The sequence below is a fragment of the Talpa europaea genome (genome assembly GCF_964194135.1).
Source record: "Talpa europaea genome assembly, chromosome: X".
Taxonomy (NCBI): Eukaryota; Metazoa; Chordata; class Mammalia; order Eulipotyphla; family Talpidae; genus Talpa; species Talpa europaea.
Genome location: NC_140081.1, coordinates 8679829 through 8824007, shown reverse-complemented (window position 1 = coordinate 8824007; position 144179 = coordinate 8679829). Strand labels below are relative to the sequence as shown.

General features: G+C 41.5%; 2 protein-coding genes and 1 pseudogene across 4 annotated transcripts; 2 read left to right on the top strand and 1 right to left on the bottom strand.

The window, feature by feature from the left end:
* Positions 1 to 14058: 14058 nt before the first annotated feature.
* On the top strand, positions 14059 to 33125 carry RS1 (retinoschisin 1; the record flags this gene model as incomplete). Its single annotated transcript, XM_084258044.1, has 6 exons — positions 14059 to 14110; positions 20632 to 20657; positions 22253 to 22358; positions 28118 to 28259; positions 30467 to 30662; positions 32973 to 33125. 6 exons carry the CDS (start codon positions 14059 to 14061, stop codon positions 33123 to 33125), a joined length of 675 nt encoding a protein of 224 aa, XP_084114170.1.
* A 14347-nt stretch (positions 33126 to 47472) lies between these two features.
* Positions 47473 to 134809, bottom strand: CDKL5 (cyclin dependent kinase like 5; the record flags this gene model as incomplete). 2 transcript variants are annotated; one of them, XM_084258208.1, is made up of 18 exons in its annotated part: positions 47473 to 47859; positions 50240 to 50359; positions 51535 to 51657; positions 55181 to 55280; positions 62809 to 62932; positions 65485 to 65590; positions 65857 to 65958; positions 69739 to 70705; positions 74494 to 74645; positions 79191 to 79271; positions 84705 to 84894; positions 88292 to 88382; positions 90054 to 90113; positions 91066 to 91186; positions 95421 to 95557; positions 105685 to 105730; positions 132283 to 132317; positions 134746 to 134809. In XM_084258208.1, 18 exons carry the CDS (start codon positions 134807 to 134809, stop codon positions 47473 to 47475), a joined length of 3006 nt encoding a protein of 1001 aa, XP_084114334.1. The 2 variants fall into 2 exon arrangements, with proteins under 2 accessions (XP_084114334.1, XP_084114335.1); XM_084258209.1 differs by lacking the exon at positions 51535 to 51657.
* LOC311187101 (tubulin-specific chaperone A-like) lies at positions 128017 to 128348 on the top strand (annotated as a pseudogene). Its single transcript has one exon. The product of its transcript is annotated as a tubulin-specific chaperone A-like (transcript).
* Positions 134810 to 144179: the final 9370 nt, after the last annotated feature.

The following is a 144179-nucleotide window of genomic DNA, read 5'->3' as shown; positions in this document are numbered from 1 at the left end:
AATACCATATAGAAAACAAAAAGTCCACAAGAGGTGTCCAAACAACTAAACAGAGAAAGATCATTAAGTTTCAATCATATGGCTCTATGCCTACCCAGATACCATTCACTGCATCTACTCCATTAAGAGCTCCGACTAACCTTCCCTCTTAAGTTTTATTAGTTCCTCACCAATGAACGGATAATAAACTCCTAGATCTTCACTTTGTTGGTTGTTGAATGTTTTAGCCTGACCTGCAGGCTCAGGATACCATCCATCCTCAGGTTTACAGATCTTATTTGAAGAGGCTGCCTCAGCCTCTTCTGGGATTTTCCACAGGGAGATTCTAGAATGATTCTTCAATAGGTTACCTTGGCAACCCCACAATGCTGGATGGAGATCTGACAGTACCTACCAACAGCATGTGAATATAACCTGGATGAGAGAACCACTTCCTGCTTATTAGAAAGGTTTCTTTCTTTAGAAAAAGCTTTCTTTCTGCCACCATTGCCTTCCTGTCAACATTTTTGTGTTTGTGAACATAAAAACAAAGAATAGTTGGTTTCTTAGAGAACACTGAAATTACTAGCTAAAACAAGGCCTAGGGAAAGGCTTTCTTTTCAAAACCTTTGCTACTATTTCCTCAGATGATGAATAATTTATGGTGAAGCTTTTGGAAAAGTTTTAGAAGAATTTTCTTTATGAGCACTTATTCTTGTCTTGGTTTTATTTATATATTCATTCAACAAATATTTGTTAAGCATCTATCATGTATCAGGCATGTTCTAGACCTTGGTAATACATGAGTTAAGAGAAGTGACAAGGTCCCAGCCCTCATGAAGTTTATAGCCTTGTCAGGGAAGTAGACATTAATCAAATAATGTGAAAACAAATGTGAAATTGCAAAGGAGACTTAAGTGCATCATAAAAGTGAGTCAGGAGGTCAAGCAAAGGCTGCTGTGAGGAAGGAAGCTTTGAATTGACATCTGAAAAAGGAATACAGATTACTTAGGTGAAGGTGTTGATAGGGGGATGGGGGTCAAGCATACATGTGAATTAAGGCCCAGTGACCTTTTAGGTAACTGGAATCTATGATTTGGGAACTTTCAAAGAAGAATCTAGGGTTTAACATAGGTCTTTAGTTAACTAAAGCTGAGTTGGTATTTTAACCAATATGCTAAAGAATACACAGTCTGAGAGTCTCATTTACATAAAACTCTCTAAAATAGTGCTATACAAACATTAATGTGTTTATTTATCACCTGGGGATCTTGTTAAAACACAAATTCCTGGCCAACAAGCACCAGAAAAAATGCTCAACATCACTTATCATCAGGGAAATGCAAATCAAAACCACAATGAGATAGCACCTCACTCCCATGAGAATGGCCCACGTCAAAAAACACCAGAAGCAATAAATGGTGGTGATGGTATGGAGAAAAAGGAACCCTCATATACACTGTTGGTGAAAATATAGACTGGTGGAAATGTAGGCCCTAAGGAAAATAATATAGAGGTTGTCCAGAATATTAAAAATAGATGTCTCATATGATCCAGCAATTCCACTCCTTGGTATTTATCCAAATAATAAAAAGCTCCAATTTGAAGGGATATATGCACTTCTATGTTCACTGCAGCACTATTTACAATAGCCAAGTTAATGGAAACGACCTAAGTGCCCACCAACAGATGAGTGGCTAGAGAAGATATAATACATATCCATATAAGGCAATACTACTCCACTGGAAAAAGAGATGACATCTTGCCATTTGTAACAACACGGATGGAACTGGAGGGGATTATGCTAAGTAAAAATCACAAGGAGAAAGAGAACTATTGGGTGATAGTACTTGTATGTGGGATACAGAAAAACAAAACAAAGGAACAGACAAACTAAACCAAAACCCTAAAAATATGACTGTAGAATTGAGGCTACTAGCAGAAGAGGGTGGAGGTAGGAACAAAGCAGGGAGGGGCCCAACGGCCTGTGGTGGAGAACTATGGGTACTTTGGTGGTGGGTGCATTGTGGTAACATAGAGCCAAACAGGTATGAACCTAGTCCCCTGAATCATATATGGTATTGTAAACAATGCTACCTCAATAAAAATAATTTTAAAAAATAATGTCTCCTTAAAAAAAAGAAAAACACAGAGATTCCTGGGCCCACACCCTAAGGGTTCTGATTCAGTACATCTGGAGCAGAGTTCATGAACTTGTTTTTCTAATTAAGCTCCCAAGTGATGATGAAGCATGTTGGGGGTGTCACTACGCTGTAACACAGTATAACTTCTGTTTGTTTAAAATTCTATTTCTTTTTTTTTTTTTTTTTTTTTTTTTTAATAGAGGCATGCTTTATTTATTTATTTGTTTGTTTGTTTATACATGCACTGGGTAGTCAGAAGCGCGGGAGGGTGAGAGAATTCACCAGAGCCAGAGCAGGGAGCAGAGCAGGCAGAAGGACCGAAGTACACTGCTGAGGGGAGCAGCGGGCGGCAGGAGAGGTCTGCGCGCCATGTGGGACCCTCCTCCGGTGGCCGGGGAGCAGCCGGGGATCGAACCGGCGCTGCAGGGACCGCAGGCAGCTTCGCAACCCAGCGCTCAACCGCTGCGCCACCGGGGAAGCCCTAAAATTCTATTTCTTTTTCAACCCACTCTTTCATGATTTTTAAAGTCAAACTCTATTCTACAATGTTCTTGTGATTTTTTTTATGGTCAATTCAGTAGTATTGCCACAAGTTAAAGATCTCAGATATTTGAAAAGAATGAGAGTGATAACAATTATAAGCAAACTGAGGTATCAATAATACAGTGAAACTTCACTAGTTTATTTCAATGAGGTGTGCTGTCATTCTTAGCAAAAAGTCTGATGCGTTTCCTCATTTTAAAAAATGGGGGTAATATTTAAATAGAATAATCTAAATGGAAAAATCTTCATAAATCATAACACGATAAACAAATATCAGTTTTTAAGAAATGTATATAAATTAACCTGATGTAACTAAGGTTAGGAAATTTCTATGTTTAGTCACCCTTTTACTTTAACAGATACACTTTCATTTTTTGAATGAAGCTCTGGATGTTATATTATGTGAGATAAAAATAACCTCCCTTTTTAGGTCTGTTTCTTACTGCTGAACACAGTTCCTACTAATCATGCCAAGATCCTGGCTCCTGTGGCTAGGTGTAAAAGACACTATGAAAAGAAGGATCTGGACTGTTTTTATCCATGAAGGCTTTGAAGTTAATAAAGGCCCTAGATCAATATATTGTCTTTTAAAATTAAAAATGAAGTCTGCTGTGCTTGGAAGAGCAGGGAGACCAGGAAAGGGGGCCAGGAGTAAGCTCTTGTAATTTCAAGGAAATATCAGGTCTGCCACATACAACCCAGGGACAAACGGTAATTTATATAACTTCTCTGAGTCTCAGTTTCCTCATTTTAAAAAATAGGGATAATATTTAAATAGAATAATCTAAATAGAAAAATCTTCATGAACCATAACATGCTAACTGAATATTAGCTGCCATTTCTAGGAATAACCTGCACTTCCTGAGTGGATGCACTCAGGAAGAAAGAAAGGTGGTCTCTCTGGGGGTCGGGATGTGTCTGCGAGCATAACAGAATTTGGTGCTAGAGTCAAACTGCTTGGGGTCATATGCTGACCCCACCACTGAACAGGCCTGTGTGAGCTTGGGAAAATTACAAAACCTGTTTCTTAGAAAGCAGGGATAATAATAGTACCAGCCACACTGAATGGAGTAAGGAATAAAATACGTATAGTGGCAGGCACTGATAGCTGCCTAACTGATATTCATACTCCCTTGCAATAAAACCGTTTTGTTCTAGGTGGCAATGGGCTCATCCAATAAAACTTGATTTTGCCAGGTTCCCTTGCCGATAGGGGGTGGCCATGTGACTGAGTTCTGGCTAATGAAATATAAGCAGAAATCTACTGGCTGAGGCTCCCAGAAAAGTTACTTTTCTGATTGAAGAAAACAAGAAAACAACCAGACACAGCTGGCACGAGCCCTTTCCTCCTTGCCATTCCCCCATTCTGCCGGAAGCAGGACACAATGTCTGCCTGTACCCTGGCTTCATATCACATGAGGAAAAAAAAAAAAACAATCCCTCTGTTAACTCCCTGATATTTCATTTGCCTTATTACGGACAGTCAAACCCGTTCTCTAACCAGTGCACTTGTAATGCTGTTTGAGTGGTGCCTGGCTCCCAGTTAGCACTCAATAAATGTTAGCCATCATTAGTATTTGCTGAGCATTCTGTTCCCTAACCAAGTGGCTAGCAAGTACTCCCCTAACTTCCTTGCAACCCCAATTTTCCTTTCTGAAATCAACCCTCTCCCTATTCTCAGCCATAGTTTGCATGGATTTGACACCACCTTCCACCCTTAAGTATGGGCCCCGACGGGCTCAAGCCAAGTAGCCCAGCCCACTACTCAGGCAATGGTGACCGTACAAGAATGAGCACTTACCTCAGCCTACGGCAGTTAGCATATCCTCTTCTAGCAAAATATAATGTTCTGGGTGGACATGTAGCTTAAGACAGGCGGTATGAGTGACTCTCGGGACTCCCAGGGACACAAACTCAGTCTTCTCCCCTAAGTGTGGTGCTCTGAGCAAGGCTGTGCCAGGAGGAGAGCCAGTTTGGGAGCCAGTTTGAACTGACACACGAAAAAGGGCAGACGAAGACAAGGACAGGGAAATGGAGCTGGGGGCTTCATTATCAATCTCTGGATAAAATTTTACCTTTGGAATTTCAAGTTAGAATCAGTTGAAACTGGTTTTGCTAAACTCAGCTTGGGTGGAACTTTCTGTTACTCGCAAGCACAAAATACCTTCTGATACTATGAGTTAAAAAAAAGAACAATTTAATGTAAGGTTTACACACCTAGAGGGGAACTTTTCAAACACTAGTCTAGCATAACTATTTGATCAAATCTATAGTTCAGTACAATATAATTTCATATCCAAATCACCCTTCCAAAGGAAACAAACAGCAATAAAATCTACAATGTGCAACTGGGTAAATTATTCAAATGTCTCTCCCAAAAGAAAACTAGCCATTCAAGTGTTTGTTTTTGTTTTTTTGTAAACACGACCAGGAGGACTCCTTTAAGAACAGATGTGCATCTAGGTTTTACAGTGAATGCTGGACTCAGAGGCAGACAGTGGAAACCTATGACTAATATTAAAATAATATTCACAGACAGTTGTCATGGCAGCCTGCTCATTTCGCACAAAATAGAACCCACTGAATTTTAACAGAATTTAGCAGAGGAAGGCTGCTAGCCTGCAGATAGCCTGTAACTGAGTTACACATCATACTGATTGGTTTGGGTATTATTATTGAATATAGCCTTCAGACTATACCCTAGTTGCAGCCTCCCAAATCACAAATACTTAAAATCACTAACAAAAACACATAATAATAAGACCTGCATCACTCTTGAAATCTTCCATCAGAGTATGAGGAACTTATACTTAGAGGCAAGTGCCATTGTGTGCACAGTAGAACCCACTTGTAAATCTAAAGACAGTAAGTGTTAAGGAAGTAGAGGGAGAGGGAGTAGCCCATTTCAATTCCTTCCCCAATTAACATGAACTGGATGCTGCCAGCAGACATTTCCTTCTACGTGGAAGAGTAGCCAAATTGTCCCATGGTAAGTTACAGAGTCCCAGGGGAGTAACTGTAGAAACTAGAAGCATCTCAAGACTTATAAATAAAGGAGAGGTGATATGAGCTGATCTGTTTCTCTCTTGCGTGACTATCTCTATAAAATCTAAGCTCAATGAATGGGACCGTGAGTGATTTTGGAAATTCCAGATAGCTGGTGTCGAAAGGCATACCACATGAGTCCATCTCTACCATTACACAGGCTTTGACATATCACCCTGCCCCCTCCACCTCTGTCTTCTCTTCCCTCGAGTTTCCTCTTTAAGAGACAGGAGATAGGGTCTAATTAAAATTCAATAACATCCTAACTTAGGAAACCACATCCAGTCATTATCATCCATTGGAACATTATGCATCCATTGGAGCAAATTCATCCTTTGGGCTAATTAATGTTCTTAAACTGCTTGAGATGGGATAACGCCTCATACTTTAAAAAAAAATAAACTCCCACACTGCCCAACACAGTGCTCCTAGACATACTGCAGGCATGTGATAATAAACAACTTCACATAAGGGACTGGAACACAGGGCAGTCGCTGATGGATAGATAAAAGATGTTGTCAAAATGGTACGAAGACAGGTAAGGGCGAGAGATGTAGAAAGGCTGAATCAGCAGGGATTGTATTTTCCTCATGGAACTAAAACTCCCACTAAACAGTAGAATTTAAAATTAGGGGGTTTATTTTTTACATATGACAGGGAGTTTGGAAGTAGGAAATCCAGGGCTGAGATGCCAGGCACCGTCTTTCTTTCATCCAAGCCATGTGGCTTTCTCCTTCATTACTGTCAACTCATGGTCACACAATGGCTGTTCTACCTCCAGCATCGATCACATCTGCAATTCGGACAGAACTAAAGAACTAAAGGCAAAATGGGCAGACCAACTGAGTCTACTTCCTTTGAAAGAAAAGGTTTTGGAAGCCCACCACGTCTGTACATCTCATTGGCTAGAACTGTGTCCGTCTCTCCCAGCTGGAAGGGAGTCATTTTGCTGGACATATTGCTAAAGCATAGAGCAGTGCAGAGATTCAACACCACGTATGGGGTCAGATGGCCTGGGGGTAAAGCCCTGCTCCTTTATTTACTAGCTGTATGACTTAGTCAAGTTACCTAATTACTCTGTGCCTGGGTTTCCTCATCTGTAAACTAAGCACAGTAACAGGCCCTTTCTCACAGGCTTCTTGTGAGGGTTAAAAGAGTTAATATGAAGAAAGAGTTTAGAATAGTCTCTCATACATAGCAACCATTATACAAGAGTTTATTCTGCTTATTTTTATTACTGATGAAAGAAGAATGGATATTTGATAAGCAACTAGCAGTCGCTGCCACGGATGTGTTGCCTACTATAACTTTATGTGTCCTAGTTTCTGTGCCACCTGTGAGCAAGTGCCCGATGCCAGTTGAGAATAGCCAACTCCCCAGGAAAGAGGGAAACCAAACCCCGCCCCTGTCAGAAGTGGCTTTTGTCATGACCTCTTTCCCCATTTACTGGCAACTGAGGGTAACCAAAACTTCCAAGTGTTCAAGCCAGGGCACCAATGCCAGCCACTGTGCTGATGCACATGCATTTTAGACATGAATCAGTAGGACTCCTGGATGTGACAATAAGCCCAAGTCAACTGGCCTAAGCAAAACTGGGGATGCAATCCTCAAATAATTGAAGAACCAGTGGGTATACTTAAGGCATGAATGGTGGAGGCCTTAAATGGTAGTGCCCAGTCTCTGCTGCTCACTTCTAATCCCTTGCTGTTGGCTCCATTCACAGACTGAGTAAGTAGCAAATATGCTCCATGCTTTGTGGTCACCCACTAACTTCTCACATCCTTCTTATGTTTTGGTAATTCCTCATTGACTCCTACCTCCCTGAAGGAGAAACAAGAAATTTGCTTTTCCAGTCACTCTTACAGCAAGAGCATAGGCATGTAACCTCGGCTCTGCAATACACCTCAATTTAGAAGAGGGCAAGGTGAGGGCCTCCCCTGGTGGTGCAGCGGTTGAGCGCTGGGCTGCGAAGCTGCCCGCAGCCTCTGCAGCACCAGTTCAATCCCTGGCTGCCGGCGGGGGTCCCACATGGCTCACAGACCTCTCCTGCCGCCCGCTGCTCCCCTCAGCAGGGTATTTCATCAGTCTGCCTGTTCTGTTCCCCGCTCTGTCTCTGGTGAATTCTCTCACCTTCCCGCACTTCTGACTGTACCCAGTGCTTGTATAAATAAATAAATAAATCTTTAAAAAAAGAAGAAGAGGGCAAGGTGAGGCATTGGGGGATTATGAAAGCCATCTTCTGACAAGGTTAGTGGCTGAGCGGCGCAGCTTTTAGAGGCAACAATGATAGAGCTTCTAGGTCCCATCACTGGCTTGAGTTGCTAACTCTGTACTCAAAGGCGGCAGCAGTGGGTGTCTGCTGGTGCAGCACCAAGAAAGATCTAGCCATTATTCCTGGCTTTGGAGGCTCCAAAGGCCTTGCGGAAATCCTGTGAACCACTGAATATCCTTTAATAAACTCATCTTCTTCAACAAGCAACAATGCTAAGTCAACTTAAGTGATGTTATACTTTGGTAACAAACAACCCAAACTTTAGGTGGCTTACAATAATCAAAGTTTCTTCAGCATGCCTCTTCCTTGGCCAGAACAGACTGGCTGAAGTTCTATAACACATGGTCTTCCCTCCAAGACTCAGGCCAAGCTCCCTCTGGGACACTGCTGTTCTCATAGCAAAAGGAAAAGACACTGAAATCTCCAACCACAGCGGCTCTTCACGCTTTGGCTTGGAACTTTTGCCCACATCCAGCTGGGCAAAGCAAATCACTCAGTCAAGCCTATCAGGCAAGTATAAACATCCTACGTGGGAAAAAGCAGTGAAAATTCTGAACAAGTGGGTTGCTGCTGCATGCTAGGAAGAGCCCTGTCTGCTACAACGTAATAGAGGAGAGCAGACCCTGCAGCCTCTGGATTACTTCATGTTCAAGCCCAGTGTGAACAGGAAAGTATCTCTTCTTGGGAACTCAAGCAAAACCCCAGGATTAGCTCCAGATGTGTGTTCTTCCTGGGGACATATTTAGGGGTGGACAACGGGAGAATTGGCTCTTAACAGATTGCAGTGCCGCCACCAAACAGTAAAAGCACAAACAAGTGATTAAAATACCACAGAGGGCCTCCCCTGGTGGCACAGCGGTTGAGCGCTGGGCTGCGAAGCTGCCCGCAGTCTCTGCAGCGCCGGTTCGATCCCTGGCCGCCGGTGAGGGTCCCACATGGCGCACAGACCTCTCCTGCCGCCCCCTGCTCCCCTCAGCAGTGTACTTCGGTTCTTCTGCCTGTTGTGCTCCCCGTTCTGGCTCTGGTGAATTCCCTCACCCTCCCACGCTTCTGACTGTACCCAGTGCTTGTGTAAATAAATAAATAAATCTTTAAAAAAAAATAAAATAAAATAACCACAGAATTTGAGATGGGTAAAAAGAGAGATGAATGTACCCAATTATGATAAGGTAGGTGGGCAAAAAGCAACAGCCATTCCAGTGGGCTACTTTCAAATGTTTTGAACATGATGAGCTGCAAAAGGGGAAAAAATAAGATGAGCTCCACAATACTAAGGAATGACTCACTTCTCTTAGTAAATCTTGAGTGAGTACTCACCAAAAGAGAGAGGATAATTATTTCTAAATAAAATCAGGTAAGCTGAGCTTCCCAAGTCAGCTCAGTGTGTGGGGCTATGGTTTCTCTGGTTGAGTTACTCCTCATCAGAGAAGCCAACTATTGAGGAAGGCACAGTAAACATCTGAGAAATCAGAGCACTCAAAAAGTTTCAGTGACCTCTAGTTTTAATTTACTAGTTTATGTATTTGTCTTATAATTGTTCAAATGCTTGTGGGCACACCTAAGGGTTGACGGGCCTCATAGATCTGACTGAACAGACCAAAATGTCAGGCAGAATTGGGGCCATCTGAGGCACTATTCATGACACTGGTGGTTTCAAAGTGAAAGTCATCAACAATTCTTTCTGGCAGGTTCTTGGTTCCTGCTTTTGAAGATTTCACTGAAAAATTACAAAAGATAGGGCCTCCCTGGTGGCACAAGGGGTTAAGCACAGCACTATGAAGTTGTCCGCAGCCTCTGCAGCATGAGTTCGATCCCCAGCCGCCCAGGGAGCTACCCACATGGCGCAGCACACCTCTCCTGTCTCGCCTGCTGCTCCCCTCAGCAGTGTTTTTCAGTCAGCCTGCCTGTTCTGTTCCCCGCTCTGTCTCTGGTGAAGCCTCTCACCCCTGCACCTCTGCAATGTACCCCAGTTCTTGTATGCATAAATAAATCTTTAAAAAAAATTACAGAAGATAAAACGTTAACTATTTCCTGACTGTCATGAAGACAAAATATTACACGGGACCAGCAACACTCTCATGGGAACAACACAGAGCCTTTGGGGTCATGGGTCTCCAAAAGTCACTTAGATATAAGACTGAGTATGAACCCAGCCCTGCCACTCACCAGCAAATTAGTCTCAGTCAAGGCATTCAAACTCTTAGGCTTCGACTTCTTCACCTGAAAAATGGAGATAGTAATAGGCTACCTCTTTGGAATGTATGTGAAATTGCTTTGTAAACCATATGGCACTTGACTAATGAAAGCGATAGTGACTATACCTTGAGGGCAGCAGGGAAGGGGAACAAGTCTCCCTCTTCGTCAGAATGGAAAAAAGGTACAGGAGTGTGTTTTGCTAAAGGCAAAAACCTGTGCTGCGTGCATCAGAGGCACACCAGCTTCTTTTCTACCTGGAGTTACCTGTGGAAACGTAGCCAAGGCTTGACTTGGCAAAAACACCCTTACAGGAAGAGCAGACTGAAAGCTGGAAGGAGAGCCAAGCCTTCCCTAGAGACACAAAGCAAACCCAACTGGTGAGTACAACTGTAGGCCCAATTCCTGACAGTCTTATCTTGAATTGACGGGGGTTTGGAAACATATTTTTATTGGCCTTCCCAGGGGTTACTGGGGCTCACCGACTACAGAAAACACAGAGAGTTCATGAATTCACCCTCTGGCTGGTGGCAGTCCACTCCAGATCGTCTGGTGGCTCACAATCTAAGCATCGAGTACTCAACAGGCCTCTTGAAATGTATCAACAGAAAGGCGTTCTGGAGGGGCCCCCTGATGAATATTTCTGGGAGGTATGAGGACATGGAAAACCGGGTACTAGAAAACCCAAGCACTAGCTGCCTCTACTTCTCTGGAAAAACTTACTTGACAGATAACAGCTTCCATTTTCTCACCTGGAAAGTGTGGATAACTCGTAGACGCAGAGGGGAAGCACGGGTGTCTCGTCCAAATTACCAGTCTCACGAAGGAGAAAGGACACTAAGGCTTGGGAGGTGAGTTGCCAGTTCAAGAGCACAAAGCTAGTGAGTGGCCAAGACAGGACCAGAATCCTGACAGTGTGCCCCACCCCACCCCAGATGAGCGCACCTTCCACCCACCTGTTTCTTCCCGGTGCCTGCCTGAAGGGGCTGCTTTCAGTCTTGTTACTCCATCATCCTGCCAGCCTCGGAGGAGATGCCAGGGGAAAGACAGCTGCAGCCTTCAAGCGTCATGTCCAACTGGGCACTTAACGATGCTCCCCCAATGGTTTCAAGTGGGTTTTGAAGCTTAAGGGCAGCGGAGCCGGCCTGGAAAGGTGAAGCCGCACCCAGAAGCTCCCGGGAAGGCACGTGGCTCTGATCATGAAAGCCAAGAAGGGAGACCACACGAGGGTCCCAGGGGCTAGTTCTGGAGGCCGAGCAGCAGGCCCCTGTGCGGACACCTTCGCGGTCCGAATTCTTGGTCACTTTTGAACAGGGGACCTGCAACTCGCCCTTTGCACGGGGCCCCTCAAATCTTGTGGCGGGTCATGCTTCACTCACTCTCCCCGGCCATAAAGGGCCAACTGTCTACCCCACCGTCCCTAACCCACCCCAGGCCTAGGCCCGAAAAAGCCCGCCACGAAAGCCCGCCACTTTTCGCCCCTCTCAGGCTTGGGGAGGGGAAGAGGGGAAGAATGCTCTGGAAAACGCCAGGGGAGCAGTCAGGGCCACATTCTCCGGCAAGAGGCGACTGACCACCGGCCTTGTGGCAACCGTGGCGAAATAGACGCCAACACGACAACGACCCCGCAGCAGGCCCGCTGACCCCTCGCGGCCTGAAGCCCTCCCTCCCTGCTCGGAAGGGCGCTTCCTGCCCGCCCTGCTCGGGACTCCAGGCTCCCAGCCGCGGCCGCGGCGGCAGGTCACTAGGGGCGACCAGGCTCAGCGCGCCGGGCGAAGGGGGCACGGGGGTGACCGGGGGAAGCGCGTCTCCCTCCCAGGCGCAGGGAAGCTGCCAGCAGGGGCCGTTCAAAGGTCCGCTTCCGCCGGCCAGTCAGCCTCACCGACGCGCCGACTGAGGGAAAGTTTGGGAACCGGTGATTAGAGGAGCGGCGTCCTCCCCTAGGAGGGTGACCCGGGCCGGGCTCCCCACTGGGCTCAGGAGCGACGCGTTAGGTCAGCAGGGGCTGCAAGCCGCCCAACGCCAGGCGCCCCTCACTCCCCGCGAGCACCGCGCCTCGCCGCGCGCGGGGCGGCCACGGCGGGGGTGGGGCTACGCTGAGGGGGCGGGGCTTCAGAGACGCTATTGCTGACAGAGAACTTTGAATAAAATCACTACGCAGCTCCCAGCGCGAGGGTTCCATAGTGTAGTGGTTATCACGTCTGCTTTACACGCAGAAGGTCCTGGGTTCGAGCCCCAGTGGAACCATAGCTGGCAAGTTGTGTTTTCATTTTCCCCTGTCCCTTTACCATCAGGGTACACAGTGAAAAGCAATGACAGGTTTTATTTCTCCTTAAAAAAAATAGATCAATATATGACAGATACCATCTCCTTCCCGCAGGTGCAATGCCGTGAGAAATCACCAGAGTCCGACAAGAATTGTAATGCAAGGATTCAACTGGGCCCCACCTGGCCCCAACTCCTACCTCTCCTCTCATACTGGTGCTCTCAGAAACGAACCCGACCTCCTCCAGCTAAAGTTTGGTAGGACTGCAATTGAATTGTTAAAGGTTTCTTATTAGTGGCTTAATTTTTCATTAAACCCTAAAATACAAAACACAGGGGCCGGATAGAAAACCTAATATAACCACATATGGTAAAAGCAGAAATGATATGATAAACACACAGCCGGTAGAGGAGGTTACCAGGGCTCTGTAGCAGCTTGGCATGGCCCTGCCTCTAGAATGGCTGCCTGAAAAACAAAGACTAAGCACTACTCTCACTTTTTGGAGACCTGAGGGCTGAAGCAGGATACTGGTGGCCAAAAACTAAAAAGGAAAGGGGAAATTCAGTATTTTTCTCTGCATTTTCCCACACCATTCTGCTCATAGTTATACATTTGCACCCTTAACTAACTTAAATATAACACATGACTGTCCCTGTTACTACAATTACTTCATTAACTTGATCTTTTTTTAAAAACCATCTTAACTGTTTTTTAACACTACAGTTCAGTGATGTTAAGCATATTCACGTTGCTGTGAAAGAGATCTCCAGTACTTTTTCATCTTGCAAAACCAAAGCTCTATACTCAGTAAACAACTCCCCTCCGCACATCAACTTGTCTTAATGGCTGTATATTAATAATAGCTAATGATGTCAATCATTGTCCTAATTATTTTATTTATTTATAATATTCTATGTATATTTAAGCCTGGAAATAACTATGAAATAGACATTATTATCACCATCTTATAGATGAGAAAATTGAGACCCAGACACCCTAAGTCACTTGCCCAGGATCATGTAACTGGGATTTGCACCCAATCTGGTTTGAGAATCTGTGCTTTTAATACTACTTGCTGCATTGAACCCCCTAAGCTTGACTATGTAGATTGTTTCAAATTTTTTGTTATTATAAGTGACATGACAATATACATCTTTGTGTGCACTGTTCCTCCCACCCAGACTTAGTATTTTACTGAATGAATAGGTATGACCATGATGTCATGTTGCTTTCTAAGATGGGAATCCATGTCATTTCATAGAATTCCACAATGTTAGCGCTTATTTGGCAGGAAATTGTTCAAGGTCACCCCCTAGAAAACAATGGCAGAGAAAGGATTAGGATTTGGTCCTTCTAATTTTAATTTCTATTTCCCTGCACTGCTTCACTTACATTTAAAGACAGAATAAAGCCTTATCTTTCTTTGGTAAATCGATCTCAGTTGACAGTAGCTTCTTCTCTGAGACTTCCTTATTGAGGCAGCTAAATATGTGGGGTAACTTGGTGGGGCTCAGCCAAAGCCCTAAGAATAAGATGCTTAATGAGGCCAGTGCTCAAGTTAAGCTTCTGCTCCTGGGGAAGCTCTTCACTTCTCTAAGGCCAAGGACAAAGGGAGAATGCCACCCAAGATAGAAGGCCTCCTGGTTTTACTGCTGTTTGGCTATGAAGGTATGTGCTGCCCAACCATTAGCATTCATTAAATACTTAATAACACAATTGAATTGATAATATTGCAATCCAAATTAATAATAAATGCAACCCAAATAATTAAAATACTATCAATTAGCAAGGCATGTTAATTAATGCATGGATGTCATTAATGAACAACAGCTGTCTGTGTGGATATTGTCTCTTTGTGTTGTCATTGGCTTTCTGGGTCTGCAAGGAGCCTCCTAAAGTACTATGAATGCTTAAAATAGGATAGAAGGAAAGAAGGGTCTTGGGAATTATATAAATAGCTATAAATTACAGCAGTGAATAAGTGTGGCATTTCTTGAACATTTTTAGAAATCAAAGTTAGAGTGATTGTAGAATTGAATCTTCCAAGTCAGGACACTATTGGGAGGGGAAAAGGATGCTATTAATAATTCTCCTGGGATAACAGGTGTTTAAACCAGGACTGCCCAGGCAAATCTGGATGTGGGGTTACCCTAGTTTAAATATGGATTAACATAACAAACGAGTACCACTGAACTCTAATAGAAAGCATAATCCAACTGAGAAGTAAGAAACCCCTGAAGACTCAATACACTTTAGTCATTTTAAAATTTCTGGGTATGGCCCTGGCGGGAATGATATGCTTAACTATAGAAAACTTAAAGGCAAATCTCTAAAATGTCATCCAATGCAACTCTCAAATTCTCTCTCAATCTTTGAAATAATTGTCCTTCATTCCTCTTTCATCTCTCAATGATATGACCCATAACTAAGAATCCCTTTTTAGGTTCATTCTGGACATTAGAAATAAATTGGCTGGGGCCTCCCAGATGGCGCAGCGGTTGAGCGCTGGGTTGCGAAGCTGCCCGCAGCCTCTGCAGCGCCAGTTCAATCCCCGGCTGCTCCCCGGCCACCTGAGGAGGGTCCCACATGGCGCGCAGACCTCTCCTGCCGCCCGCTGCTCCCCTCAGCAGTGTACTTCGGTCCTTCTGCCTGCTCTGCTCCCCGCTCTGGCTCTGGTGAATTCTCTCACCCTCCCGCGCTTCTGACTGTACCCAGTGCATGTATAAACAAAAAAAAAAAAAAAAGAAAGAAAGAAAGAAATTGGCTGGATGTCTTTGTTGTAGTCACCGTATGTTTATATGCGTTACAGGAAGTAAATAAGGGAGTCGAGAAGGAAGAGGCCTCTCAGCTCTGCAAGTGGCCTAGCAGACATTCTCTCTACCCTCTCATTGTATTTCATTGATAGAGTATCACTTCCGTGAGTCCACAATCTCCTGACTTTGATTATCTAGTCACATTTCTCAGTATTTGGAAAGGCCTGTAAAAATATAATCCCAAGGTCATTTTGCAAACACAAATATATTTCTAAGTAGGAATCATTTAGACTCTCTCTTCCCCTTTGCAAATAAGAATCAGCAACTTGCCCCAGAAACTCTCAATACTTTAAGATGCTTGGGGGGTTTGTTGTTTTCCCTTTACTCTTTGTACTTTCTTCAGCAAGAAAATCTAAACAGAGTCTTTAAACTTAAATCTGGATACCTTGATTCTCATATATGAATGAGATCTCCTCTATGACTCAGCTCTTTCTTCTTGATAATCAGCGTTGAGATTCATTCATCCATCCATCCATCCATCCATCCATTCATTCACTTGTCGGTTTGTTCCAGAACCCATCCCTGAGTACCTGCTGCAATGGGTCAAATGTGTAACAACTTGACATGCAGGGCAGATCCTTGCAGCCTTCACAGCGCTGAGTCACAACCCTTCTCTGTGCCCCCCCCCCCCACCATAAAAGTTTACCAACACATTTTTAAACTAGACCTGACCCATCAGGGGATACATGTAATCAAAGACACACTATAGGAGGCAGGGAGCATGGGACTCTTTCCTGTTCTATAGCTTACCAATCTTTGTGCATGGCTATGAAGCACCAGAAATGTCCACAAAGACCAGAGAATCCCATCTGCCCAGGTAGAATGGAATGTAGCCAAGGTGTAGGCTTGGGAATCTTAAATTCTCTTACTCACCTAACTCGGGCCCTGCACCCTCCTGTGGCAGGAAAGTAGCCAGCTGCAAGTGGCCAGGGCTCTACCTGGCGCTAGAGCCACGCTCCAGGAGACACAAACACAAAGACAGGACACGATCGCTGCACTCAGTCAGTTCACAGTCCAGATGGAGAAATAACCCCCACGGGGAAAAAAAAGATGCATTCACAGCCCAAGTGGGAACCTGACAACAAAGGTTCTTTGTCTAATTTACTTTGTTGTTTTGTTCCCTGGTGGTGGTGGCTCCTCATTACAGTGAAATAAGGTAAATGGATTGCCTTCTCTAATGCGCTGGATGAAAGTTCGTTTGGGAATGCACAAATCATCACAATAGAGCACTGCTGATGTCCTGTAACCAGGCAGGCTTCTATTTATCTTATGTCGGAATGTGGGATTCAATGCCAGTGATGATTTCAAGAACATTTATCTTATTAAATTGCATCAGTCCATTACATGGTCAGGGTTATTATACATATATTTTAAAAGATCCCTCACCCTCATATTATAGGTGAGTGTGTTCTCTCTGCCGATATGTCAACCATCAAGGACAGCGATTTTTTTCTGCAGCAGCTTTATTGAGATGTGATTTACATACCATTAAATTCACCCGTCTAAAACGTGTAATTCATTTTTTGTATGTTTACAGACTTGCGGAGCACACAATTTCATTTCAGAACATTTTCATCACCCCCCAAAACCTCACAGACATGAAGCACTCACTCCCCATTTCTCTCTCCCCCAGTCTCCGGCAGCCACCTGTCTACTTTCTGTCTGAATAAATCTGCCTCTTCTGGACATTTCGCCTAAATGGAATCACACAACATACGGTCTTTTGTCTTTCACTTAGCATATGTTTTTGAGGTTCATCTGTGCTGAAGCATGTACCGCTAACAGAATTACCCATGGATATGCCTGTCACCGAAAATAGTAACACTTTCACACCAGAAGCAATTCCCTTCTCTCTTCTTCAAGAGAAGGACATTATCCCGGCCTGCCGTTTTTCTGCTGCATGTTATTCTTGTTTCTCAAGTAGATTGGAAGCTGGTTACCAAGAGGTTTTTATCATTCATAATTTTATGCTTTTTCTCCTCGGCTTCATCTGTTTCCATGGGAAGGAAAGCTCTGTATTTGGTCACATACAGTCAAAGAGACTAAAATAATCTTTCCTCGGTGTGTCTGATGCACTTCACTCTTCGGCTTGCATTTTGAGAAATAAGCATGCCTTGAATTTTCTTGCAGTGATAAAAAGGGTTTCCCCAGAGACTGGCACCTTTGGGTCAAAGGGCAGAACGACTCCACATTGCCTAAGTCTAGATTGGGTGGGTGATAGTAGACACCTCAGGCTGTAGGTGGGAACCCCCAGCTGGTGGAGGAAGCATGAAAACAATCCCAGTAGGGAGAAAAATCTGCAGCCACAGAATTGAAACTTTTTACACTGTTCTCTTTAAAAGTGGACCTGTTTTCTTTTGCTCCCTCCAACCACGTTATTTTCTGGTATTATGAGATGTTGTAGTCGAACATGCTTTTGCTTTTGTCCGCCAGCTTTTGGGTGATTAAATCGTTGGGGGGGACTAGCGCAGCCTTGTTGCTGCTCCCTTGGTGACAGCTTTTTCTGTAAAATGCTTGTTGTTCTCAGTCTTTCTGCTCGTTTCCATAAGGATCTGGTGCCCCAGAACCCCAGGCTGCCGACAAACACTTTCTGGGGAAGGGAGCCGAGGAGGGAAAAAAACACCAGAAATCTGTTCAACACCGGATTGAACGCAGTCGGGGGATCTGAGACCAGCGCTTCCTCGTAGGTCTCCTCCCCGCTGGCAGGCAGCAGCTGAACCTGCCTCCTTTTCCTTTTTTGCCTTCAGTGTTGTTTCTGCCAAATGCAGAACCAGTCCAGGGCCCACTCTCGGATCTGGGCAATACAAAAGCAACCAGAGGGGTCCCGAGCCTCATTTGAACCCTGGCTTTGCTCAGTTGCAGCTACGTAGACCCTCTTGGACGGCAGCACCGTGCCGGGGACATACGCTTCGGTTATTCAGGTTACGCTGTCAGAGACTGACATCCCTTACCTCTGGTCCCCCCCAAAAGAGTCTGGCACACTTGATATTTGCCCAACAGACCAGGTCTTTCTGCATTTCAGCCTTCCCCAGTTTCTCTTAAAGATGGGAGTGGAGCCCAGTGCTTCCTGGATTGAGCCCCCCCCACCCCCCAAATAAGAAAGATGATAATTTCTCGTCACTTTGCAGTTCTTGGGAATAGCTGCGGGACTGAGCCCATGGGGTCACATATGTGTTAGCTGCAAGGACGGCAGTGTACCACCCAGGCTACCTGGGCTTTCTCTTGAGTTCTAGAAGATTCCAGCCACCTATGCACTCCACCTCAACACCTGGTTGTCCCACAGACCTCATAAAGGGAACATCTCCATTCAATCCATCCCCCAAATACTTGCTCCACCCCTGTCTGTGTGGGGTCCTGGCACAGACATTATACTAACGTAGTCTCCTATCAGGATGGTGCATCCCAACCTTGCTACACAAGAGTCAGTTCGCCCATAGCAAGTAAACAAGGAGCATCTAGGAATGAATAATCAGTGGACAAGGATGCAGGGGAGACAGCACTTTGGTGACCACTGCTGGTGGTGAGGGGCATGGGGTGGCACTGAATCTGCCCCAGCTAAAAGAGAACACCCCAGATTCTGAGCACAGCCTACACATACCCCAGGGAATACTCACCATGTGCATCGTCCAGTGGTCTGTCTTCTCCTGGGCCCTTGGGTCCCTTATAAGCAGAGTGCAAGGCATCCATCTCAGAAGGCCTGCGCTCCGCTGAAGTGCCAGGCTCACAGTGGGCACACATCAGTGGTTGACAGAACGACTCCCTATTTGTTTTTAAAATGAAGGCCCAATTTGAAATAGATAGGGTTTATAATTATGATGAAAAAGATGGGACCATCCCGACTCTCTAAAACAATCTGAAAGCTTTTCTTGTCAGTTTCAATTTTTAGATAGGAAAGTGGTTCAGGAAGGATTTTGATTTCCTACTTTCTCCACTTAGGTTTTGTTTGAGATTTTTACAATAGGAATGTGTTGCTCTCATACTCAGAAATGAAATGAAGGTGTTTGTTTTGTTGAAAATGGGGCTTTGAACCAGTGATCTCTGGTGGAAGCTTCTGTGTGGTCCAGTACAGGAGCCACCAGCCACATGGGGCTATTAAGCACTTGAAGCGTGGATGGTGCAACTGAGGAATGAAATTTTAATTCTATTAATTTTAACTAATGGGAATTCAAATAGCCTCATGGGACTAGGGGCTGCTGCACTGGGCAGAACAATCTAATCAGTTTAGATTAATATACACAAATTCTTTTCCTATTAAATTGTGTGTTCATTCTCTTTATTCGTACTTCTATAAAGATAGTTTCTGGGCCTCCCCGGTGGCACAGCGGGTTGAGCGCAGCGCTGTGAAGCTGTCCGCAGCCTCTGCAGCACGGGTTCAATTCCCAGCCCGCCAGGGAGATTCCCACATGGCATGGCAGACCTCTCCTGTGTTACCTGCTTCTCCCCTCAGCAGTGTATTTCCGTTGTCTGCCTGCTCCCCACTCTGTCTCTGGTGAATCCTCTCACCCCCCCCCCGCCATGCACCGCTGGGCTGTACCCCAGCTCTTGTATAAAAATAAATAAATCTTAAAAAAATTTTTTTAAACATAGTTTATACGTAAGTTTTGTGTTAAATTTTGCACACTTTTAAATTTCTCACGTTATTTACATGCTATTTATAACTATATCTCCTATCTATTGTGAACAAAACTAAAACATTTTCCAAACTACCATCCAAAATAACCTAAATGTGGGCCTCCCCTGGTGGCGCAGCGGTTGAGCGCTGGGCTGTGAGGCTGCCCGCAGCCTCTGCAGCGCCGGTTCGTTCCCCGGCCACCGGCGAGGGTCCCACCAAAAAATAAAAAAAAAAATAAATAATAACCTACATGTACTAAAGGAGGGGGTCAGAGGCTCAACTCCTGAGTAGCTCATTTGGCAGATATAAGGGGGGATATCCGGATGATGGTGATGATGATGATGATGATGGAGAGTTAATAAGTAAAAAGCTCACACTATTAATGTTAAGTGGAAAAGGAAGTCATAAACTTAGAACCTTATTTAGATAGTAGGTTCTCAAATATGTTTTTAAAGGAAGGTAAAAAAACTGAAAATATTGTTAAGTGTTGCCTGGGTGATAAGAAATATAGGTGCTTTTCCTTCCCCTTTGTTATAATAATGTAATTTCCAAAATTCTATCATGAACAAAGATAATAATTCTCCTTATCTTTCTGTTTCTCCTTATTATTTCGAGTTTCTCCGCATCTGCAGGTGTTATCCTGGTGGATATCTACTTACCTTTACCTCTTCCAGAAGGAGCTTTGTTAACTTTTATGAGTCATTTTGTTGAATTTCTCTTTCTTTTTTAAACTTAATTTCTCTCTTCTCTGTCCTTCTGTTCAGCCACTCTGGGATTATCGTCCACTGAGGTATGTTACACCGAGAAGGCTGGCATTGACATGGATGATGTTTTTGAAGATTATCTTAATCAAAAATAATGTACAGACACACCTTGGAGATATTAGGGATGTGGTTTCCAGACTATCCCCAGTGAAGCAAGTATCACAATAAAGGGAATATCACAATAAATAAATCATATGATTTTTTTTGTTTTCCAGTGCACAGAAAACTTATGCTTACACTATATCATAGTGTATTAGTGTGCAATTATATTGTGTCTAAGAAACCCATGTACAGACTTTAATTTAAAATACTGTATTACTGGGCCTCCCTGGTGGTGGAGGCAGTTAAGCACCGCACTGTGAAGTGTCCGCAGCCTCTGCAGCATGGGTTCGATCCCGGCCAGCCGGGGAGAAACCCACATGGCACAGCAGACCTCTCCTGTCTCACCCACTGCTCCCCTCAGCAGTGTATTTCGTCAGTCTGTCTGCTCTGTTCCTCGCTCTGTCTCTGGTGAATCCTCTCACCCTCCCGCACATCTGGCCTGTACCCTGGTTCTTGTATAAATAAATAAATCTTTAAAAAAAAATACTGTATTACTAAAAAAAAAAATCAGAATCATCATCTGTGCCCTTCAGTGAGTCTTTTTTTTTTTTTTTAAGATTTATTTTTATTTATTTATACAAGCACTGGGTACAGTCAGAAGTGCCGGAGGGTGAGAGTTCACCAGAGCCAGAGCGGGGAGCAGAGCAGGCAGAGGGACCGAAGCACACTGCTGAGGGGAGCAGCGGGTGGCAGGAGAGGTCTGCGCGCCATGTGGGACCCTCCTCCGGTGGCCGGGGAGCAGCCGGGGATCGAACCGGCACTGCAGAGGCTGCGGGCAGCCCCACAACCCAGCGCTCAACCGCTGCGCCACCGGGGAGGCCCCCTTCAGTGAGTCTTAATCTTTTTGTTGGTGGAGAGTCCTGTGAAAAACACATCTGCAAAGCCTAATAAAGTGAAGCACAATAAAACGAGGTATGCCTGTGCAGGATTATCACATATTTAAAAAATGTATTTTTTTTCTAAAGATTTATGTATTTATGCATACAAGAGCTGGGGTACAGGCCTGAGGTGTGGGGGGTAAGAGGATCACCAGAGACAGAGTGGGGGACAGAATAGGCAGATTGAGGGGCCTCCCTGGTGGCGCAAGTGTTAAGACGCAACCTATGAAGCTATCTGCAGCCACTGCAGCGTGAGTTCGATCCCTGGCCAGGGAGCTACCCACAGGGTGCAACAGACCTCTCCTGGCTCACCCACTGCTCCCCTCACCTCAGCAGTGTATTTCAGTAAATCCTCCTGTTCTGCTCCCCACTGTGTCTCTGGTGAATCCTTTCACTCCCCCCACCCACAATTCTGGCCTACACCCCAGCTCTTGTATGCATTAAAAAAAAAAAAAAAAAAGAAAGACAAGGGCCCACTTTGTGCCAAGGCCAGGTTGATAATTCAGTTCTGCTGCAGCCAGAGACAAGTCACGAATGAGCAAGGTCCTCGAGCACCAGTTTTCCCTGTGATGTTGGCCATAGTTGACCACAGTTGACTTTAACTAGACTTTTCTGATGCCTTCCCCTCTGGCTCCCTGCAGGATGAGGGCGAAGATCTGTGGTACCACAAAGCATGCAAGTGTGACTGCCCAGGCAGTGCCAGCACCTTGTGGTCTGCTGGCACCACCACCTTAAGCTGCATACCGGGTGAGTGTCCCTTCTCCCTGGAGCACCAGATCCTTGGGGTGTCCTATTTCTCTTCCTTCCGACCTGACCAAATCACAGCCCTTGAAGGAAGCCTTTACTCTGGGGGTGCGCCACTTGGCGTCTGAGCCTCTTGTCTCACTGCACCGATGTCACTGCTCAGCGACAGCTTCACGGCTCTGGACTTTGCTGGGGTGAGATGGGAAGATGGGCCCTGCTTCCAGTGAAAGACATTCATGAGATTTATTGAAAATAAATCTGTGGTAGGAGGCAGGGAGTCCTGAGAGGAGTACAGGTGTTTTTTGGGTTTGTGTTTTTTTTTTTTTTTCCAGAGTTGGAATCCTGGCTGCATCAGTTTTTAACTCTGGGATGGCAACTGCATCCTTTTTCTGTCTCAGGGAGGGGATGGAGGGAGCACTGCAGTGCCTGGCTGTCGATGGTGCACCGGCCACTGCACACTGCCCCACACTCCAGCCCGCGTGGCGCCAGGGCCAGGGCCAGGCCCAGGACTCTGCTCTCCCTCCTTGACAAAGTGACTCTCCTTCAGCCTGGGGCCTGGGCTGATTAAATGGCGCAGAAAGCCCCCTGCCCGCAGACCCAAAATGGACAAGTCACTTGAGTAAAAGTGAACTTTTGTTGTGTTAAGTCTCTTTAATGTTAAGGCCTAGCTGTTCTGCAGCATGACGCAGCCTTCAGTGATGAATACAGTAAATAAGTGCCGCCCTGCAGGCCCCAAGGCCTCAACCCTCCCATCCCACAGCTGTAGTGTAAAGGCAGCCACATGTCGTATGTCCGTGCGATGGCATGGCTGGCTGCCACCCGGACTGTCTCATCAAAGCAGGTGGCGGACGCACAGTTTGCCCAAGGCCCACAGCATGCCCGCCCCTGCTCTAAGGAGCTATTATGTGGAGTAAATCGGATGAGGCAATAAAGCTTCTTGGATTGTACCAGGCAAACAGTCGCATCCTTTTCTTCCTGCCTCTTAGAGCTCACACTCTGACTTTCAGAGCGTGGGACGGCCCAGCAAATATTTGCAAAGCTCAGTCCTCTCCAGGGCTCAGAGGCGATTTGCATGAAACCTCTGTGCCACCCCACCCCCCACCCCCAGGGTGCTGATGGCGCCCAGCGAAGTCATTCATTTTACACAATCTCCTAACAATAGCTCCAGGAGAGCCAGGTTTGCAAGTCTGCACCAGAACTTCTCTTCATTATTTCTTTGAATTTGCATTAAAATAGCAAATTTCCGGGAACAGAGGGAGCCTCTGTTTTCTCATTTACCGAAGGGGTAGGAAACCCTTTCTGAACTGAGCCTTCTGGAAGGGAGCAGTGGCTGCGGTGGTGAGGAAGCAGTCAGGGCTGGCTGGACTTCACCCACAGGAAGTGCCACCGCGCTCCATGGCATTGGCTCCTGCCGCCTTTGGTGCTGGCACGCTGTCCCGGTCAGTACTGCAGCAGCCTTCTTGACAATCCATCTAGCATTCATTTCGCCCCCACTTTCATCACAGGCGGTTATGTGCCAGGCACTAATGGGGAGACAAACAAAGCAAAGGCATCCTCTCCACCCTAGAGGAGTTTACAGTTCCCTAGGAAAGGGGGTCTCCTCCCTGCAGGAGGCCTGCTGGCCTTCCGTTCCAAAAGATGCTCTTTCTGAGAAATAAAGAGATTCCGTATGCAGATTGGCTTCCCTGGCCGATGGATGGTGAAGCCGAGGAGTCCTTGAGGGTCCCTCAAGCTCTGTGCCCCACGCAGTTGCCATCAACTTGAAATTCTGAAATCAAAAATTCCTTACCTTCAGCTGCTGTCCCCCACTGGTGTTTGCTTTCATGGTTGCTGTTTTAACACAAGTGTTTCCAGGAAGGAAAAAAATCACAACCTTAGTGTTAAATGGTTGACTCATTAGTGTTGATTGATTTTTCCATGAAAGAAATGATTCAGGGCAGCAGGACTAGGCACAATCTTCCAGAAGCCCTTGTCCATCGTGCCTCAGATCTTCATCTGAACAGCAAGGATGCTGCTTGGTCTCTCTGGAACCTGAGATTCAGCGTTGCCAGCAGAGCCTACCTTAAGAGAGAAAGAGAGAGAGCCTGATGCGCAGGACAAGAGGGTCTCTCCGAGCTGCCAGGACTCGCTCCCAGGCTCACACTGATCTTTACTGCCAAGGACCCCCGACTAGCAGGAGGGGACCAGATGCATTATGGCTCCCTGATCTTTGGCCTAACGCTGTTAAAAATACTAAAAGATCTGTCTTTTTTTCACAATTGAACCAAGATTACTTCACCACTCTGAGAAGGGGATATAGGGTAGGGAACGTATTGTTCCGTAACATATTGTTCCGATATAAAACAGGGTGCCTGGCTGTGGGTCCTCACCCGCATGCTTAAAAGGGACTTATGAATACTCCACTGCAGGCACACACAAAAGGTTCATAAAAGGTTTATTTACAAGGGAAAAGGAAAGAAGGAAAATGTACAACTCAGGGAGAAAATAGGGAAATAAAGTCTTTAATGCGTCCTACCTGATCCGCTGACCTGGAAACCCAAAGGCACTCCCAGAGCTGGCCGGACGCTGGTAGCTGGCGGAGAGCCAAAATGGGGGACCCCCTCCAAAGCCCACGTGTCTGGCTTTATACCAACCTGGCAGCTTCACCCCACCCTCAGGTCCCAGCCACCTTCCCTTGGGTGGGGATGGGATTTGGAGTTCCCAGTGTCTTTGGCTTGGGCCTGGGGTGGGGGTGGAGTCCACAAAGCCTGTATGGAATTAGCTTTAGGACAGCCTTTTCCCCCTAACAGTATCAGAAATCCAATGATTTACTAATGCTTTATTTTTTACTAGATTTTGCATTCTATATTATATTCAAGTTTATACTCTATTCTTGTTTGAATATTATTCTGTACTCTAGTGTATTGTCACACATATTCAAGTCTAATATATGTGCGTAAAATATTCACATCTTCCCTGGGTCAAAGCACCAGGTTTCTGAGTTAGCCGAGTAGCTATAAGTGCCAGTGCCTGGCTGGGGCAGGCTTGGGGCTTGGATGTTGAAGGCCTGGGTTTTGGACCTATGGGGTGAGAAACCTCTTTGGGTCACCTCGATAGAACTGTTTGCCTGGAAAATATTCAGGGTGCAGTGGGATGAGGATGAGGTTTGGGGCCTGGGAGTCAGCCATAGACTCCCAGATGACGGCTGAAGTCATGGGAACGGTTTGCTCATGGCCTCCCCTGGGGAGTGTGAGCTGGACCCACTTCTGGACAAGCAGTTGCAGGCCTCTCAGGTTATTGCCACCCGCCAGGTCGTGGCAGGTCCATCCCACTCTTAAGGGTTAGCCTGGCTAATTGGGAAGAACTGGCAAAAGAGAGACAAGGAGAAAGAGCAAAATGTCAAGAATAAAAGCCATGAGGAGAGATGGCTACAGAAGCTCTCTCCCCTCCTGCCCCCTTCTCCAAGCTAGGGCCCTGGAGCAAGAAAAGGGAAGTGGGGGGCTGGAGGGTTAGAATTTAAAAGTGAACACCAAGGGCCCAGTTGAAATCCAGCTCTCTGCTGACACTGCAGCCTGTCCCTTTGCCAGGCCGGGCTTGCCTTTCTGGAGGGGAGTTGAGGAGGTAGGAGAGTGCCTAAGGCCATGGGGGAAAGCTCCCCCACCCCCAACCCTCCCACCGACAAAATACCTTCCCCAGCAAAGCGCACTGAAAGTGTTCTTGTTCAGAACCCAGCTGTTTGGGGGGTAGAATCCTAAAAACCTCATTCTTAGCCAGTCCCTCCACCTCCCACCCCCCACCCCACCCCACCCCACCCCACGAGGGAGGGAGTAGTCCCTGAAGCGCTCCAGGAACTGACCTGACTTTAAAGGCCCCTATTGCCTAGGTTACTGGATAAACTACAAATACATTGCACTCACCTCCAGCCCCAATGAGCTGCCACTACTGGGGGAAGTTGAACTGATTCCTCTGGTACATTGGGCAGAATGAGCCCAGTCCCCTTGACCGGTGACCTGAAGCTGTCCTCTTCTGCCTCTGGGAACAGGGCACAACTGTCCCTACAGGCATTCTAGAACCGCAGGATGACACTCAAGTCCTGTGTGCTTCGTTCAGTTTTACTGGCTTCTTCAGTCTCTAGAAAGATCTCAACACTCATTTTACTGTTTTAGATGACAGTGCCCCAAGTAAAGGAGTTAGGTTCTTCCATCTGAACTCAACTTTACACACAGGAAAAAAAACAAAAAGATAATATGATTTATCATACTTGAAGTTTATCATTCACAATTGGAGAAGTTGGACACTGTATTTGCATAAGTTTATCAGTTGTTTTCTACAGAGATTCAGCTAGCAACTGCTTTTAGTTATAAATACAAGACCCTCTAAATAGTGGCTCATTGAATTAGGAGTTTTATTTGGACTCACATGGGAAATAGACCAGGGACAGGGAATTGTGTAAGGATATCAGGGCTGAGGCTTCTGTAGCTTTCTTGGCCTTACCCATATGGTGCAAAATAGCTACCATTGCACCAGCCATCAGGTCTTCCTTCCTGACATCAGTAAGAAAGAGGGGGCAAACAAACTTGGTCAGAATTCCAGGAGACATCCTTTTATATCTCAGTGGTCAGAAATTTTGTCCTATGTTCATTTCTAACTGCAAGAGAAACTGAGAAGATTGTTTCGTTTTTCTTTTTAAGCTGGCCACACGATTGGCCTCAACAAAATTAGAGTTCTTTAGTCAAAAAGAAGGGGAGAATCGATACTGGGTTGGCATTTGGCAGTCTTGGACCAGGTGACCCAACACCATGTCTAATGTGAGAGGAAATACATGAGAGACAGCAGACAATTAACATATGAGAACCAGCTTGCAACCTTCTTTTTTGGAAAAAGCCGGTCCTTTCCATTGTTCCTTATTCAGCAGTCACTCAGGCACATTTTTTTTTTTTTTAATTAGACTTGTGAGAAAACTGCAATTTACAAGTGGGAAGTCAGTCTCAATATGTAATTGCCATTCTTGCCTCTCACCATTGTTTTGTTCCTATAATTGGCATCATGGGCTGCCAGAGGACAATCAGGGGCCCTGATGACATCACTCAGGGTGGCTAAACCTCGGTTAATGAGGACAGTAAAGAACATGCACTGAGGTGTGAGATTGCACTGAAAACCTCTGGATTTTTAGGTCTCTACATCTGTGGAGGAGGCCCTAGCCCTCCCCCATAAGGTTGCCATAGAATCGCTTCCCTCTGCTTTCACAAAGGCTGTGAGTCTCTATGGCAATCTCTTCCCTTTATTTTCACTCTTTTCTTGAATGAGCAGCAAACAGGCTGAAGACCCAGTTCTGCCCATTGTGTGCCAAACTGACAAGTAAAACATTCTCCACCTTCCAAGGCGCACATGAAATGGCTTATTTTGGCTCATCCTTTCGGTCAGCTTGTGTTCGTGGGTTTTTTTTTTTTTTTTTTAACGCCTAAGTTTTGTTTTTTTTTTAAAGCTTTATTTATTTATGCATACAAGAACTGGGGTACAGGCCAGAGATATGGGGGGTGAAAGGACTCACCAGAGACAGAGTGGGGGACAGAACAGGAGGACTGACTTAAATACACTGCTGAGGGGAGCAGCGGGCGAGTCAGGAGAGGTTTGCTGTGCCATATGGTTTCCTCCCTGGCCAGCTGGGGATTGAACTCATGCTGCAGGGCTGTGGACAGCTTCATAGGTTGCGTTTTAGCCCCTTGCGCCACCAGGGAGGCCCTGTTTGTGGGTTTTAATGTGCATTATCTTTCCTTTCACAGAATGCCCATATCATAAGCCCCTGGGTTTCGAATCAGGAGAGGTTACACCCGACCAGATTACCTGTTCCAACGTTAGGCAGTACGTGGGCTGGTATTCCTCGTGGACCGCCAGCAAGGCCAGGCTTAACAGTCAAGGCTTCGGGTAAGTAGAGCAGGCAGTTCAGGTGACTTTTTTTCCCATGTGATTTGAAAAATCAGGTTTCTTTAACAAATGGACAACACAGAATGGATTTACTTATAGAATATATATTGCCTGAGTGCCTTCCACCTGCCAAGGACTGTGGGTACAGCAGCGAGCAAGGAGGATGAGACGTTGGCCTTCATGCAGCACAGTTTAGAGGGGGAAACAGTATAAGCTGTAATCACACAACCCATCATTTGGTATGTATGACAAGTGCTTTGGAGGAGACAGAGAAAGAAGAGACTGGGTGCATTTGAAGCACCAGGGAAGGCTTTCTAAGGACGTTTCCTCAAGAGCATGGATAGGAACCAGGAGAGCAGGCCATCAAGGTTAGAGCTCCAGTGAGCTAAGGCTGGCGAGGTAGGCAGAAGTCAGGTCATGCAGGGCCTTGTAAGTCGTATTAAGGATTGTGCTCCTTAGTTTGGGTACATTGGGAGGAAACTGGAAGTGCATTAGTTAGAATACAGGTCTGTGCTGCTATCACTAAGAGCTCCAAAGTATGGGTTTAAGCAACGTAGAAGTATATTTCTGGCTCGTCCAAGTTTTATTAGGCAGTCTAGGGTTGTTTTGGCAGCTGGGTGTTATCAGGGGCCCAGACTCTTCCTACCTTGTTGTTCTGTCATCCTTAATACGAAGCATCCATATGGGGACCCAAGATGGCTGCACTAGCTTCCACCATCATATCCGTGTTCTAGTCAGTCAGGAGAAAGGAAGAGCAGAGTGCACACTTCCCCTTTAAGATACCAACAAAATCCTATCAGCCACTTCTGCCCACATCCCGATCACTAGAATTTGGTCTTAACAAGACTGTTAAGCCGGGCCTTGCCGGCGGTCCACTTAGCTGCAAGGGAGTTAGGAAATATGATCTGACCTGGGTGGCCATTTATCTGCCCAAAATAAATTACTAAAGGAAGACCAGAAGAGGATATTGGGAAACAATTGTCAGACTCTTCCAGATGAAGATTTAAAGTTGGGAAGTGTCACAATCGGTTTTGTGTTTTAAGAAAAAAATTGTGACTCCTGTGGGGATCGCTGTTTAGCGGGGCAGGCAAAATCCAGGGAAACTAGTCAAGCGAAGGGAGCACTCCAGGCAAGAGTTGATGGGGATGTGGGCTGGGGCAGTGACAGTGAAATGGAGACAAGTGAGTGAATTTGAAAAACACTGGGGATGGAGCAATAAACGAATTGGCTGTTTGAGGTGAAAGAGAGAAAGCCCTCAGGTGGCTGGTGCTCAGAGAGCTGGCATGAACACCAGGGAGGCTGGGGCAGCACTTGAAGGGATGGCAACTGGAAGGAGAGTTGGATGGGGATAATAAGGAGCTCGCTTTTGGACATGTTTCCTTTGAGAAGCTGTAAGGCATCCAGGAGAAGTTGGCTAGCCAGCAGCTGATTCTCAGGATTTGGAATCTAGAAAGGTCTGGAATGGAAGTAAAAAGTCAGGAGCCATCCAAGAAGCACGTCTGGAACTAAAAAAGAAGGCAGCCAAAGAATGGGTTCCAGGAAGCTACTTAATATGCAAAAATAAACCTCCAAACAAACAAAAGCACAAAAAACGAAAACACCCCAGGGCAAGTTTATAATTTTCCACAATTTGTGAGGGACATAGCTAAAAGGAAAAAAAAAAATCAATTCGTTCAATGCCTGGTTGGCTTTCAAACTGTCAGAAGCCCTTCCAGAGCCACTTGGTTCCGTCTGCTCATGGCAGACACTCCCTGCAAGCCACGGGGGACGGCGCCCCAGCAGACACAGGTATGTGCGAGGAGGGTGAAATTCCAGGGAAAAAAGACTCATGGAGAAAAGCACCGACAGAGCTGGATGGAAAGGGGAGGGGCCCAGCAGGTGCACCTCCTCGCGGATCCTCAGGCTTTGAAGAAGACACGCGCCACCACACAGCAGAGCGGACGGGGCTGCACGCTCTCGAACACATGAGTCGAATCCGGTAACTTTTCTCTGGGCAGCAGAGGGGCCGGGAGGGAGGACGATACCGGTGTAACAAGCCGGCTCCTTCTTGGAGATAAGGTTCTGGGTGCTTAACAGATTGCAGCCCAGATCGCCTGGGCTTTGTGGAGGCTCTTCAGGCTCTGACCTCCCCTCAAAAGACAGCGCCTCCCAGCGTTGTGGGGTGCTCCCAGGGAAAGGCTCGTGGTGATTGTCTGTGTCCCCGGCAGGTGCGCTTGGCTGTCCAAGTTCCAGGACAGCAGCCAGTGGTTACAGATAGATCTGAAGGAGGTGAAGGTGATTTCGGGGATCCTCACCCAGGGGCGCTGTGACATCGATGAGTGGATGACCAAGTACAGTGTGCAGTACAGAACTGATGAGAGCCTGAACTGGGTTTACTATAAGGACCAGACTGGAAACAACCGCGTAAGTTGGGCTTACCCCAAACCACGTTCAGCGCCCACTCTCGGGGACTCCCCCTCTGTCCCTGCCCCATGCCGCTGCCACCACCCTCTGTCAGAGCACTGACCCCACAGCACGGTGAGTGGTCTGTGCTCCCCCCCACATCACGATCCACTCTCTGACAGTGAGGCAGGTGCCTTTTCTGGCTGTATGCCCGGAGCCTAGCGGGGTTTGAGATGGAGTGCCACTCGTGAGCGCCCAGGGAATCTTCTCTGAATTCTCGTATCAGCGTAGAGTTGCTTGAACCATCAAGACAGGCCACTGGCGCAGCAGTTGAGCGCTGGGTTGCGAAGCTGCCCGCGGCCTCTGCGGCGCCGGTTCGATCCCCGGCTGCTCCCCGGCCACCGGAGGAGGGTCCCACATGGCGCGCAGACCCCTCCTGCCGCCCGCTGCTCCCCTCAGCAGTGTACTTCGGTCCTTCTGCCTGCTCTGCTCCCTGCTCTGGCTCTGGTGAATTCTCTCACCCTCCCGCGCTTCTGACTGTACCCAGTGCTTGCATAAACAAACAAACAAACAAATAAATAAAACATGCCTCTATTAAAAAAAAAAAAAAAAAAGACAGGCCACTGGGACTATCCCAGACCCACTGGACCGTTGCACGCTTCACTGCAGGACTCTCACTAGGCCCGGCTTCTTTGCCGTAAACTGAACATAGTGGACTCTTGACTACACACACACAATCAGTATTCCCTCTCTGTGTACATATATGGCTAAAATGTATATTTGCAATGAATTAAAAACTCATGTTTTTAAAAAGTTAACTGTCCTTTTGCCTGAGAGTAAGGACATCCGCGGCTAATTTGGACATTTCACCTGGTTAAATAGATATGCGCAGCTGCAGACCAGAAGGCTTTGTCCTCACAGATAACAATTTGTACAGCAAGACATTCATGGCTGATGTTTCAGGGAATTTGAACGCAATGGGAAAAATCAATTTGATACTTGGACATTTTGTTTCATTTTTGTTTTTATTATTAGGCTTTTCAAAAAGATACGAGAATTCTTTTTCATGCTGTCTGTGTTTCTGAAGGTCTTGGTGCTTCTTTGCAAAGAGGCACTCCACTCAGGCACTTGTGCAATCCGGAGCCTGTTTCATCCTCCCTCTTCAGCGGGCTCTGCACTTGAATAGGTTCAAGGGTAAACGGCTTAGCAAAGGGATGCGAGGTGTTGTCACTGGAAAAAGGCAAGTTCTAGGCCGCTGAGGTCCTTCTTGTTTTGTGGATGGGTGAGGCCATGCGGCAGCATCATCCCAGAAGGAAAGGAAATGATCCAGTGTCACTGGGCAAAGCGTGACGATTCTGGAAAAAGTGCAAAGAATGATATCTTTGGGAATACAGTTAAACGTCCACAGACACTGCATCACACGTGTTGCGTCCTGAAAAACACAAAGCACATGGTTTTGGTTTCTGCTCTGGGCACTGTCCTCTCCCTTCCAGAAACTTCCCCCTGGTTTCTATGTCTTTCTCCTTAAAAAAAAAACTCTTACACACTTAAGCTTTGGCTCGTAACTTCAGGGTTAGCTCACGAGATTGGATTTGAGCCCCACTTTGGATAACTTTGGACTATGGAAGATTCCTCTTGTGTCATGGGGTCCTTTCCAAAATTTCTTTTTTAAAAAAGATTTATTTATTTATTTTATACAAGAACTGGGGTACAGGTCAGAAGCACGGGAGGGTGAGAGAATCCACCAGAGCCAGAGCAGGGAGCAGAGCAGGCAGAAGGACTGAAGTACACTGCTGAGGGGAGCAGCGGGCGGCAGGAGAGGTCTGCGCGCCATGTGGGTTTCTCCCTGGCCGGCGGGGAATCGAACCGGTGCTGCAAAGTCTGCGGACAGGTTTGCAGTGCGGTGCTCAACCGCTGTGCCACTGGGGAGGCCCTTCAAAGTTTCTTATCAAAACTTTGGGATTAAAACTCCCTAACAAAAAGGATCAAAACACTAAATGGATGATAAGAACCAAGAGGTGTTTTCCATGCATGTCATCCAACAGAACTTTCTGTGATGATGGAAATGTCAATGTTCTGCACGTTCCAAAATAGGGCTAGTGTGACTGAGGAAGTGAATTGTTATCTCATTTTCATTCACTTAAATTTAAATAGCCACATGTGGCTAGCGCTGCCATACTGGACAGTGTAACTCCAAATGTCCCACGTAGGAGAAGCCCAAGGCACATAAGTGCTAACAATCCCTCAAGGTCAGATTTGGGGTGGGGGCGGGGAGGGGGGGGCATCTGCCTGGTCCCTGATGGGCTGACGGGACCTGCTCCTTCTCTCTAGATCTTCTACGGAAACTCAGACCGAACGTCCACAGTCCAGAACCTGCTGCGGCCCCCCATCATTTCGCGCTTCATCCGGCTGATCCCCCTGGGCTGGCACGTCCGCATTGCAATCCGGATGGAGCTGCTGGAGTGTGTCAGCAAGTGTGCCTGATGCAGCCCCTCAGTGGGGAGGCTGCGGGGTGCTGGTGGGTGGGGACCGGGAGGGGACCCTGACACCCTAGAGAGGCACACGGGCTGTATTTTACAAGCTCTTTTCAACACAGAGCTGGGTGGCATCTTTTTTTCCCTACTTCTTTTAAGATCTAGTTTCCAATTTCAATGAAAGAAAAACGACTCAGGGCTAAAGAAAATAAGAACAAAGAAAATGTCCCTAAAAACAGCTTTTTAGGGACAAAAGCTTCGGTAGCAGGAGTAATTTGCTGCTCTTAGGTGTTTGTTTTTTTTCTCTTTTTCTTTTTGTCTTAAGGACACCATGAAAGGTGCAATCCCGGGGAACACAAAGCCGACCGATAACACGAAAATTCTTTTGTTTTACCACATTCAAAGCAGGAACATGCGTTTCATAAAGCCTCACTTTGAACGCAAAGGAGGAAGCAGCCTGAAGTTTCTCTTAGCGATGTTTCCCCGGGACTTTACAGCGCCAGCTACGCAGTGGAAGGTTTCAGGGTGACCAGGTTGTGGAGAGGGGTAGGGTGGAGGGGAGCCCATGTCCTGGCCTCCTCTGTGCTGAGCTTTCCCCGCCATGCAGAGAGGGTTTGGGGGTCCGGAGCCCTCATTATCCAAGTCTGCGGTCACTACAGGAAAGCAGGGGACAGGCTGCACATGGAAGTAGTAAAATGTTCCTCTATTTAGGAGTCGCAGTGACCAGAACACACTGGAAATTCCTTCACCCAGGGCTACCACTTGCCAACAAGCTCAATACATTTTGGAAATCGCTGGCCCAGGAGCTCTCACTGGCTACTCAGAGACCATGCAGCAGCTGACACATGTTTGCAGGAAGTGTCAGGACCTACATCCCAAGAAGGGAGTTGGGGCTACTCCCCTGGTAAGCCCAACCTTCCAAACTCTGACCTCTTGACCTGCAACAGGCACGCCTGCTCCTGAGGCTGAAACCTTCTTGGAAAGGGCCAGGCCTGCAACGGGCCTCCCTCTTCTGGAGGAGCTCATTAAGCAGGGATGACAGCTGACGTCTCCATGGTTTATAGTTCAGTCTAGGATTTCAGGCCCGGAGCCGGGAGAGGTCGATGACATGGTTGGGGGTGGGATGGGCAGGAGAAGTATATGAAAATGGGGGTAGAATCAGAAGCAGAGGCCCTCCAACGAGACAGAGGCATCTAACAGTGTCCTGGTCTTGCACAGCGCAGCCTCTGCTGGCAGCTCATGTCTCCAGGTTTCCTTGTTTTCAAATGCTAGCCCCATGAACTGACACACATGGACATCACATTCGCCTCCTCTGGAAGGGGGCAGCCTCCTCCAAGCCCCAAGCCTTCCCCTGGCGTTTTGGGGCTTCGAATAGCTTTTATTTATTATTTTTTAAAAGATTTATTTATTTATGCATACAAGAGCTGGGGTACAGACCAGAGAGGTTGGGGTGGTGGTGGTGGTGAGAGGATTGATTCACCAGAAACAGAGTGGGGAACAGAACAGGCAGACTGACTGAAATACACTGCTGAGGGGAGCAGTGGGCGAGACAGGAGAGGTCTGCTGCACCATGTGGGTTGCTCCCTGGCCTGCGGGGGATCGAACTAGTGCTGCTGTGGCTGCAGACTGCTTCACAGTGCTGCGCTTAACCCCTTGCGCCACCAGGGAGGCCCCTCGAACAGCTTTATGCTTAACCCAGCATCTTTCTAATGTCCATGTTGTGTAACTAAATCTCAAAAAAATGTTTTTACATTGCACAATCTTTGCTCAAATATAAACACATCAATTCAGGGTGTGTGGGGAGAATCCATCTCAGGCTTTGGGACTCTAGGGCAAATCCATTTTGAATAGAATGCCTGATTGGAGACCCTTATTGGGAAAGTTAAATGAACTTTTTATCGTGACAAGGCCTGTCAGATAAAATGCAGAGAATTATTAGAGAATATGGTGGTGGCCTACAACTGGCACTCCTGGCCTCCCTGCAGGCCAGCGAGCAACCCACATGGCGCAGCAGACCTCTCCTGTCTCGCCCGCTGCTCCCCTCAGCAGTGTATTTCAGTCAGTCTGCCTGTTCTGCTCCCCACTCTGTCTCTGGTGAATTAATCCTCTCACCAACCACCCCCCACCTTTGGTCTGTACCCCAGGAGGGAAAAACAAAAGAAAGAAACAGAGTGAAACAGGGATAAAGGTTCTCTAAATAATTGTTGATGTTGGAAATTTTTGTTTTGTAACAGCTTTATTGAGATAAACATCACACACCATACAAACTCTCACCCATGTAAAGTGTATAAAATTCAATTACTTTTAGTATATTCAGAGTTGGAAAATTTTCGTTACCCCGAAAGAAGGCCTCCCTTCCCAACCCATTCACCCACCTCAGCCTTGGGCAACCACTGATCTGTTTCTATAGATTTACCTATGCTAGACATTTCATGTCAATGTAACCATAAAATACGTGGTCTTTTGTTTCACTTCTTTTGCTTAGTAGTGATTTCAAGGTTCATCTATATTGTAGAGTGTATGACTATTTCATTTCTTTTTATGGCTAAATATCATTCCACTGTATGGATAAACCACATTACATTTACCTGTTCATCCAAACATGAATATTGGGATGTTTTCCACATTTTGGGCTGGAATGAATAATGCTATGAATAATTGCATACAGGTTTTTGAGTGGATACATTTTCATTCATGTTGAGTATTTATACCTGTAGTAGAATGCCTGATCCGCATGGTAACTCTATGTCTAACTTTTTGAAGAACTGCAGACCATTTCCCAAAGTGGCTGCACCATTTTACATTCCCACCAGCAATGTATGAGGTTCGACTTCTTCTTACTACCTGTCTTTTTGATTATAGCCATCCGAGTATGTATGTAGTAGTGACTCATTGCCATTTTGATTTGTATTTCCCTAACAACTAAGTATGTTGAGCATCTTTTCATTTGTTTAAAGGCGATTTGTACACCTTCTGTCTATTCAGATTCTTTGCCCATTTAAAATTCATGTTGTTTTTTATTATTGAGTTGTGGCAGTTCTTCATAATTCTAGATATAATTCCCATGTCAAGTATAAGTCTTTTTACTCTTGAGGGGATCCTTTGAAACAGATACTTTTAAATTTGGATGAAGTTCAATTTATTTGTCCCTTTTGTTGCTTATGCTTTGGGTGTCATAGCTGAGAAACCATTGTCAAATACGATCTTGAAGACTTATTCCAGGGCCTCCCCGGTGGCGCAGCGGTTGAGCGCTGGGTGGTGAAGCTGCCCGCAGCCTCTGCCACACCGGTTCGATCCCTGGCTGCTCCCCGGCCACCGGAGGAGGGTCCCACATGGCGCACAGACCTCTCCTACTGCCCGCTGCTCCCCTCAGCAGTGTCCTTCGGTCCTTCTGCCTGCTCTGCTCCCCGCTCTGGCTCTGGTGAATTCTCTCACCCTCCCGCGCTTCTGACTGTACCCAGTGCTTGTATAAATAATAAATAAATAAATCTTTAAAAAAAAAAAAAAAGACTTACTCCAAGTGGTCTTACCTCTTACATCTAGATCTTCTGTCCATTTTCATATTTGTTTATGGTGGGAGATAGGGGTTCAACTTCATCCTTTGTACGTGGGTAACTGGTTGTTCTGGCACCATTTGTCAAAAAGACTATTCTTTCCCCATTAAATTGGCCTGGCCACCCATATCTAAAATGAAAGATGAAAGTTTATTTCTGGGCTCTCTGTTCTATTCCCTTGGTGTATGTGTCTAGTCTTATGCCAGTACCACACCATTTTGATAGGGGTAGCTTTGTAGTAAGCTTTGAAATTGGTATGTTTGAGTCTTCTAACTTTGTTTTTCTTCAGGATTGTTTTGGCTATTCTGAGTCCCTTGAATTTCCATATGAATTTTAGGATCAACCTTTCAATTTCTGCAAAGTCAGCTGAGATTTCACATTGGAAATTGCTCAATAATTCAGATATAATAAACAATGAAATACTGAGATCCATAAAATGTTCATCTGCATGTAATTTGTTTCTATATTATTTATTTCATTTAATTCATGAGAGAATGTAGAAAAAATATAACTTTCATTGAAGGACATCTGAACCCTAATAGAATCTTGCTATTAAACACATGAACTGTTTGCATCATTCTTTCTTTTGTTGGAGAAAGTTTTAATTAAAAAGATGTATATATAAAAAAAGTAGCAAAAACTTAACTTTTATGTTAACATACGTGCCTTTATTTTAAAAAATGCTAGAGTATAGTCTACACTTTCAGATTTTTAAATTGTGGTAAAATATACATAACATAATGCAGGAAATTTCTTGATAATTAAGTTCAATACTATTAACAAAGAAGGAACAATAAGTGTTGGCAAGATTAAGAAAAAATTCTGAGCTGATTTTGTACTCAGTGTGGGAGGAAGTTACTTGGACAAAACAAAAATATTTCAAAAGTACAGTCTCTGAGCCCCAAAGAGACTGTATCCCTAAAGTGAGCCTTTGAACAGGTGTTGATAGAAGCCCATCTTTTTGTCCACTTGGAGGATTGTTGCTAAGTCCTGATAATAAATGCACAGCTTAGAAGGGCTGTTACTTTCTCTGTGATCCCAAGAATTAGCTCCAAACTGAGCTGTTCTTAACTCTGAAAATCTTATAGGGCTGACATTAAGATCAGATTGGATAAATGCATCTAAAGTGCTTAGCAGCCACCCAATAAGTTCTCTGTAACTGGCAGTTGAGATTCAGTGACATTGGTTTCAAAGGCATAAGGCTGTCAACGGGAGCATATATAATAAATAATTTTGAAATGGTTAATATTTATTAAGAATCTAACAAGGGGCCTCCCCTGGTGGCACAGTGGTTAAGTGCTGGGCTGCGAGGCTGCCTGCCTGCAGCCTCTGCAGCGCCGATTTGATGCCTGGCCGCCAGCGAGGGTCCCACATGGCGCAGCAGACCTCTCCTGCCACCCGCTGCTCCCCTCAGCAGTGTATTTCATCAGTCTGCCTGTTCTGTTCCCCGCTCTGGCTCTGGTGAATCCTCTCACCCTCCTGCGCTTCTGACTGTACCCAGTGCTTGTATAAATAAATTAAAAAAAAAAAGAAAAAAGAAAAAAAAAGAATCTAACAAGTGCTTTGCAAGTTATTATCTCATTAAATTCTCAAAACAACCCTGAGGTAGGTACTATTGTTATTTAAAGATGAGGAAACTGAAGCATATAAAGTTAAGTAACTAGCCTAACGCCACACAAGATATAGGTGACAGAGCTTTGATTCTACTGGGGCAATCTGACTCCTGATTCCATGTTTTTAGCTAGTTCAGCCAGAGTCTCTGGATCTATAGAGATTTGTTTCAATGAAAGGTTCTATGCTCATGTCAAATCAATTACCACCTGCCAGGAGAGGAGGGAAGGCAAGACACAAATTACCAAACGTCCTGAACCGCACGTCAGTTTCTACACATGGAGACACATGACTGCACTGCCTGGTGGTCCTTCAGGAATGGGTTTTCAGTGAACATACTCAGCTTCAAATGCTAGTTTTGCCACTGGCAAAAAAAAAAAAAAAAAAAAAAAAAAAAGCTGGGTGATCCTGAGCACGTTAAAATATAGTCTATAAACTTTGGTTTCCTCATCTACAAAATGGGGGTACTACCTGCTTTGTTGGGATATATGAAATGATAATGTAATATTAGAAGTAAAACACTTGTACCTGGCCACTGTAAGTACTATGAATATTAAACAAAATTGTAAGTCCTACATGAGACAAATATTACACTGGGAGTCCTGCAGAACTAGTGCTCTTATGGTGACCAACGCAAGGAATGTTACTTTGGGTTGGTCAACCGCGGGTGTAACTTGGAAAACACGCTGGGCGCCAAACTGTTGTAGAGCAGCCCTGATACAAAACGGGGTGCCTGACTGTGGGTCCTCACCCGCGCTTAAAAGGACTTATCAATGCTCTACCGCAGGCACACGCGAAAGGTTAATAAAAGGTTTATTTACAAGGGAAGGGGAAATGAGGAAATGTACAGCTCTGGGAGAAAAGTGGGAGACAGAGTTTTAAATGCGTCCTACCTGATGCGCCGATCAGGAATCCCAAATGGCGCTCTGAGAGCTGCCCGTGAGCCAGGAGCTGTGAAGCCAGGAGGCGAGCGACAGAGCGAGCCAGCCCAAGGCCCACGTGTTTGGTTTTTATAACAACCTGGCTGCTTAACTCCACCCTCAGGTCCCAGCCACCTTCCCTTTGGTGGTGACGGGATTTGTCTTTCCTGCTGTCCTGATGGCTTTGGTCTGGGGTGGGGGTGGGGTCCACAAAGCTGTATGGGATTAGCTCAGGACATCCTTTCCCCTAACACTATGATTCAGTCTTGATAAAAAAGTATAGTTGAAATCATAGGCCACAAGTTTCTATGACACTTATAGAGAAACTTGGAGTGGAGAAGTTGGTGATGGAGTGTTTTTTTTTTTTAAAAGATTTATTTATTTATTATTTATTTATATAAGCACTGGGTACAGTCAGAAGCGCGGGAGGGTGAGAGAATTCACCAGAGCCAGAGCGGGGAGCAGAGCAGGCAGAAGGACCGAAGGACACTGCTGAGGGGAGCAGCGGGCGGCAGGAGAGGTCTGCGCGCCATGTGGGACCCTCCTCCGGTGGCCAGGGAGCAGCTGGGGATCGAACCAGCGCCGCAGAGGCCGCGGGCAGCTTCGCAACCCAGCGCTCAACCACTGGCGCCACCGGGGAGGCCGGTGATGGAGTGTTTTTAAGAATGCAAAACACTGGGCTTTTTTTTTTTTTTTTTATTTAATAGAGGCATGTTTATTTATTTATTTATTTGTTTGTTTGTTTGTTTTTTATACATGCACTGAGTACAGTCAGAAGCCCGGGAGGGTGAGAGAATTCACCAGAGCCAGAGCGGGGAGCAGAGCAGGCAGAAGGACCGAAGCACACTGCTGAGGGGAGCAGCGGGCGGCAGGAGAGGTCTGCGCGCCATGCGGGACCCTCCTCCGGTGGCCTGGGAGCAGCCGGGGATCGAACCGGTGCCGCAGAGGCCGCGGGCAGCTTCGCAACCCAGCGCTCAACCGCTGCACCACTGGGGAGGTCCAACACTGGGCTTTTAGCTCCTACCCTTTGTTTAGAAAGATAAAGAAAGCTGGAGAATGTTTATACATGAGCTACTACAAAATTTTAAGTTCTCCCACTCTGATAAAAGCTTATCCTTAAAAAAAGTGGGTGCCCGAAACTTCCAGTAAATCCGCAGTAAATCCAGTAAATCCCCTTTGCCTGTTTTTGTAAATAAAGTTTTATTGGAACACAGCCATACGTCATCAATTTATATGTCATCTATGCTTTTCTACTATAATGGCAGAGTTGCATGGTGGCAGAGTGGAGTGGCTCACAGAGCATCAAATATTTACTATCTGGCCCTTTACAGAAGAAGGTCATCAATGCCCCCCCCCCTCCAAACATGAAGAAACCTTTAATAAGCTGGCTGTCTTTGCTTTCTCCATGAGCAGGAGGCTGACATCTCTTCCTTTCTCCCAATCTACCAAGTGAGCGTCTAGCAGTGTGAAAAGGAGACAACACTCAAGCGTAAAAGAAACCAACAGTTTCAAAATGTCAGAAGGGGAAAAAAGCTTTATAAATAGAAAAAAAATGATCAACATCATTAAACAACAGGATTTGCCCTGCTTTACATTGATTTTTGTCCCTTAAACTGATTCCAACCTCAAAGGCCCATTATCCCTCATTTGAATTCAAACAAGTTCTTTACAAAGAAGGAACAACCACAGATCTGGGAGGGACCACAGTGCTCAAGATGGGGAGGGCCTGGCAATCACATCAGTCAGTGCAAAATCTGCATTTTATTAAAGACATTTGGGAAGATCCATTCAAAAATACATTGTGCTCAGTAAAAATTAACCATTTCATGCTGATAATTAAGGTTACCACGGAATAGATATTTGTATAATATTTACAGCAACAATAGAAATTTTACAGAAGTTTAGAATGGAATACATGCCAGAAAAAACTTGATAAGATGTACCAACACATGATACAAAGAGTTATATAAACACTTTACAAATGGTTCATAATTAGCTTGTGAAGAATTTAAATATTCAACACTTTAAATTCAGTTTGGATTCAAAAATTAAAAAGGTTAATATACTACATCACACCCTTGCCACAGTAAAAAGTATGGAATTACACTTTGTATTATGGATTATAAAGTCTGTGCAATTAAGAATTTCTACTGATTCTTTATCTACCACAAATTGGATGTTATATCACTCTGGCTTATCCCTATTTTTGTTTTCATGCATGAGCAGGGTTCTCAAAGTCGCCCTGCCCTGTGTCTTCCCAGATATCCCCTTCAAACTTACTAGAGATTGAAGAAGCTCGGAATAATCTTCTAAGTATATACAGATAACTACCTGAATTCAAAATGGCACAAAGCAATTCTTGGAGATAGGAATTAGGGGCAACTATTTAGTTTGGTTTAATTGTCTCTGATAATCCACGTTTACAACGAGAATTTCCTTGTTGCAATCACATTACCCCTCCAGCCTGACTCAATCAGTGACCAAGGAGGAAACACGGAGAGGGAAGTAGACTGACATGACTGGACTCAATCATATATCTCTAGTGAAAATGGATTTGATGCAAGCTTTGCTTTCCATTTTGGGAAATCTAATCCACTGCAGAGAACTTCCAAGTTCTCCAGGAGGAAAAGCGTCACTTTTTCCCTTGAAATTCTGAATGCTCTGAAACTGGAGCGTTTGACAACTCTGGCGATAAACACTTTAATCCCCCAACAGGGACAAAAGTCAAGGCATCTACCTTTGCTATTCCTGGGTTTCGTCTGATGACCCTGAAGCAGAGCACTAGGACAAACTTGTCTATGCCTGAAACAAATCAGATCAGGCTTTTGGGAAAGTAAAATCCCAAACCAAGGGAAGTCCTGAGGAATTCTTAGCTGTCTGTCAAAACAGAAGGGATGGAAGAACAGATAAGGCCTCTTTCTCCCTGATACTCTGCGCTGGAAGAGTAGCGAACAAGGCAACTTCTAATCTGCATACAACATGGAGACCGATTTTTTAAGATTCCAAAGGAGGATCAAAATATGACCCAAAGATTAAATGGGGTTCAGCGAGCTTACTTAACCTTGTGAGTAATGAAGGGCCTAGAAATGAAACGAGTTTCACTGCCACAGTTCTGCTGGCCCTAGAAATCCGACGTGCAGACTATCAACAAAAAGACAAACCTCCCTCAAATTTGGGAGTGAACAGTTAATGAATGAAAATACAAGGCCGGTGGTGATCATATCGAGTAGCCAATAGGTAATACACTGCAGTGCCTGGAGCAGAGAAAGTTGGAGTCAGGACCAGGCCTAAAGCGGAGGAATTAACAAAGCACTATGGGAAATGGATATACAGGAGTAACCGACTTGGCACATAAGCCTATGATCTTTTATATAGTACATTCAATTAAAAAAGAAGAAAGAATAGGCTAGGGGAGCAGGCCCAAAGTTTCCTAGTCCCTTCCTTCTACCACACTGTATGTACACGGGCAGACAAGGGACTCCTGTCACAGCTCCAGTCACACTCCATTTTCTTGCGTTTACGCATGGCTTCTAAGACAGAGCTCTTCACCCAGCTGAATCAGACTTCAAGATAATCTCTAGCTGAGCTGGTTAAGAAGCACAAGGAAGAGATCAGAACGGCCTACGTGCTTTGTTCTGTAAGTTGGCCCGTGAAGTCTGAGAGTAGCTTGCTCCGGGACCTTTTGTACTACCTTTTCTGCAGCCCCCTTGAACGAAATTCCTCTAAAAAACAAAAAACTTGTAACTAAGTTTTCTCTGCCTACACACTTTATTAGTGGTGAACCGCAGGAGGCAAGGACATAGTTCATTATTTTCTGACGTGAAGCAGTGTATCATACCAGTTTACAAAAGTAAGAGTCTGTGGATCTTCGTGCTCACAAGGAGCTCAGTCTCCCACCAGAAGGCAGGAGGGAACAAACCTCTAAATGTAAAAGTAGTGCTCTCCAGAAAACACGATCTGACAAGGAGCGAACACGCAGGTCTCTGAGTCGCAGCTGAGCTCCATGAGCTCTGGGAGGAAGTCACACGAACCACCGCCCCGGCTGAGGGTCGGGTCACCACCGGGACCTCGGTGAGCAGAAATGGACAGAGCCTTCTACACATGTGCAAAGTAATCCTCTGGCCTTTAAAAAATGTTGTACACATGAGTCATTCTCAATACTTAGCTAGAAGAAAATAAATGGCTTTTTTCCTTATTTACTCTAACAAACTAGTTTAAGAAGTGAGGCTACTATGACGTTAACTAAGAGGTGCTGGGAAGGGAAAATGGGTAGCATTTCCCAGCGAAGTCCACTAATTTTCAGATTAGGAACATGCTAAACTGGCTAACTCTACAACCACAACATACTTTATAAATACATGACGTGACTAGAAACTACCCAGCCATTCTAGCATGAGCTTAGAATTAAAGCATAACTGCATATGGTGAATCTTAAAGCAGGTTTTAAAACAGATTTAACCAAAGCGTACAGCACAAATACTCCTATAACAGCCACATCACAACCACCAATAGTTTTTTGCTTCTAATCAATCAATCTGTCGTATGCCAATATTTGTAAAGAGCTATTAAGTGACTTGAATAAAAAACAAAGACATTTTCTTTTGGGAGCCAGAGCTAAAAGCCACGGAGGCCTTGGAGCAGTTGGTAAAAACCATGCCAATCTGCCAGGCTGCTGCCTGCTTCTAAATATAAGCCTCATGGCTTTATGAAAGATTGTCTAAGGATGCTGACCTAGAACTGAAGTTCTCAACCACCTATAAAGTCACTCTGGTCTCCTCCCAAAGGATTTACCTTTTAGCAGGCCCAGGGAAACAGAAACGAACAGCAGGGTTCCAGGGGTGCAAGAATAGTGGTAGAAGATCCTTTAAGAGAATGTGAAATTGGATTCAGAGCTACGATCCTGGTTCCTCAGGAGGGAACATGGACAGAGCCAAGCTCTGTGGACCAGCGGGCCCGGAACACAGTAGGGCAGGGTTTCTCAACCTCGGCTCTACTGACATTCGGGGCTGGCTCATTCTTTGCTTGGGGAGGAGGGTGTTTCCTGTGTGTGTGGGACGTGCAGCAGCACCCCCAGCCTCTGCCCACTAGATGCCAGGAGCACACACCACCCCCAGTTGTGACAACCAAATATGTCTCCAGACTTTGACAAATGTCCCCTGGGGGGCAAATGTGTACCTGACCGAGAGGCCCCGTGGTCGACAGAGCCCACTCGAGCGCCTTCACGTGGAGCATTTTGGGTCTTAGGCTCTGGAGATCAGCCACAATCTCAGCTCAAGACCAAACAAGGTTCTGTAAAAAGTTCATTTGCAACTTCTGAGAAGAAAAACGAGGATGGTGGTAAAGCAAAAATAGAAAAACAGCAAAGAAGAGTTTCTTTTCAAAAGCAGATCAGCCATACTTCCATAAAACATAGTAATTCATAAGCTATTCTTCAACCTTTTATCCTTTAGGCAGTTAGGGCAGATAATAGAGCACGGGTGTCATAAATCCCCCTTCCTAAAGGAAAGGCAGCCTCCCGTGACTTTAAAGTGAGTCCTTATTATGGATGGCAAGCTTTGTGAGGTCAATCATTCATCAACCAGAGGAAAACAACAGTTAAAAGCTAAGAGAGGGCCTGTTCGATTTGAGAGAACACTTTACCATTCCCCTCTGTGAGCGGGAAGAGAATGCATTAGATGCTCGATCTGTAGATTGTAGTTCGCTTATAGCTTGCTGAGCTCCACGCAGTCAGAATGGACAAAAGCTGAGAAGAGGTAAAGAGAGCTACCTCAAAAACACTAGTTGAAACGTTGTAGATATTTTCTGGCTCAAATCTGGGAATGTATGAAAAGTATGTATCGACTCTTCATCGGTTAGGTTTACTTTGCTGTAGGTAGGAAGGCAATTATTCTAGCCCTTCTTTGAAGAACCATCACGAATGTAAATGTTCTGCGAACCTGCGATCCCAGTGTCAGCGTGGAGGAGACCTGGGGACCGGCCCCTCGAGCGCCAGAGCACAGCGATGTGACTGCGCAGGTCGGAAGCGTACAGCACAGTGAGAAGTCTTCCCAGAGGAAGAAACGTAGTTTCTGGTTTGCAAGGGGAATGCAAGGTAGAGATTGAGTGTGAAAAAGAAGAGTCACACACCTTTTTAGAGTCGTTAGTATCCAGGCAATAACTGCTAAGGGTCCACGTCACTCATATAACTGAGCAGCTGCCTGGGAAAAGCCAGAATTCAGAGCTACTCGAACAGTACTGAACTGGTGACAGAAACGAGATAGAAAAAGAACCAAAGAGCATGCAAACTACTGGTTTGAATCAAATTGTTTCAATGCTAGTACCCAGTTGAGTTTCATTTTAGTGCCTATTGCACTTATTAAAATTAAATAAAAAGCACCTTAAAATGACCTCTCTATATAATCAATACACATTATAGTAGTTATATAAAAATGCAATATGCACACAATTGAAGCTTCAAAGAAACTAAGACCTTTTTCTTTATAATCTTTATAATCATCGGAGTAATGATTCCCAAAATCTTGGGGGAAGGGAAACAGTAACTCAGCTCATTTCAGTTACAGCTGACTTGATTCAGGGGCTGACGTTCTCAGAATCCAGGGACAAGTAATAAATACTGAGAAGTTACCTCTTTGAGAGGTGGAAGGGGATCTTTAAAAGTATTATTGCTAAGAGACTACTTCCTAAAATCTAATACTTTTGGCGGATGATGGTGTTGCGGTGATTTCTGTCAAGGATGGCCTACAGACACGCTGGCCCAGCTGGCCAATGGCCTCGATGACACTTGGGAGTTGAAGGAGATCAAACGAGGGAAAGCTAAGTCCTGTTCTGACCATGTGTGTGTTGATAAGCATGATAACCTTATCACAGATGGACAGTCCCAGGAAGAAAGTAGTAATTTTCTTCCATAGTAATTTTCTCTACATCTGGAATTGCTTCAGGAGCTGTTTAAGTATATTGGAAAGAGTAATAACAAAAGAGCATTTAGAAATAGAAATGCCACACATGTATCTCACACCCCCCCAGCCAAGAGTCTGGTACAGTGCACAGGATTCAGGAGCACAGAGCTGGTTTGCAAGAGCTGCAGACTGGTGCCTCTTACAACCTTGCAACTAGGAATGTTCACTGGCAAATCTTTGGTCTACGCTCTACACTAATGCTAAGTTGAAGCGCACATTTTCTCTACAAAGACCCACGAGTAACCCTGGATCTCTTTTCCCCTCAGGTGTAAGGAATGTCCCTGGACACGGACAGGAACCAACTGTGTGAGGCCAGAGATGAGGCCTGCTAGAGTTCTCACTGGCCCAGCCGACTCTCCTCCCGCGCGGGCTGGGAGGAGCTGCTGCATCTCCTCTGCTACCAAGGACTGCGTCTAGAGGCTACTGCTGGGGCCTGAAAGCTGAGCAAGGTTCCTACTCTTCCAGCCACACAGCCACAACTCAACTCCCTTGATTAGAAGTCTAATACTCACTTCATATCACAAATGTATAAAAATATGGCAGATAGTGTCATAACGATACTTTCTTTAAATGATTATATTTATAAAACAGACATTTACCATATATATTTATATATAGAATAAAATACTCCTGATGCAATATATAAATGTTACTGCTTAGTTTTTATAGAAACTACTGTAGCTGTCCCACTGCTTCACAATGTTCCAAACAGCTCAAAATAACTTTACATTTAACATAAAAGGTATGATTATAACAGTACAATAGTAATTATAAATAAATGTTACAAATCCTATCAAATATGGAAGTTTAGAAAACAATTTAAGACATACAGTTAGTTCATCTGCTAACCCTTCAAAGGGATATACTCTTGGATTACAATAAACCCCACATTTAGTCTAGGCAGAAAAAAATCTGTGGTAAGGGCGTCGGTCAACATGAATTTTCTGTCCCTTGCAGTGCCAGAAGGTGTCCTGGCTTTCCCAAGTTCACCAGGGATTGCACTAAAGCTGGAACGTAAGGGGAGAAACTGGCAAGAATATTTTCTTTCTCAATGGCACGCTATCTAGCCTCACACAAGACCTGTGGGGGTGGCGATCCCTAAGGGACTCTGTGGCTCTAAGATCCCTGACTAGCATTTGCGGCTGCGAGGAGCCAGGCGGCCCCTCACATACAATATTGCACACACCTTCATAAAGCTGAAAATACTGGCTTTCCACCCCAGCCCTGCCCATTCCCCCCTACCTCCACCCCCCCCTACCCTCCCCACTGGCTCACCTCCCCCACTCCCTGAACACCCCCCCCCCCCCCAGCACACATTACAAAGCGGTCTCTTTTAAATCGTTCAGATTTGGCATTCGGGACCGATTTGTTCTGTTGTAGGGGTGCCCGTTTGGCCCACTCTTGGCACCCAGCTGTTCAGTGTAGGAAGGTCCCTCTGTGGCACTTCGGGTCACAGAGGACACGTGCCAACCAGGGTCCATCTGACCTGGCAGTTGGAGGGCTGGCCTGCCCTTTGGTGTGGGCTCCTGCCGGAGGTTGGTGCTCCCGCCAGAGGCCTGGCTCAGGGGATGAATCCGAATTTCTGAGAAGGAATTTTTGGCTTGTTGAGTTGTTAAGGGCTGGAAGCGGGGATCTGAGGAAGTCGGGTGATTTGAGGCTGAAGAGAGATGTAACAGCTTGCGCAGTGATTTTAACGGCTGGCTCTGAAAGAAAGGACGAGAGAGCATGTGGGATTTAATCTAGAGTAGACTTGAAAGCTGGGAGGAAGTGAGCAGACCCGAGACAAGGATGGGAGGCTGCTGTAGCCAGGGAGGGTGGGCGTGGGGAGGAGGGGTTCGTCCAGCCTTTTCTGTTCTTTTGTTCTTTTTCAGACAGAACCAAAGTTATTTATCTTTAACATAAAAGCCTAGAAATCTAGATAAGGAATCTAGAGCTGGTGTGGCTGATCAGGGCCCAGAGGCCTTGTGTCAGGCTGTATCCCATCTTCACCGTGGAATCTTAGGCTTGAAGTAGCAAGAGGAAGAAAAGAGGACCATGCCTCTCCCTTCTGACAAGACTTCCCCAAAGCCCCATGTAACTTCCCAACAGGACTTCCCAGCAGCACTCAGGTCTCGGACCCTTGTAGAAGGTAGCAGGGTACCCTGCTGACAACTGCATGTCCCTTTTTGGTCTTATCTCCCGGATATCCCCCTTCTCTTGACATCATAAAATCCAAGTGTTCCCTCCCTTTCTGCGCTTTTACTTTTTTTTTTTTTTTTTTTTTTTTAAAGGGAGGAGCGTAAGACTTGGGTGTTCAAAATGCAAAGCACAACATAACAAGCAAAAGTCCTGCACAGCCTCTTAACCACAACCTGGCTGGCTGCTGTGGGGGAGGGCCCTGGACGCCATCTCTGACCAACTATTCTCAGAGGACTCCTGAGCTGTGCTCCGCTATGCCAGGTGCAACGAGGGGCACATTCAGAAGAGGCATGTGAAAGCACGCTGACATTCAAGGCTCTCACTGGCACCCAGGCTCCGGGCTGCAGTCCTAGCCTTGGTACCTCTGGCTGCCAATTTTCTGAGTAACTTTATTCTGAGAGGCACACAGCACCAGAGCCATGCACTTAAGGGCTCAGCAAAGTTTTAATAAAATGTTGAAGATCTCTAGGCACACTAGAAGGATTTGAAGGAGCAGGGCATTGAGATCCAAGGGAAACTGCTGGAGAATGGAGTCAAGTAGAATCGCTCCTGGGCTGTGTCCTCCACAGCCAATCCAAGGTCTGTCCAAGAAGCGCTGCGGTCCCATGGATGATGGTGCAGTACACTTCACATCTTAAGGGCTCAAAGTCTGTTCCTTGTAATTTTTATGAAATTGGTATGCTAAGACAATGAGATCCTGGTGATTTTTATAGCATGGACTACATGTAACTATTGAAAAATTACAATAATCTTCAGCTGGAGAGATCATTAACTGAAAAGAGCTCATTGGCAAAAGAAATGGTTACACAAAGAAAAATTTAAAGACCCATATTTTTTTATTTTAAATTGGGATAGACTGTGAGGCCCTCATTCAGAACATTGGGTTCTTAGTTTAGATGCATGTCCGATAACTTGGATATCTGGTTCTCAACCCTCTCTCTGTCCCCTAGCCTGTATTATGTTAGCAGAAAATATAGATGGTTGGGAAAATACTTGAGATTTGGAAACTCCTGTCAGCATGTGTAAGTAGCAGCCTAAAAGAGTAAATAGCAAACCTATAAAAATAGACCCTCCTCTTTATCCCAGAAATCTGTGGTCATTCATAGGCATAAGCAACCCTACAGCTCAGGAGGGCTGTCAGAAATGATAGCACACGGCAACAACAGATTTATAAACCACTGAACAGGATCACAAATCATGTTAGATTATACTGCTATGTCGATTGTGAGACACTGAAATGTTCAAACTCCATGTTAGCACATTCCCAATCAAAACAGTTACTTAAAGGAGATAAAGTTCAGTTACCTGAAAACGGACTGGTTCAGTTTCTGCTTATCCCCCCTCACGATGGATAAATGTGATTACAGAATATGGTCAAACAGGCAGTTCCTAATGTAACTATTTGGCAGTCTTCTATCAAAAACAGTATGGATTTTAGAAGTTTAAATACACTGTCAAAAACGTTCAACTTCTCTGTCTTTCAAGGCCCAACTCACATGCTATGATCTTTAATGAAACAATCTTCCTATTATACCTTTTCTCATCCTCCCCCACATTTTATGGTATGCCTCACTTTTCACCAGGAATGATGGTTATTTATTAATTTGCTCTTGCTCCTAGCAGCAGAGTATTTGTGGGCTGGGACCATGTCTCGAACCTCCCCCTTCAGCGCCTCCAAGCCCACAGTGAGGTGAAGGCTAATAAAAGCTCACACTTTTCCCAGGACATGGGTCACTGAAACGAGATTCATCTGGACTTCCAAGATGCAGCTGGTGACTGGTGAGGGTATATTTTGAGGAGGCTTTCATTATCTCCTGCAATACCGACAGGCCAAATTTCTCAGCCCCGCCCTCCCCTTGGGAGAGACGCTGCTGAGTCTCAAGCAGTGGTGCAGGAGCCACTCACTTGGGTCTGTAGATCGGAGAGCTTCTCAGGACGCCACTCCTTCGGTCTGCTGCTCGGGGTGCTAGCAGTGTGAATGGCTTTCTGTAATGTCAGAAGATCGGGGCCATCAGAATTGGGCACCTGCAGCAGAATATGACCAGGATTCAATAAGCCCACCAACGAGCCTGATGAGATGTGTAACCATACCCAAGAGGAGAACAAAAGCAAATCAAACCAAACCAAAACTCAACGAAAAAAAAGACCCAATTAAAAAAAAAGAAAGAAACCAAAACTCTCCCAAAGGTCACAATGCAAGTGATGCTAGTTAAATTCTGCTGCCCTCTTAATAATTTTCCCTACATTAGGAAAAATTGGCAGATGTCATGCAGCTTTGTTAAAACCTCACCCTTTAAAGCATTCCCATGCTGTTAGTTTTAGTCGCTGTGAGAGAGAGCAGTTAAGTTGGGCTGTACCAGGAACTGCTTTTGTACCCTCATTCCATATTGCAGTTAGGTTATGAACCAGTTCAATAAAACAAGAATTTGTTCCTGCTGGGAAAATGATCCAAACGCTGTATTTGGTGGTGCCGAAGATGTCTGTCTAGCAGGCTCTCAGGGATGGCCAAGTGGGAAAGTATGGTTTGAATCATATTCCCAAGACACTGCCCAGTAAATCTGGGTCTAGCATTACGCACTATGAAAATGCTAGAAATCTGTGCCACACATTCCAGGTGAACGCAATCGATCCGTTCACTGATTCTGGTGAACTTAGGAGAGTAATGCCAAATGCCAAGCAAAAGCCCTGGCTTTAAATTAAGTGACCGGCAGAAGCTCGAGCCAGGCAAGGAAAGAGCAAATTACCAACTAACAGAAGCTATTTTTTCATGGAGCCTGCGAGCTCACTCAATGTGATCAATTCAACTTGGTTTTCAAGCAACAAACTGCCAACCAAGTGTTAACAAACTTTGTGAGCCAAATGAAAAGACATTTATTAATTATAAATGTTAATCGAATTCTTTAGAGGAAATAGGGATTTTTATGGATGCTGTCTGCCAACAATTGACTAATCCAACAATCCAAACTAGCCTTTCACTAGTTTGTTTGTTTAATAGTCTTTTATGTGTCAACCCCCTTAACTGATTTGGAAAATCCAGAATGGGAAAGAATTTATATCTCAGTGAATTTATGGAACTGGCTCAGGTACTTAACTAGCATAAAGAGAATATGACCCCATGAAAATAAAAAACATGCTGTTGTCATCAGTAAAACAAGTTTACTGGAGCAGTTTTCAGGGCTACCATACATAAAAATGGGTACCATGGGTGGAGTGACTACAGGAAGCTTTTTCAAAGAAGAACTATGCTTTAAATGATTCTTTGAATTAAAAAGAGGAAAGAGGGATTTCTTGATGCTTGGATTCTCCCCGTTGGTGGAATCTGTCTGCAATATAAGATACAAATAAACTAATTGCAAAAAAAAGAAAAAAAAAAAAGGTGTTTTTATTGAACTCCTAGCCTTTGGAAGCCTCAAATTATTAACAGCCACTGAAAGAACCTCTGCGCTGTGTGGGCATCTAGAAAGGATCTATGTCATTTCTCCCCCAGACATGAAGAGGCCAAGTATATAAATTTAAGACACACACAAACATCTACGTAGAGAACATGTGGCCGTGGTCAACACTGTATAGTAGAAATGCCTACAGCCCTCCGTGTCTGCTCGCGTTGAGCTTACAGACACCTCAGATTTATTCATTACCAGAAAATGTGATTATAAAGAATTGTGTTTAAGAGCTATTGATGTACTTCAGTCTTTTCCTAATTGCTAGAGAGGACTTTAGCAACTAAATAATCTACCACATAATATGCCTATTAGGGGGAAAAAAGATAGCATACACCCTTTTGGATTTGGTCAGCTCTTGAACCAGAAAATATCACTTGGAAGAGGAACATCATCACTGCCGGATACTAGTGTTGGGTGAAAAGCCTGGATCCATGCTTCTAGAAATAGTTATCGGATAGAAATGTCTGGCACAATTTAGAATACGAGTTTACAAAGTGAAGAAACAGAAAGTTCAATCTTTAAACTGAACATCATTGCCAGTTGACTAACTAGGGTACAATTACCAAGTTGGCAAAGTCAACGTATGCTCTGAGGGCTTATGTAACTCTCTGGAGACAGAACTGAAGCCAGATTTCCCAAGGCGGCTTCCAGATTTGCTTGAGTCAAAGCAGGCACCTTGACAATACAGAATGATTTTTTGGCACCACCTTTCCCTGTTTTGGTGAGACCTTGAGTGCCAGAGAAGTAGAATGTATATGAGGGTATTCAGATCATCTTGTACAGGTGTATACCGGAAGACATATGAGTAGCTATCCCATGAGGTTCCCTGTCCGCGTGACTGGCATTGCTAAGGAGGACAGGAGAGAGTTCCCGGGAACAAGTGGCCAGAATCTCTCCACAGAAGTGGGCCCATGGAAGGCACTGAGCCTGGGCCTGCTCTTCAGGAGCGCCCGCCTCCAGTGCTCCCAGATGACCTCAGGCAGCTCACAGCTTGTCCGGGCAGTTCCTCTATCAGTGAAATAAAGCAGTTAAGCTAGAGCGAGGACCCACTAAAGCTTTAAAATGTACCGGGTACCACATTTCCCTTTTTTGGATCTTATACAAAGGCCACGATGCTTTAAATTTTCCAAAGCTTATTTACCTGGTTTCCTTCTGTTGAGTTCTGGAAAGTGAAAAAAAGAGTTCACTTTAATTCTGTCTAAATACTCATTCAAAGGAGGCAGAGTTAATGCAAAGCCAGGCTTAGGAGCCTGAGGTCTGGCAGGATATACCGAATACTCTTTGGAGATCTTACTCTGGGTACCAAAGTTCTGTAAAATTATTTTCTTTTAACTAAAAAATGTAGCAAGATACAAACAACTTCTGGTTTGGAAGGTTTAAGGCATTGTGACCTGTACAGAGATATCTTGAAGTAACTTTACATATTCATTGAAAACCTCAAAAAAAAAAAAAAAAAAAAAAAAGGAAGAGGAACTTCCTTTTGTGTTAGAGTCATAATTTTATTTATCCTATGCTATTTAAACATCTAAAATTTGAACCAGACATGTAGTAATTGAATCATTCAACATGTACATACTCAACTCAGGCCACAGTGAGCCAAGGGCTTTATGTTCAATGTTGGTCTAAGGTAGATAGACATCAAAAGTTAAACCTATACACAAAACACCATCAATTCCTTAGTTCCTCCTATTTTCTGCCACTTAATCACCCCACAATGGCTATACATCTGAGGTTAAGAGCAGAAACAAACACCTTGAAGTAGAAATAATGGTGATTAGGAGGTAGTGTGAGTTTAATGCTCATGATGGATAAATACGTTCTATACACAATGATAAATGTCTTATTTTATTAGTATTTTAAATATTTGACTTCTCTACCCAAAATCAGGTCTGTTTTGTTCATCCTGTCTAACAAATGCAGCAATAATTTGAGTGGCATTGTGATTTGACATTCTGTTTTAAGTGAGCTTCAATCAGAATACAGGCAGTTAAAATTTTTTTTCCCCAGGAATATTATGTAGCCATTAAAATGAAGATAGTAAAATCTGTGTAGTAACATACATAGTATAGTGTGTGTATATGTATATACATGTGATACAATTAAAAGCCCCAAAATAAAATTGTACTAGAATGCTCACTGCTATGTACAACTCTTTCCACACACATATGCACAGGCTAAGGAAATACACCAGTCTTAATGGTGGTTGTGGTAGGGTGGTAAAAATAGAAATGATTTTTTCCTTCAATTTTTCTGAAACTGAACTCATATTTATTTTATAATGAAACACATAAAATTAGCAAGTGAAAGAATAACCTAGAAAGGTAATCTAGGAAGGCCTTTGTCAATAGTTCTAGAATATCTGTGAGGTAAAAAAATCCTTACTTTGGGAACAATATGCTTTGCTATCATTTATCTCATCTTTACTTACCATTGACTCATAATCCTAGAATTTTCACAATGGAAAGGACCTCAGAAACATTGCGTCTAATCTACTCACCTTACAGATGAAGGCAAGGAAGTCCATCTAAACAGACCATTCTGATCATGCTTTTTTCCTTTTTAAATAAATGAGTCAATTATGTATGAAATAAAGCTTGAGACGAAATCATTTAAAATCACTAACTCAACCTTGCCTGGCCTTGCAGGTGTCATAGAGCAAAAGGGGAGGCAGGCCCCACGGGGTAAGAAACTTCTGCTGCTGGCCCGGAGGCCTGCCCCCTCTCTCCACCCCCGTTTTCTCCCGGCACTAATTCTCCCAGCAGAATTCTTGCGTGGTCGGTTCCGTGACATAACGTGCATGGTTCCATGGAGCCAGCCCTTGCTTCAGGCAGGGGCTCCCAGGAGATAAGACTCATTCCACTTCACAGTTCAATCACAAGATAAACTTGTCTTCCTACTAAAGCAAGTCTTCAAATGTGAAATACAATCTCCTCTATGTGACTATGCAGCCCAGAAACACACTTGTCAACATGGGACTTCGATAATGAGCCAGGGGAGAATGATGAATGATGGTGAGCTATGAATTGCAAGATTTAAATGTAAACCAAACCTGTTTCCTGCATTTTCACATATCTCTAACCCCCAGAGAGAAATAAATCCCATGACCTCATAGTTGTTACACGAATATAAATCTACAAGGATAAGACATTTATTGAGAGAAGATTAAAGTATTCTCTCTCATCGAAATTAAATTTCTTCTATTCCTAGAGATCATGCTGAATCTAGAAAAGGTTGTGTGAGGGAAAAGTAGTTGTACAGAATTTGAGACACATATATAGCATCTGCACGTCAAGTATCAAGAAAATGATTCATTTTGATTGCCGCGTACGAAGTGGCCAGGGCCCACAGGTAGATAGATACAGATGTGTATGCCACTGTATAGAGAAGCTGGCCATGTACTTACTGTTTGAGATTTCTTCTTTTTCTTTTTCATTGACCTGAAAAACCCTTGTTTTTCCTTTTCCTTGAGTTGTTCAGAATGACTAATGTTTTCAGGACTTTTCCTAAATGAGAAGACATATTTATCATATTGGTTTTTCACTCACTCTCCTTCCATTATACAACAAATATAATGAAGACTAAAAATGCATGACACCAGGTTCAACTAGCCATGAAGAATCAAACACAGGTAAAGAGCCTCTAAACAGCAGAGAAGGAACTGAAGCTAATCAACTGTGGTTAATGATTAGCCTTTGGTACAGGTGCACTTGAACTAGCAATTTGAACACTATTACAAATGATCTGTCACTGCGTGGCAGGACCATCCCTCATCTGTGGAAAAACCTCAGATTTCGTGTTCGCAAAGCACGCGGTTTAAAGGATGCCTTTCTGTCACCTTCTAAGGGAAATAGAAACATTTCCCTATCTTCATTTTTCTATTTACCTTTTTAAATCAGTGCAACAAATTTATTATTAGTGACTTGCCAAGGTACTAGACACACACACACACACCAGTGCTGTAAGGAAAACATTGTAAATAAAAGTAAAAATTGCCTGAAACTGGAAAATTCCTTTATAAAAATCTTACCTCTATTAATTAAAACTAAGTAAGAACAAAAGGTAGGCAGGTTGACTACTTTAAAACACAGCACTCTTCTGGCTAACTGAAAACCCTGACATTACCCTTCCATCCACTGACACCACCAGGAGAAGGTAAAAGATAGCACTAAGACACCTTGGCCCCAATGAGCTGGCTAATTGTATGTTAACAGAGGCCCTACTTTACTTACAGTTTTTTATAAAGCAACTCAAATGCTGTTATTCTTGGAAAGGGCGCATTCCATAGCCTTTATTTTAAATTTGAATATCTACAGGGACCGTGAAAAATCATTTTTTCAAAAGACTGCATTCTTTCTACTAGCTAGTCCACAAAATCCAGTGTAGAAACATTATAGGTGACAGTGTTCACTCATACTTAAGGTTTTAGAAGACCTAACAGTGATGAAGTTACTAGAACATCTAAGAAAATATAAGCAAAGGAGAATCTTTAAATCCGTGACAAGGCAGAAAACATCTATATCTATTACAGACCCACATGACAGAAAACACCACGAAGCTATTAAAAATAAATCACATCGGGCCTCACTGGTGGCGCAGCGGTTGAGCGCTGGGTTGCGAAGCTGCCCGCAGCCTCTGCAGCGCCGGTTCGATCCCCGGCTGCTCCCCAGCTACCAGAGGAGGGTCCCACATGGCGCGCAGACCTCTCCTGCCGCCTGCTGCTCCCCTCAGCAGTGTCCTTCGGTCCTTCTGCCTGCTCTGGTCCCCGCTCTGGTGAATTCTCTCACCCTCCCGCGCTTCTGACTGTACCCAGTGCTTGTATAAATAATAAATAAATAAATCTTAATAAATAAATAAATAAATCACATCTTCAAAAAATTTTCTCTAACATGAAGGAATATCCAAACTACAATACTAAGTGAAAACAGAAGGATTCCAATCTTCCTAGATAATATGAGCCCAACTGTATAAAAGCAGGTATATATGCACACTCTAAAACAGGCAAGAACAAAGTAAAATAGAATCATAATAGCTAACATCTCCGGGTAGTAGGGTTACTGGTGAGTTATTGTTTCTTCTTTTTAACTTCAACAACAAACATGTACTACAGATATAATAAAAAGGTTTTATGAAGCCCAGAAAATGTATTTGAAAAACCAAGAACTGGAGATCAAAGACAGGGAAGAGACTTAAAAAGAGACAGGGGAAAAAAAAAAAAAAGGAAGTTGAAGACCATGACCATTTGAAGGAGCAACGCCCATTTCCTCTGGAATGTTTAGCCTAAAAGTTAATGGGAATACTGAGGAAGTAAAGACAGGTATGGCAGGCTCAAGTGTTCTTGAAACTCATTAGGGTTTTAACCCCAATGATGCAATTTTAAACATCACTGAAAGTTTCAAGTTCTGAAGTGAAAGTTGGGTAATACAACACAACCAGTAATGACTAGAATGATGCATTTACAACTCTGAAAGCTAGAGACCGTCAGACACGATGAGAATGAGAATGGAAGGTTGAGACGTTCTTTAAATGCAGTGTTGTACTTATGAAAAAAACACTCTCACCCCATTGACAGACGAGTCCTAGTCCCTGGCAATGTGGATCCAATTTGTTATTGAAGTGCAGGAATATGAATAAAATATAACTTAAGAAAAGGCTGCCATCCCAGAGTTCGTCATTACTGTAACATTTAAAACAGTATCCTTAACTTCTCCAAAGGCTCAAGGAAGCTTATGGACACTAATCACATTCCTGCTGAGTTTCTGTGGACAGACAAATCGGAGATCTAGAACACAATACCATGATGATTCTGCCCAAAGGAGCCAGCACAAAGACGGAAAACTGGGAGCTTGCAAAAATGTGAAAAAAAAAAAAAATTAAGATAGCAATAGAAACCTGACCCATTACGCTGCTCAGCGAAAACCCACCCTCTTCTGAATCAAGACTCCTTCCCCTAAGCTCTACGATTCGATTCGAGATGGCTTCCTGTAGGGTGCTCCAGTATCTGAATAAACTTAACTTTCCTAATCCCAGCTCTTGTCTCTCAGGTTTGGCTTGCTAGGGGCGAGGAGCTGAACTTGGGTTTTGCTGCGTTATGACAAGTACTTTTGAGATTAAGGAGATGAAACCTTGGCAAAGACAAACCCCAGGCCACAGCATCCAGTCAAGTGTGGGGTCTGGAAGACACAGCAGAACAGTGTAGTTTGACGAAATCATAGAAGCACTAACCTTCGGATGGAAAGGAGTCTCAGAGAGCACCAAGTTCAACCAGTAATAGTATTTTTATTGTTCTGTAACTTTCATAAGTTAAAGAATTATTTGCTTATATTGCTTATGTGCTTCCACGGTGGGGCATATGTAACCTCGAAACACAGCAGAGTATTCAGATTAATGGGTAGGAATGTTTATCAATCAGAATGAAAGTCTAATCCAACAAAAAATCAAAGTTCTACCAAGGGTTGGTAGGAAAAGTGCTTTCTACCACCTTAGGAAATCTTCAGGGGGGCATGTTCAGCACAAGTGCAACCTCAAGATGGGGAGGGGTGTTAGCTACTGCTCTTGTGAGGGGACGGGAAGGAAGGCTAAGACTAGACTTCTGGGGAGGAGGATCTGGGGTTTGGGAAGATGAAAGTGAAAGGATGTGTGTGGGGGGGCAAGGAAAGAGAAGCAGGATGAAAAGCCCAGTATTTGCAGATATTTGTGTCCCCAAATACAGGAAGATGAATCAAATACCCTCCGCACGGTCTTTTCAGAGGCACTGGCTAAATCAGAGCCCGGAGAAGAGGGTTTGATGAAGAAAACATCTTCAAACTGAAGCTGAGTAGAGGCAGTGGAGCATAGGTCCAGGCAGGGAAAGATCAAAGACACCAAAACAAAACAGGAAATAAATTGCCCTGGAACTAGAGGATGCGAGTTAGGAGTGAAGCATGAGAGTGCGTGTGTGACAAAGGAAACAGGAGGAAGTCAGAGAGAAGAGCATAAACCGGAGAGCGAGGGGGCGAGGGAGAACAGAGGCGGGGAGGGCAGCTACAGGGAAGTGTACACAGAAGCAGCAGAGAAGCAGAAGGGAGGAAGACCAAGGAGGGAGATTCTGAGACACCTGAAAGCTGCGCTGAGCAGTCACAACTAGTATTAATAGCGCTAAACGAGCAAGAGTGTGTCCTGTGACTGGTCTCATTTGTGATTCTGGACCCTGCCATTCTGCCCGGTACAGTCAATAGGTGGGTCCAGGAGGAGCAGCAAAAGAGAAGGGCAAGTGGGACAGGAGCCTGGCGGACCTCCCTGGTCCTCCTCCACCCTGAGGGGAGGGACAAGTAGCACGGGGGAGGGATATGTAGGGGGCAAACACTCTCCTTCCTGTACTGCCATCCGTCTCCAACACAGCTGATTCCACAAGCGGTCATGAGGAAAAATTGCAAGACTTACCTGAAAAAGGAAGAAAGTAAAATAGACAGAATCAAAGCCACCCAGTACTGATGGAGAACCACGTATGTGCCAGGCCCCACGTCAGGTGTGGGAGACAGAAAAAGAAAACAAGGAGTGTGACCCCTCGTGGCTCACAGATTTAAGGTGGGGGACCCACAGATTTGACAGACTTGAGGGTAGACTCGAGGGGCTTCAGGGACACCTCTGGGGGCAATGTGAAGATGAGTTGAAGAGAGGGGTGTTACTGACACTCTCGTGCCACCTCCTCCCCCCTCACTGCAGTGTGACTAGGGTGGGTCCGCTGATGTCTGAGCAGAGAAAATCAGTGAATAATTCTGTGAGTTATGGTAGTAGCACTAATGGATGCCAAAGATTCATAATTTTACAAGAAGAAAAAGCCTGCAATTGTGCAAGTGAGTGACAGCCATTCTTCATTGATCTTAACTACAGGGACTCCTAATTAATTTGGTTTACTGTTTAAGCATCAATTTTTAACCCAATTTTGACAGCAGTCTTTCTAAATGTATTTATACACGTTGTCTTTTTAAGCCAAGTAAAGGCAGCCCATTTTATAAATATATATTCTCCTTGAATATCTAGTATAATATGTATGAAACCACAAGGGCTAGAAATGATTTTCCTACTGGGGCCCCTGGAAAAGGCAAAAACATCCCTCTTCTCACACAGCTGTTATTTGGGATCTTTTTCCCTCTGCACACTGTATTGTGACCCAGGATTATTCTCACCCTACGACGTCAGTGCCAAATGCTCAAATTGTGCATGAAAGAATAAACAGGTGCAGAGGGAGGGTGGAGGAGTTTTCCCATTAGTAACGATGATGAATCTAACTGCATTGGCTATTTTTCTTAAGATACTCTGGCTTAGCTTCCAGTTTTTACAGGACTCTAGATGTCTGAGATGGTCAGAATAATCCCTCTGGATATTATACTGCAGTATCTGTTTATCACTTTAAAATATGACATAGTAGCTTGATTGTTCCATTGCAGGAAGTGTGTATATCCCACAAATACTCTCTTCTCAAAAGAAATGTGAAGTACTACTATTAAAGCGAAACAGACTGCCCTTAGCTAAGGGATCACTGAGGAACAGCAATTCATATGTCACCACAGTAAGGCCCTTTGGTGTTTTTTTTAACAGTTATCAACTTGTGCACGTCTCTCAAATATATACAGTATAGGGAAGCAACCAGAGGTCTCATTCAAGAAAAAGAAATCATGAGGCAAGTTTACTGACTTAGAAAGGGCTAGATGCGATGCTGAAGGGGTATCCTAGCAGCAGCATCACGGCAGTGCTGGTCATTCTGGAACTCTCAACTGCAGGATCAGAGTAAGGACAACTTGATGAGGACTTGGCTAACATTCAATGTCACAACATGGCTTCTAATTCTCTTTAAAACAACTTTTCAGGTTTGTATACATATTCAGGCCTAAACAAGCTCTACTCAAACTGATTACCCAACAGATAGAAACAGTAAATCGCTAACACTACCTACCTACCCCACATTTGGATTTAATTTTTGTCTGACCAACCTAATTGTCATAGAACTAAATCTGTAACTGATGTTCTTTTAAACAACCATTGCTTCATTATGCAATGACCAGGAAGAAAAACAATTCCTTCTGTACTTCTGTATTCCCACAATTTAGACATTTTCTCATGTCACAAGCCACACCTGAAAACTGTCATGTTGGTAATTATAAGAAGCTGGACCACGGGGCCTCGTTGGTGGCGCAAGGGGTTAAGACGCAGCCTATGAAGCTATCCGCAGCCACTGCAGCACGAGTTCGATCCCCAGCCAAGGAGCTACCCACATGGCACAGCAGACCTCTCCTGACTCACCTGCTGCTCCCCTCAGCAGTGTATTTCAGTCAATTTGCCTGTTCTGTTCCCCGCTCTGTCTCTGGTGAATCCTCTCACCCCTCCACACCTCTGGCCTGTACCCCAGTTCTTGTATGCATAAATAAATAAATCTTAAAGAAAAAAAGAAGCTAGACTTGTGCTCTAAGTTTAATGACGAGGAGATCTATTATATATTTTGGAGCATAAAACCATCACATAGAGAAAGAATGTGCTAAAGTTTATCAGCAAAGTTAAGTAGAGGGTTTCCTCTGATGAGTCTTATGGAATTCGAGGCCATTATCCAGGCTGCTAATGTTTACAAGGCCTAATGGGACCAGGCAGGGTTCCATGTGCTTTTGAGGTATTACCTCATCGAGTGATCACATTAGCCCTCTGAGGGAGGTGCTGCTCTTAGCCCTGTTTTACAGAGGAGGAGGCCAAGGGGCAGAGGAGTTAGACACGTGGTCAGAAGTTGACATTAATGGAGATAATGTATTTACAGAGTCTAAGCTTTTAGTCACTAATGTTAAAACTTATTCTGATAAACAAGGCAATGGGATGTAAAATGTGCTTATAGAAAAGAAATTATAGCTTTAAAAATTATCTTTACTATCGTTGAAGAAATGAATATAGTGAAGGACAGAATTGCACTTGTGGCAGTGAACGTAATGTAGTACATACACATGTTGATTCTGATGCACACTGAAAACATACAATGCTATATAATGCCATGGTACATCAATAAAAAAAGAAATAATAATAACATATATTTTCCAAAAACCTTAAGTTATTTTCCCTGTAGGGTGCAGTAACACTGAAACTTTGATATTATCCTTCCAACAGGGTCCAAATTGTGAAACCACGTAGCGCCAGGAGGATGATGACGTAGGTCCCTCTGTTACTTCTGGCAACAAATACCAGCAATGGAATCTAATGGACCGGGCTTATTCTCACTTCAGGGCATTATAGTGAAGCACCATATTTTATTTCTTGGTGGAGAACTTAGTAATGGTCTACAAAGTACACAGAAACACCCCTAACAACAAGATTGTGAGCCATTTTTCTGGACAGTTGAGAACAAAAAGTGTACATTACTATTTAAAAAAAAAAATACTCCCGGGACAGATCTGCTAATGGGAATCGGTACATGTTTTAATTCTCAGCCCTGAATTTGTATTAAATATGACAAAAAGATGAAAGGATAAGCAAAGTTAGCACATCATTGAAGAGTTCTTCCCCTATTTCTACCTTTTCACTCTGAGTCAAAACTGTCACGTTGGAGGTCTCGATCCTGGCTCCCTCCTCCCTGTTACTGACTGGCCAGCACCAGGCAAGCACCTTCCCTTTCCAGAGCCACAGTTTCCTCATCTGCAGAGTGGGAGCCACTCTCTCCGTCAGAAGCCGATTGTGAGAACGGAGACGGTGAACACGAAGAGCTAAGTAATGTGTCTGCTACATGATTCGATAGCAACAAAGAGGAGAGAGCAAAAGATGTGGTTCATGCCACCAGGACGCAAAGGAAGACTTAGGAGATATTGACCCAGGATATTTTTTTTTTCTTTTACATGATACTTATTATCAGCGCTGAACTTGAAAACACTACCAAAAAAAGGGTAGATCACATTTTCCTCATCAATCTCTCTTGAAAGGCCTACCAGGAGAAATAATACTAAAAAGTTTATCTAGAATTTCTTTGAAATCTCATATCAACAACAAGATAAAAGAATAGTAAAAACAAACCAAAATACTCACCATGGATCAAATGCTGTTTGTCTCTTTGGGTGGTTAGTTCCAGAGCTGCTCTCTGATGGTAGGGAAGAAACTCTGGTTGACACATTATTTTCATGGAAAGAATTGTCTGGACGGGGAGATGGCACTGAACAGAGAAAAATCACAATGTACTCTTCCCATCCAAGTACTACCCAGGCCTGACCCTGCTTTGCTTCTAAGATCAGGGATGATTAGGGTGGTATGGCTGTGGACAGATGAACTCTTGGTCAAAGCAGTTCTCGTGTTATTCTACTGTCTTTTCTTACACACAACTAAAACAAATAAATCAAAATCCTAACCTGCTCTTCATATAGTTTTTGCATTTTCTGATGGGCGTATGCAGGGAACGTTTTCCCTCCCCTTGACTTGGAAGGGTCAGGTAACACCAGGAAATATGGATTCAAAACAAACTGCCCTGTGAGCTGATAAATTGAGAACATGCTAGGATATTTGGAAGTGTGAAATGCTAGTTTTCTCTAAGTTCCCAATCCAGGAATGAACAGAAAGACAAGACACAATGCATGCGAGTACTTTTGTGCCTTATTTGGGGGCGGGGGGGGGGGGAACCCTTCATTTTTCTGTTTCAAAGTTTGTCCATAAATCAAACTATACTGCAAATTTCATCACAAAAGGAATATACAGGCTCTATATCAAGATAAATGACACCATTTCACTTGACGCTTGACCAGCAGGACTAGAAACAGGAAGTATTCTGGAAATATCTGTTATTTCAGCGACATCACTAAATCTTTATCCAGTTAGATTTAATAGTATCATTGAAATGACTGATGTCTCTAGGTGTTTCACCTAGTTAAATCTTATCTAATTCTGGACTTTCCAAATAAAAATTTCTGTCAAACTCTGAAGTGGATTATGAGGACAAAAAATAAGGGACTTCACTGTTATTAACCAATTTAATTCACTTGCAATCAAAATAAAACTGTATTCCCGAAGGTTAAAGATGAACTAATTAATCAATTAGCTTAAAACATCATTAACATTTTATATTATTAAAATGTATTCTCCAGACAGCTATAGAAATAACATGTATACAGTCCATTTTGGAAGTGAAACTTAAAGTGATAGGAAAAAAGGTTTTTTGCTCATGTATACTACACTATTTTGTTTTAATTAACTTTAATCTGAATTAAAATTTTAGTCCCATAAGATTCTAAAGTAATTGAGGCATCAGAAAAAAAATGACTGCATTAAAAGGCATATTCAACACCTATTATTTTTTCAAATGTGGGGCTGGCAGGGAACAGAGTAGCCCAGTCAGTCAATATACATTTAGTCCTGAATACTACTTGTTATCTCTTTAGTCTGAGTTCCTAATTAAAATGACCAAGCAGTTGCTCATGTTCTCTTCCACCCCCAATTCCTGCTCTTTCCAGCTGTCCTTCCAAATCAACAGAAAGAGCTAGAAGTCAGGCAATATAGGCACAGGCAGCTGAAGTTAGTCATGGTGACTCTTAAAGGTTTTGAGAAGGTGAATCTCCTGGCTTTAGGACCTTGTCTCTCCCTCCCTCCCTTCTGTCCTGCAGCTTGCTGTGGGTCACCCCAATAGGGATACCCTGGGGCTCCCACTCTATTACTACATAACTCTTCCAAAAATGACTTTGTCACTGTCTCCTCGATCCATACAACCCTACAGCCCTTTTCACTTTATGTCATCTGTTAAACATCAAAGTCTGTCTTCAAGGCTGTGCAAGTACACAGGAAGATTTTCTTTCATTTGATCAACAAATATTGACAAAACTGCCAGGCAATGTGTTAGTCAATAAGGGCAAAAGAGAAAAAGCTGAAGAGAACTCAATGTCTTTAAGGGTCTCGAAGTTGTGAGGGAAAAACAGAAAGAAAGTACAAGCCATCCAAGCTGTGTGTGGGGGTGGGGTGGGGTGGGGGGGCACGGGATGCGACAGGCACAGACGGATGGTGTGTGTTTCAGGTCAGAGGACTCAGCCTGTGTCAGTCCCAGAGGCCGGGTGCAGAGTCGGGGGAGAGGGAGCAGCTGGAGAGATGGCAAGGGCCAGGGCAGGGAGCGCCTGAGGGGACTTCTGTCTCTGGGAATTCAGACTTTGTGGTGATGCCAATGGAAAGCCACCAGAGGACTCTCAGTAGGTGAGGGAGAATGGATGGGGTGGGGGGGGGGCAGTGTTGGAGGCAGTGGGTTGCCTTGCTCTCTTAGTTTTTCCCTGCAGCATTCACTAACTTTTCCCGCTCTATCTAATTACATTAGTGCTGTTCTCTTCTTATTAGAATGCGAGCTCCATGAGGGCCAAGCCCTTCAAGATGTCTTGTTCACTGACGCATTCTATGCTAGAAAGTGCCAGGCATCCAGGTAACACTGATAAATATTTTATGACTTAATCAAATGAGTGAGTGGTGTGGTGAGGATACAGCTTCCGAAGGGCCATTCCAGGGACAGTTTTGATGGTGATCTTGGAGTCAGGGCGAGCAGCTGGGAGGTTACTCAGAGAACTGAAGGGGGCAGGACTTGAGGCAGGTTAAGTGTTGGGAGGTGACAGCACTGGCCAGATTGATACTGGCCTGCAGTCAGGGCAGCGAAGTGTGGTGAAGGGGCACTAGGGGTGTTCTGAGGTGGGGAGGATGAGGACCCTAGTGGGTCGAGACTTGCAGGCCTAGGGGACGGCTTACCTCGGTAGAAGCTGCCAACTCTTCTTGGAACAGGATCATTGTACAAGTGTCTGTTTTCTTTGGGGGCGGTGCCATCATCCGAGTGGGGGTCATGATACGCTCCGCCCTGAGACAGGAAACATGTTTGTAAAAAGGAAACTGGCCTGATGACCATGTTGCCTTTGAACCTAATGCGCAGTTGGCTGCAGGTTCTTTGTCAGAGAAAACGCAGAATTATGGGATAAGGACAATTACTCACTATATAAGACAGTTCAAATTATTTCTGGGACATTGGGTGTGAATAAATTTTAAAAGACTCTATAGGGATGTTGAATGATTAGTCTTAACAGAAATTTTTTAGAGTAAAAGGTAACAAGTCCGGAGAATTCAGACCTCGGACTTCTGCCGTGTGTGGAATGAAGAGGTGCTTTCTCTGGAGGATTCTTTAACGGAAGATCGGGCCACAGTCATCTCTGGCGGGAGCTGTTCTCCAGGCTGAAAGTCAAATTTAAAAGGACTTATAAGAGTGTTCTGTTCCTAGGGATGAAAATCACCTAAATCACCACGGGCTTTATTTGCTCTAACTGGTAACCATAAGCAGCTAAAATAGAAAATGCTACGGGGTAGGTGCTTCACGCACACGCCATGGGCTGTGTCCCAACGCCGGCTACTCATCTTACGTGACTGTAATGATTAAACTGAGTATTTTCTTATGTTACAAAAAAATAAAATAAAATAAAAGAGAATGTTAGCTGGCGAAGACATAAATTGTCCCGTAAAAGAATGAATCATCTGATGAATGTGACACAAGTCAAACAAGTGTCACACAGATGGGAAGTGAAAGTCTCATTAAAGTAAGGTGAGCAGGGAATAAATGACTCGGAAAAGAGTTCAATTAATTATTAAAAACAAAGAAAATGATATTCCTAGTATCTAGATAGTCAGGGCGCTGAGCCGCACTCTAAATAGAGATTCTATTAGTTCATCCAAAATTTCTCTAAGATTTGAGGCGGACTGGTCCACAAAGAACAATGCAGATTCAAAATTATTTTTCATGAAAAACTTACATGACGGACTTAGGTGAAAACAAATGCTCTTTGAATATGTCAGAGAATAGTGTAAGTCCTTCGAATAATTTGTCTTACAATTTCCTAATTACTATAGTTTATGTACTTAAGTTCTCAATATTCTCTAGGATACCAGCACTTATATTTCATTTCCTTTCTCAACCAGAATCGCAACAGGGCTCATCTCCGGAAATGGGTCATAAGCTAGGAGCAGCCTTAGTCCACTACGGTGTTCACTGAGAAGAAAAGAAGCATTTTCTACTTTCGGAAAAAAGGGCTAAGGAACCAAGTTACCAAGCCGTTAGGATGAGTTAGCTGCATTTCGTACCGGTATATTACACACACAAAGGGGATCATCTCCAGCCTTATGTGATGCCTCAAAAGCATTTTATTTAAAATGAAAATTACGATTCTTTTCCCCCTCACTTCCCAAATGTACTATAAAAGAATTTTGAGCAGGAAATCATCTAAAGTAGCCTTCTTTTTACTTTGTGACTACATGTCATTTGAATTTTATCACCGGTACTGTTTACAATGGCCTCCAGAAAATATTTTAGAAAAGATTTACATCTAACCTAAACTCTTAACTGGCAGTGCCAGTCCAGTCCCCTTGCTCTTGAAGGTGGCCATGACATTTGCAGGAGAGTGATTGCCACGGCTTACTCACAGCCGCAGTTACCTATCAAGCTGTCTGGTATCTTGGGCCTTAAAACATGTACTGTCTGGCGGCTTGGCACTGTACCTCCCCAACTGGACTGAACATTCAGTAACAGTCAGGTCTGTGCTTAGCCCACAGTAATGGACTATAATTAGCTCATTTCCACCATGTTCACATAGTCTTTTATTCTGGAACTCTCAGTGAGCCAGACCATTTGTCCTTTTCCCAAGCTACAATATTCTGCTTTTCTTCTCTGTTCACACTATACTTAATGCTTCGGGCCTCCACCTAAAGTCTTTGGGGAGCCGTCAGATTCCAGAGAGCTTTGTAGGCCCTGGAGGTACTCTGCTCTCTGTAGGGATTCCTCTGGGGCTCTGGCTTCAGTTATGGCCTACGTCAGTGCGTCTCTCGCCTGCCCTCCTCCCAGCTGGGCGCCAGGCTGTCTATCCAGCCCCACATCCAGGGCCACTTCACCCTCAACATGTCGGCATGATACAGTATAAAGAGCGCTGGCCAGCGGCCTGGACATGGCCTCATGACCCCAACTCCACCCTCAAGTAGCTGGTAAACATGGGCAACCCATCAACTTCATTGGCCCACAGCGTCCTCATCTGTGAAACGAGGGCGCATTAGCTCCCTGCCAAGTCCTCTCTTCCATTCTGAAAAGGAGCGCCTAAAAAAGAAACCTGGAAGGCTTCCTTGTTCCTGCAATCAGCCCTTAATTCACAAACCCCGTTGTTTCTACTGCTGAGGAATCTTGAAGACACTCCTCATTGTCCTTCAAGCACTGACTTAGTCCAGAACACTCTCCTCCCCTCATGCTCAGCTTACTGCAAAAGCCACTCAGAATCTTGCATTTGTCACTGCGGCAACATGGAATGAATCGAAATCTCCAATGTTCATCATGCTCCTCAAGGTCTCTAACACCCTCCATGTCCTCACCATACCTTTCTGTCCTCCCTGCAAGTCTCTCTCCCGATGTCTCACCTATTTTGCTTCTCCTAGTTAAATCCCAGCCACCCCAGAAGACACTGCTCAGCCACGACTCCTCTGGGGGCCTGCCCCAGACCCCTGCCTGGACTATGCCACTCCCCTGTACCCCTCACTTCTAACAAGGGCAAGTGTGCCCACACACTCCAAGAGGATGGGGACTACATCTTTTTCATCTACCTCATTAAAGCCTATTATGGCGCCTCACTCAGTAAATGCCTGAACACAGTTTAATTCTTGAGTCATCCAAAAGGGCTCTTTGCATTTTAGCTCAGAGCAAGACCTCTGGTTGCCCCAAAGCCATTTCTGACTGTTCTGCTCACAATGAACTCTCCCTGTTCTCAACTCCTAATTATAGCCAGCGCCATAGTAATTTGGTTCTTAATTATTTCATTGTTATCATGTAAAATTTAACCTTCCCTGAGCAAAGAGAAGTTTCTCAAGGGGATGAACCCAGTCTGACTCTCAGGAGTGCCTGAGAATGCCCCACAGGCAGAAGGTGTTTAATGTCTGAAGAACAGCCTGCGCTGCAACAGAAGCAGCAGTAACTCAGACTGTTTGCCACTCACTCTGTGCCAGGCACCGGGCACAGTGCTGTCTCCACAGTGTTTAACCCTCACATCCCTCAGATGGGGAACCTGAGGCACAGAGAAATTACGTCACTTTCCCACACTGACAAGGTATAAAGGATACGGCCCCAACTGGCGGCCCGGCTTGAGCTCTGGCTGCTTGGCACCGCTGACTGTCATGGGTGACATCTCCCCTTCTCTGGTGCGCATCTTGCTAAGCCCACTATTCCAGACCCCATCCATATATTCTGGAGTCCCGACACACGCTGATGAACCTATTTTTGTATCCTCTGAAATGGAAGAACTTTCCCTACATAAAACTCTTTTCTTCTTCTGACATAGGATTTCTCCACATTCATTTTTTTGATACAGGTGAGAGTCTCATATCATAAAAATAAAATTAAAAAAACATGTGTTCTGTTGCAAAAACACTACTTCTTTTAAACAGGTTAGTGTCAGTTCTAGTGACTGAAGATCAAAAAGACGGAGGAAGTTATTATACTAAAAATACTCCCCTGAGATTCAAAACCAATCCAAAAGACTGAAAATTGACATTTAACCTGGCCTACAGCTGAACTTACCTATAGTTCTGGATAGGTCTTAGACTTTTCAATCCAATCACGCTATTGAGTAAGCTATTAGCAAAAAGGGTTTGACGAGACTAGAGGAAATCCCCATGAATTCATACTAAATTTTGAGAAAACTAAAAACTAACCCACATAGCTGCTGAATTCTGCAATAAGTCAAAATAGGATTCTTTCAACAAAATATGGCAGAAAGGAACGTGTAGGAAACATTTCTAAAAACCACTCAATAGTGGCTTAAGATAATTTAAGGAAATTTTGAGTAGAGATTAGTCCTTTATGTATTGCTTCCCTGAACGCATCCCGCCAAGGAAGCGCGGCCTCCTGAAGCAGGAGCATTTATAGACTGACCCGTCCACACCCCGCACCACCTCCAGACGTGAGCAACAGTCAACGTCCCAATGTACCTGCGGTGACAGGAGCTGCAGGCTGTTGGCTCTGGCCGCCATCCCTTGCCCTACGCTCAAGCTTCCATCCAAGCCTTTGGCTCTCACTTTGTCCCGGGTCACGTACATGGAATGCCTGTGTGGGCGCTGCTGGGAGGAGAAGGGGCTGGTGTAGCCCAACCCATAAGAAAAGGATTCGTGAGGCGCCGACAGCGAGTGGGAGTGGCTGCTGTCCACATGCTCGGGCAGCTTCAACTCCTCCATCGTCTTCGAATGCCGGGTCGCAGTTCGGCGTGAGTCGAGGGTGCCCTCGCTTCGGTTATTTCTCCCCGAAGGGCTGAGCAAAGTTCTCGTGTCACTGTGCCTGGTAGGGGTTGGGCTGGTGGGAGAGTTCAAATCCAAGCAGCTGGACGGGAAGTACCTACTGGTATTGGACTCTGTGATTTGGGCCCTGGCTTCGGAAAGGTTGCTCACAGACTTAGAGTCACTCAATGCCCCATGGCTTTTGGCCTTTGTCCTGTAGGAGGGACTTCTAGAAGACTGGGGAATGGTGTCGATATAGCTATGCCGACTCTGCTTTTCACTGGGCTGCAGCGTCCCTGCTTTGCTCTGAGAGCTTTCCATAAATGAGTGCCGGTTCTGCTGAGATCTGCTGCTTGACTTGAGGTACTTTGTGCCCGGGCCTTCCGAGGGCTTTGGGTCAATATTAAAATCGAACTCTGTCTTTGACTTGGCTTCTTTTGGGCTGAGAAGGTGCGGTATGTTGTTGTTGGTAAGATCTTTGCTGGCAGACCCAGGCTGGCTGCCTGCCTGGTAGGACTTGCTGTGCATGGGACTAAGAGTAGCTCCAGCCAGATTTCCATTTAGGAAGCTTTCGTTGGCAGGAAGACCTTCATCAGCCCGGGGCAGACCCACACTCAGGTTCTGGATGTCCTTGCTGTTAGATCTGTGGTGAGACTGCAGAGCAGCGCTTTTGCTGGCTTGGTTTCTATGTTAAAAACAAAGAAGTCTATCAGTTTCCCTTAATAGCAGACACACCTAAGGTATCGTGTTAAAAAAGCACAAATAGCTAAAATACCTCAAAGGCTAAAAACATTATCTATCTCAAACAGCTAAACAAGTAATCTATCATTGAGTAATCTATCATATCTATGAGCAGCTAAACAAGTAATCTATCATTATGAAGGGAAGTTCCTTAGAACAAGCCACTTGGCAAGAAATCAACAAATCACTGGTCCTGATGAAGTTATTCTAGATTCCTTAACAGCTCAGCTGACTTGCTGCCAACATAGGTCCTAACTGATAATCTGGGGCAATCTGCTTCTGCTATGCTGGTCCTCACAAGAGCGCTTGAGATGGGACAGCTGCGACAGAGAGAGGAGCTGTAGATGAATTACACTTCTGTCTGCTGAAATGTCAGCAGGGAACATTTAGACTTGAAGGCTACTATGTTCCTTGAATTTTATTTTATTTGTGAAACTCACAGCCTTTCTCAGAAACGCATACAGCACAGACACAGACATCAGTGTCTCCTTCGCCTTTAACCTGTATAGTCAAAGAATAAGGAGTGCATCAGTGCACTCCATGGAAGAAAATGACACTTCCAGAAGACATGGGAAGCACCCCGTGAGGTCTGTTGGGAAGCATGATAAGCATGCTTAGGATCTAGAGAAGCGGCGACATGGGCGCTCCTGAGACCTTCTCGAGCACCAGGGCCCTGAAGAGTTCATCCTCTCCAAAAGACACAACTTAATTCTCTTCTTCATTTCACACTTCATTATTCCAAACTAACTGAGGTCGTCTTGAGGCTTTAAAGCTTCACTTCCTACTTAGTTTAAAATACAGAAAGTCCAGAGGAAAATCTTGTCTCTATTTGAAAGCTAAAACTGACCTCACAGTGAGGTTTACTCTATAGTAACTACTTAAAGGACCAAATTGCAGTTTGAGATACATTAGAATGCTTTTAAATGGAAAATAACTTCCATCTTCCCTGCTTACTACTGTGCATGCAGAAAATGCAAATTTTCTCTTATTTAAGGTGGTTGATTTGGGAGTTTCTTGCCCATCACATACTTGGAGGGAAAGTCTCATTTCTTTTTGTAGGATGGTACTCTGTGAGCACCCCCCCCTTCCCATTTTTGCTATGAGACTACATGCTCAGGCATCAAATGTAAAGGCACCCTCCCTCTGCGCCTACCTTTCAGAGTATTTAAAGTATATGAGGTCACACAAGCCTGTAATGGGGCAGAAGACCTCATCTCCTCAATGCTCCCACTAGCCTCTCCCAGTTGGGTCACAAGGATTGCAGCATTAAATAAGGTCACTTAAATATGAGCTAAGTAACTAGAAAGAAGTTACAAGAAAAATTTCGTTTCCTGTTAAAACATGCCAACAAGAGTTTATCCCAGGTCAATAAAGGACAATCCTAAATCCTAGTTAATATATAATTCGGTAAATGAAAGTCTTAGAGACTTTAGGGGCCTCCCTGGTGGCACAGGGGTTAAAGTCTCAGCACTATCAAGCTATTGCCAACCATGTAGCATGAGTTCAATCCCTGGCCAGGGAGTTAACCCACATGGTGCAGCAGACCTCTCCTGTCTCCCTGCTGCTCCCCTCAGAAGCGTATTTGAGTCAGTGTGCTTGTTCTGCTCCCCACTCTGTCTCTTGTGAAGTCTTCTTACCCACCCCTTCCGCAATTCTGGCCTACACCCCAGTTCTTGTATACGTAAATAAAAACAAATCTTAAAAAAAAAAGTCTCACTAACTTTCAAAAACCCAAATGATGACAGGCAGTCTCATTTCATTCTCTTTCTCCCCCTTCTGGGCCTCAGGAGCCAGAGGCTGCAGACTGCAATACCCAGGCCCCCTAGCTGTCTAACTGGCCTAACTCCCAGTGGCTTTGGCAGCGCACAGGGCTGGGAAATGTTTCCCTGTTCCTTTCCCAGCATCAGAACCTGACTCTCCATAGCGGTGTCCCTCCAGGTTACAGCTCTCCAGGGTAGCACCTCCTGCCTGTCTCCCCTGGGTGCACATAACCCCTTACCCCCTTACTCCTCAGACCTAGAGAGAGTAAAGCAGAGATAACACCGGCAGACACCAGCAAATGTGCAAAACTCCAAAGAGGACCAGAAAAGTGAAGACAGTTGCTAGAGCCCTCGAGACTCTTGGAAACACTGCTCTCACCAAGGAACGCAGCCTGCACGTGGGCAGGAGCGCACTTGCCGCCCAGCAAGGTGCGATTTCTCACGCGGAGCATGTGCCCGAGTGTCAGGTTCCCCATAAATGTACAAAGAGTCCATTGTACTTAACTATTCTGAAAGTTTCCATCTCAGTATTGCGCTGAAGTCACTGAGCTCTACACATAATTCTGACATAGAAAGGGCATCACAGTATCTTAAAATCGGAGCTCTACCGAAGCGCATCAATAAAAAGTGCTTTAAACATTCCACAGATCCCTTTGACACACAACAATAAGAAGTCTGTGTTAAATGCAAACCACTTAAGAGGATTTGATATATAAACCCTTCTTAAAGGACTGCAGTATAGACAGAGGGTTAATCTCTTTAGTAAAATAACTTTTCAAAGCAAACCTCAAAGTGCAAAAATATATAATTATGGGAAGGGTTGGTGAAGCATGATTGACGAGGGGGCAGTGCAGGGCAGGCCAAAGGATCATCCTGGCCCACACAAGTGAGTAGAAGAAGCCCTAGGCAGAAGAAGAGGAGTCAGAAGCAGCCCCAGGCAGGGAGAGTATGCAAGAATCCACTGCCTGACCTACAGAGACAGGATGTGGATACCAGAGACGGGTATGTTGAGTGTGCACGTGTGGGTCTCAGGACGAGGCAGGGAGTGAACAAGTGGCAGTGAACAAGTGAGTTATGGTGCTGGGAACATTTCTGCAATGGCACTGGGAAGTTCCAAGGGAGCCACAGTCTGTAAAATTAGTGTTCCCACAAGAAGGGCCTCCATGGAGGAAGTAAGGACCACAGACAAGTGTGGACAGGAAAACATTTCCAGACACATGTAAGCTGAACTGAGATCATTCCTAGACAAATCATGTAGGACTGTTTCTATAATATATTCACAACCCTATCAAGACCTGCGCCATATGTGGGTTAGCTCCATGGTTGGGGACTGATCTCATGCTGCAGTGGCTGCGGATAGCTTGATAGTGCTGACTTTAACCCCTGCGCCACCTGGGAAGCCCCAGGAAATTGGTTTTTTAAAATGTGATGCTGAAAACTATATTCTAAAAGCACTAGCTATCAAACTGCTATTACTATTTCTTTGTTCTTAGGAGAAAACAATTTCTCAACTCAGAGATTAAAAGACAATGAGCAACAAAAACACAAGAGCATTCTACAGAGCCAGATCTATTTGGTTCAGCAGCAAAGATTGTCTAGGTGTGTTCCCACCCACCTGGATATGGCATCCTCTTCTCCCCCTTGTTCTCACCCACCCTTCTTCCTTTAGGCATCACCCCGGGGCCTTTCACATCGAATTTACTAGTTCATGAGGCTAGAAACCCCTTAGCAGCTAACCCATGTTACCTTTCCCAAGGAATGCATAGGATTCCATAATATACTTGTTAAAGTCTTTAAGACCCACACAACTCTTTAATTGTGGTTCTGAATCATGTAATAAGCATAAGGAAGATATTTTTGAATATAGAGGGCTTTCCTTCTTTTCTCTAATTGCATCATTTAAACAGCCACCTCCTCCACCTACTTGTAAGACCAACACTGCATCTGTATTTCCTTAAAAGGGAATATTTACCTATTAGATAATGTGCTGCTTTCCACGTGATAAGGTTTTCTTTTTGCTGACCTTGAAGGGGAGCGATCCAAAAGTCTCTGGGTTTGAAATGTAGGGTGATTCAAACATTGTTCTGTCAAGTATCTGTCAGCTGGGTCCAACTTCAATAAATTCTTAGGAAATAAAGATTGGAAAGAATATTACAATCACAAATATAAATTTTAATAAAAATCTTACTTCTTTTCTTTATAAAAGAAATGCACAAGTGCTACAGAATATGTCGTAAACACAGTATAGTACAAAACCATCTTTTTAAAAGGGCCATCGAAATCCCCCATAATCTCACCACTGTGAAATTATGACCTTCCAGACCTTTTTTGAATTATCACATTATAATATCTGGCTCATATTATCCACATAAGTTTTATATGCTGTACTTTTCAGTTGCTAATCAAAAACATTTTTTACAATATAATTTAAACACTTAAAATATGTTTTTGAATAAACGTGTATTAACGTGAAAGAATAGACATTCTTCATCATTCTTCTGACCCATCTCTGAGGCAGACCACCAGCAGTTTCCTATGCATCCTTCCATAAATGCTCTGTAATCCTCTGCCTCTTTTATATCCAAATAGTAGCATACACACAACTGTCTGAACTTAGCTTTCTTTCCACTGGAACTTCAACTGGGCCTCCCTAGTGGCTCAAGGGGTTAAGTCTCAGCACTATGAGGCTATCAACTGCATGCAGCATGAGTTCGATCCCCAGCCAGCGAGCTGACCCACCATGGCTCAGCAGACCTCTCCTGTCTCCCTGCTGTTCCCCTCAGCAGTGTATTTCTGCCAGTCTGTCTGCTCTGCTCCCCACTCCTTCTCTGGTGAATCCTTTACCCCCCCACTCCCCTCCACCCACACCTCTGGCCTACACCCCAGCTCTTGGATGCATAAACTAAATCTTAAAATAAAAAACTTCAACTCAATGGATGTTATTTAGGTTGTTTTAGCAAGATAAACATGAAGGTTGTTCCCTTCTTTTATTATGAGCAGTGCTACAACAGATAGATGACAGCTACTTTTCACTATCATATACAATTAATGCTGGGATGAGTGCCTAAAATGCGTGTACACATGTGATCCCTTTCAGCAGATAAACTAGAGATAGAACTAGTGGCCATGCCAACTTTAAAGGATTATTTTCCCCTAAGATAATAATTATTTCCCCCTAGGAAGGTTGTCTCAAATGACACTCCTCTCAGCGACTGTAGGAGACTACCAGCTCCTGGGCTCTCTCATCAACAGGCATTATCATTCTTTTGAGTACTAGTAAATTAGATATTGAAAAAAATGGTCTGTCAGAGCTATTTCAGTTCCCAATTTTGATTAGTAGTGAGGTTGAACGTTTTTATATGATTATGGGTTACTTATATTTTTTCTTTTTCTATTTGTGTATCTGTCCTCATGTTTCTATAAGTTTTCTTTAGTCATTAAGGTACTAACCTTTTTATGCTATACATACTAGTTTTTTACAACTAAAATGTTTTCATCTAATATTATTTACGTTATTAGTAATTGGACAAGATTTTAAAAAATGAATCATTATTAGAATTTCTTTTTATTGACAAATTTAGCAAATATATATAGAAATATAACCTACATAACCTAATACCACTCAATAGAGCACACTGAAACTTGCTCTCTGAGTGACATTCTCCGATAAAGGAAGAGGGTAGAATTCCAAAATTCCAGCATTCCCAAATCTATCTCTAGCTCACTTGCACTGGTTTTGCCCACAGTTAATCTCTTTGTGATCCACTGTTGAGACTTCAGTTTCAGACAACTGCCTTCAACCTAGCACTAGAGAAAATTTAAATTCTGATCCTATCATATGCTGAAACATTCACCCTAGGTCAAAAGATCCACTAACCCAAGCTACTTTGTACGCATGCAAGTGGATTTACATTCATGTTGACTCAGACACAACTCTAAAATTATCTCCATTCTTTCTTCTTCCTTATTACAAAATAAAACCTGGAGATGTGTGAAATGATTTTGGCCTCACTGGTAATTAAAACAGTAGACAGCAAAATGGTTTCAACTCTATAATAACTAGTTAGAAACTAAGGGGAGTCAGCTCCTGAGAAGTTTTTTTTTTTTTTTTTAAAGATTTATTTTATTTATGCATACAAGAGCTGGGGTGTAGGCTAGAGGTGGGGGGGAGGGGTGAGAGAATTCACCAGAGACAGAGTAGGGAGCAGAACAGACAGACTGGCAGAAATACACTGCTGAGGGGAGCAGCAGGGAGACAGGAGAGGTCTGCTGACCCATGTGGGTTAGCTCCCTGGCTGGGGATCGAACTCATGCTGCACTGGCTGCCAATAGCTTCATAGTGCTGAGACTTAACCCTTTGTTGCACCAGGGAGGCCCCTCCTGAGAAGTTTTTTAAATTAGAAGCCAAGTATCATTCAGAAGCCAAGTATCTACTAGCATTAAAGAGCTATTTTAAGAATATCAACAGTAGAAATTGATGCGCACACACACAGAGAACTATTTTATATTTATAAATATAGCTGTTAATTTTCAAATTACTTGAAATGATGAAGTCATTATGCGGAAAAGATGAAACTTACCCAGTACATAGTTTCAAAATTCAGTACTTTAGGAGAAAACAACAATTTTTAACTGAAATTATAGCTATTCTGCAAATTATTAGGGGCTTGAATTAATTCTGGTGGCTTGTATCCCACTAAAGTGGTTGATATTTATAAACAGGTGCAGGATAATATGGCCATATTATGTATTTATATATGGACAAAATGATCAAGTCTGCTTTAGGGAAAGGTATAGAGAATATGTTTCTTCATGAAAGGGTAAGATGGTGTGAATTTTTAAATTAATTTTCAAAAATAGCTAAAAGATAAAAAATAATTCTTTATAACTCTCAATGATAACAAGGCAACACTGATCTTTGGTGACAGAAGTCAGAACTGTGGTTGCCAGGAATACCCAGAGAAGGGGTGAAAATCTGGGAGGAGTCATGAGGGCCTTTTGGGGTGTTAATGACTTTCTCTAGCCTCAATCCAGGTGGGGTTACAAAGATATGCTTACATTACGAAAATTAACTGAGATGTACATTTATAAATGATGCACCTTTTGAACCTACTTTTTGATAAAAATGTCCATTTAATGTTAAATAATTTTGAGGTAAATACATTAAATGAATAGGAATTGGACCGTTTTAACCTCCAAACTGGTAAAAATGCAAAAGACTCGGGTTATCTTTATACTTCTTTCTGTGCCGACTTTTACCAGGTATCACCCTGATGCTTGGCAATTACACTGGGTAATGATTTAACAAAAACGTTCAATTATTTTTAATTAAAAAAAGACAAAAGGCAGAAAACATGGAATTGCATTTAATTCAGTTCTTCCACTTTGCCCTATTTACATTTTAAAAGTTACCAAATAATTAAGGCCCTGATAAATAAATATTGATTGAGTGAAAGAACATATTGACAAAACCTAACTGATTTAAGAGATAATTTATGTCTAATCAACCCAAAAGAGCCTTGAGGACTTTTGTTAATAGCATCTCTCAATTTGTGTTCAGAAGAACATTAGTGCTGTTGAGCTTTATTAAAAATAAAAAAGTATTCAGCAATAAAGTTTGGGAAATGTTGGGTGAGACAGAAATGCTCCTTTACTGTGGGATTTCTGCAAACCTTTATAGGTTAATGAATGTTGTGAATGTCTAAAGAAAGGGTTTATGCTTTGTGGCCTTTCCCAAAGGCCACACCTCCCTCCCCCACCTCCACCCCCACACCTATTTACACAGCGCTCCTTGGATCACAGATTAACATAGTTTAAAGCAAAGCAAAGTTCTGGGAGTGCTACTCAGCAATTTCCAACTGTGCTAAGTATGCCTTTAAAGCTCAGTGCACAGTGGAACCTCCTCTGATTTTGAAGGTTGACTGAATGGGCATAAAATAAAATTGATCCATTAACAAGTGTTTTTTGAAGTTCTACTATCAAACAACCAGTGCTTGCTTACTACTGGCTGGCCACAATGAAAGCTGGAGAAATATGAAAAAATAGTTGTCACTCAAGAGGCTGGCTGGCTGGCTATTGGGTAAGAAAAGCTTGAAAAAAAACTTTGAGAACATTTTCAGTAGCTCCGAGCACGAAGGCTTGGACAGGGCACCAGCCTGCAGTGGAAGACTCAGCCATGGAGCAGAGCAAGGCCCTGCTCCCTGCAGAAGGGGATGGAAAGAACCTAGTCCACGTGGCAGAGAAGAGGCCGAGTTAGAAAGAGAACAGAATTCGGGCCACTGATGTAATTAATCACCTTATGGGGGGACTTACACATCACGAATCTGTTTTCTTTCAACACTGACTTAAAGATTTGTTTGAAAACCTTATGCCTGAACTTTTCTTGAGTGCTGAATAAATTATATTTCGATTGTTGTTTTTCTGTCCATTTTAGGAAAGCAATTTCTGTATTTCATGGTCTTGTCTAGATGGAATGTCACACTAGCAGATCCGGCTGCAATTTCAAATAAATTCCATGCCTTTTAACAGACATAGTACCCTATTATTCACCACCATACATCAAAGCATTTAATTTGTAAAAATTAAAAGCAGGCAATGGTCACATGTAGATTTACAAGAGAACCCACAAACAAAAAGACATTTTATACAAATAACATCAACTTGTCCCACCTTCATCAGATCAAGTAAAACGCTATTTAAAATGCCAAGGTATCTTCTCTCCAATGACTGAGGATGGTTGACAGCTGGAAACTGCAAGAACAACATGACAAGAGTGTTAGCATGTGGGGAAGGGTGTGCATATGTCCTGAGTGATGAAGAAGGTAGCAGACAACTTAGATTATTGCCTTAGTGCCAATCACAATCAAATTTACCTCATATGTATATTATTTTTAGTGTGTATGTATTTGAGGTATGAAGTAACCTCAAATTGGGTGTTAAGTAACAGGAAAACTCAGAGGTGAGAGGATACGGAAATCTAGACAATACTGAAGCTTGCAAAACAAACCAAAATATATAAATCTGAAACTGTTCATACAATTTATACAATATTTCCCTTATGTAGATGATTCCCTTATAATGTAATTTATACAGACTCTGTGTGCTTATACAGGCCATTACTGACAGTAACTGGGGCACTAGCAAAAGGGATATAAAGACTGATAAGAGTTCTTATGGCTTTTCCATGACAATGCATCATTTATTCCTGTAAACTTGAGAAGTAAAAACAAAGAAGAAAAGGCAGTGAGAAGCAAGTACCAGAAAGGCACAGAAGTATAAGCAGTGATCTCAGATACATGTTCTATTATTGCTTAACATACTCTTACAAAGGCCTGCTTTTCATTCCTTCCTTTATGTAAATTGGGATAGAAGGCAAACATAGGTTCTAGGATTAACCAGTGAATTTTTTTCAAAAATAAAATGAGGAGAAAGGGGTCAAGTTTATTTGGATGCCCTGTCTTCTCTGCCAACTCACATATCACAATCAGTGGATGGTAAAGTATTAGGGCTCAATGTTACATACTCCCTCCCAACGGGAGGGCTACTTTTTTTTTTTTTTTAAGATTTATTTATTTATACAAGCACTGGGTACAGTCAGAAGCGCGGGAGGGTGAGAGAATTCACCAGAGCCAGAGCAGGGAGCAGAGCAGGCAGAAGGACCGAAGGACACTGCTGAGGGGAGCAGCGGGCGGCAGGAGAGGTCTGCGCGCCATGCGGGACCCTCCTCCGGTGGCCGGGGAGCAGCCGGGGATTGAACCGGCATCACAGAGGCCACGGGCAGCTTCGCAACCCAGCGCTCAACCGCTGTGCCACCGGGGAGGCCCTACTTTACTTTATATATATATATATATATATATTCCCTTTATACCAACATCAGAGCATTTCAAAGTACTGACATTCCTAAACAGGAGAAATAAACGGATTAGTTCTATAGGAAAATTCAAACAAGGTATTGAAGGAGCGATTATGACATCATCCCCACCCTGGGCTAAGTACAGCAGGAGGTGCAGAATGTGGACGAGACCAAAACCTTGTACTTGCGCAGTCTGGCTGGGAAAACAATCAGTGCAAAACTTGTGCAGCTGAAATTCTACCTGAAGCTTAGAGAAAGAAGAGACTCAGGTGGTTTACAGCTGTAGAAACAAGAGTCCATGGTAATATTTGAACTGAATTTTGAAAGAAAAATGTGAGGACAGAGAAAAGTAGGACAGCACCTTCTAGATAGAGGCAGGTGAAGGGATAACACGAACTGATCACAGACAGGCAAGAGCCTAAAACTGATTTCTGAGGGAAGTGATGCTATGCAAGGCATTTTAGCAATTCTTTTATAGTGAAGAAGGTGACAATCTAAAAGTTCAAATAAGTGGTTCAAGGCAAGTTACATAATTAAAAAGTAGAACTAGTATTTGCACCCAGGTCTGTGATGCAAACCCACACTCTTTCTAAACGGAGGCACTGCTCCAAAAGGAGGTAGAGAGGTTCCTTTGGATGTTGCTGAGCATGAAATAGCAGCCCAAAGAGACACCTGTCATCCTGTGATAAAACACTCTCTACCAGCACATTTTAATTAAGTTTGCCTCTGAGGTCTATCTAATGCTACCAGGTACCGCTCCTGTATTTTTCAGAAGTAACGTTTCATTGACAAGAAGTTTAATTCTGAAAATCAAAAGGCATTAGAAATATTGCAATAAAAAATGACCATGTAAACTCCTAACTCAAACAAAAAATTAATCTATGTGCTTTTGAATGAAATCTATCATTCTAACATGAGGCAATTCAATACCCAAAGCTCCAGCAGAGAAGGTGAAAGGCTATTCCAATCTGCGCGCAGTCTGCCTCCTTTCTCTCTCTCCTCTCCTCCGCCCTCCCCTGCTCTCTCTTTCTGATGCCGACATTCTCCAGGAAAATGATAAAGGAAGACATACCCCTCACAAGATGTTAAACCTCCAAAAAGATTAAAATAATTTAGTTAGATCCCCACAAACACTTTCCAACTAAAGTGAAAAAACATTAAGGTTTATAAAAATCAAAGTGTCAAGAAAGCAGCAATTTCTCTGAAGGATATTCATAAGCAGCATTGTCACGTGCTGCCTTGCAGTTTATGGATAATGCTATTTAGTGAGGGGCCTGTGAACAAACAGGATCGCAGAGAAATGAGGAAAAGATATCTTCTTTTGGCTGATCTAATCCAAATGCTATTCATTCTTCAATATCCATTTCAGATTTCAAATGCGCCATACATCATTCTCTGGTGAATCTAGTCAACTATCATTTCTAACTTTCCAGAATATTTAACACTCTCATCGTCTCAACCATATTAAGATGTGTTAGAAAACAGTACAATGTAGTAAACAATGTGGTACTTTATTATATGCCACATTACATACCAAATTGTAATATTTTACTATGTCATGTTCTTTCCTAATCAACTTGTGCACGAAAGTCTTAATTCTTTAGCTAGTTTTTAAGTTCTTAAGGCCAGGTGCCAAGGCAGATCTGTTTATGTAGAATCTAGTATTGAGTCTCTTTAACTAGGCAAAGAACAAGGCATGTTCCAAGCTCCATGTTCCAGGTCAAATATGCAATCGTTCAATACTATTCAACCCAGTAGGCGAGGTGTGCTATTCTAGGTGTGCTGCAATTAGAATGATGAACACGAGACTTCATTTCTCCAAGGAAGTCACTAGCCCAGGGGTGACACTGATTTGTACACTGCTACTTAAGAAACTGCAATGACAACTACAAGAGAGATCTAACCAGAGGGCTGGAGGAGCACAGAAGGTGGGGGGTCACCCATTCCCCTGGAGGAGTCTAGAAGGGCTTCAAGGAGGGAGGACATTTAACCAGGGTCAGCGGGAGGGAGGATGAAGAGCATTCCAGAAGTGGGAGGATTACAGAAATGTAAACGCAGCACTACAGAAGCAACAAGTCAAGGAAATGGTGAGAAGTTCAATGTGACTGAAGGGGGCGGAGGCACATGGTGGGAAAGGGTGGGAGACAAGGGTGGAGGACCAGGAGCAAGGAAGTCCCAATGCTGCCCCAAGGAGCTTCAACTTCATGGGTGATCTTGTAGAGGCTTTTAAACAGAAAGGAGATAGAATCAAATATGGGGTTTGTGGGAAAACCATTCTAAAGGCAATATGAACAGTGAAGTGAAGAAAGTATGAGAGATCAGCTTGGGAGGGGTGTAACAAACCCTAAAAATCTGACTGTAGAATGGGGGCAAGAGGCGAAGAGTAGCCCAAGGGACTATGGTGGAGAACTATGGGTGCCTTGACGGTGGGTGTGGTGTGGTAACATACATGAAAAGGGTGTGATCCTGCACCTCTAAATCATAGAATGTTGTAAACCAATTGTAACATCAATTAAAAAAAAAAAACAACTCAGGCAAAAGGTGGTAAGAATGAAAGAAGCATTGGAGACAGGAAGAAGGAAATACAGTTGAGCTCGAGTGTTGATGACACTGATTCAAATGATTGTTAAAATATTCACTGAACCCCTACGAGAAATGCTGGACTCTGGTCAAGTCTCCAAACACAATGATAAAACACACAGCGTCTGCCCTCGGGGAGCATATATAATTACATACTACGAGGGGGAAAAGAGTGCTGTGGGAGAGACTAGGTGGAGTGGGGGGCAGCATGTTAGGAGGTTGGAGAGATGGGCATTCTTTGAGCTGAGATTTGGAAGGGGCCACTGAAGAGAAGCAACTTCCTGGGAGAAGGAGGCACAAGTTCCAAATCCATGAAGCCGGACAAACCTTGGAATGTTTATGGAAGCCTAAGAAAAAGAAAGGCAAGTGTGGTGAGAGCCTGGAGAATGCCTAGCTAGAACAGCACCTTTAAATCTGAGACGCGCAAGTCAGGATTCATGACCACCCCACGGCAGGGAGGGCAACGGAGAGAGCCATGAGCTAAGGTCAGGGAGCTGGAAGGTGGCATCGGGCCCAGTCTCAGGGGTTATGTAAGGAGCTTTGATGCCTTCTGAGTAAACAGGAATTCATTATCACCAATTACTTCTGATTAGAGCAATTTTTTCCTTTCTGCCAGACTAAGGCAAGTCCTATTTATTGCTGTATTTTCAGCATCTAACATAACAAATGTTCAATCACTGTTGAGCTTGTTGTAGCCTAATAAATGGTCATAATTGGGCTAATTTTTGGCTTACAAAAACAACAATGAAAAGGCAAAGTTGCCTCAGGTAGCTGAGATGGAGTTAGAGGATGGAGAGAAAGCAGGAAGGAGATGAAAGAGCAACTGCATGCAACTCTGATCATGCATTTCTTCTACACAGAGCAGGTCCAGCAGGAGTGGGTAATGTGTGAGGAGGGGTGCTCTTTAAAGTGAAATGAACTGAGGTTCAGAAAGCCAAAGGAAAAAAATCAAGTGCTTTGAAAATGTCAAGCAAACATGGCTTGAGAATTATGCATTTAAGAGAAAGAAAGGAAGTGGTGGAGGCCTTATTTTATAGATCCCACAACAGCCACCAACTGTCATGTTGGCCCAAAAAGGATAGTTGGAAACTAGAAACGTAGTTTTTGGGGTGCTACAGAGGAGCAGTACCCACTCTTGCTGGTGCCTCTGAGAATTGGTTGTCCCTCACTTGGGGAAAGTTTGTGCTTTAAGAACCATTTTAACAGTCTCAGAAAATGCGTTTTGTACAAAGTTAGCAAGACTAGGAAAGGCTGGGCAGGACAATCCACAACTCTACTAGGAAAGAAGATGTGATGGTTTACTGTCAACAGGTAAGCAACAGCTGCCATAGCAGCACCTTTAAATCTGCAGAATGCAAGTATTCAGTCTTCTTCAAATCACGACAATTCTATCTGCACCAATAAGAACAGCCATTTATACATTTTTGTATATTTTGGGAATAATTATTTTGGATAAAGAAACATTCTGATATAACTAAGGTTCAGCGTATAATAAAGCATACACCAGAAAAAAATATGAAAAATTGGAACTTAGAAATCAGGGAAAATACCAACAGCTCCCACTTCCAAATTCGGCCATTTAAAAAATTCACATACACTATACAGGATTCAAAAATAAAACGGGGGTTATAAACATCGCAATGGGAAAGGGGATGGTATTCAATGGCTAGCTTAGCATTCTACTGTGCAATGAGCAATGATTTCAACACTGTCCTACTGATTCCACTTTGGGTTTTAACAAAGCCTCTTACCCGGAGTCCATGGAATCGAGGATTACTGTAGAATAGCTTCATCTGCTCAGATGGAAGAGGTCCTAGCACCTTCTGAATAGTAAACAGTTGATCAATTTCACTTTCTCCAGGAAATAAAGGCTGTCCATCGCTAAGCTCCCCGAGAATACAGCCCACCGACCACATATCCACAGACTTTCCATAGGGAGCTCTGAAAAGCAAAGGGAGAGATTATCTTGACAACTAAAGAAATACATTTTAATGGTTTCCAAATTATTTTGAATAGATCTGTGATTTAAAGTACATTTGAGTGGGCCTCCCCGCTGGCGCAGCGGTTGAGCGCTGGGTTGCGAAGCTGCCCGCGGCCTCTACGGCACCGGTTCGATCCCCGGCTGCTCCCCAGCCACCGGAGGAGGGTCCCGCATGGTGCGCAGACCTCTCCTGCCGCCCGCTGCTCCCCTCAGCAGTGTACTTCGGTCCTTCTGCCTGCTCTGCTCCCCGCTCTGGCTCTGGTGAATTCTCTCACCCTCCCACGCTTCTGACTGTACCCAGTGCTTGTATAAATAAATAAATAAATAAAAATTAATCTTAAAAAAAAAAAAATCCATTAAAAAAAAAAAAAAAGAAATACACTATAAAGTACATTTGAGTACCTGAAGAATTAAAAGTGTTTTGTGTATAAAAGCCAGACTAAAAAAAAAATTCATAGCTATCCAAGGAAAAATTCAGAACACAAGTGAATCAACCTATGCTAATAAAGCTATCTGTTTAGTAACAGTTTTGTTAGTATACACTAAGTTGAAATGTATTCACATCCAGGTATATTTTGAACATGAATGGCTTAATAAGCCCTAACCTAGCACACGTCTGATGAGTGATAAGTTAACATCTAACTAAGGGAATGAAATGTTCCCAAGAAACATGTCTTCTTGGTAATTATTCTCTAGCTCTGTAAATGTCAAAAAATTACATCTTATCCATTATTTGAGTTCAGTCAACTAAACTGTACTATTGATTTAAGTGTCATCTGAAACAACAAACTGAATATTTAGCTTTTGATTGCATAGTTACAATTTCTAATAGCTAAAATTGTGCTAAAATCTGTTGGATTATTTACTTGAATCTATTTGTACCCTAGATGGATAAGCCTTTATGATAGCTATTTCCTTCAAAGCATTTTCTCTGTTTCCTTGGGAGTTTATATCTCTCTTCTAGAATCTGAGTTTACCAGAGTGTTTTAGGAGTTACCATTATTAATAAACAAGACTACAGATTAAAATCTAGGTATTCCCAAAACAGCTATAATGTATACCCCAGCATATATAGCCTTAAGTCAAATTATATGTGGCAGATTAAGAAACCATACTTTCTTTAGTTTCAAATATAAATAATCCAAGTTTTAAGAAGGGAAAGTCAAAATAAAATATCTGAAAAAAATATGGGATACAATTCTTGAAAGCTATAATGACATGGTAGTTATACAAAACTTTTAACAAATACCCAAACTGTTAGCGCTATACATAATGTTTCTAGGATAATAAATCAATGCAACAATAGGCCAATATTTTATTTATCTTACTTCCTTTCCACAAAAACCTTAAAGCCATATTACAAAATTCATGTAGATTTTTTGGGTAGCTTGTTGGGGAAGGGAGGATACTGATCTTTCTTTAATACCTAAATGAGGGAGGGAAAAACTTGGGCTAGATGGAGAAACCTATGGAAAATCTCCACATACCCACTATACACTTTTTCTTCTGCCAACTGATTTGAATAATGCATGTAGCTGAAACTATTTTGAAAGTCAAGGACAAAGTCTTGACAATGTACAGAAATATAAATTCTTAACCAAATATCAACTGATTCAATAGGATTTTTATCAACAAATAATATGGTTCTTCAACTGGTGCTTGGCATTTAATTAGCAATATTCAATATGGCACAAATTAGTTGGAATCCCCCATCTACTTTTGGTAGCTCCCACGCATCTCTAAACATAACCTCAGTTTTCTGACAGGTATTATTAGGCAGCAAATGCACTTTGAAGTTTCACAGTAAGGTTGTGATTAGAATGAACTCATTAGGGCCAACTTACACACAAGACTATTATAACAAGTCCTTCTACCATACCTGAACCCTCTAATAGGGTCCTCAGAATTATCTATTTCGTAGTCATTTCTTCCTTGGCTAATACAGTTCAGCAAATTCAAATTCCAATCCCTCCCAAAAGAAAATGTATTATTCAACATGCCAGCGAGTCCAGGTAAAAGTACACAGAAGAACAAAATCAATCCCGAATCCAAGCTTAAATTCTAAAATCTATTTGTACAAAGAAAAATAAAGAGACTCACCAGCATTTGTTTCCCATGATAAAGCAAAGTTTTAATTTCAAAAAAAATAATGAAACCTTTCAGTAACTGAAACTAAAAATTCCTACAGGCTCTAGGTCAGCAGTGAATCAAGAATTACCACCATGGGGCTGGTAGATACCAGGAAATCAATTGTTCATATCAAAATAAACCCTCAGTAACTTAAATATACAGTCATTATGATCTTTAGAATAAATAAATAAATTTACATATAAATTATTATTTACATATTTTATATAAAAGCCTCTTTAAAAAATTAAATTTCTCAGATACATGTAAAGCACACTAAAGAGATGAAACCTACAATTCACACACTGGTCATCATCAGTACCATAGCTAACTGTATTTGTAGAGTGTGCCTTCCTTCTCCATTCTTGGATGGTCCCAAAGAAGGCAATACAATCTACAGAAAATAAGAAAATACTATAGCTAGGGTAAGTAGGGAATTATTAATTAAACTATGTGGTGGAGATCAAGATGACAAAACTCCTTCTTAGGCACTGAAGTTAAAACATATTAAAAAGGAAAAAATAACCTTATCAGAAGACCCTTTTATGTATTTGTTGAATGAATGAATAAACTAAGAGATAAGCCAGAATGTCAAACTCTGTGGACATCCACCTTCTTAATGAGGAAGGTTATCAGCAAAGATGGTGGCAATCATCCCACCCGATCCCCCATTCTGCCAACTCCTCCCTTCAAGAGGTAGAATTTATTTCTCTATCCCTTGAGTCAGGGTTTGACCATGAAATATGCTTTGTCAATGAGGCGGAAGTCATGCAAATGGAAGTTTGAAAACTCCTTTGCTTGGGGGCCTGCCCTTCTTGTTGCAGGGAATTTTGTGAACCAAACAATGTAAAAAAATGAACAATGATGTAAAAAATATATAAATAAATTATTTTTTAAAAGTGAACCAGCCTACCCAGATGACAAGGTCTCATGGGAGAGAGGTGATTGGTCTGTCCCAGTTGAGTCCCCTAAATCAACCAGGCTCCAGATGACCTCTTTATTAACAGTAGCTACATGAGCAACTCCAATTGAGATAAGCAGAAGAACCACCAGCTGAACCCAAGTCATTGTCTTTCCCAAATTGATGGTACCCAGAATTGTGAGCCAATAAAAATGGTGCTTGTGTTATGCCATTGAGGTTTAGGGTAGCTTGTTACACTGCAATTAAACTGACATTCAAGGACATGGCGTCAGCAGATATCATTCTTTCTATTTTAGAAGGTAACTCACCCAAGTAAGAGTTCAGGGGACCGATACCACCTGGTGGCCACGTATTCTGTATAATTAGCATTATTGCCTTCTGATAGATTCCGAGCAAAACCTGAAAGACAGCAGAGCCCAAAGGTTTGAAAAATAATTTCACCTTGAAAAATATTTTAGGGCCAGTAATATTTTAAAGCATCATCATTAAAAGAACATAGCAACTGCCATTAAATGGGCTGCTTATTAATAGTGTCTACAAAGTTAGTCCAGTGTTCATGTCAATTAAAGGCTTTAATGTACTCACTACAAAAGCAGTCTCTCCCCTATACTAAAGGAATCTGGTTTTGAAGCCTCATGTTTTTACAAGTATTCAGAGCATACTTGTGCCAGTTCAAGCTGTCTTGTCTTCTAAGAAATGCCAGACCAGGGATATGCTTTTCCTGCTACTGACACTCTACAGGCATCTCCTTTGTATATAGAAATGCTTTACAAATTTCATTAACTTTGGAACTTAAGCAAATCTCCAACCCATGGAGTCATGGATGTGTGGTAAAGGGAAAGTGAGGAGCAGAGTCTCAGTACCCGGTGGTAATCACAATTATGGATAAGAAGTCAGAAATAGATATTATTCCTGAAAATCATAATGCTCAGCAAATGCTAAAAACGCCAAGATCAAAATCTTTTAAACACAGTGTGTAGTATTTTTTTCTCATTCACCTAAGCACTTACAATGTTTAGGATATACCAAGCCTCTTCTTAATAAAGTTCCTCATCATAAAGCATGAAAAAAATTAAGCCCTGTAAAACATTTTCTTCAGGCACGCAGGTTCATGATAGTATTCAAATTCTTTGAAGATATTGAGTAAAAACAGCTACACATGCTTCCAATTGCCACACTGGACAAAATTGGCCACTCCACAAACTGAATTCTTAGAATGTTTCTCTCATTTGTGCATTCCACACCCTAAGGACTAATCTAACTTCTGTCTATTATAAGGAGATACACTTTCATTTACATGTGGGGACATATATTATAGTTGTGATTATATCTGAATATACGAAAAAATAACATTTTTTAAAACTCAAGTGATTTTTCACTATATGGATTAGGCAAAAGTACAATTCAAAAAGTAAGTCATGACCTAAACACCTTATTTTGTAACTTTAAAACTTTTCTGAATTATTGTAATATAAATGCTTAATTGTACCTAATACAGTTCCATATATATGGGAGACTCTTTTTCTACTGAGAGAGAGCTTAACTCAAAAGCTTCTATATACTCAATCAAGAGTTGGAATATTATACATCAATCACTAATTTCATTCATTGAACATTTAAAGGGAATAAATGGAACTGTTCTAAAACTTTCTTTTGACCTATTATATAACTATTGCACAGACACAGCATATGTGTGTTTTTATATTGGCATATGATTATGCCTAAAATAATTTCTATCAACATTTAAGAAAATATTTTATCCTTCTCAACTGGAAGGTCATAATGATTATTATTTCCTAGAAAATTCTAGTGCTGGGTTCATGAATACACGCATGTATCTGTTTTAAAACCTCACTCAACAAATACTATATAATGGATTTTTTAAAATAGATGATACTATATGGAAAAAAGAAAAAGAATTGCTTTTTTAGTAATTAATATTTCAGCATATGACCCGATAGAATAGTCTACTTCAAGTTAAAACACACAAAAAATTTTGAGTACATCTGTGAAAGCTACCTATATGTTACACCAATTCTGTACTTACAGAGTCAATTTCTCTTTACTTACCAAAGTCACACAGTTTCAAAATATCATTGTGGCTGATTAAGAGATTTTCTGGCTTTATATCTGGAGTATCAAGATTAAAAAAAAGGTATTAAAAGATGTTCCATATACCATTTGATGACTACAACAGCACCTTATTAGAAACACCCAGAGTAATTTATTAGCATATCTTATACTGATACATAAAAAACGTATTCTTTTTGAGAAACATGCAGACCTAATTTCAAAAATATTTTTACCTTTAAATCTTAAAGGGGTTAATCAGATCTCTGAAAGGAATTTAAGAATTAAAAAGTTCCAAGGAACTTTTACTTCATCAGATACTAATAATACAGTTTTTGAAGACAGAACATAAAATGCATACTCACAAAATACCTTAAAAATACATATGAGAGTTAAGTAGATAGGATTGTAGTTATTGGAGGAAAACATACATCTAAGATACATTTTCTATTATGATTTTCTGTATAATTTCTATATTTACATCTCTTAGCTTCTTTGTGGAGAACACTATTGCAAATGTGAAGCTATACTGGATGAGTCAAGATAAGACTTCTCATTTTTTCCTATGTATCTTTTGAAGATGTGGTAGGAGTTAAGAAATAGAAAAACACAGAAAATGCAGTTTAATTTCCTCTTAGGAGGCATGTCACAATTCTATTTTTTAAAGTACCTATCACCTATATTATATGGCAGAGGTAAAAATGGAAAACAGGACAAGGGAAGAGTGAAATCTGTAGATTTCAGTATCATGGTTTCTATGATTAATTCACAACCACTGATTCATTATACACTTAACCAAATCACAGTATCACTATGGAAATGTAGCCACATCAGTTCCTTATTAATAGCCTTAAACTATAGTATAGACTATTATCCACTGTACTTTCAAAATGTATTTAAGTGAAATGTCAATGGCTACAAAATATTAAGACAGTGATGTATAAAATATTTTATTGTTAACTTTTGTTTGGTGTTTTCATTAGTATTTTCATTTCAAAAACCCCATACTCACCTCTATGGACAATATCATTCTTATGGCACCAGTGAATAGCTTTGATTAGCTGATAGATATAACTTTTTACTTTCTCAGGTGGAACTCCATTTGGCATTTCTTCCAGCAATTCTAGCATATTCTAAAAAATAATATGGAGCCATTAATTTCAAAAATTAGGTATACCCATCCCATAAGTCATACATAAAAAAATTTAAAAGGCATCTTGGATGATAATTCACCCAATACATAGCATGCATTTGTTTTGTTTGGCTTTCTATCTATAACCTTTTTCATGCTGAAGCAGGATATTGTATTAAATCAAGGTTCTCTTTTAAGAGAAATTCCATTTTTACTGCTCCCTAATGCGACCCTAAATAATAACCCTGTACAATTTTCACTCTCCCTAAAACCTTTCTGTCATAGTTTTAGAATAATTTTAAGGGAAAAGCAATTGAAGTAGTGATAAAACATTGTCATGTATTAGAGCAGGAAGAGGAGAAGGGGAAAATAGTCATTATAACAAAGCGCATTGCAGAGCTTTAATAAAACCTTACAATATAAAATCAAGCCTTGAAAATATTTCTGGGAGACCTGAAAAATATTCTTAAAACAAAATGATCCCAAAGATTAGATGTGATCAATACATTTAATATAAAAATTAAAACAGGCCAGAAAGAAAATTAAATAAAAACTCACAATAGTATTTCAATAAAAAATGTTTTTAAAAAGAAATGATATGAGGCCAATATTTTTATCAACTTTTAAATTCACATAAACAGCCATAGAATTTAGAAATATCTAAAATACAGGCTTGTCATTGAGGAAACTATAATTTGATTGTGGAAGTGAGACATGTACTTTTCAAAGTAAGCCAGAAAGACAATATAAACAACCAATAAGTATTATAGGGTTATTACCTATCTAGTACCCTCATCAGTAAAATTTCTGTATCCATTCCTCTGGTTTCTATATATACATTTACAAAGTATGGGTATGTATGTGTACTTCTGTCAACCTGTATATTGCATACTAAGAAAACATGAATTGCTTCCTTTAGTAAAATTATACAATAAGTGAAATCACAAATGTTTAAGAAAAAATTCATAGATTCTAAACAAACCATTTTTTTAAAGAATGGTACACAAATATATTTGTTATCACATAATGAGTTTATTATTGCTATTCTTAAATGAATTAATAGTATTTTAATATTGCTCAGTTTTGACTTCTAATATGATACCGATTAAACTCACATAAATAAAAAGATTGAGCGTTTCCAAAAACTTTAAGTGTAAAGGAGTCCTAAGACCAAAATGTTAGAAAAATCACTGCACACTAATATATCACAATTTTGTTCCCACCAATCAAACTGTAAGCATACAAATATGTAGTTTAATAATCAAATAGATGATATAATCCCATACCTATTTATAAGAAATGCATTTGTTATTTTAATATAATGAAATATCATCTAAACCAATGAATATTTTGAAAAAAACTGCTACTAAAAAACCAGAACTGAATACTTAGGAAAGAATTACTAAAGGAAAATAGCTAAACATATCGTCAGCTAATCAAATATGACTGAAACAACTATAAAACCAGCAAAGGACATGCAGAAAAGGATTCTGCATTGAGATTGCTTTTCAAGGTTGTTTTTTTGTGTGGGTTTTTTTGTGTGTGTGTGTGTGTGTGTGTGTGTGGGACCCTCCCCGGCAGCCGGGAAATGAACCGGCGCTGCAGAGGCTGTGGGCAGCCTTGCAGCCCAGCTCTCAACCGCTGCACCACCAGGGGAGGCCTCCTTTTCAAGGTTTTTAAGCTTTTGTTTCACTGTAAAAGAAGCTGACACAAACTATTATAGTTGATACATTATGGGAATGATGTACACAAGGAAGACCCATCAAAATTCCAACCAGAAGATCAACATTCAAAAAAGGCCTCAATCCTACCTCCAAAGAGTAGTAAATGAACATATTGATATGTTTTATTTAATATAAAATAAAATGTTTCAAGTATATATCCATCATTTTAAAAATGATTCTCTACTAGAATAGCCTATTTCAATTAACAAATGCATAGGAGGTCCCAAAGGCACAGAAGGAATAAGAGGGCTTTGTAATGTAGAAACTAATTTGTATCTCTCATTTCACATTCAACTCTAAATTCCTTGGTGGCAGAGAAAAATGTCTCCCAGTATCCCTCCTTTCGTTACTCCACAGCAGTACAATTTGTATGGGGATGCACAGGTACCAGCATGAAGAGCACATTTCCCCTCTGCCTTACAGCTAGCATGGCCATGCGACTAAGTCCTGACCATTGGAATGTGACAGCTGCAGCCTGCTTGGCCTTAAGGACAAGGGCAACATCTCAGGAGTCACGGAGCAAAAAGACAGAAGCTGGGTCTCCGACTGCTATGGAGCACAGCTGCTATCCCTGCACTGTACTGCACACCTTTGGAAATGAGTAAGAAAGAAACTTCTATTTTGGTTAAGCCACTGCAATCCCACATCTCTGTTACAACCCTCTAGCTCTTAGAGCATCTTTCTCCTTGCCCTCTTGAGGTTCACTATCAATTGTCAGATGTTGCCACTGATGGGAGGGTGTGATGGCCGCTTTCCACTGAAAAGCCACAGGACCTGGGCAAGAAGGGTCTGGGGGTCAGGAGACTGGAGTGCTGTGGCAGCTCTGCCACTTGCCAGCAGAGGGTCTCAGACCCACCAAATGCCTGATACACAGAGGCGATTTCTCCATTTGCTCATGCTAAGTTGTTATTAATCATCAACAATCACCACAAGTAGGACAGAAATAAAAAAGAAAAACTGAACTAGATCAGTAAGAATTTTTTTTGTTTGACAGTGAAAACTGTAAACTGCATGATTATTTTTGACAACTGAAAAATTAAGAGCATCTGATTCTGGAGCAATCCTTTTTCATAACTTTTTTTTAAATACCAAATTTTAGGTTTATTTTGGTGGGGGAAGGTTCCTTAGGGGAATGCCTAAACTGACAAAGAAAAGGAAAACTAAAAACAGATTTTTGAAAAGAAGCATAAAACAGTGTCTTAAAATGACAAAGAGCCTTATAATATTTTTCAAGTTTTGTTATGAAGTTACAATATATTTTTAATTAGAGAAATAATTTGTGAAGGCTGAATGAGTTCAAAGCCACATTCTTGGGAGTCATTTTGGCAACACCACTTCCACTCAGTCAGGTGCTGGTGGCAGTACCCTGTCATTGGTGACATAGGAAGCACCTAGGAACTGACCTCTCCAGACTTGATCTTCTCTAGATAATAATATAGGAAATCAGCAGGAGCCACCTAGTTATTCATCAAGGAAACCTCTAAAAGGTCCATTGGAATCCAGTTTATTCTACTCTTGTTAAGGCACTTTTAAGTTCTTGACAATAATCAACTACTATAGGTCAGCTGTTCTCCCAGAAAATCCTGAGCATACAACATTGATGACTGTAGTGAACATCTGTTCTTAAGTCATATCATTAAAATTGTCATTAAGAAGTTGATTTTAAAAAAAAAAAAGGTGTCCGCAGCCTCTGCAGTATGAGTTCTATCCTGGCCAGTGGGGAGATACCCACATGGCGTGGCAGACCTCTCCTGTCTCGCCCGCTGCTCCCCTCAGCAGTGTATTTCAGTCAGCCTGCCTGTTCTGTTCCCCACTCTGTCTCTGGTGAATCCTCTTACCCTCCCACACATCTGGCCTGTACCCCAGTTCTTGTATAAATATTAAAAATAAAATAAAATAAAAAAATACTCAAGCAAGGGTGCAGCCTCTTGTGAACTGCCGGTGCTTTGGGTCTGAAGTGAAAGAAATGTGCTTAGAGGCTTAAGGTGAGGCTGGAGGAGGTAGATGAGACCTGACCACAGAGAAGGGTGGGAACATGGAGGAAAAGAAGAGACGCATGCTGTGAAGAGGCTGCTTCACGAGCCCACTCACTCACCCCCGCAAGGTCTAATTCGGACACCCACCCTATGCTTGCATGATGTCACACACATACCTATATCATCTTGTGTCACTACTGCCAGTTTACGTCTCTCTCCCTCAAAGGCCTTCATTAGGTTTAATTAAAATAGGTCAAGTCCAAATTACTTGCTGGACATAGACTGTTAGACTTCAGAAGCCAAATCAATACATTTAAACATAAGATTATCTCTGTACAGTTACACTGTACAAAATCTTTAAAGATATTTCAGAACTTCTAATGATTACGGATGATGTGTTCATTTGTAAAGTATTCAGATGATGAGGCACTGACCTGTCGTACAGTCAGATAATTAAGAGTCCTTCTCTGAATGTCAGAAACAGTCCTAAGTAAAAGAATCAGGCAAATCTCCGTAGCATCAATGAATGACTTACTTTTTCAACATATTCAAACACCAAGTACAATTTCCCTCTGCGACGAAAGGCTTCCTTCAACTCCACTATGTTTTCCTGTTTGAGAGTCCGAAGCATCTTAAGCTCTCGTAAAGTCGTTTCCTTGACTTCTTCATTTTCTAGAATATAAACAATAGTGAATGAGGTCAAATTAGTGCTTTTAAAGTGCTGTTCAAAAAATTCCAAGTACACCGAAAACATAATTTCACTTTCCATTTTGAGTCCAAAGATAGAATATTAAATATCATATTTCCTTGTTGAAAGAATCAAGAATAAGGAACTTAAAGAAGCAAATGCTTACTTGACCAGCAGGTACCTAATTTTCTGCTTGGGTTTTCTTTTACAGCACATCCTTGAAGAACATCATTTCATTACAGCGTTGACAAGAAAAAAATGAATCCTGGCCAACGTGGAACTAAAAGATGTTTTTCAAGGACCTACTTTCGCTACATGTCCTTTCACTTAAAAGTCACAGTTTCCAGAACCTATTGACAACGTTAAGTGAGGGCTTGCTATATGCCTGATCGCTAAGTGTTTATGTAAAACAGACTCACAGCGAGGGCGCATGAATGCACTGTCATTTGAACTCTTATGCTACACAATGGGGGGAGAGCTTGAAAGGGTGAAAAGGAATCAGTATCAGTGTGCAGAGGAGTCTCTATTTAGCGTCTCCGACAGTTGACATTTTTAAATTTGGCCTGAAGCTTTGGCTTAAAAGAGCATTTGATTCCTCAGGCGCCATGTGCGTCACTTCGGGGAGCAGAGGTCACGTGCCAGGCATCCACAGGGCATCTCATGGTCAAGTTGCAGGGAATTCTAAATGTCTGATCTGTCTGAACAGCAGCTGCTGTAGGTTCCTGCAGTCCTCCTGTGGCATGTCCATCTGTCCATCCCAGATGGTGTAGCTATACTGGGATGGAGAACTCGCGCTGACCCAGAATACCCTTCCACATCATGCACTTCACTCGTGATTACCTCCACAGACACGAACAAGGGCAGAAGTCACATTAACTCTAATAGGTCAATGGGCAGGAGGAGGAAAGGTAACACACCATTTTAAATGAGTTTTTATGATGGCTTTAGACTTAGCCAGCCAGAGGTGTTTGTATATGTATACACAAGGATACAGGTTCATAACCCCTCACATGGAATTCCAACATCCAAAAAGTGGTCTAAAAACTTAAGGCCTTTTTTGAGTTCATAGCAAATTTCCTTAGAGGCAAAACTTGAACTGACATGAGGCCATTTCTGATCTTTGTTTATCCCACTCAAGCTACTTTCTCAGAGGCCGTGCTTTAGTAATTGTACCTGATTATGGGGTGCTGGAGTAACATGCCCATTTCTACTCCAAAGTCAAAAAGCTATGAATTCTGACACACATTTGGTTGCTGGTTTTGGGTGAGGATCCTAGCTTGAGAGTAAGAATTGTGTGAGCTGCAGTTCAGGCTTGTCTTCAAGTCTGGAGAGGATGAAAATGGAGTTTGAGGATAGAGACAAGAAGGATTTAAGATGGCTTCTAGGAAGAAATGCCTCTTAAGCGAGACACAGAGGGGCAAGAGACTGAATGGGGCCAAAGAGGGAGGGGAAGAGTCTACATGCAGTGGCGGGAGCACTTACTTGGTAGGGTCTTTTCTATCCCAGCTCCGTCACTCACCCCCCCATTCAAACAGAGTTTAAAGAGGGACTCTAAGCAAAGCAGGTGCTTGGCAGAACCAGAATATCAAACAGGGAACTTAAGATCAACAATCCTATGTGACCTCATCACCCGGTGAAATGTTCTCCCTGCATCAGCAAGAAAACACATGGAGGACACTGGAGTGCAGATAAGGGGAGGCAGAGAGACACTGCCCAGCAGAAGGCAAGCGCTAGTAGCAGTGAAGGCCAGCAGCGGCGTCAGCAGTGAACCAGCCCACGTCAGCCCACAAAACGGTGAGTGCCACCTGGCAGTAGGGGGCTGCGCGATGTGTGGTCAGGGGACTTCCCAAAGTGGGTCTGGGGACTATGATGGGCCGAGGTCCAGCCATTCTGCAATGTGGGGCTGAGAGCCAGAGAAGTGCTGTCTTGCACCTGCTCGAACTGCTAAGTCCTAGATAGCTAGAAGGCGTCAGAAGGCTAACCCCCATCTCTGCTCTCCCACCTGGCTCTCAAGGTTGGGGTAATCGAGCTAAAAGCCACCTCTCTCTACTTCATAAGCAGCCAGGACCTTCTCACAAGGAAGTGGTTCAGCAAGAGACAAATGTAAATACATTGGCTACTCGTGACCTGGCCCCTGCCTGCTTTTCCAGCCGCATCTCACGCCCCTTTCCTTCTCTCTCATGTGAGTCATTCAGTTCCCTTAAGAGCCCCAAATTTTAATTTTCAGACTTAGGGGCTTTGTACTTATTTTTTCTTCTTAGAAATTTTATTCTACTACCCAGACTCTTTACGGGGCTGGCTCCCTTAGGATGCAGTTTCAACATCCCTCCTCAAGAGCCTCGTGAGGTCACGAGACCATGAGGCCACCTCCCCTCCCCCACTGGTGGGCATCACAGTAGACTGAGTTTTTCTCTCTCTCACGGTGTTTATTTACGTATGTTTGCTAAGTGGGTTGCCCTCTATGAGTCCATCCAGGAAGACACATCTAAGTTCTTCTCTCCCGTAGCATAGACCAGGCCACCTGGGCCCACACCTGGCACAGGGGGACAGTATGACACTGCTTCCTACAGACACGCTCTCTCTGGTGCCCCGAGGAATTCTTGATGACTGTGTGGCTAATACTTACTCTCTCAGGACACAGATGTGATGGCAAATGGCCCCTACTCCTCTTAGCTTGAGTACTGCTTTCACTCTTCTATCTCTAGACTTTGAAAGGGCAGTTTTTCAGGCAAGAAGACAAAGGGAATTTGTTTTCCCCTACTCAACTATGGCCCTGGTTGTCTTCTACAATATGTGATTATGAATAACGGAGCTCTGGAAAACCGATAGCACTAAGGATCAAAAACACAAATCTATTTGATTACTCAGAGCACCCATAAGACCTGCTGGAGCTGGGCATGAATAAATGTTGCACCAACGACATGGACCTTTTGAAGGCATCATTAAGTGAAATAAGAGAAAGACAAATGCTGTATGATCTCACTTATATGTGGAAGATAATAAAAACAAAACAAAATTAGAGATCAGGGCCTCCCCAGTGGCGCAGCGGTTGAGCTCTGGGTTGCGAAGCTGCCCGCGGCCTCCGCACCGCCGGTTCGATCCCCGGCTGCTCCCCGGTCACCGGAGGAGGGTCCCACATGGCGCGCAGACCTCTCCTGCCGCCCGCTGCTCCCCTCAGCAGTGTACTTTGGTCCTTCTGCCTGCTCTGCTCCCCGCTCTGGTGAATTCTCTCACCCTCTCGCGCTTCTGACTGTACCCAGTGCATGTATAAACAAAACAAACAAACAAAATAAAATAAATAAAACATGCCTCTAATAAAAAAAAAATTAAAAAAAAATTAGAGATCAGACTTGTGCTTCCCAGAGGCAAGGGTTAGGGGAGGTGGAACTGAGGCAAGGTGGTCAAAAGGTACAAACTTCCAATTGCAAGATAAATAAGTACCAGGGGTGCAACGTGCAGCATGGTGGCTCTAGCTAACACTGCTGCATGAGATACAGGAAAGCTGTTAAAAGAGTAGATTCTGAGTTGTCTTCCCAAGAGGAAAATTCTATTTTTTTTTTCCTTAAATGAGGCTTACCTCATGGAATTTTGGCATTTTGTTACAATACATCGCCCAAATCTATACTGGCTCTACTTAAGAATGGTGACAGAGAGAAGAGAAACGTATCTTCCAAAAGGAACTTACAAAATCACTTTGCACAGAGTGCCAGAGACGCTTGGTTAAACATGAAGGCTTCTCTAATTTATGCCAGTCACAGGTATTAAAAGTTGAGGTAAGCACTTCAGCCCTAAGATTGCAATAAATGGGGAGAGACATGAAGTGGAATTATTCATTCCCTTAAGTGCAGCAACATGTAGACTCTTCATCAATTGGCATAGCCTATTATTTTTGTTTCTCTGAGTACTTTTGAGGTTCCTGGCTTCTCCCACACTTGATGAAAACTGGGGCACTAAAGGGCCACAAGATGGGGGAAAGAAATGCATCTTCCTCTTACACATGCTGCTGTCCTCAGAGGTTCACAAAGTAGCAAAGCTCTTCAGTGAGGCAGTTTTTAAAGAAGATGGCACAGCCCACTGAGATGAACATAAAAATTCCTGCCTTGTAGTGAAATGACCCCTGGGGTTCTTTATGGAGGCTAGCTCATCTAGCTCACAAGAAACCAAGTCGGGGAAGAAGAGCATTCTCAGGGCAGGGGAGGGAGTTTCGGCACACAGCAGACATTGTGCGGAAGGCCTCCAGGAGAGGGCTTCAGAGGCTGAGTTGGATGCCCTAGGATCAGGTCTAGATCTTAATGCTTAGCAGAGTGGAAAGCAGGCCGGAGGGCCTCCCTGGTGGTGCAGGCAGTTGAGCGCTGCACTGTGAAGCTGTCCACAGCCTCTGCAGCACAGGTTCAATCCCGGCCGGCCAGCAAGAATCCCACATGGTGCAGCAGACCTCTCCTGTCTCGCCCGCTGCTCCCCTCAGCAATATATTTCGTTAGTCTGCCTGTTCTGTTCCCCACTCTGTCTCTGGTGAATCTTCTCGCCCTCCCACGCATCTGGCCTGTACCCCGGTTCTTGTATAAATAAATAAATCTTTAAAAAAAAAAAAAAAGAAAGAAAGAAAGCAGCCTGGCATGGGTGGAAGACCCAAAACTGGGGTCTGCACTTAAGTCACAGCTAGTGACATATTAGTCATGCAGTTTTGGCCTTGGATTTCTTGGCTATAAACTGGATTGGGTTCTACTAGATGATTCTGAAGGTTCTTCCAATTCTTTGACATGGTAACATCCTATGTGCAGGTTGATGGACCTGCTCGTCAGGTACCACAGCACAGGTAGCAATTCCGACAGCTACATAAATTATACTGAGTGACGACTAAAATGCAGGGTAGGAAAAGGACATTCATTAAAAAAAAAAAAAAAAAAAAAACCCTAAAGTTGACACCTCTAAGCTTGCCAGCAAGGCAAGTTAATACACATAAGAATCAAGAAGAGAGGGCATCCCTAGTGGTGCAAGGGGTTAAGCACAGCACTATGAAGCAATCCGCAGTCTCTGCAACATGATTTCGATCCCCAGCCAGTCAGGGAGCAACCCATATGGTGCAGCAGACCTCTTCTGTCTCGCCCGCTGCTCTCCTCAGCAGTGTATTTCACTCAGTCTGCTTGTTCTGTACCCCACTCTGTCTCTGGTGAATCCTCTCACTCCCACAGCTCTGGCCTGTACCCCAGCTTTTGTATGCATAAATAAATAAATCTTTAAAAAAAAAGAATCAAGAAGAGAGATTCACTAAAGTAAAAGAAAACAATTTTGAAGAAGATCGATAGGAGGAGAAGAAAAGCAAAGTTAAGTGATGAAGAGAAAAATCTAAAGATGAGCAGAAATTCTATTGTAATGCTATTTTTAAAGAACTGTGGGCTAGGCAAGAGATCTAGAAATAGCTATAACCTACTTTGTGAAATCACAAACTTGACATTCTTGTATAGCCAAAGAGGGCCCCCCAAATGGAACTTTAAACAGGTATACTGGGGTTAAAAGTCAACTCCTCCTTGTACAAAACCATGGTGGCGGTGGGGTTGGGGGTGGGAGGCATGTTTGAGTCTGGTTGGATTAAAGAAGAAACATCAACAGGACAACTAACAAGGCGGAAGGGTTTGAATGGTAGTGCTGCTTTCATATGTGCTGAAAAAGTTAAGAATCCTTAAATCTTCATCAGAGATGAAGGCCAGGTTAAAAAAAAAAAACACAATGAAAAATTTATTTAATCATGAGAGGTGCAAACATTCACCAAATCCTAGAGGAATCCCTGAGAGAGATCTATCTAGGACTTTAACAGGAAGTGTGGTAAAAATCCTGGCCAGAATACTCAGCTCAGTTCGCTGAATTCTGTTTCAGCAAGAATTGAAAAGCTTGCTTCAAGGTCTCTCTTACAGAGAATTGAAGTTAGGAGCAAAGACTATGAATTCCTGGTTTGGCTCCTTATGCAAAGTAAGAGACCAGAGTTAATAACTCTGTTCCAGAGGCCTGGATAGAACATTTTCTTATGATGAAGAAGAAATATGTCCATTCCAACAGAAAAATATTTAAAGAAAAAATAAGAAGCAGAATAAGAAGTGCTGCAACTATGATACCAAAGCACCATCTAAATAACATCTTAATTGTGAAGTGCTGATGCGGCTCCGAGTCAGTTCCTTAACACGCACCAAGGCACAGTGGTCAGTAGGGAAGAAACCTTCTACCGGCCTCACCGGTACACTCAGGGAAAGGCTGAGAAGTCCAAGGAAGCAAAAGGTATTTTCCTATCAGGAAATCCAAATGTATGTCAAAAATAAATCCCAGACCACAGAACCTCCTAAAATAAAGGTTGAACAGACAATGTTTTTAACTCTTGTTGGTTCAAAGCTATCTGGTCGAAATCAGTGCCCTGGATTAGTTAACAAAGCGAAGATGGCAGACACATGGATGTGTGTGTGCATCAGAATGATGAGGCAATAGTGACCTGAACATCAACTCTTATTGTACACATCTGGAATTATATTAGGAAGGGTAGGAAAATTAGGCTATTTGAATTAAATTGAGAATTATATATAGTCTAAAAAGTAGCTTTTAGCTAAATTATCTGTATTTTTTTAGTCTATGGTCATTTTCCTTTTCTCAGAAAACCCAAATACTAAACAGAACTAATTCTATGGAATCTTCTGTTTGGTTAGGCACTTGTTGATATTTCTCTGTGGGAACATAAAACTATCAATCAGGGTGGCATTAAAAATTCATTGTCTGAGACTCCACATTAATGATGTTTAAAGATGCAAAAGTCATCAAAACAAGAAAATAGTAACTAATGAAATGATTGCAGATAAATATGTCATGCCTTAGACATTCCTCCCTTTTAACAGGAATTTTTATCCCCACCCAATGTGTCAAAGTCTTTCAGGGAGAATCTTAGGCAAAGACACTGACAAATGACCTGATAGAGTTATATCAATTAATAACTGGAGAACAAAAACCCGAAAAGGATGAAGACAGAAAGAGGGGAGCACATGAAAAATGAAGAGAAAACTGACAAAGCATTTTACTATTTTTTATGACCTTTTTACTGTGAAATTCATTGACCTAATCTACAATTTTACTCAAAAATTGCTCTCCCCCAAATAACATTTGATTCTATCATCTAAGAAATGGCACGTAGTTGCTATAACCCAAATTATGTGTTGAATGTAAGAAAAACTTATTTTCATAATTCTAGTTTTATTTTCCCAACTTAAAGTCCCAATCTGGTCATTTACTTACTGTGAAATTTTGGTTCTCATTTTAAGCAGTAATCAATTATCCCAGGGGAATATGGACCTCTCGAATGAAATAGTAGTCTACCATAAATGTAGTCTGAAAAACTTTTTACACAAATGTGTGGATACATATGAATTTTACAAGAAAGTAGGGCAACATCATAATCTTTTAAAGCTTAATAGAAGGTAATATACACACTCATAAAATATCCTTCATATCATCATTGAGAGAGTACTTGATTAGCTTAAATGTGGGTCAAGCCAAGTTTGAATCCTATTTTAATTTAAAAATGCTTTTACATGATTATTTCATTATCTTCACAAAGATTTTTAAATAGTAGATTTCAAAAAAATCACTATAATATCAAAAGAATATTTTCAGAGTGACTGGTAAAAGGGATTAATGAGAGCTATCTGAAAATAAGGGCAATATCATCAAGAGACTCTATTTTTTTTTATTATAATTGGCCTGATTGAAATTTCAGATGATAAGCTGATTCAGAAATTAGTGGTTTACATGGGGGCTGAATGAATACCCTCCATACTAGATTATGTACATTTCACGCTCCAAAAGGGTTGTGCACCACACATGCTCCCTGTCTTTCCATTAAGCAGGAACCACTCAAGCAGGAAGAAAAGAGAGAAAAGAGCACAAGATTAACCAGGGAGAAACAGAAAAGAGCAGGAAAGTGTGCCTAGGCTTGGAATTAAAAAATTATGAATAGTTAGCTATATCTTCAGATTCTATCACAAGAATATTTAGGCATCACTACAAAGAAGTGTGTCTGAAAGCACAACAGCAAAAAAGGTGTCCATCATGAACGCAGGTGGATGGTGATACAGCTGGGTGCCAATGAAGTTTGTTAACGGACAACAGTCTGGCAGAGATGAGGGCAGAGGGGATTTACGTCTTGTCAGTTTAGTGAAATAACGGCAGATCAATATTTCCCATATCTAAACTATTCCTGCATTCTGAGATGTCAGAGCTAGAAAACCTCTTTTGCCTCCAAATTATACAAATTCATTTAGGTACTGACTACTTTCTATTCTGTTTTACTGCAATTTATCTACAGGTCTTAATTCTACTAAAAGGTCAAAAGCTTTTTGGAAGTATCTGCACCTGATTTAGTTTCACAGCTCTCACAGCACCTGGCTCAGTATGCAGTGAATTTCGATACACACTATTGGCTGCTCCTGTGAGGGTATCATAAGACAGGTGCAAATGTATCATTTCAACGAAGCTAAGAACTGATATGCACAGGATAGAGATTGTAAAGAAAATGGGACTTTAACAAAATCAATAACATACATGATCTAAACTGCACTGCTTTTCAAAAATTAGATGACGATTATTTTTTTTGCTGGAAACTGACGCTCGATGATGTGCCTTACAGGGTGAATACACAGCCAGAAGCCTTAACACCAAAGCAAAGATTATGCTTTGATCTACTGTCGCCACCACTCTTTTTAGCAGGTCACCATTTGTCTCTTGACCACCTGGGGTTAGCAAAAGCCACTGCTCAAAGAGCTCATTTCCAATGGCCTCATAGTGGGCTGGCCTGGGCCTATTGCTTCCCATTAGATCATAGGTACATCATTTAAAGCAGCACTTTTATTCTTTTAAAGAACAAGCTAAAAGCATTTTATTTAGTGCCTTTCCTATATGGCTACCGAGGCAATGATGGCTGCTCATGTGCTCCACATGAACACCAGGCTTGGCTTACATCAAATACTACTGAATCTAGCCCCAGACTTTGTTAGCAAGCCCTTTTTGTTATTAATGGCTGCTAAGTCTCTGAGGTAAGGGTGATGAAACTTCCCAAATCCACAGACTGGTAGCTTACGGTCCTTAATAGAAACGTGCGCCAATGGCCGCAGGCTATGGCTGCTCTTTTCATGCTTCCGGTTATGTATGAATAGGAAACTTTAAATTGATGCTGTGTTGATGCCTCACACCCTTTGAGCACTGTTTATCAAGTGATAGGCTGGGAATCATTAGTGGTGAAATCAATGTCTTTTACACCACAATTATTTATATGACTTTGTATGAGCAGGAAAGAATAGAAGATGGAGAACCTCACATTAGTAAAAAAGTTTTGCGACACTTCTGCTTTAGTTATATACAGTACATTCTATGTGTAGGCCCTGGGTTAAGAAGTAAGAATATTCTACTGTGGGTCTCTGCCCAAAAAGCTGGAAAAATGTTGCCTGGAACTCCTTAAGGACCACATGTTCTTCGGGGTCAAGTCTACTTGGCTATCTGTGAATGATCAATAATCTAGATTTAAAACCTACTGGAATGCTTTATTTTAAACTTTTTTCCCCAGCATAGGGTAATTTAATACTCCATTTGAAGTGGTCTGGACATGTGGGCAAGGCCTCCAATTAAAAATTGAAAAGCTTTAATTCTCCCAATGAGTTATTCTAAATATAAATCACTCCCTTAATACTGTCTACATTCCACTTATTTTGTATTTCTAACTCTGATTAGGAACCAGAAATAACACTAACCAATATTTTGTGAACCCACAGAGTATGTACTTCAAATCTGTTTTCTTGTTTTAATAATATTTAGAAACTGTAGACAGCACGCCTGCTTCATTTCCGATGTCGGCTATACCGTCGAATATATTTTTTTCTAATATTTGAATTTTCTAATATCTAAAGATACACAGAAAGAACTAAATGTTTCAAGGCAAAGCATAACAAATAAGCCATATTCATTTTCTGAGAATGTGACTTTAAAATCTCAGTAACAGAGTCTAATCAGCTAGATCCCATCTCTTCCACATTCTATTCAAAAGAACTACAGAAAGAGCATGAATATATGTATATATAAAATATACCTTCACTGTCCTTGAATTTCTTGATTGCCACGATTTCATGCGTTTCCTGAAAAGGAAGAGAGGCAGAAAGAAAGTCATTCTTCAGTGTTTTTCAAACAGGGAATCACAATTGACTGGAGGTAGATGATGCTGGAAAGAATTTAACATTCCATTTTTATTTAAACTGCTTATACTATTTTAAACTCATTATAGAAATATAAAGATATAGAAAGAGTATAAGAGTACCAGAGGAGTATAAAGAAGAAATAAAAACTATATAACCCCAGCTAACCTACTAATATATTTTTCTTCCAGTCAATTTTTAGGTGAATGGAATAGTAATATTTTCTTAAAATGGAATAGTAATATTATATATCATGTTGTATGCTGCATTTATTTCACTTGATATTGTATAAGAAACATTTTGATCTGTTATTAAATAATTTTTAAAACTATCGTAAGATGATTATTTAACCAGTCTATTGGTTACGGGAATATACTTTAACAGCTGCATCTTTATTTTCATAGATTAAATTCTGTAACTGGGTCAAAGGCATGGATAGTAAAGACTTTTAACAACAACAAAGTAACAACCAAAAATACATCATTTCATAGTTCCCTCCTGCAGTGTATGAAGAATACCCACACCACACACATAACCGACATTAAATACAATGGTTACATCTCCCTCTAGAGGTCATACCCTCCTGGCTTGCCTTTCAGCTGACTAAGCAGATGTCTTTCTTAATCGCTCATCACAAATAATCATTTTCAGAACTGAATGTTGCTTCTAACTCTTCAGAGCAACGTTTCCCTTCCTATGTCTTTGCCTCGGGTCACTCTTCCCTTCCTTTTTACAACTCATCCATACGAAGATAGGAAGAGACCCGCCAGGCCTGGTGTCCAGCAGCAGAAGAGGCTACTCGGGTGGGCTTTTCAGCCACCTGAAACTCGAAGGCAGATTGATGGACCTAAGCTGGATTTCAGAGCCTGGATTGCTAGCCAGCCTTCTCATCCGTGGGCTGGCGGGCCGAGGCTGGATCACCTGGGCAGGCTTTTCTGAATCTGGTGTTTACAGGGTGGTGCTCTGGAACCCATCCTTCCGAGTACATCCTGCTTGCTCCACACCTCTGTTCGCCACACCTTATCAACAGGAACTGCAAATCCTAGAAGGCAACGCCACTGCCAATCCTTCTCTACCTTGGCTGTACAGTACTTGGGCGCCTGGTCTCTGAAGATCTGGCAATACAGGTGCTAATGGTGGGTGGTGGGGCACAGAGAACTCCAGCTCTTTCTGGGTCACACAGCAGTTAGTACCGTGTGATGGCAGCCTGCTTCCAGCCCCAGGGGGCATGTGCCCAGGCCTTTTCCTATCCCTTTGTTTAGTTTGCTCTACTCTGGTTCAGAAGTAGAATAAATAGCCAGATACTTGAGGCTGTATTTTTCAATCTATCTTTCTGGATTTTCCCACGATCTTTGAGCTTTAGCTTCTTAATTTACAGAACTGTTCTGAGTTTTGTTTTTAAGCATTTTCATGGATATTTAATGGAGAGGTAGGAGGTAAGACACGAAGTTTTATGACTGATATCACCACTACCCTGACATACTGCATATAATAAAGATGTAGACAAAGGAGAAAAATAAATGAAAGATAGCCCTGAAGAACTGTGTTTTAAATTCAATTTATTCACAAAAGCATGGTCTCCACAATGTCTGTAACATAATGTCACCAGCTATAGTGAGAATGAGCTGCAGAACCTGCTACATGTTTCAGTGTCTTTATTTAAACTATAAGCTAGTTAAAAGCTGACGTTTTAAACAATTAAGGATGTGATAAAATATACATGTAATCCATCAAAGATAATTCCATATTTCACCCTTAGTTTTATTTCAAAATTTGAATTATATTACTTTGGAATGCAACTGGATTCCTGAACTGTACTGCTCCACAGTGAATAAGCTATATCAAGACATTGAATGCTTCCCAGAATAAATTTCTTCAGATGAAATTAAAGAGAATGAAAAATAAATTTTGAGTAGTAACAAATAGAAAACTATGGGGGGGGGGTGCCTATATTTCTTCCAATGTTCTCAAAATCTCTACCACTTAAAAAGTCACAACTCAATCACTGAACAACCATCATGGACACCAAAACTTATAACCAAAAGTCACTCCTGCTATGGATTGTCTAAATTGGTTTAGTCTAAGAATTAACTGTCCCTTAAGATTTCGCAAAGCAATCAACTGATATCAGCAATCATACAAATTACTAAGTTACTTTAAATGCAGTGACATGATGTGATTTAATAATGCTCTGGAACCGTGAACTCTCTATACTGATCCCATGTCGTATAAGGAAGGAGCAGGAGCAACTATCTTGAGCATTTCGTTCTGTAATACGTAAGATCCACCGTACATTATGAAACAGAAAAAATACTGATTTTATTTTACTCTGCTATTTATGTATTAAGCCATTCCAAAAGTTATACTATACAATTTATTCTCTAATTACATTCTGAGGAAGTGCCTCCTTGGAAGAATTTCTTTATTTCATTACTCAAATAGCAGGGAATACAACTTTGACAACTATTTTAAAATACTTCAATCTGCATTTTATATGCAAATATCCCAACTGTCTAAGTGCTTCCTCAAACTGACACTCCTTCAGCAGGAGCAAAGTGCTACAAACATAGACCCTGTCACCTTTGTACATCAATGTGACACCTGAAATAGTAAGTTTTGTTCTAGGTTATTGTTTTTGTAGGTACCTTTGTGCCAGGCCCAGGCTAAATGCTTTCCATATATTATCTCATTTAACCCTCCCATCACATTCTTAAGAGCATCTTTATCATCATACTCATTTTATAAATAAGGACATTAAGTTTTAATGAGTACTTAATAATCTGATCCAGGAACACACAGCTAATGAGTAATATGTACTTGCCAAGTAGCACAGAATATAGGATATTATCCAGGATACACAATGAGGAGAAACTAGATTGTTTTTCAAGAAATCCCTTAGAGACTTATTTGACTTGTATTATTCATTACTTGTGAACTATTGCAGTTTGCCAGCATTATAAGTTCAAGTTAGATTAACTGCTAAATTTAACTACTTTAAACTAAATCAGGATGGAAACAGTCTATAGCAAAGAAGGGGAGCATTTCAGTTCATTAGCTAAGAACTGTCCATAGGACCTCTGCTTTATGTGGAGCTTGATATGACATCATAGATTTGACACAAGTGAGTAAATGAACGTTTCTCATTTACACAGAAACTTACACCTTGGTGTGTAATAATGCATGGCAATGAGTGAAAATTTATGACAGAAGTTAAAAAGTGCAACAAATTTTATATAGTATGCTATAGGAATTCAAATCAGATTTATTTTATATGCAAATATACAGAGAAAATGTACATCCCTTTCAATTGAACGGATAACCTGTTGGCTTATTTGCTTTCACTCTCTCTCTTTTCCTGGAATGTAAAATGTTATAAACAAACCATCATTCATTCCCATTCCATATCTCCCCAGAGATAACTTTTGTCCTGAAGGTGGTGTGTAACATTCCCCATTTCTATGCCCATTTTTAAAAGATTTATGTATTTATGCATACAAGAGCTGGGGTACAGGCCAGAGATGTGGGGGGTGAGAGGATCCACCTGAGACAGAGCAGGGAACAGAACAGGCAGACCAACTGAAACACACTGCTGAGGGGAGCAGCGGGCGAGACAGGAGAGGTCTGCCTTGCCAAGAGGGTAGCTCCCTGGCTGACCGGGGATGGAATTCGTGCTGCAGAGGCTGCAGATTGCTCCATAGTGTGGTGCTTAACCCCTTGTGCCACCAGGGAGGCCCTCCCAAGCGCATTTTTATTACTACAAATGAGTTTACCCATAAGCAAGTTTACTGCTGTTATGTGTATTGAAAATCATGTAATTGGCATGTTATCATTCCATCTTTTTGCAACAGCTTTTTTTTTTTCTTCACACAGTCTCAGTGTATAAGGTGGGAATGACTATGGCTTCCAGAGAACATCAGGCGATGCCCAGAGACACTTTTGCTTGTCACAATTGGGTGGGAGTGGCACGAAGTGGGTAGAGGCCAGGGATGCTGCTGAACACTCCCTCCCCCATGACAAAGGACATGCCCCCCATGAAAAGGACATGCCCCCATGACAAACAACTGTCCATTTCCAAATGTCCAAGTGCTGAGGTTGCACAGGACAAAAATGTCCTGTTTTACTTTACTCATTTGAACTGTTTTATGGTATCCACTGTAAACACTCCCCCTTCAAGGAGAGACTGACCACTTGTTGGAGAGATTAGGTAAAACTTTAAAAAAGACTAATATACTGTGGCTAGAAATTTTAATTGAAAATAAAATAATTAAAAGATTAATTCTTCAAAAACTATTAAAACTACTCATCATGGTACTAAAATGTCTACACTCACCTCATTTTCATAAAACAGTTGCTTTGATAATAACTTTCGTAATCTAGCACCATTGGAAAAACATATAGTGAAATAACAAAAACATACAAAAAACATTATTTACTTTTTCTTTTTTTTTTTTTTTATAGAGGCATGCTTTATTTATTTGTTTGCTGGTTTGTTTGTTTGTTTTGTTTATACATGCACTGGGCACAGTCAGAAGCGCGGGAGGGTGAGAGAATTCACCAGAGCCAGAGCGGGGAGCAGAGCAGGCAGAAGGACCGAAGTACACTGCTGAGGGGAGCAGCGGGCGGCAGGAGAGGTCTGCACGCCATGTGGGACCCCCCTCCGGTGGCCGGGGAGCAGCCGGGGATCGAACCGGCGCCGCAGAGGCCGCGCGCAGCTTCGCAACCCAGCGCTCAACCGCTGCGCCACCGGGGAGGCCCCATTATTTACTTTTTTGTTAAAATTCAGGGACACTTTTCATTCAGCCTAAAACAATTTAGCAGAGTCATACAAAGTCTGCACCGACAGTCAGCAAAACTGCAGCAAAAGTTCACATTATGGGGACAGGTCACAGGAAACCCTCTGCGAAAACTCCAAAGTGTGCCAGTGAGTTTATTTTAAGCTCAGCCTCAAAAGAGAGGATAGTCGTTGTGAAAATATTAATACATTATCAAGAATGTGAGGCAACATGTAGCCAATAAAAGATGTGGGACCTTACAAAGACTCACAGAAAACGAAAGCCTTCAAAAGCCCGGTCAGAAATAACACTCCTGTGGAACTAAATCTATTTTCTATTTTACTTCCATTAAAACATAAAATTCCTACCACCACCTATGAATCTGTCCTGCACAAATTCTCATTAAGATGTAAGATGAGCGTAAGTCAGTGTAAAATACTTAGATAGAATCCCCTCGTCACCCCCTCTGACTTAGTTTTGTCTCCTGTCTACACATCTCAGTGAACAATGACCAAAAATTTAGGGTCACTCTTGACATCTCCCTTGTCTGTGGCCCCCAAATCTATCATCCAGTCTATCACCAAGTACTGTTGATTATTGTATCCTAAGTCTTTTTCAAATCAGCCTGTGTTGCTCTCTACCTGAACACTCCCGTCAAGTTCAAGCCCTTGACTTTCCCACCTGGAGTACTCCCTAGCCTCCTAACCTGTCTAGTATGTCCACCACTCTGCCACCAAGCTCACTGATTGACAATGGAAATCTGGTTTCACTGTCCCACTGTTCCCCTTAGAACTCTCCAAACTGTTCTGTCCTAACGAAGACATCAGAGTCCCCTCAAGTGGCCAGCAAGGACACTCTCTGGCCTCCTGGCCCTACGTCTCCCTTGCTTGCTGAGCCCTGCCATGCTCACCACGACCCCTCCTACAGGGCCTGTTCCCTTTGCTCCTAAAAGTGCTACCCTCTAGCTTGTCCCACTATGTCATCCCTCAGGTCTTGCTTTGATCCACAGTTCCTCAGAGGAGCCTTTCCAGAGCCCCTTCAGAAGGCCCCGTGTTCTCTTAGCAAACACCCGCTTTTCAGAACTTCTGTTAAAGTTACACATTCACAGATTTATATGCCATGTGACAAAAGCCCGACTCTACTACTAACTGCAAACGAGTGGACCAGTGTATGACTGGTCTAAAAGCGAGCTGAGCAAGAGAGGAAAGTCCAGCGTGGATGTCTCTACTGCTTACCAACTCAAAACTGACATCCTGCTGGCCTGGGGCAGCCTTCTTGGCAGCCATCATTTGTTAATTCCATTATGGTTAACAGAGAAAACTTTCCCTACCATTGTTTAAAAAAGAAAGAAAGAAAAGAAAACCTTGGTACACAAGGAATTTAAAAAAAGAACAAAAACAAGAACATAGAGTTCAAATATACACATTTGTTATTTTTTTAAGGACAGCATATCCCTAGGCGACATATTAATATAAATGTTCTTCCATGTGCCTCAGAGAGTTTCAAACAATGAAGGCAGTTAAAGGAAACATAAGTTCCTTCAAAACTTTTTGGTAGGCAGCTCTTAAACTTCAGACAGATTAAACTGCCATAATTAAAAACCTCTTCGGCTACTTGGTGACTCTGGTCTGCAGATCTTACAAAAGCATTGCAACACCAGTAATGCTTTCTTTCTGTCAAAAAAGTCTTCACAGCCTTACAATAAAATGGCTGCATTTACAGGGATGAAGGTCTATTAAAATAAAAAACCATTCTAAGGTACTGATTTATTTTCCTACCTGAAACAATAAAAAAATAAGGACTGTTGTTCACTGTCACCTCTATTCTACTCAGTGACAAAATTAAGTCAGATGACCTCTAACCTGGCAAACAGAATATGAAAGCAGAGACACACAAAGCAATAAAAAGTAGTAACTAACATTTGCATGGCGCAAAGCATCTAGTGATGGAGGCAGTCACAGGTTTGGCAACTGGCCAGGGCCCAGGGTGCTTACAGAGCAGTGTAGCTCTGGTCGTGAGTTCCCAGTGTAAAGGCGGTACAATTAACCCAGTCAGTTTTGTATTAGCAGCACTTTGGGGAAATGAAGAGAAAGGGGTCAAGCTCCTGCTGGCATGGAATAGAAAGAAGGGAAGAGACTGTAAGAGGTGAGATATAAGAGCATGAGTTTGGTGGGAAAACCAAAAGGAATGGCTCTCTAGAAAATATAGGCCACATTCTTAAGGAGGCACTGGACTTCCCAAGTGAAATAACTGATTTTTTAAAAACTCACAGTGAATGAATCCAGTAAGGCTGTGAGACTTAGGGCCACCGGGATGACTGACATTTGTGTGCCACAAATATAAGAAACCTAAAGTCTAGGAGCATTAGTTGCTAATTGCCAACACACCCACACAGCTGGAAAGCCCAGCAAGTACTAATTCTATCACGGCCCGGTGTCACCGTCAGCCTGAAAATGTCAAAGGATGCAGTGATGAACTAGGGAAACTGGCTCACATGGGGCAGTATGCTGAAGGGGGGCACATCTTCTTATTTGTAAGTGCAGTGGTCTCCTCTGATCCACAGTTTCATTTTCTGCAGTTTCAGTTACCGGGGTCAATGGTGGCCCCCAAAATATTATGGACAATTAGATATTTTGAGAGAGAGAGACATGGACACCACATTCACAGAACTTATACTAGTGTGTTGTTATCATGTTATTATTAGTAATTTGGTTAATTTCTTACTGTATCTAACTTACACATCAAACTGTATCATAGGCATATATGTACACATAGGACAAAACACAGTGTCTATAAAGTTATAAGGATCAGGCACCCCCTGAGATCTTGGAACGGAACCCCTGTGGGTAAGGAAGGACTAGTGTAGGTATATTCTTTTTTGTAAGTTATATACCTCAGGGGGAAAAAAACCTGATTTAAAAATGAGTCTTCAAAATAATTTGCCTCATAGTTAGAGAATATAACTTCAATATATATTTAGAGAATATACATTGATTTTCATATAAACCACATGTTCAGACATTATATACAGGTCCTTGCAAACTACCTGTCTACAACAAACTCAGCCTGTGGTATGTCAGCAAATGAATGGAAGGTTCAAAGACTATGTGGCAATGATGGCCACCAGACAGCACTGTGAGCAGTGATATGAACCAGCATGGAGCCCATCAAAAGTTTATTTCATTTTGCCTTTATTTTGTAACAATGAAAAGGTAATGAGAAAATGAAATGGGATCAAGTAATTGAGGCAAAGACAGCATTAATTAGGCATGCAAGGGCCTTCCTGGTGACATTGGGGTTAAGTCTCAGCACTGTCACTGCTACAGCCTGAGTTTGGTCCCTGGCCAGGGAGCTGACCCACATGGCGCAGCAGACCTCTCCTGTCTCACCTGCTGCTCCCCTCAGCAGTGTATCTCAGTAGCTCTGCCTGTTCTGCTCCCCACTCTGTTTCTGGTGAGTCCTCTCCTCTCATCCCCTACACCTCTGGCCTATACCCCAGGTCTTCTATGCAAAAATTATATATATATTTGAAAGAGCTAAATCTGGTTTACCTTTATATCCAAGCATGCAGTACTTTATCTTACAAATGATAGGTAGATAATAAAATACCCATTGAATTGCACTGTACCATATTGTTCTATAGACACAGGAGAGGAACTGTTTACCACCATCTCATAAGGAAGCTGGAAGATCTCATTTATATATGCCACCTTGAATGCTAAAGCAAGAGGAAGAAGAGGAAGACAAAAATCCCGAAGTGGCCACACTCTTGAAATAACAGTAGAATGTAAGTCTCAAAGCAATTCAGTGTTTCAAGTGAATTAGCCAACAAGCATTATAAACCTGAACAAAATTTTTATATGGCTCGTTACTTCATGTCAAGAATATCACTGAAGCATTCTAGTTGAGATATTCTTGTAGCAATGTTTTCTAAAGGCCTCAAGGAAGCCATCAGTTCTGCACATAATAGTATTTCAAATACACTCTGGTGTTAGTTACTGGGTTCAGGAAAAGAAAGATGCATTTCATACCAGGTGACTTTCCAAGGCTTCTGAGATAAAGCTTTCATTTCATACTACAGCTTATAATTTTTAAGAAAAAGCACTATGCTCCTGTCACACCTAATTATTTGCATCCTTTAACAACCTCCACACATGCTTATTTATATCTGCTCACACTCTGCCTCCAGCATTCATCCTTTCTGCATTGTTTGGTCAATCAACAAACATTTCCCAAACTCCTATTATGTGTCAGGCACTCTGTTAAGCACTGGGGTTACATAAGAAATAAGACAAAGGGGTCCTTATTTTTATGGCAGTTACATCCTGGGGGGAAGTGACACAAAAAGGAGACAAATAACAAAATAAGAAGATAATGGTAATTACTTATAAAGAAAATTAAACAAAGCAATTCAATAGAGTATTTATTCAGGTGGGGGAACACCCAAAGATGTGATGTATATTTTTTCTCCTTGGGAAGTAGTGCAGAATACCCCAGACTACTCGCTGTGCTTTTTTAAGGTCCCCATACCTCCTGCCAAGCTCTTATCACACCTGCACTGGAATCTGTGTTTTGCCACTGGGCCTCACATTCCACCCCAGACTCTAAGAGCCATGAGCTCTTGCGTGCCTCTGTGTCCCTAAGACCTAGCAGAAAGGCACTCCAAAAGGGTGGAATGGGTGAGTTACTCAATGCAGCTGCTCTAAGTACCTCTCATGAAACTTATAATGATCAAAAAGAAATGAGGTAATAGGAACATGAGGCATAGAAATGAGATATGTAAATGTTATTGTAACTAAAAACATTATGGAAAACAAAAACTTAAATATTCTTATCAAAAGGACTATCCACCTGAGTTGGGAAATGAATGACTTGTTTGACAATTTCATTCTCTGACATCGTGTGAACTCCTCAAAGGCAGAGACTGACCAATCACTCCACTGTCACAAGTCCTTCCCTTCTAAAATGTGGGATCTAAAATTCTTTTCTCATTCTTTATCCCAAAATCCAGCAAATCTCCCTACAACAGGTGCTTCAACAAACGTCTGCTTAATGAATTAATTTTAAGTTTTGCAGCTCACTCCCATGGTTTTGCTTCATCAAAAAAGAATGTATTCAAATGGCATGGGTGATAAACCAATATTAATTTGGGGGAAAAACGTTTCAGATAAATCACATAGTGGTTAAGTAACTATGGAAATTTAAGAGCCAACAGTATGAAAAAATGCAAATTAATGATGACTTTAAGAGACAGTATACATTATTCTCTAACACTGCAGAAAATTTATATACAACACTTAGTGTTTATAAGGAACAGAACAAACTGTTAAGATTATACTACACCAAGTACACAGACTATATATGTAAATGAAACTTGATTTCACATTTTAAATGAATGGAAAAATTTTAACATTTTTACTAAAAAACCAAGGTAAAGTGCAGCATGAATCTTTTCTGAACAGAGGAACTTAGCTATGCCATAACTGCTTTATAATAAAGCCCCTAAGGTAGCGTTTAAAGCTAATGGTATGGACGATATTCATGTAATGACTTGTGAGTCATGTCCTTTAGTTATTCTTCTATTTACATTTGAACAAAAAGGCACCTAAAGCAATAAAAAATATCACAAACAGTAAAGAAATGTGAATATATTAGATGAATATAATAAAAAACAATATGGTTAAATAAAGTCCAGACTCAAAAAGATTGTAGAGTTGAACTTCACATCCAAGGGAAGGTCAAAGCAGTCAAAGAAATAATGACTATGTAGTATATATACATGTTCACTGTCAGTGATGCACTCCTGAAATTTATATAATGTTATAAAGTAATGTTAAGTAAAAAAAATAATTTTTAAAAAAGATTTATTTATGCATACAAGAGCTGGGGTGTAGGCCAGAGGTGTATGTGTGTGAGAGGATTCACCAGAGACAGAGTGGGGAACAGAACAGGCAGATTGACTGAAATACACTGCTGAGGGGAGCAGTGGGTGAGACAGGAGAGGTCTGCTGTGCCACATGGGTCAGCTCCCTGGCTGGGGATCAAACTTGTGCTGTACTGGCTGCTGATAGCTTCACAGTGCTGCAACTTAGCCCCTTGTGCCACCAGGGAGGCCCTAATAAAATATTTTTGAATGAATGAAAGAATAACTGAAAATTTCTAAATTTAGCAAAAGACATAAACCTACAGATTCTAGAAGCTCAGTGCTGAGTGAACTCCAAACAGGATAAACCCAAAGAAATCTATGCTAAGATAAAACACAATCTAAGCTTCCTAAACCTTAAACCGAAACAAAACAGAACCCAAACACCTTACCTATAGCAGAAAACAGTTTGAATGACATGTTCTAATCAGAAACCAGAAGCCAAAAAGAAGTGACACAAAATTTTCAAGAGCTGAAAGAAAAGAACTGTCAACTGAGAATTCTGTATCAGGGAAAAAAAAAAAAATCCTTCAGAAATCATGGGGAAATAAAAGCATTCTCAGATGAAGGGAAACTGAGAAAATGTTGTTAGCAAACCTATCCTTAAATAATGACTAAATGAAGTATCCTAAACAGTATCTAAATGGTAACTAAAGAGGCTTAGAACTAAGAAAAAATGACTATCAGATGGGTTAAAAAAAGATAGCATGAAAAATAAGACTATTCTTTTTCTCATGAAAAACTGGCAAGCTAGGAATACCAGGAAAATTAAATGAATTTCCTTAACTTGATAAATACTATCCAAAAAAACCCTACAATATATTTAATGGTTAAAAACTGAATGCTTTTCCCGAGGAATAAGAAACAAGAATATCCATTCTCATTTCTGTTATTTAACAGTGTATTGGAAGTTGTAATTTGAGTAATAAGCCAAGAAAATGAAAGAAAAAAACATACAAGTTGTGAGCAAAGGAATAAAACTGAAACTATAGATGACATGATTGTCTACAAAGAAAATCCCTGGGGATCTACCAAAAAACCTAGAACTATTGAGTTTATCAAGGTTGTAGTAAGTTTAAATACAAACTAAAAAATGTGGAGACAGAAATGAAAAGCAAAATACCATCTATAACTGTGCTAAGGAAACTAATTAGTCACATATAAACCTAATAAAATTGGTATAGGATCCACTTTCTATAAATTATAAAATGTTGATGAAAAATATTGAAGACCTAAGTAAATGAGAAACTTACTACTACTCATGTATCAGAATACTCCACAAGATGTCAATTCTCCCCAGATTGATATGTATGTTTAATGCAATTTCTATCAAAATCCCAGCAAGTGTTTTATAAGTATAGTTGAGTTTATTCTAAAATTGAAATGGAAAGACACAGGGCCCAGAATAGCTAAAGAAATTTTGAAAAAAAGCAGAATAAAGTGGGAGGAATCACTATACTTGATGTTAAGGCTTATTACAGAGCTACACATAGCTGTAATTAAGACAGTGTGATACTGGCAGAAGGATAAATACATCGATCAATGGGATAGAACAGAGAACCCAGAAATAGAGTCACACAAATATGCCTAACTGATTTTTGCCTGAAAAAGCAAATCAATGAAGGAAGGACAGACTTTCCAACAAATGATACTAGAGTAACTAAACAATCACTGGGGAAGGGAGCGCAGACAAAATTTTACACTTACATAAAAATTAACTCAAGGGCCTCCCCTGGTAGCACAGCGGTTGAGCGCTGGGCTGCAAAGCTGCCCGCAGCCTCTGCAGCACCAGTTAGATCCCTGGTCGCTGGGGGAGGGTCCCACCGGCGCACAGACCTCTTCTGCCACCTGCTATACTCCTTAGCAGTGTACTTTGTCTGCCTGTTCTGTTCTCCGCTCTGGCTCTGGCGAATTCTGGCGAATTCTCTCATCCTCCGGTGCTTCTGACTGTACCCAGTGCTTGTATAAATAAATAAATAAGTCTTTAAAAAAAAAAAAAAGTTAAAAAAAAAAACTCAAAATTTGCAGTGCCCGGCAAACACATATCCCATTAATAAAAAATTTGTGATTATGCCTCAAGAATGGGCTGTGTAAGAAGGAAATCTGAAAGATTCTTCATTGAACAGAGAGTGGGTTTTTTTTTCCCAAATAAGACTGTTTAAATTGTCAGAGCAAAATGCTGAGGGGCATGGCAGGTTTGATTTTTAAGTTGTTTCCATCTTCTCCTTCCCCCAGTTTTCAGTGGAGTGAGAGAAAGTTTCTGATAAAGAGTAGATCGGTCAAATACAAATAACTAAGCAAGCCCACAGGAGAAGGATGCACCACAAAAAAGAAAATCAGTCACCAGAGCTCAACAATGACATGGAAGAACTTCTCTGCTTGATAATTCACAATCATCATGATTAAAAAGTATAATGAGATGAGACAAATAATCAATGAACTGAAGAATGAAAATGAGACCTTGAGAAAGGAAATCAAAGAAAAGGAGGAGACTAAAATATTACTGGAGGAGACAAAGAGCTCTTGGAAAAGCATTGAAAACAGAAACAAGGAAATGGAAGAATGGATCAGTACTTTTGAAGATACAGAAATAGAAAGAACCAAAAGAGAAAAGGAGGGAGAAGTATAAAGGAAGAAGAATGAGAATACCCTTAGACAGTTATCAGACTCCATGAAGAGAGGAAATATAAGAGTTATAGGCATTCCAGAAGGTGAGGAGAGAGACAAAAGATCTGAGAACTTATTCAAGGAGATAACTGAAGAAAACTTCCCAAGTATGAAAAAGGAGACGAATATAGACATACAAGAAGCAAGAACACCCAATTACCACAATGAAAAGAAAACTACAGCAAGACACATAATAGTAAAGCTTGCAAGAGTTCAAGACAAGTGTTCTTCTCCGAAGAAACACTATGGGCAAGAAGAGCATGGGGGGTCTCCCTGGTGGCGCAAGGGGTTAAGCACCGCACTATGAAGCGATCCACAGCCTCTGTAGCACAAGTTCGATCACCAGCCAGGGAGCGGCCCAAATGGCTCAGCAGACCTCTCCTGGTTCTCCCGCTGCTCCCCTCAGCAGTGTACTTCAGTATATCTGCCTGTTCTGTTCCCCGTTCTGTCTCTGGTGAATTCTCTCATCCCCTGCATCTCTGGCCTGTACCCCAGCCCTTGTATACAGAGATAAGTAAATCTTAAAAAAAAAAGAAAAGAGGGCCTCCCCAGTGGCGCAGCGGTTGAGCGCTGGGTTGCAAGGCTGCCCACAGCCTCTGCAGCACCAGTTCAATCCCCAGCCACCGGGTGGGGGTCCCAAATGGCGCAAAGATCTCTCCTGCTGCCCACTGCTCCCCTCAGCAGTGTATTTCGTTGATCTGCCTGTTCTGTTCCCCGCTCTGGCTTTGGTGAATTCTCTTACGCTCATGCGTTTCTGACTGTACCCAATGCTTTGTATAAATAAATAAAATCTTTAAAAAAAAAAAAAAAGAGAGAGAATGGAGTAACATAGTCAACAAATTTCAAGACAGCAAATGCCAACCAAGAATACTTTACCCTGCAAAGCTCTCCTTCCTCTATGAAGAAAAAATATGGATCTTCTCAAACAGAAACTCCAGAAATTCATTACAACTAAACCCCCACTCCAAAAAATTCTACAAGAAGTCCCAAAGCCAAAAACCAACAGAGGAATGATCGCAAAGAACAGAATAAAGCGAGCAATAAAATCACAAAAAAGACAAACAAAATGGCAAATACAGCTGTCAGCATATCAGTATTAACTCTAAATGTAAATGGATTAAACTCATCAATAAAAATACACAGAGTAGCATGCTGGATTAAAAAACAAAATCCATCCTTCTGTTGTCTCCAGGAAACACATTTAACCACAAAAGATAAACACAGACTGAAAGTAAATGGTTGGAAAACAATCCTACAAGCAAATGGACCAAAAAAGAAGGCAGAAACAGCTATACTTATATCAGATGAAATTGACTTCAAATTAAAAAAAAGTAAAAAGAGGGTCTCCCCCGTGGCGCAGCGGTTGAGCGCTGGGTTGCGCTGGGTTGCGAAACTGCCCGCGGCCTCTGCAGCGCTGGTTTGATCCCTGGCTGCTCCCCGGCCACCGGAGGAGGGTCCCACATGGCGCGCAGACCTCTCCTGCCGCCCGCTGCTCCCCTCAGCAGTGTACTTCGGTCCTTCTGCCTGCTCTGCTCCCCACTCTGGCTCTGGTGAATTCTCTCACCCTCCCGCGCTTCTGACTGTACCCAGTGCTTGTATAAATAAACAAACAATAAATAAATAACTCTTAAAAAAAAAAGAAAATAAATTTAAAAAAAAGTAAAAAGAGACATAGACGGACACTACATTATGATCAAGGGGACAATACATCAGGAAGATATAACACTCATCAACATATACTTATGAAATGAAGAAGCACCAAAATATATTACAGTTATTAACAGCTCTGAAAATGGACATTAAAGAAAATACATATATAGTGGAAGACTTCAACACTCCACTCTCACCAATGGACAGATCAACGAGACAAAAAATAAAGACACTAGAGCCCCAAATAAAGACATAGAACTCATGGACTTAACAGACATCTATAGGACACTATACCCAAAAATATCCGAGTACACATTTTTCTCAAGCGCACATGGATCATTCTCCAGAATTGATCACATACTGGGCCACAAGACAAACATCAACAGATACATGAAGATAAAAATCATTCCAACTATCTTCTCCGATCATAAAGGCATCAAACTAGAAATAAATCATGAAAAGAAAACAAGGAATCCTCCCACTTCATGGAGATTGAAATCCATACTACTAGAAGACCACTGGACTAATGAGGATATCAAAGAAGAAATTAAAAAATACTTTGAGTTGAACGACAAGGAGGACACCACTTTCCAGAATGTATGGGATGCAGCAAAAGCAGTAAGAAGAGGAAAGAGTAGATTGGTTAAAAGTAAAAAAAAAAAAAAAAAAAAAGCTTCATATTTTATACACCTGAAAGTAGTGAGTGTATCTGTGATCTGTTCCTTATAACTAAAACTTTCTATAATAATTTCATTTCTAAAAATCTGATTCTAGTGTATTTAGGTTAGATTCAGATATACAAATGAAGAGTTCAAAAGACTAGGTAAGAACAGCAATATCTCTTCGAGGTTATTAGGTTATTGAATAAAGAATTTCTAGAATATGTGCTGGACTAAGTCTACAATGCAAGCAACAAAGCTGAACATACAATAGTTTAACACGAAATATTAAATCAGTTAGCATTTCTCATTATATAAAACTGTTTATGTAGCTATCGTACAAGAACAAAGTATTAGAGACTCAGCATTTTTACTAGTCTTCTATGATGAGCTTTAAAAAGACATCTGAAGAAATGGTTAATATATTTCAAATAAATTCATTACATGGATAATATTCAACCCTCTTTCAACCTCTCTTTCATTCCAAGTATAATCTTGTATAAGCATCAAAAATGCTGGTCACCCCAAACGACACTGTCAAACTCATAACAGATTACAAATTCCGAAATGTTTTTAAAGTAGGGTTTATTAAGTAGGATAAAGTTCAGATCTATCAGTTACTGGAAAATTCATGTGAGAACATTCAATAGCCTAGCTCTAAGCATTTAAGTTTCTCACATTAATGAGTGATTTTTATAGCACTAAAATTCTATCATCCAAACACTGAAAAAAGGAAATCTTTTTACAAAAGAAAAAAATCATAATGAAAAGAATCAATATCCCAAGAGAATAATACCCTGGGGTTTGGGGGTAGATTATTTTAGGATAGGGGGCGAAGAGTGCTTTGTTTTCACAGTAGAAATTATGTAATGTAAACAAATTCGCCCATACCACAAAAATTCACAAGAAAGGCTCAAATATGAACACTGTGTGCATTATTTAAAAATCTATGCTTATGGGCCTCCCCGGTGGCGCAGCAGTTGAGCACTGGGTTGCGAAGCTGCCTGCGGCCTCTGCGGCGCCGTTTCAATCCCCGGCTGCTCCCCGGCCACTGGAGGAGGGTCCCACATGGCAAGCAGACCTCTCCTGCCGCCCGCTGCTTCCCTCAGCAGTGTACTTCGGTCCTTCTGCCTGCTCTGCTCCCCGCTCTGGCTCTGGTGAATTCTCTCACCCTCCCGTGCTTCTGACTGTACCCAGTGCATGTATAAACCAAACAAACAAACAAATAATAAATAAATAAGACATGCCTCTATTAAAAAAACAAACTATGCTTATGAGTTTATATTACATCTGTTTGAAGCAGTATGTGGCAAATATCTATCACAATTTCAAATACACCGAACCATTCTAAAGGTTTATAGAGAGAAAAGTCCTTCCTTAGGTGTATCATCTAATGCAACTTTTATTTAGAATGCAAGTTCTTTGAGTCAACCATTTTTAATACCACCAAATAACTCCATTAATCCCTGTCCACCTTCCTGTCCCAGACACCCTGAAAGAACCTGTAGTCTAATGTCTTTGTGTCTGCTAGGTTGTGAAACTGAGGATATTAAGTGTCACCTCCACTAGAAAAAAAAAAAAAAGCACTTTCCACTGCTTCTCTGTTTTCTTTAATATTTGCATAGAATTGAAATGCTTTCAAGCATGTCTCTACATCTCTGGTCATTATTAGGCTTCTGCTGGTGTAACTGCTGACTGCAGAACAGCTGCTGCTCTACAAAGGCTAGTTAGTGTCCAGCAGCTAGATTTTTTTTAGAATTCTGCTTATCATCAGGGAAATCAAAAGGCAGTGCATAGAAGTTAGAGGTGATGCTTCCTGCCTACCCTGTTTGATCCGGCTATACATTATAATTAGCGCCTTTTCTCACTTCCTTGTCTGTTATAACTGTAGTAGGAAGAGCTGTTTCTGTCTCCAAGAACCAGCTGGTGAGAAGAATAACTGATGAGGAGCCAGTGGAGGGGCTCAGCGGCCGAGATGGATGACAGTAAGGCTCGTGCTCTGAACCTTCATGTGGTTCTTAATGCTCTCGTCTGAGACACAGGATAGCTCGATGACATTCAAAGCAAGAGACACCAAGGACGCCACCAGCGTGAAGAGGATGAAAGAGGCTTTCCTCTGTGGGGCGAGAGAGAAAGCAGTCCACCTGATGTGGGCGGAGGGGGGGGCCTCGTTTGCAAGTATAAACCTCATCCAGCCTGAATCCACAGCTGTACCCCTGGCTCAGTGGGAGGCCACCCGAAGACAGACTTGAAGGAGAAACTGATAGTGTAGGTTTACAGCAAGCCCCCTCACGCCTTCACCCTGCCACGGTTTTCACCGCCATACTTGAACCTCTTGATTCTATCTCCTGTAAGTGCGTCTCCACGTTGACACCAATGATTCCGGCAACTCCGAGAGGGTCCTCTTTCTTACAGAACTTCTCTTTCTTTCAAAACACATAGAACACATGTGCGAGGTACGAGAGTGTGGGGACAGACACAAATATGATCTGCAGGTCCCAGAAGTGCACGAGAGATTGGGAAGGACGTATCCCAGCAGACGCTTTAACAAACAGGCTGCCGAATGTTACCACAAAGGACAAACGGCTCAGCGCCCCAGGCTGACTCGACAGCGGTCCCCAGTAACAGGGTTCGGAAAATGAGGGTTGCGAGCCACGCCTCCCCTCCCGTGATGGAGCAGGCTTGAACCTTGTCGAGAAGTTGGCCTAACACACCTCAGTCACTGGAGTGCCGCATGTGGCCTGTTCACTGTTCTTTCACTTTAAAGGAAGTGCAGTAGGCACTGCACTTAGGAAGTGCAGTACACCAAGTACTTAGGAAGTGCAGTACACCAAGTAACTACTCCTTTGAGGATGAAGTAAAATGAAAAAGTTCAAGCACTGGAAACTGTCTAAAGATTTGGAGGGGCAGTATGGCTACCAGGTAGGAGGCAGAGGTAGCACAGCCTGAGACTAGAGCTGGAGGGGGCTACCTCCGGTAAATGCTTGGCAGCAGCAGAGACGCCCAAGAGCAGAAAGAGAAATGTCCTGTGAAGCTGGGGCAAGACTCAGGCCATGGAGAAATTACTAGTGGCAGTTCTGTGGGAAGGCTGTGGGACACCCAATACCTGAAAGGATGCGCTAAGCAATAAAGGAGGAGGGTTCTGTGCTAATGAATGGCCAATGAGCTTTGGTAGTGACAAAAGGTGATGACAAAAAGTAAAAGGGGGTGGCAGGAATCCCGAGGCTGCGTCTGAGTCTCTGGAAAGGTGAACTGGCAGTCAGTCCTGGCAAGGCAGTCCTGAATGCTGGGGTGAGTGAAGGAGCATTTTGCAAGGGAAGCTGCCACCCTCCTAGCCTCAAACAGCTCCTGCTCCCTCCTTAACTGGGAACAGGAAGTCAGGTCCCTGCCCACAGGGGCCTCAATTTAATATTAATTTACTGAACGTTGACCAAGAGCCGCAAAGAATTGACAGCACTGGGAAACTTCATTAAGGTTAAAATGTTCATTCTTGTCAAGAGAGTTGTTGCTTTTTTCACCCACCAATCTGTTGCGGATGGTGAACCTGGCATTGGGCACAACACAAAGCTGTGCAAAACTGAAGAACCACTATTTTTCTCCATTTCCTCCCAACAGCCCTATTTCTTTGTCACAAATGTCGCTAAGCGAAAGGCTACAAAAAGGTTTTTGCCTCTCATCCAGAGGATATGGAGAAATGGAGCTTACCTTAAAATGGACTACCACTGATTATAAGAGCACCAACTCACTTAAAACAAATTGTACTCAGTATATTAAGATGACATTCATCATATTTAATATTTTAATTCTCTTCTTCAAATTAAAAATCTCTAATTCCCAAATATAGATAAAAATTTCAAACAATTAAAGGAATTAAAGATACTTTTTAAAATAAACATGGTATGAATTTGCCAAGTAATAAGTAATCCCATGCAGCTCATTTGTTTCTTCATTTAATGGCTATTACTCACAGTAAGTGAGTGAGAAAAACAGCACTTAAAACCTAAAGAAGGACCAAGATTAATGCAGTTTACAGTGTTTCAATCATCCAAGCTTGGTTACAAATGTTATCCAAGAACTGCAGTCCCCTAAAATGCAATTTTTAAGCAAATAATCAAATTATAAGGTTTTAAAGTACACATGGCACTTTTTGGTTGCTTTAAAAACACATTTTAGACAAACTGTCCTCTATCACATGGATTCTGAAAGTAATCCTATTAAGCTAAAGTCGGGGAAATTTACAGTTTATAATTAATACATTCTTCAAGGTTAATTGAAAATAACCCACTGGCGGCATAAGAGTTAGACCTTTATTCTCATTAGTTTTTCAAATCTAAACAGTGCTTAGGCTGCAGAGATTCCAAAGTGCCTTTGAAAATTGAGTTTCTTCTTCAAAAACAAATGGATTAAAATAATAAGTGGAGGTCAAAGAAAATAATCCCCAAAACTACTTTAGCATGGTTTAGAGAAGGTATCAGATAAACAAGAAACAATGCTATGGGAAGCAAAGAAAAATCAATAATTACAACCAATTTATTGTTTATTAGCAACTTTCTAGAATGACATGAAGTTCTTAAGTTTTTCAAATATTTTGTTCTGAAAAAGTTCTTACTAAGCACTTTGAAAATATACAGATCTAAGATTCAAAGCGATGAAAATAACTGAGAATGAGTCATCTTAACTAAGCAAATGGTTCACAGGAAAGCTAATAGCCTCTTGCTGAACATTATTTTTAAACTACACAAGATATTTTCAATTTTAAAATATAAATGTAAAATTTCAAGTTTTAGCTGCAACATAGAAAAGTGCCCGGATAGTGCCTCTCCACTCCTTACAACACCAAAACACATGGACAAACTGAAAATCAAAGACTTTTCTTGGGCTTATCAAGAGAATTAAGGCATTGACAAACTAAACTTATAAAATCTGGAGAGACAGGGAAACACAGAGAATCACATCCGAGATCAGTTTACTTGGAGCAGAAGGCGCTAGAGTACTACACTGTAGGAAGACTTGAATGGTAATGTTGACAAAGGCTTACAGGTGAGAACACACGGGAGCCCAATTTTAGGAGGGCCTCTACACGCTGATGGCTTTACCTCCAGGAACTTCACCAATGTCTGACTATGAAGTTCCAAAACAATCTCATCCAATCTCTTCTGATAAGAGGAAAAAGAAAAGTAACAATTTTGAAATACACCCATGGTGAAGCTCCAATAAAAATCTCTCTTTTGTATAAGGGAAAAGTAACCATTTGAAAATACACCCAGGGAAAAATAACAGTTTAGAAATAAGCCCCCAATGTTCTCCATAACAAAGGCCAACACTTCAAAGGAAAATCTATCAGTCTTATACATCCTGGGAGAGGGAAAACTAGCTAGATACAGTCCCCTCTAGCCTTTTTGATTCACCTAAAAGATTAGGGTGGTGGTGTTAGGGGGAAAAGGCTGTCCTAAAGCTAATTCCATACAGGCTTTGTGGACTCCACACCCACCCCAGGCCCAAGCCAAAGACACTGGGAACTCCAAATCCCATCCCCACCAAAGGGAAGGTGGCTGGGACCTGAGGGTGGGGTTAAGCAGCCAGGTGTGGTATAAAGCCAGACATGTGGGCTTTGGGGGGGATCCCCCATTTTTGGCTCTCTACCAGCTCGCAGTGTCCGGCCAGCTCGGAGAGTGCCTTTGGGTTTCCAGGTCGGCGGTTCGGGTAGGACGCATGAAAGACTTTATTTCCCTATTTTCTCCCTGAGTTGTACATTTTCCTTATTTCCTTTTCCCTTGTAAATAAACCTTTTATGAACCTTTTGTGTGTGCCTGCAGTGGAGTATTCATAAGTCCCTTTTTCTTTCTTTCTTTTTTTTTTTTAAATAGAGGCATGTTTTATTTATTTATTTGTTTGTTTGTTTGTTTATACATGTACTGGGTACAGTCAGAAGCGCGGGAGGGTGAGAGAATTCACCAGAGCCAGAGCGGGGAGCAGAGCAGGCAGAAGGACCGAAGTACACTGCTGAGGGGAGCAGCGGGCGGCAGGAGAGTTCTGGGCGCCATGTGGGACCCTCCTCTGGTGGCCAGGGAGCAGCCGGGGATCGAACCTGCGTCGCAGAGGCCGTGGGCAGCTTCGCAACCCAGCGCTCAACCGCTGCGCCACCGGGGAGGCCCCATAAGTCCCTTTTAAGCGTGCGGGTGAGGACCCATGGCCAGGAACCCGTTCAATATCCGGGCTGTCCTATAACAGTGGGAGGAAAGGATAAGAAATACTTTTGAAGACTGAAGCAGAGGATCAGGAATACCAAAGAACTGGGATTTAGTCTTTGACTACAGGACATTTCCCCTCCCCTGTGTCACTAGGGCGCCCATACAATTACAGTGGGTTACAACTTGAAAAAGTTGGGAGAAACAGACTCTATTTAAAAAATAGTTCTTAGGAAAATCCAAAGACAATGGGAGACAAAAATAAACAAAAAATAAAGACACAAACGCGGACAAAACTGCCTCCACGGGGCCGCCTCGCTCCCGGGTTCCTAAGCTCTCCGCCCCTCCTTCCCACGGTGCTCGAGAGACCATGGCCGATCCCCGCGTGAGGCAGATCAAGATCAAAACAGTGTGGTGAAGCGATTGGTAAAAGAAAAAGTGATGTATGAAAAAGAAGCAAAACAACAATAAGAAAAGATTGAAAAAATGAAAACTGAAGATGGTGAAAATTATGCCATAAAAAAGCAGGCAGAGATCCTGCAAGAGGCCCAAATGATGATCCCAGATTGCCAGCGCAGGTTGGAAGCTGCATATACCGATCTTCTGCAGATATTAGAGAATGAAAAAGACTTGGAAGAGGAAGAGGCTGAGGAATATAAAGAAGCATGTTCAGTACTGGACTCAGTGAAGTCAGAAGCATGAAATTTTTCTGTACAGGGTGTTTTTGCATTAAATCCTGGGATCCATTCCACAATTCATTATTTTGACCACTGCTAGTATGTTCAAGTAGTATGAGAATGTGATTCTTTTTATGCAGTTACATATATTTTTCTTTGCTTAATTTAATGTGTCAAATAAATTAGTTCGTATAATAAAATTGTTTATTTATACTTAAAAAAAAATAAAGACACAAGTGGAAACTGACATTTCTGGAAACAACACCTACATATAAAGTATTAAACACAGCCCAACTCCTAGCCAAATTAACCTAAAATCCATCAAGATGGCAACAGCATGCTTGCACACTCCATATACTCACAACTAGATATTAAAAAAAAAAAAGAAAATACATAGAAGAAAACATTGGCAATATGTCCCATGATATCAACAATATCAATATTTTTGGTGACTAAGCTTTTATATGGCAAAAGAAAATATAAGACAATTAAAAAGACACTATTGAATGGGAGAAAATATTCACACAATATATAATGGATAAGGTATTAATATACAAGATATATTAAAAAGCACACACAATTCAACAATTAAAAAAAAAGCAACTCAATTAATAAAAAGGCAGCAGATATGAACAGACAATTCACCAAAGAAGATACTCAGAGGGCCAATAGACATGAAAAAATATTACCACTTCCATAAGAGAAATTCAGGTTAATGCCATAATGAGATAGCGTGTCATACCTGTGAAAATGGCATATATTCAAAAGAACTCCAATAACAAGTATTGCAGAGGATGCGGAGAAAAGGGATTTGGACATACAGTCATTGGAGACTCTTGCGTGGGAAGACCTTTGCTTCTGATCCTCCTGCACCACCACCTGACCACCACTCCCTCATACTATTCGACTGGCAATGCCTCCTGACCAGCGGTATAGGCCTCTGAAGGAACTTGCTACTCTGCAACAGCTCTCTAGCGTGCCTTTCATTTTTGGTTCTGCGATTTCAGTCAATTTTATTATTTATTGAACACTGACAGGCTGTACCCTGATACTGGATTATTTATGGCTTTATAGAATTTGCTATTTCAAGAGTATATGTCACCTGCTAGTTCAAAACAAAACCTTCTCACATGTCAATCCCAGCCACAGGAAAGGGACATTGTCTCTGTCCTGGGCTCAATTAGCATCCCCTCCAACCTCTCACCTCTCTTGCCTCAAGTTCTAATTGTATCTCCCTATTTCAACCCTATTCCATTCTCCCTTCTTTGTTGTGAGGATGACCTCTTTGGGCTTCTGCAAAGAAAACCGCCTCCCTTCTATAGGCACTTCAAAGCAGACACACAAAATATAATCAACAATGCTTGTCTACAGGGTAAAAGTCCAAGCTAGTATTTCCAAAAGTGAACAGTCATAGGAGCCATAAAGAACTTCACGGTCATGGCTAAGAATTTCATATACATGCCAATATGTTTATATAACAATAAACAGAAGCTGTCAAAAAGAGATTACAGTTATATTTTTCTTTCTTAATTGGGCAGCCTTTATTTCAGTAAATTAAGAAGTATGTCCTATGGCCTAAAATAGCTCAACATCACATTGTGTTCACAAAAGATATATTTGTTCACAAATATGACTGCTAAATTTCTTGCAACAGTACACAGATTAAAACAGTGACTTTCATTCATATGTGTTCAAATCTAGAATATGGTAGGAATTTCATTATATATACATATCCAGAGTCAACTTTCTCAAAAAGAGATAAAACTTATGCTTAAGTGATTACACAAACCTCTGTATAAGTAATCATGCAGGCCTGATTTATATATTTTTATAAGCATTTCATTAAATTTGTGAAAGATATACAAAACATATAGGAATGATTATTTTGCATATAATGGACACAATAGGGAGGATTATATCCATTTTCAACTATAACATGAGATTTCATAGTAATACAGCTGTTTGATCCTAAAGGATAAATCTTACCAGAAGTCTCAAATTCCCTATTTTTGGTTAGCAGGGTAAAGATTTGAAGGTCTGATTCTAGCTGAGAAAAGGATATACTGTAACAAGTCTCATGACTAAACAGCTGCAGATTCTAAACAGAGTTTTATAATACTCAGAGTTAGGCACTAATTTATGCTTTAAATTTTCCATCCAGTGCTCTCTTTCCATATTCATGAAAGGAAAAAGTAAGGCTACTTAGAGAGCTGGTCTATGAGTCCCTCATTTCATAAAGGCAGTAAAGAGGTAATTTTTAGATGCAATCTTATTTGTAGCACCCTCTCGGTTATTTTTTAAAGTCTTTATTCTTCTTTCTTAAGACAGTCCATAAACCACAGAAAGGCAAGAAACTATGGTTCACTCATCCTTGTAACTCAAAGTGCTCTATACATGAGCCACAAGGAATCAGAGGTCACATTTAGAGTTGGTTTCCTAAGAACAGAGGCCTAGTCTCATCCCTTTTCACTCTGGGCCCATCTTGCTTGCACTAACAGTGTGATTTTGAGAACCAAATATAGGTTAACATGCATATTTTAACAAACAAGTAAATCAAACACATGGAAAGATAAAAGAGAATCATAGTACAAGAGGAGGTACAATGTTCATGAAAGAGACAACTTTAACCTGGGAACTAACAACCACTTCTCTAGAGCAGTATCCACTTGGGAATGCTATTATTTTAAAACTTAAGAAATTTACTCTAATTCAAGGCAACCATTAGGGAGCTTCCCATTTATTTAATTTTTAAAAATTTATTTATTTAATTTCAAACTATGATAGTATTTCTTAAGGATGTATTCAAGGTGCTAAATTTATCTTTTTATTTATTATTTTAAATTCTTAATCATCCAGAATCAAAAATGAAAAAGTATTGTACCATTTTCTGAGGATTTATTGGCAGAGATCTTCAGATAACTATTATCAACATAAAATCCAACATCCAATTTCAAGAAAATTCATTGAATTAAAGTAAGCGATTTCTGATCTAAAACCCAAAAATACATCAACTATCATGAAGCCTTAAGTCCAAAATGTCCATATTTTGTACCAAAAAAACCCATACAAATTATGTCACCTCTATTTACATATATAGATACATATATGCCCGAATGCATACATATATGCACACATATAAGAGTTTAAGTGTTTTGGGCTAAATTGCTAAACTCATCTCAGATATTCTAAATCATACCACTGTAAAATAACCAAAAAAACCCTTAAGCCATTGGTCTAAACAAATGATATACAAAATAGCCTGAGGTCCATAAAAGAAAAATATTTAAACTAATGTTTAAACTAATGTTTAAACATTACAGCTTATCTACTTGCCATTTTAAAGACTGAGTAAAACATGCTCGCCACTGTGCAATAGCTATGGAAACTTGAAATGATTTCCCTGAGTAATCAGTGGTTATTATTATAGTCAAATAACAAGATTCATTTCAAGACTGTCTGAAGCCGATCAACTATAGCCAATAATGACAATCATGCACTATTTTCCCAATCCTTATTTCATAACCAAACACCTATCCACTACCCTTCAAAATTTGGATAGAAGTCCATCAAGCAACCTATGTTATTGAGTCTACTTGAAAAATAATGACTAAATTATTTTCTTGACCGTAAATACTTGAATATAAAATAAATCTCACTACCTCGGGTTTTTTCACTACAATCTTTTCTCTCTTCCTATTTGGCAGGTTTTTGCCTGTATATATGCAGGTTAAAAAAACAGCAAGTGACTGCAAAGAGCTAATGATTACCTAATCATCATGATAAAACATATCCAAAATCTGGGTTCACATATTAATTCTACCTCATTAAGCATCATCATCATCATCATCATCATCACCACAACCAGTTTTAATTATATGCCCACATGCACAGAACACTACATTAGTTTTAAAACTTTTAAACATTTACAAATGTTTTCTTTTTAAAAACCAGGTACTTACCTTGTGTCTGCATTTAAGTACAACTCCATAGGCTCCTATAATAAAAAGAAGTAAACACTTAGAGGCATGTAAACAAACTACAGCTTTTGGAGAAATCAAAATTCTACTATATTTACATTGGTTATCAGTATACATTACAATAATGATTCCTAAAATGACGATATTCTGCAGTGATAATACAGAGCATAGATATTTATATTATCTTTTATGAGCCTAAAATAGAAGCAACCCATTTCTATCAAGTATTTTTAAATGTTTCTCTTTTTAAGGAAAATTTCACTTGAGTTTTTTTAATATAAGCTTAAAATTTTCTGGAGACAGTATCTGGACATAAGAACTCTAAGAATAACTGCAAATTAATTCAAAAGATTCTAAGTAACTTAAAATTTAAGGCTAATGATTTACCAGTATAAGCTCAAAGCACGGAACCTACCTAATATGTTGTGTCCTAGGAGACAAGGAAATCCTCCTCTAAGACACTGGAATGTGTTCCCTGACTGGCAAAATAGCACCGGCCTCAGCATTCCAATTAATAATTAATAGGAGCCATAAATATTTTTGCCATAAAGACTCAATTCAAGGGGACAGGTCACACACAATCATCCCAGACACTCTGGCCATTCACAGCTAAGCACCCCCCTTTTTCTTTAGTGTATTTCGACAAGATTAATCATTACCTTTTGGGTTACTTAATCTCATCATCTAGCCAATAACTACTTACAGAGGCAGACACACTGCTGACAGGTACCCAGGAAACTGAGGTTAAAGTTAACAGTGAAAGATATAAACAGGAGAATCAAAATGTGATGTGTGATAACTGAGGTTTGTAGAAATGTCAAAAACACTGACATTAATAGATAGGCAAAACCTTCCTGCATCTACGAGACGGGGACTTCGGGAAGCTAAAACTGGGAAATGAGTCTCCAACAGATCTAGGGAACCAGAACAAGTCTCCCTCACTTGAGTGGAGATAGAGCTTTATTACAGTTAGGACAGAACCAGTCATTATAGCCACCCAATTTAACTCCACTATCACCAGGCAACTATCCAATCTTAACTCTGGGGGTGAAAATGAACAATCTAGGCTACAGGAATGTAGAGCTTTCTTGACAGTTTTTAATTTCCTCAGTATATATGCATTTCTTAGCCAAAAAAGCATTTGAGGCAGTTTACAAAGAAAAAGCTACAGCAATGATTCTGACTACAACTTAAACTGACATTCTGATTTATATAACAGTTTGGTAATTTTAGTTAATCTGAGCTGATCCCTGAGAAGATAATCACCAATGGGTACACTAAGAAAAACAAGGTAATGTCCAGAAAACCTTAGGCCCAGAATGTGGACCATTCCAACCTCATCATACCCTGTGAGTTGACCATCTCTAGTCAGTAGTTTTATTGTACATGTCCCTAACTGCAATACTTTTGAAACCAAAAAATAGAAAAGACAGCTGCTATAAAACAGATAGCAAATAAGACATTGAGAATGAATTTTAGTTATATAATTAAAAGCAATGAAGAAAAGGAAAAGGCGTTGACTGGTGAGAAGGGTTATTCTTTCTATATGACTTCAACTCCAGACCTTGAAGCAAGCACCCAATGACTCGACTATATTTTAGTTGTTTTATTTATTTGAAAAGGATTGAACAACGTAATATTAAAATCTGGGATATCTTTGTTGTTCACATAGGTAAATTTATAAATTTCTAAAATTTAAAACTTTGAAAATTTGGAATTTGAAATTTCCAAGATAATGAAATTTTTACATTTGCTTTAAAGATCTTAGTAAAATAAACCATAATTATAATCACTTATCCCATGTTAGCAGAATTCTTCACTTATCACTTATCTCCAAAAAGTTATCCTTAAGATCAAAAACTACTGAGAATGAAAAATCAAGAAGACTTAAGAAAAACAAATTGCTGCATTTCATCAAATCAGTAGTGTTGTTGATCATAAGCATTACTTTACATACTCTAAGAAAAACAGTGCTGCCAATTAAACCATAGCATTGTTAACACATCCTGATTTTGGAGTTATTAAAATATGACCAAATTATGTGCCTTGGAATTTATAACATAGTTTTCCATTCTCAAAGACAAGTTATTTATTCATCCATTATGTAAAATTTAACTTATACTAATAAATTTTAAGTTATTCAAAAGAAGCCTTGATGATTTACAAACAAACTGTAACCTCAAATTCGTAGGCTAATAAAAAAAAATGAAAGGAAGGTACCCTTAAGAAACCTGATTAATTGAACTTTAAAGGGCTTTAAAAGGTTATTGACTTTCAATTGGAGAGTAAGACTTAAATAGTTTGAGTAATTATATTTTTAATATTTTACTCTGAGGCATATATTTGAATTGATATGTATGTTAAATTAATAGAATCCGAACTAGTAACTTTTTGGTGGTAGGTGTAACTATACTATTCAAAAAACTCAAGAAAGGCTAGACTTACCTTCACCTACAACCCCAAGGATCTCAAATTTATTCATCACATTACCAATGTTAGGAATCTTCATGAAGACAAACTCCTCTTTTGATGCAAGCCACAGAACATGGCATCCAAAAAGAACTTCTGAAAAAGTTGTGTAGTAAATAGAATAAAAATGTCCAAAAGAAGAAATTCTCACAGGTTGGCGGGAACTTCACATATTTTTTCTAACGTGAAGTATTAAATGATTCCCTGAAAGAACAAACACAATTAAAAGTCATTAAGTTTTATATATAAGGACTCTAATAACACCCCACCTTTGTATACAGTTTTTAATGTTTTCAAAAAAGAAGAAAAAGAAATAATGATAGAAGGGAAGAACCCAAAACTGAATACAAATGAACAGATGCACCCAACTGTATTTGAAATGAATCCAACATAATAACCACATGAAGAGGGTCAGGAGCAAAAGAATTAATCCTGGGCAACTTTTGAAAATAGTATCTGAACTATATAAACAAATATTATGCTCTACCAAGATTTTTCTTTTTACACAGAGATTTGAAACTTCTTAGTACCTATTCCAGGGTTAAATATATTGTAGAGAATGAGAACTTGGTTTCTTATTGTCATAAAAGAATGCTACAAATGTGAAAAGGGGGAAGCCCTGGAACTAGAGTTAAACAAGTAAGCTCAGTTCTTAATATAGAGACACGTAGAAATAGGGGTGTGTGTGAGTGTGTGTGTGTGTCTGTGTGTGTGCAAACACACATACACAATATATGTGTATTCCCCAGCTCAAGTAGTAGCTCAACTCCAACAGTCACTGGCAGTTCGTGTGCCAAAACTGGAACCATGGCTGATTCCCAGACTATACAGGCAAGGTACAAGATGAGTCTAGAATATATTTTTGTGGTGCTAAGCTTTGTACAGTGGTGGTATTGTAGCCAATGAGGTTTATCCAAGGCGCGATTATTGCTATTTTTGTGGTGCTAGAAAGAAGGAAATGCTCAAAGAAGATGGGGACCAAGTCTGAAATGCATGAGTCAGCTTGAAGAGACTCCAACCAGTCAAATGAGAAACATTTGAACCCTAGAATAAAAAAAAAAAAGTACCAATCCTTACTGACATATATAAATTGATGGAGAAGGAAAAACAATTTCCTAGAGCACAATTTCAAGTAATAAATGTAGTGATGGAATTTTAAAAATCACTATTTGCAACCAGTCTGATAATAACTATGTCAGGCAAGTATTAATATACGCTAAAATAGTGATTGGAACTTTGATGGAAAATAGCATATTATCTAATCTCAAAGTAGCTCCCTCCATGATAGCTATTAATTACAAAGGGAAAAATAGCAATCTCATAGAGAGGAATCCTGCCAGACACCACATCAATTACGTGCTCAAAGTTATTTTCAATCACAGGAAAAGTCAACATCATATGCCTCCTCATAGGATGCATCAAACATCTAACCATAGGCAGCAACAGACAAGCCCAAATTAGGGGACATTCTGCTAAATAACTGGCCTTTAAAATTATCTAGGTCACGAATGACAAGGAACCACTGAGGAACTGTTTCAGAAAAGAAGCACTATATATAATGCATGATCTGGGCTGGGAAACTGAATTTAAAAAAAAACAAACCTTTTTTTGCTATAAATGGTAACTGATAAAATTTAAATGCCTTTAAATTATATAACAATAGGTAAAAATAATCAGTGATTTTTAAAAAAATTTGATATAACAGTACAGATTACATAAAACAAAACTCTTAATATGGCAGAATGAATGAAAGTTGTAAGTACTGGGGGTGAAATGCAAAGCACAGCAACTATAATCAATAATGTGTTATATATTTGAAAGTTGCTAAAAGAGTAGATTATAAAAGCTCTTATCACAAGAGAAAAATTGTAACTATCTGCTGTGATGTTTACTAGACTTATTTTGTTCATTTTGGAATGTATACAAACATCAAATCCTTATTGTATACTTGGAACTAATATAATGTTATATGCTGATTTATTTCAATAAAAATAAATAAAATGATTAAATATATAAGGCACAGTTCAGAATCTCTACAAGACAGTCTAATAAAAAGTAAAAAAAAAACTGTAGAAAAAAGGAAAGAACACCAAAGTTTTTATAGAGATAAAGTTTGTCACATAAACTATTCAGGAAAAAAAAATGCATATGAGAAAAAGAGGAATGATAAAGCAAATATGGTAAACTGTAACATTTGACAAGTCTTGGCCAAGGGGTTATAAAACAGGAAATATTTTATATGATCTTTGCTTTTTTCTACATCTGAAATTATTTCAAAACAAGTTCTTTTGTTTCTAAAAGCCCATCCTGTCTGTGAGAAGAACAGCTGTACCAACACTAAGTATTGGTTTAAAGGGAAGAAATAAATCAAAACCAGTAAAATCAAATTTTCTTTGCGGCCTATAAAATTTGAAACATTTGAAAAATAAGATCCTACTATTAATATTTATTAGCATTATTAATTAAACATTGTGGTAAGTTCCAGTCACCTCAGTAAAATAAGAATAAATAAAATGTATAGGATTGGAAAGAAGAAAGCAAAATAAAATTTATAGATATTATCTACATAGAAACTCAAAACAATTTACAAATTATTAGAATTATAAGTTTTAACAATGCAGCTGAATACACACTTAATATACAAATATCAATTGTATTTGTAAACATAAATACCAAATAGGAAATGTAATTTTTAAAAATATTTACAGCAAAAAAGACAGTATTTAATACAATAAAAGATATTCAAAACTTCTATTCAATTATGTATATACGTTTCTTCAAAGACATTAAAGAAGATCTAAATAAAAAGTTATTTATTTTAAGGCTAGTAAGATTCTATACTATACAAAGATCAATTCTCTCCATATTTATCTACAGAGACTTTGTAGTTCCGATCAAAATCCAAAACCAACAAGATTTTCTGAGGAATTAAGACAAGCTGATTCTAAAATACAGTCTCTCCTGAATAACAAAAATAAGAAGGCTTGACCTTGAGGGTAGGCCTGGCAGGATGCCTTATCAAATATATTGGTGCTTAGAGTGGCAATTTGGAAATTTAGACAGGGTGGTTTGGACACAGAGACAAATCAACCTGTGTAACTGATGTGAGAATCCAGAAATAGACAATATCCTTACAGGTCCCATTTATGTCCTGCTTCAGACAGTCCTCAACAGAGTCTTTAGGATAAGTCAGATCATGTCACGTCTCTGCTCAAAACTTCCAATGGTCTTCCATTATCATCAAGAGTGCAAGTCCAAGTCCACAGGAGCCACAGGCCTTAACCTCCCAACTGCTGCACCATCACAGACTATTCTCTTGGCTGGTTTCCCTCCAGCCACGTGGACCTCCTCTTTCAATTCAATATGTAACAAGAAAGTCATAGCTATCCTAATGCTAAGTATTTCTTAGTCACTCTACCGTTTACTTTAGGTCATATTCTTATCTCATTTTTCATTCAACATTTACACAAAATATTTTTGCAGAAAGGAAGGCAAGAGAAAGCAGATACTACACTGAGTTTAGAAAACATAATTCAATGGAATCACAAGGTTTTAAAGGATTACTGTGACAATTGCAAGAAAATGATGTCACAGTTTTGGAAGAAGTTATATTTGTTCTCGTTATTCATTTATTAAACAAATAATTTAGAATGCCTAACATGTTTCAAGGAAAGGGTAAATAGGACCCAAAGCAGTGGTGAACAAGCTCCTGAGGTCCTTGCCCTGAGGGGCCTTCACATTTTGCTGATGGAGGAAAAACAAATACGATTATTATCAAATACTGACACAGGTTATGAAGGGGGGAAAGAGAGTTTACTTAGACAGCGAGGCCTCTCTAAAAAGATAACATTTGTGGTAAAATACCAATAGCAAGTATAGCCACCCTACAAAGAGCTATGCTAGCTACATTCCAGGTAAAAGATGCTCTGAGTATTTCTGAGAATGAATCATTCTTTCATTTTCTATGGCTGATTTGGAAGAACATCCAGGAAACACCAAAATACTCTACTCTCTGCCAATATGGCTCTTTTCAAAGGAAAGAGATAAAAATTAAATCAACTCCCAGCACCCCAAAAGTTCTGTACATGAGTACATTTAAAGAACATTTGGTCCCACTTATCCTCTGTGGAAATAAAAATTGAGTAATACAAACTGGGAATCAGAATTTAAATGTGTGAGTAAATATATAACACAGGTGTCAAGAACAGTCTTTTAACTACCAGTATTCATAGTGTGGGGGGGGGGGAGGGAAATGCATGCCAAATTGGATTTAACTGCAATTTTGGATGAATAACACTGATTGAATTTTTTAAAGACAAAAACTCTTTAGCTTCAAGTAATTAAATAACTTGGAATGAAATGTACCTTTTGGACAAATGCTGGAAGGAATAATTAAAAAAAAAAAAATCCTAAAAAAAAAATACCAAAGTCTGAAGAATTACCTGGCTGAAATCAAGGCAAAAGAACATAACCCAGAGGTCATCCAAACCACAGAAGATTGTTTTAACCCTCAGGCACCAAAAGAACCAGGGGGAAAGTAGGAGGAAAACAGACTTGCTCTTGAAACCTCTACAAACCCAGAGACTAAAAAGTCAAAGACAAGAGTGTTTCAAGAGGAGGACGCTGACAAGCCACCACTCTTAAAGCCAAACCCCCCAAGGGCTACACTCCCAGGATAAAGGTAACCAGAAAGGAAGTTGCCGTGGACAGACTGGACTTACAACTTTATGTCATCGGTGTGACAGAAGTGGATTGCAGTGGTCCCTCGTGCAGACTGATAGTGCCACCAGTTGTCTACTTGAAGGGGCGGGAAGTGAAGAGGGGGAGGGAAGTCTCTGCAGGAAGACACCATCGACAAAGGCCTCCCAATATTGCTACAGATAATTTTCCATTTACAGTGTGCAGCACTTAATCAAAAACAGCCAGATACACAAGGTAATAAGATATGATGAATAAGTACCAACAGAAATTGAAACAGAAAATGACCAGGAAAGATTTTTAAAGATATTAAATTCATGATGAATCGCTATTAAACTATAGGGTGGAATGAATAGAAACCCAAGGGTTGAACATTTTGGCAGAACTAGAAAGTGCAAAAGGTGAAAATCTAAATTTGAAAAGTAAGTTAGAATTCTAGAACTAAAAGACAGAAAAATAACAAAGGAACTCAGTAAACAGTTTAAAGAGAAAAATGTAAGGACAGAACATTTTGAATCTATTTTTAAAACTTGACCCATATAAACTCTAACAAAGAACTGCAGAATACCTTTAACAGCACCCCCCCTCAGCACACAAAGAACATTTACAAAACTGATAATGTGCTAATTATCATAGCACTTAATGCTTTGTCATAACTGAGTGCTAGGTCAGAACACAATTTAAAACAAATTGCAAGAATTGAAGTTCAAGGATGTTCTCTCTCCATAATACATTAGAAAATATTCATGTTTGCAAATTAATAAATATATTATTAAAACAATCCATAAGTCAGTCAAAGAAGAGATCATAACAGACACTTTAAAATAACAGAAATACAAATCTATGGGAAGAAGTTAAAGCAATGCTTGGAGCGGGGGATTGAGAGTCGTATATATACACGTATCACAAAAATTAAAACATTGAAAGTTAATACACTAAGCAACAATCTCAATAAGTTCTTTAAAAGAACAGCAAAATAAATACAAAGAAAACACAAAGAAAGATCAGAAATTCATGAAGCAAAAAATATACAAGGAATAAAGAGATCAAAACAACAAAGAGGTGGATATATAGGTGTGTTTTAAGCCACTAAGCTTGTGGGTAGTTCATTACAAAACAGAAAACAAATAGAACAGTATTATTTCATTTATATAGTTTTAAAAGAGACAAAGCGGAACTACAAAACACATTTTAGTATGCATGCATAAGTAGTAAATTTGCACACAAAAAAGTGATCAAGTAAATGGTTTTTATAAAAATCAGGATATTGATTAGCTCTAGGGAGGAGTTGAGATTGAAAAGAGCTACTTGGAGAGTTTTCTGGGAGAGTAGTAATATTCTATTTCTTGAGTGATCGTTAAATAGACATTCAGTAGAATGTACGCTTTTTAATACATTTCCATGTTGTTACATTCCACAATACAAGTTTTTAAGAAATCAACTAGTAATTCCAATAATGACATCTTCTATAGATAGTCCTTTGACATTTATGTGGAGATACATGACAATTTTTTACATTAACCAAAAAAGTCTAACTGAGTTCTCTCTTGACGCTCAGATGCCACATAATATTCTGTGTGTAGTGCTGGGTGACAGCAACAAAACCACAAATGCCAAGTGGACACCCTGAATGATGGCCACTCTCCAAGACCAGGCCAGATGGGAAGTTGGAGAAAGCTCACAAGTCTGGCCTCGAGACATCACTGACATCCAAATGCCTGAAGCCTCTTTGAGAAAGAGGGAATAGAGCAGATGATCTGTGTTATTGCAGAGAAAAGAACTAAGATCAGTGGTAAAAGTGAAAAGGAGAGATTCCGGCTCAGCAGTTACCGGACAGCGCAGAACCATCAATGGTTACTCATTCCTTCTATAAATACATGTCAGATACCACAGCGAGCCAGCCCACTGCAGATGCTCTGAGAATCCGCAGTGAACAACACAGACATGGCCCCTGCCTACTGAGGGGAGACAGACAATAAACAAAGATGATCAAAGATGATCATTCCAGACAGTGAGGAGAATTATAAAGGAAAGAAAAGATTTATGGCAACTGCGAAGGAGGGGTCCGTTAGGTAGGTGGCCTGCGAAGGCCTAAGAAGGTGTGATTTGAGTGAAATCCGTTTAGCACAAAGAAGCAAGCCACGGAAACGGGTGGGAGAAGAGCATCCAGGGCAGTCTCACAGAGCTTGGTAAATTCAAGGACTAGAGGTCTGTTATCTGAAGCGCAGCAGGCAAAAAGGGGACCAGCAGGGGGCAGGAAGAGGCCACTGGAAGTTCAGCAGTTGGACAGTCCTGTACTGCACAGGGCGTCCTCTAAGGCCCCTTCCTGCGCAGAAGCTAAGAATCTCTCAAAAAATCATTTGTGTTTCTGATAACTAACCATTAGTTTTTTAAACAAGCAACAGAATGCATTTTAGAGCAGATATTTCCTGAACTAAGAAATGTTCATAGATTAAGCAATCTCGTCTGCATTGGCAAGCAAGCAGGTAACTACAAGAACTGATAGAAACATACGTTTTATAATTTATTTTGCATATTATTAACACTAAATTTAAGAGTGGCCTGGGCCTTCAATGTTTCCTTTGTTGTTGAAATTATAATGTTCATCTCAACAGGTCTTTTCTTCTTCCCAAAGAGTACAAAAATTAGTTGAATCATGAGGTTTGTTTCTGTTTCTGGCATTGTTTTTTATACATATTAATGAGAGAACCATTTTGTCACTGAAAATTGCACAGGAATGAATTCGGTACATGACAAAACTGTTATAATAACAGAATTCAAATGATTTGAAAGCATCTTAAAAACTCGTGATCCATGTACTGAAAGAAAACATTTCTGTGGAAAACACAGCCTTGTGAAAAACCATGGAAATTACTCTCCTGTGAAGAAGGCTGTGTGGCTGTTGTAAGTGAGGAGATAATGTACTCCCACGTAGTTTCCTTCCTAGAGAGGACCTCCTAAGCAATAACTAGTAAGACTCTTCGTTTTGCTTTATTCCCCCAATAGTGATGAGTAGTAGTAAGATTTGTAATCCATCCTCCATAACTCAGTTGCCATTATTAAGTCAAGCAGATATTTGACTACCATGAGTAACATACACAGTTTAATAGCATAAAAAATTTAAATTACCAAACATGCAGCTTGTCTCCCCAACCCTTACCTTTAGAATCCTTCCACAAGGTAGGAAATCCAGATACTCAATGTATCTCCAAGCACTGTTAACTATGCTAAAATCCCACCCCTTCCTGAGGATGGGAGGGCCTCAGGGTTCTGATTGGAAAAAAAAAACACAAAAAAAACAAAAGGTAAACTGGGATCAAAGACATTCAGGGTTCATATCATCCCACTTAAGATTCACTACTGGTTAAAAGGATTTGAAGACACATGAAAATGTAAGTATCAACTTTACCATGATTTCTGTGGGATAATTTGTTCTGATCTCTAAATTCTAAATAACTATATTTAAAATAAACCTAAAAAAAGTTGGCAACCACAGATTTTGCTGGGTTGATGTGGGTCAGAAAATGTGGTCTCCTCTATTCCAAAAAATTGTCTTCAGATGAAAAGGGATAGAAAGAACTTAAGTCCAAGGCTACTGAAGAACACTTACTGACTTTAAATGAATTCAAGACCATTGGTCTCGAAAAATTTCATCCCTAAAATGTGTTAAGACTTTGAAGATGAGAATGCTGAACCTTCGTTAGTCTTGGGAAAATCAGAGGGAAAAGAAAATGAGAATAAACACTGGCCAAGATTAAATGTAGTCACATTTTTTCAGAAAGGGTAAACAGTACATTCGGTAAATTCTATACCTGAGAACTTATAATTAAGTAATCATTCAGTATGTCTTGAGAGTCAACTATATGCCAGGCAGCACTTTGCTAGACACTGACATATCAGGAAAGGAAATAGGCAAGACCTTTTATTTCATGGAATTTATCAAAGAAGCACACAATAAGTATACAGTTGCAAATGTAAGTACTCTGAAAAAGAAACAGAAGGCACTATGTTGACTTGGAATGGAGGCTTGCCACCTAAATCACAGAAAGCGATGAGTGAGCTGAGATCTGTTGGACAATTAGATATCAACTTATGAAAGAGGAGGGTTGCTGTGGGAGAGAACAATTTATGTGACAGTCCCAAGTTAGGAGGGAACACAGCAGACACAAGAGACTCAAAGGTGCAGGGGTTGGGTAGTTAATAACCTCGTACAAGGTGAGGCTGGAGAAACAGTAGGTTGGAATATTTTAAGTAGCTTTATCTTTATTGTGCGATATAAGGAGCCACCGTGTTGTGAACAAGAATGGGAGGGGTCGTCTCAGGGGCGGTATGACAAGCAGATGAGGTGCATTTTGAAAAGATCATATCAGCCACAGAGTAGAAAATGGTTTGGTGGCTGGAAGGGGAGACATCAGTTTGAAGGCATAACAGTGATGAAGCCATTGCAGCCACCCAGGTGAAGGCTAAGGGCAGGATGGACTAAACTGGCAGATATGAAGAAAAATGGATAGACTCGATCTATTTAGAGGAGAAGCCAATACCACTGAGACAAGTTAGAGATGGGAAGGGAGAGAAAGAAGAATCAAGGGCAACTCGTTGGCTTGGGGCTTGGGCTATAAATGGAGACTGAGGGTTCTCGATGTGAGGAAGACTTGAAGAAGAGGAGCTTCAGGGTGGTAAGAAACCCAGGATTCCATGTTAGTCTTGTTAGG